We start from the raw sequence: 141253 nt of genomic DNA, 5'->3' as shown, positions 1-141253 counted from the left end.
GTTTGTAGGGGCTGGAGCCTCGGGCCTGCCCCCTCCCCACCTCCCCGTCTCCTTGGGACCCCCATCTCCACCACTACATCAGCTGTGCTGTGGCCACCCTTGGGCCCAGTGTGCACCTGCTGGCCTTGTGGCCTGTCCTGGGAAGAACACAGGCCATGGATGCCGACTCCAGGCAATTTGGGAGAAAATTCCACAGGCCTGGGAGCCCAGAGTGGTCAGAGGCAGGGCATGTCCTACAGCCTTTTGCCCTGAGTGGAGGGCAGCCAGAATGTAGTCCAGGCTTAGGGAGAGGCCCTCCTGCCTGAGCCTGTGGGGGCCCTGGGACTGTTGCATCCAGCCAGCTCCCCTTCTACCCTGGAGGGTCCCTGGGGGCGGGCGGCTCCTGTGTGCCTATGCATGCCCTGCCCCTTTTCCGCTCTGAAAAGGGCTTTGGGCATTTGTAGATGCAGGCAGGCCTGGTCATGCCCAGCAGCCTGAGAAGGAGGCCTGCCCAGCCCAGGCTCGGCCACTTGCAAGATGGCAGGGTCGGCCTGTCCCTTCTGCTTTGGGAACCAACCAACCTTTGTCCTTGCTGGAAGTTGGGGAGCTCTAGCTCCCCCCGCGCCACACACACACACACACACACACACACACACACACACACACGAACCCACCCTGCAGAGCCTCGGCACAGTCAAACCGGGAGGCTGCCTTCTATTTCACTGCCTTCAAGGGCTTGCGGGGAGGTCACTCTCCCAGAGCCCCACGCCTTAAAACATTGCCCAGTCACCCCGCTGGGCTCTTCCCTCCCAGGGTCTGAATCTTTCTTTAAAACAGGGTCTCAGGGGTGGGGAGCGTGGGGATGGTTAATGAATACAAAAAATAGAAGAAGATCTAGTATTTGATAGCTCAACAGGGTGACGATTGTCAACAATTTGTTGTACTTTTAAAAATGACTAAAAGAGTATAATTGGATTGTTTGTAACACAAATAAGTGATACATGCTAGAGGTGGTGGGTACCCTGTTTGCCCTGATGTGATTATTTCACTTGGCATACCTGTAGCAAAATGTCTCATGGACCCCATAAATATATACATCTACTATATACCCACAAAGATTAAAGATTAAATATTGTTAAAAATAGGCCAAGGTTGCAGTGAGCCGAGATTGTGCCATTGCACTCCAGCCTGGCCAAGAACAGTGAAACAACGTCTTTAAAAAAAAAAAAAAAAAAAGTTAAAAATAGGCCGGGCGAGGTGGCTCACCCCTGTAATCCCAGCACTCTGGGAGGCCGAGGCAGGCAGATTACCTGAGGTCAGGAGTTTGAGACCAGCCTGGCCAAGATGGTGAAATCCGTCTCTACTAAAAATACAAAAATTAGCTGGGTGTGTTGGGCACCTGTAATCCCAGCTACTTGGGAGGCTGAGGCAGGAGAATCGCTTGAACCTGGGAGGCGGAGGTTGCAGTGAGCCTAGATCATGCCACTGCACTCCAGCCTGGGTGACAGAGCAAGACCCTGTCTCAAAAAAAAATTGTTAAAGAAAAATATCAGCCAGTATGGGCCTGAAAAAGAAAAAAAGAAAAAATAATAAAGAAAAATAAACAAAACAGGGCCTTGCTTAGGTGAAGTGGCTCATGCCTGTAATCCCAGCACTTTGGGAGGCTGAGATTGCTTGAGCCCAGGAGTTAGAGACCAGCTTGGGCAATATAGCAATACCTTGTTTCTACAAAGAAATTTTAAAAATTAGCTGAGTGTGGTGGCATGCACCTGTAGTCCCAGCTACTCAGGAGGCTGAGGCGGGAGGATCACTTGAGCCCAGGAGGTTGAGGCTGCAATGAGCCATGATTGCCCCACTGCACTCAAGCCCGGGCAACAGAGCAAGACCCTGTCTCAATTAAAAAAAAAAAAAAAAGAATTCTGATGAAGCCAATTTCTCTTTCTCTGTCTCTTTCCCCGCCTCTCTTACTCAGTGGATTCTGCCTTTGGTGTTGTATCCAAAATAAATCTTTGCCTAACCCAAAGTTACAGAGACTTTTCTCCTGTTTTCTTTTAGAAATTTTATGGTTTTAGGTTTTACCTTTAGCACCATGATGCATTTGGGTTAATTTTTGGAGACGGTGAGAGGTATGGGTTGTTTGCTATGTTGTGCATGATACCTGATTGTTCCAGCACTGTTGGTAGGAAAGATTGTTCGCTCTTTCCTGAACTGGCTTTATATCTTTGCCAATAATTAGTTGTCTGCATATGTGTGGGTTTATTTCTAGATTCCCAATTCCGTTCCATTGATCTGTTCATCTGTTTTTGTGCCAATACCACCACACTGTCTTGATAACTGTAATTTTATAATGAGTTCTGAAAACAAGTAGTGTTAGTTCTCCCTCCTTGTCTTTTTTTCTAAGTTGTTTTGGCTATTCTAGGTTCTTTGCATTTACATATGAATTTTAGAATCAGCTTGTTCATTTTTAAAATCCTATTGAAATTCTGATTGGTATTGCATTGACTCTATAATTTAGAGAGAATTTATGTGTTGCGTTATTAATGTTGAGTCTTCTAACCCATGAAAATGTTATCTCTTTCCAAATCTACAGGTCTTCTCTAATTTCTCTGAGCAATATTTTGTAGTTTTCAGTGTCCTATGTTTCATATCTAGTGTCATGTTTATCCCTCTTTCATACATTTTATGCTATTATTTAAAATGTTCAATTTCTGACTGCTTGTTGCTAGTATATAGAAATACAATTGATTTTTGTATATTTATCTTGTATCCTGCAACCTTGGTAAACTTGTTCTCGTAGTTTTTTAATTAAAAGTCTGTTGTAATTTCTACATAGATGATTATGTTGTCTATTAATGAAGATAATTTTAGCTCTTTCTTTCCAATCTAGATGCTTCTTAGTTCTTTATATTGCCTTATTGCACTGACTAGACTCTCTAGCTCAGTGTTGACTAGGAGTGGTTAGAATAGACATTCTTGTCTTTTTCTTGATCTTGGGGGAAAGCAGTCAGTTTTTCTCCCTTGAGTATGACATTTCCTATACATGTTTCATAGATGCTGTATATGAAGTTGGGGAATTTCCCCTCTATTCTTAGTTTTCTGGGAGTTTTGTCAGGATGTTACATTTTGTCAACATTTTTTGCAGCTATTGAAATGACTGTATGTTTTTTCTTTTTTAATCTGTAAATATGGTGAATGACATTGATTGATGGTCAAATGTTAAACCAACCTTGCATTACTGTTATAAACCCCTGTCGATCATGGTGTATAACTCTTTTTATATATTGTTGGGTGTGCCCTTTTATGTATTATTGGATGTATTGTTGGCTATACATCTTTTTATGGACCTACATTTTGATTTCCCTTGGGTAAATTCCTAGGAGTAGAGTGGCTGTGTCACATGGGAGAAATATCTTTAACTATGTAGGAAAGTGCCAAGCTGTTTTCAGAGTGGGTTAGACTAATTTGTACTTCTACCGGCAGTGGATGAGAGTTCCAGTGCTCTGTATCCTCATCAACACTTGGTAGCATCTATCTTTTAAATTTTAGTCATCCTAGTAAGGGTGTAACAGCACAAAACCTTTTTAAAAATGGAACCGATGTCCTGCCCTTCCAGTGACAACCTTGTGTTGCCTCTGTCCCCAACACACTTGATTTAACTGGCTCTCGTCTGTTGATTCTTCTGTAAAAGGTCTCCATATTTTTTGTGTGTGTACGAGACAGGGTCTGTGACCCCCAGGCTGGAGTGTAGTGGCTCAATCTCAGCTCACTGCAACCTCCACCTCCTGGGTCCAAGCCATCCTCCCACCTCAGCCTCCTGAGTATCTGGGACTACAGGCATAAGCCGCCATGCCTGGCCATTTTTTTGTAGAGGCGGGGTTTCACCATGTTGCCCAGGCTGGTCTCAAACTCCTGGGCTCAAGTGATCCTCCTGCCTTGACCTCCCCAAAGTGCTGGGATTACAGGTGTGAGCCCCTGCACCTGGCTGGTGTCTCTGTTTCTTCATGTGAAACTCCCTGAGCCATCCTCAGGTATAGGCTGTTTATATTGTGTTTGTGGGTATGCACGCACGCATGTATATTCTCACAAACAAATACTAGGAGGATGTGACAGGTTTGCATCGGCCTCCAATTTTACACCAGGGGAGCCTTGTGCCAGTTGCAAGAGGTCAGGACAGGTTGTAACCACTCCCTAGCCTCACTGGTATCTGGTTTGTCAAAGATAGGCGGTATTAGTAATGGCCGTAAGCTCTCAGTCCTACTTACAAGCGCTTCTTGGGCTCACTCATCTGTGTCACAACCGTTTTTCCCTCTAAGCAGAGGTTGGCAAACTTTTTCTTTTTTTGAGAGAAAGTCTCACTCTGTCGCCCAGGCTGGAGTGTAGTGGCATAATCTCAGCTCACAGCAATCTCCATCTCCTGGGTTCAAACAATTCTCCTGAGTCAGCCTCCTGAGTAGCTGGGATTACAGATGCCCCCCACCATGCCCAGCTAATTTTTGTATTTTTGGTAGAGACAGGGTTTCTCCATGTTGGTCAGGCTGGTCTTGAACTCCTGACCTTGTGATCCGCCCACCTCCATCTCCCAAAGTGCTGGGATGACAGGTGTGAGCCACCATGCCCAGCCAGCAAACTTTTTCTTAAAAAGACAGATGGTAGGGTCAGGCGCAGTGGCTCAGACCTGTAATCTAGCACTTTGGGAGGCCAAGGCAGGGGAATGACCTGAGATCGGAAGTTTGAGAACATCCTGATCAACATGGAGAAACCCCATCTCTACTAAAAATACAAAACTAGCTGGGCGTGGTGGTGCATGCCTGTAATCCCAGCTATTTGGGAGGCTGAGGCAGGAGAATTGCTTGAACCCAGGAGGCGGAGGTTGCGGTGAGCCGAGATCAAGACATTGCACTCTAGCCTGGGTGACAGAGTGAAAGTCCATCTCAAAAAAAAAAAAAAAAAGTAAATATTTTAGGGCCATAGAGTCTCCATCACAGCTACTCAACAACTCAACGACTGCTAACAAAAGCAGCTGCAGATGATCTATAAACAAACGGGCATGGCTGTGTTCCAGTGAAACCTTATTTACAACAACAGGCAGCCGGCCCACACCCATCGAGTCCAGCTCCCACTACGGGATCAGTGAACAGGCCTCCTTCCAGGCCAGGAGAGGGACAGCCCGTCCGGAGCGCCTGAGTGAGGATGGAGGTGGGCACAGGCATTCTGACCCTGGGCTGGCGGGAGCTGTTGGTGGCCTTTGCTCAGCCACCCTCAGGACTTCCAGACAGGCCATGAGATAAAGGCCATGAGACAGGAAGCCTGAGTCCGTGGTCCACACTGTCAGAGCAGAACCCAGCAACACTGCCATGTGGCGAGAAGAGAGATCCCCACAGCACCCCGAGTGGCGATGTTCCCAGCTGGGCTCATGCTGCCCGTACCCCTCTAAGTGGCTTGTGCTGTTCCATCTCACAGATAAGGACTGAAATCCGGGACTGGCCTGCCTGCTGGGCGCTCTGTGCATAGCCATGCACTAAGCATTTGTGGGCAGCCTTCATGAAGGCTTTGGGAGAAGACGGGGAGAAGACGGGGTCTAGGGGGAGGAGCCAAGACTCTCTCTTCTGGGATTCCAGTGCAGTTCTTCCCCACCTGTTCTCCACAGGCTTGTGTAACTAAATACTTTGCCGGCCAGACACAGCACCACACCTCTGTAATCCCAACACTTTGGGAGGCCAAGACAGGAGGATCACTTGAGCCCAGGAATTCAAGCCCAGCCTGGGCAACACAGAGAGACTTCATCTCTACCAAAAGTTTTTAAAATTAGCTGGGTATGGTGGTGCACGCCTGTGGTCTCAGCTACTTGGGAGGCTGAGGCAGGAGGATCGCTGGAACCCAGGAGTTGGAGGCTGCAACTCTAACAGTTGAAGGCTGTGATCGCACCACTAAACTCCACCTTGGGCAACAGAGCAAGACCCTATCTCAAAAAAAAAAAAAAAAAATCCACAAACCCAAAAGCAGACAACGGCTATCCTGTAACTCTGTTCTTTCTCCCAATAGCTGCTCTAAGCACAGGCAACACTCCTGGTGCCGGTGACGGGTCACGTGGCAAATGCTTGCCGATTGGCTGAGGGGTGAGGAGAAAGCCTGTGGTGTCTCTTGGACACAGTGGCTCTGTTGAAGTAGGGCTGTTGGTGGCTCCTTCATTCACGACTCCTGTGGAGACCTGCTCTGAACTGAGCTCCGTGTCAGATCTGGGGATGCTGGGTCTTGGGTCCTCAGGCAGCCCACGTTAATGGAGAGACAGACTTCGTTAATCAGGGAGTCTGTCTCTCCATTAACGGCTGTGACAGTCAACCCCCAAATCCCAGAGGCCCCGCGTGTTGGTTCTCATGTACAACATGAGCTCCAGCAGGGCTGGCTTGGGCGCCTCTCCTCCTGGCAGTGACTCAGGGCCCAGGCCCAGCCCCACTGGGCCTCCATCTCCCTGCACTGGAGTCCCCCCACCAGCCAAGGGTGGGCCCCAAGCAGCATGGGGAGGGGGGCTATCCTCGGCCAGGCCTAGAGGGCGGGGTCCTCTCCACTCATGATTCCCCAGACAGGCTCCGCAGTGGCACCTGCCTGTCGGGTAGTGCCTCGATTACCATCAGCCTCACCCAGGAGAGCCTGCACTTAAAAATAAAAGCCTTTCGGAGATGACGCATCTCCCCCAGAGAGACTGTTCTCTCTAGGGCTCCCTTCAGCCATCCTACCCCTTGACTTAGTTGATGTGATGGGTCGTTTGGAGCAGGGAGAAAACAGGAGAGTCACACCGCAGCCCAGCTGGACCTTCCCTATGGCTCACTTTGCCATTTCAGAATGAGATGTTTTACATGTGCAGAAGCAGACTGCGCTGTGGCACCCATACCCCGCATGGTGGCTCATGCCTATAATCCCAGCACTTTGGGAGGCCGAGGCAGCCTGCCTGGCCAACATAGTGAAACTCCATCTCTACTAAAAATACAAAAAAATTAGCCATGCGTGGTGGTACGTGCCTCACTACTCAGGAGGCTGTAGCAGGAGAATCACTTGAATCCAAGAGGCAGAGGTTACAGGAGCCGAGATTGTGCCATTGCACTCCAGCCTGGGTGACAGAGACTCTGTCTAAAAAAAAAAAAAAAAGATTCTGCTGCCTCAGCCTCCCAAAGCGCTGAGATTACAGGTATGAGCCACAATGCCCAGCCTTGTTGAACCTTTTTGTGTGTGAGAGACAGAGTCTCACTCTGTTGCCCAGGCTGGAGTGCAATGGTGCAATCTCGGCTCACTGCAACCTCTGCCTCCCGGGTTGAAGAGATTCTTCTGCCTCAGCCTCCTGAGTAGCTGGGATTACAGGCACGCACAACCGTGTCTGGCTAATTTTTGTATTTTTAATAGAGATGGGGTTTCACCATGTTGGTCAGGTTGATCTGGAACTCCTGACCTCATGATCTGTCCGCCTCGGCCTCCCAAAGCACTGGGATTACAGGTGTGAGCCACAGTGCCCAGCTTTATTGACCCTTTTAAGGCAAACTAGACATGGAGATGTGGAATCCCTAAACAGGCCGAATCTGTGGCAGGGTGAAGCCACAGGGCCTTTGTCACACCTGCCAAGTTAGTGCTGGCCAGGCGCTATACCAATGCGTGGTGCATCTTGAGTGCTTCTGCGGCTACGGTCCGCCCTTCGGGGACAGGCACCGCATTGGATGGAGGCCTCCCCTGCACTCAGATCCTATTTGAGTTTTCCCATCTTGGCTTTGTCACCCAGGAGGATTCAGGCCCACAGATGTCTCCCAGGGCAGCAGACACCGGGAAAGCACGTGCGCCCTCCAGCCCGGGGGCATGGGCTCCTGTTGGGCCAGCGTCTGCTGGAGGTTCCCAGCACCCCGTGCAGAGCCTGTGCAGAGCGGCTTCCTCAGATGTCACGGGGTGTTTTGGGAGAGCTCTGCCTGCAACCGGGCGGGGGTGGGGTTCAGGTGATGATGGGTTTAGGTGTCTGCACGGAGCCAGCTGTACCCGGGGGTCTCCTCTAAAGCCTCCCATGGCATGCCGGGGGCTCCTGACCCTGACCCCAGGCTCTGCCCACCCTCCCTCCGGGGTTCCTGGGCTGAGCCTCTGTGAACGCCTGGCTTTTCCTTGCAGATCCTGACTGGGCCTCCTACACCCTGGGAGTGTTCATCTGCCTGAGCTGCTCGGGAATCCACCGGAACATCCCCCAAGTCAGCAAGGTCAAGTCCATCCGCCTGGATGCCTGGGACGAGGCCCAAGTGGAGGTATGGTGGGGGCGGGGGGAGGGTGGAAGGGAGGCCCCCCAACGAAGTCTTGCACCACACTCTGTGTGGCCCCAGCTCTGGCCTTTTGAGCCACAGGCACCAGGTGGTCTGGCTCTGGCTCCCTGGGGCCTTGAGCTGCTCTAAGGGGCCCGGCTGGCTGGCCCCGAGGCTGCGGAAGCCAGGGCAGCTGCAGGACCCGGACCCCAACCCCTCTCCCACGGCTCCTCCTGTGTGCTGCTCCTCCCACCCCGTGCTGGGTCCACCCCTCTGTGGGTAGCTCCAGGTGTGTGTCGTGGGCCTGGGAGTGAAGGCGGCAGCTGATTCCCATGCCCTGGAGCTCCTGAGTGCTCTCCTCAAATCCCCACACCTGGACAGAGTAAGACCCTGTCTCTAAAAACAGAATGCATCGCCCCAGACCCATTTGGCCCCACCCCGACCCCGAGTCGCATTTCCCGGTACTCCCTGTGTACCCCGGCCTGCTGCTGCTTACGGCTGGATGACCGGTCCCCTGGGTGGCCTCTGAGGTGACACAGCCACCACCCACCTCTCAGCCATGCATCTGATAAAGTTTCATGAAGCCCTTGCCACAGCCAGACAGGGACACCGGCCACAGATGCCTCTTGGGGCCCTAGAGACGCCCCTCTGGGGAGGGAGATGGTGTGAGCGACCAGGAACCTGGCAGTGCAGGGGGAGCCATGTAGGCTGGGGGTGGCAGGAAGGGCCCCATAGGGAGACCCCGAGGAAACTGGAGAAGGAATGAGGCCCTGGTGGGGGTAGATGGGCTGCAGCTGGGATGGAGCTTGGGGCCTGAAGACCAGGGTGGGAGGGTTGTTCCAGCCCTGATCATGGGGCTTTGGGTCTTAGAGCCACAGATCTGCTTGGCTGCTGGTGAGCAGGACAGAGGGGCCGCGTGAAGGTGAGAGTGGTGGTCTGGGGGCTGCTGTGGGGACGGGGTGTGTCGTAGAGGCCGGTCGCCCCCTGTGCATGTCTTCCCAGCTCTTCAACACCACTGACCCCTGCTCCCAGCCCCAGCTCTCCAGGACCACTGACCCCGGTCCCTGCTCTCCAGGACCACTGACCTCAGCCCCTGGCTCTCCAACACCACTGACCTTGGCCCGCCCTCTCCAACACCACTGACCCCGGCCCCCACTCTCCAACACCACTGACCCCGGCCCCCTTCTCCAGCACCACTGACCCTGGCCCCCCATCATCTCCAGCACCACTGACCCCAGCCCCCCCCCGCCGCCCCCACTACACCACTGACCCCGGCCCCCGCTGGCAGCAGCTCATTTGCTTCTAGCAGGCAGCCTTGGTGCATGGGCTACACCTGGGGGCTTGTTAGAACTCACAGTTGGGATTCCGGTACCTTGGCTGGACGTGGGGAGGACAAGGATTGCTTGAGCCCAGGAATTCTTTTTTTTTTTTTTAGACAGAGTCTAGGGCAATCTGGGCTCACTGCAACCTCTGCCTCCTGGGTTCAAGCAATTCTCATGCCTCAGAGTGGCTGGGATTATAGGCATCTGCCACCATGCTCGGCTAATTTTTGTATCATTAGTAGAAATGGGGTTTCACCATGTTGGCCAGACTGGTCTTGAACTCCGGACTTCAGGTGACCCGCCTGAAGGCGTGAGCCACCGCGCCCGGCTGAGCCAAGGAATTGAGGCTGCAGTGAGTTGAGTGCACCTCTGCCCTCCAGCCTGAGAGACACAACAAGATCCAAGGACAGCAGAGTCCCTGACCCACCCAGGGCGACCCCAAATCAGCTTCTGCATTTAACGCTGTGATCCCCCACACCTTGAGTCGAGGGGGTCCCTGTGAATCTTCTCAGGACCCTGGCCCACCTTGGGCTCACCCACTTTGACCCCCTTCACTGATATGGAGGGGATACTTGGGTTGTGATACCTGTCCCTTCGTCAGGCCGTGAGTTTGAGCCTGTTTCCTTCCGTAAACGGGCAGAGTGACTCCTGGGCCGTCCCCTTCCCTGGACAATGGAGGACCAATGGCCAATGTCAGATGATGGGACGGGTGTCCCATCTCCAGATACCTCTGCCATCACTCCTGTAGGAAACAGCGTGGGTCCCTGGAGGGCTTATGGGGGTGTAGAGTCCTTGGGCTCAGGGAGAACACCTGCCCATTGTCCCCATGATTCCAGGGGAAGCGGGGCAAGGGCCCAGGAGTGGGGTGTTCACTGTTGTTGGGAAAATTCCTAAATGCCATCAGTGGGAGTGGATGGGGGCCACCTGGGTGCCGTCCAGATCTCATGGGGTGAAGCCCGGAGAGGAAGGCTGGGGGAGGGCCCACCACGTGTGTTATTAGGAAACCCCTTGGCTGGGTGAGGTGGCTCACACCTGTAACCCCAGCACGGTGAAACCCCGTCTCTACTAAAAATACAAAAATTAGCCAGGCGTCATGGCGGGCATCTGTAATCCCAGCTCCTCGGGAAGCTGAGGCAGGAGAATTGCTTGAACACAGGAGGTGGAGGTTGCAGTGAGCCGAGATTGTGCCATTGCACTCCAGCCTTGACAACAGAGCAAGACTCCATCTCAAAAAAAAAAAAAAGGAAACCCCTGATTTCTGCCACAGAGATCCAGTGTGATGGGGCCTGCAGGGGAGCACCAAGCTGGGGCCACAAGAAGATTCCATCCCCATTCTGTTGTCTGCACATTCACTTGTGAGATGAAAACCAAAGATTAATCTCAGGCAGGCCTGGGGGCTTGGCTCCTGAGAGCAGCTGCACCCCAGCCCCAGGCAGAGCTGGGTCTCAGCCTGGCTTCTTGCTGGGGAGTCTGTGGGGCAGGGGCTGCACTGGGCCCCCTGTGGCCCCCTGCACTCAGGCCCCTTGCCCCTTCCTGGGCTGGTGGTCAGCCAGAGCATCTGGGGGCTAAGCCTGCTCCCACCCCACAGGGAGAAACAGGCCCAAGGTGGCTGTCACGGAGAACTGGACCGAGGTTGTGGGGCCAGGAACGGGGCCAGGAACCAGGGTTTCTCCTCTTTCCTTTTCTTCACATTTTATGGTTTTTTTTTTTTTTTCCAATTCTTTTATAAAGCTTTTAAAACAACTGATCCATTGAGATGCAATTCCCAGCCATACCATTCACCATGTAAAATACACAGTTGAAGGGTTTTTGATAAATTCAGAGTTGTGCAACCATCACCACAGCCAATTTTAGAACATTTTCATCACCCTAAAAAGAAACTCCGTGCCTTTTGGCTCTCACCCCCTGCCCAGCCACCAATCCACTTTCTCTCTGTATAGATTTGCCAGTTCTGGACCTTTAAAAATGGGATCGCTCGGCGCCAGGTCCCGAGGTCCATCCACGCTGCAGCCCACGGGAGAGCTTTGTTCCTTTCAAGGCTGATAACACTTCCTTGTGTGGATGGAACATGTTTTGTTTTTTTCATTAACCCTTTGATGGACACATGGGTTGTCTCTACTTTATTTAATGTATTTTGACTATTTAGTGACACATTCAGTAGGTTTCAAGGGCAGTTGCAGAAGGAAGCAGAAGGAAGCTGTCTCCTTCCCTGTCTCCCACCTCTGAGTGCCACTCCCACCTTTGCCAGGCAGCCAGGGGTCCGCGTGGGCCTCCCTTCCTCCCTCCCTCTGTCCCTCCCTCTCTCCCTCCTTCTTTATATTCCCTCCCTCCTTATCTTCCCTTCCTCCTTCCTGCCTCCTTTCCTTCCTTCCTTTCTCTCTCTCTCTCTTTTTCTTCTTTTCTTGTTTTTGAGACAGGGTCTCGCTCTGTTGCCCAGGCTGACGTACAGTGGCACTATCATAGCTCACTACAGCCTCAAACTCCTGGGTGCAGGTGATCCTCCTGCCTCAGCCACCTGAGGAGTAGCTAGGACCACAGGCATACACCACCATGCCTGGCTAATTTATTTATTTGTTTATTTTTTGAGATGGAGTCTCACTCTGTCACCCAGGCTGGAGTGCAGTGGCGCAGTCTCAGCTCACTGCAACCTCTACCTCCCATGTTCAAGTGATTCTCCTGCTTCAGCCTCTTGAGTAGCTGGGATCACAGGTGCATGCCACCATGCCCGGCTAACTTTTGTGTTTTTAATAGAGACGGGGTTTTGCCATGTTGGCCAGGCTGGTCTTGAACTCTCGGCCTCAGATCATCTGCCCGCCTCGGCCTTCCAAAGCACTGGGATTATACATATGTGAGCCACTGTGCCAGGCCTGGCTAATTGAAAAAAAATTTGTAGTGATGGGGTGTTGCTGTGTTGGCCAGGCTGGTCTCGAACTCCTGGGCACAAGTGAACTTCCCAAAACGCTGTGATGACAGGCATGTGCCACGGCTCCTGGCCTAGTGTGTGCTTCTAAGAGACATTCTTTGCCTGTTGGGTGCTCGCGGAGCTCTTCACCCTCCTGAGTGAACCATGACCTGCTTGCCGCGAACCCTTAGGCTGGACAAGCAGGTTGTTTCCAACCAGTTCCTGCTGTGACCGCCGGGCCAGTGAGCAGCCTCACGGATGCCTGACTTTGCACATTTGGAAGTGTATTGGTGGCCTAAATTCCTAGAAGTGAAAGTGGAAGTTGAAAAGTTACGTGGCTTGGTATTTCTGGAGAGATGTTTGCCAAACTCCCCACTGTAACTGCTCACATGCCCCCGCACGCCACGGGGGTGTTTGCCTCTGCCTCCTCCTTTGCTACCCTGATGGGTGAGAGGTTCTCACGATCTCTTGCTTTTTTTTTCTTTCTTTTTTTTTTTTTGTGATAGAGTCTTGCTCTGTTGCCCAGGCTGGAGTGCAGTGGCACAATCTCGGCTCACTGCAACCTCCGCTTCCGGGTTTCAAGCAGTTCTCCTGCCTCAGCCTCCCAAGCAGCTGGGATTACAGGCACCCGCCACCACGCCCGGCTAATTTTTGTAATATTAGTAGAGATGGGATTTTACCATATTGGCCAGGCTTGTCTTGAACTCCTGGCCTCAGATGATCTGCCCACCTCGGCCTCCCAAAGTGCTGGGATTACAGGCCTCCCAAAGTGCCCGGCCCTGTGTTTTCTTGCTGTGCAATGTCTCATCAAACCTTTGCTGCCTTTCTTCTGCAATGTTAGCTGTTTTCATCTTCCAGGGGTTTCTGGTATGTTAGGGAAGTTAACCCTTTGAGATATTAAACACATGTTTTTCTAGGTTGTCTTTCGAATTTGCTCATGGTGGTTTTTGCCATGGAAATTTTTTACTTTGACGTAATCAAAGTGGTCAACCTTTTTCTTTTGTGGTTTTAGGGTCTATAGCATACATAAATAGGCCTTCTCTGACGCCCAGGCAGGAGTGCAGTGGTGCAATCACAGCTCACTTCAGCCTCAAGCTCCTGGGCTCAAGTGATCCTTTCACCTGAGCCTCCTAAGTAGCTGGAACTGCAGACGCACAACCCCACGTCTGACTAACTTTTGTATTCTTTGTAGAGATGGGAGTCTCACTGTGTCGCCCAGGCTGCCTTGAACTTCTGGCCTCCAGTGATCCACCTAGCTCAGTATCACAAGTGCTGGGATTATAGGTGTGAGCCACCTCGCCCAACCCTGAGAGCTGTTTTTTTTTTTTGAGACAGAGTTTCGCTCTGTCGCCCAGGCTGGAGTGCAGTGGTGTGATCTCAGCTCACTGCAGCCTCCGCTCCTGGGTTCAAGCGATCCTCCTACCTCAGCCTCCCAAGTAACTGATACTGCAGATGCATGCCACCATGCCCAGCTAATTTTTGTATTTATAGTAGAGATGCGGTTTCACCATATTGGCCAGGCTGGTCTCAATGAACTCCTGATCTCATGATCTGCCCACCATGGCCTCTTAAAGTGCTGGGATTACAGGCGTGAGCCACCGCACCTGGTCTTTTTTCCTTCTTTTTCTTTCTTTTTTTTTTTTTAAAGACCAAGTGTCACCCTGTCGCCCAGGCTGCAGTGCAGTAGCATAATCTCAGCTCACTGCAACGTCCACCTCCCAGGTTCAAGCGATTCTCCTGCCTCAGCCTCCCAAGTAGCTGGGACTACAGGCACGTGCTACCATGCTTAGCTAATATTTGTATTTTTAGTAGAGATGGGGTTTTACCATGTTGGCGAGGCTGGTCTCAAACTCCTGACCTCAGGTGATCCACCCGCCTGGGCCTCCCAAAGTGCTGGGATTACAGGCATGAGCCACTGTGCCCAGCTGAGGGTTATTTTTTAATAACAGTTTTATTGAGGTATAATTAATATACATTTCATTCCTGTAAATTGTACAATTCAGTCATTTTAGTGAAGCTGCAGCTGCATGGCCATCACCACTGTCTAATTTTAGAACATGTTAATTTCCCAACCCAGCCCCATGCTCACCACTCCTCCATCACCCCCACCCAGCCATTATTGGATGTAGACAGACCTGCTTCATGTCTGCAGATTTGCTTCTTCTGAATGTTTCAGACAGATGCAATCATATAATATGTGGTCTTTTTATTTTTGAGACAGGGTCTCACTGTGTTGCTCAGGCTGGTCCCGAACCCCCTGGCTCAAGTGATCCTGCCACCTCGGCTTCCCAAAGTGCTGGGATCACAGGCGTAAGCCACCATGTTCAGCCAATATGTGGTGTTTTGGGTCTAGTTTCCTTCACGAGCACCATGCGTCCAAGGACCACCTGGGTCATAGTGTGTGTCAGAATTGCGTTCCTCTTTTTTTTTTTTTTTTTTGAGATGGACTCTCACTGCCACTCAGGCTAGAGTGCAGTGGTGCAATCTCTGCTCACTGCAACCTCCACCTCCTGGGTTCAAGCGATTCTCCTGCCTCAGCCTCCGGCATCGCTGGGACTACAGGCGCCCGCCAGCACACCGGCTAATTTTTGTATTTTCAGGAGAGATGGGGTCTCCCCATGTTTCCCAGGCTGGTCTTGAACTCCTGACCTCAAGTGGTCTGCCCGCCTCTGCCTCCCAAAGTGCTGGGATGACAGGCGTGAGCCACTGCGCCCGGCCAGCCTTCCTCTTTATGGCCGACTGACCCTCCATCGTGTGGCTCGATCTTATTTAGTTGATCTGTGCTTTTGTTCACGGACATGGGGCTTGTTACCATGCGACTGTCATGGAGAAGCTGCTGTGAACATTCGTGTGTGGGTCTTTGTGTCTTCATGTCTCTTAAGGTGCAGAGGAATTGCTGGGGTCTATGGGAACTGTGTGTTGAGCGCTTTGAGGAACTGCGGGATTGTTTCTCACCACAGCTGCAGGTTCCCAGAAGCAGCGTAGGGGGCTCTGATCTCCTCTCCAGCATGCTTCCCTGTGAGGCTTTGATCCTGCCATCCTTGTGGGGAGAGGTGGTAGCTTACTGCGGGTTTGACCTGCATTCCCCTGACACCTAACAATGTTGAGTGCCTTAGCGTGGACTGAGTGGCCATTTGTATATCTTCTTTGGAGAAATGTCCATTCAAATCCTTACCCATTTTTAGGCTGAGGTGGGAGGGTGGCTTGAGCCCAGGAGCTTGAGACCAGTTTGGGCAACAGAGTAGAACCACATCTCTATTAAAACAAATTTACATGTACATATATATATATATATATGTATATATATATATATATATATATGCGTAATAAAAAATATATATGTAAAAATAATTTTAAAACCTTACCCATTTTATTTTTTATTTTACTTTTATTTTTTGGCAGAGATAGGGTCTTGCTGTGTTTCCCAGGCTGGAGTGCATGACGTAACCACAGATCACTGTAGCCTTGACTTCTTGGACTCAAGTGATCCTCCCACCTTGGCCTCCCAAAATGCTGGGATTCCAGGCACGAGCTGCTGCATCCAGTGGAGACAGGGTCTTGTTCTGCTGCCCAGGCTGGCGTTCTCTGTCTCTTGACCTCGTGATCTGCCCGCCTTGGCCTCCCAAAGTGCTGGGATTACAGACGTGAGCCACCGCGCCCAGCCAGGCTAGAGTTTAGTGGTGCATTTGTAACTCACTGCAACCTCAATCTCCCAGCCTCAGGCCATCCTCTCACTTCAGCCTCCTGAGTAGCTGGGACCACAGGTGTGGACCACCACACCTGGCTAATTTTTTTTTTTTTTTTTGAGAGACAGGGTCTCACTATGTTGCCCAGGCTGGTCTTGACCTCCTGGGTTCAAGTGGTTCTCCTGCCTCGGGTTCCCAAAATGCTGAGATTACAGATGTGAACCCCTCTCCCCGGCCAGCCCTTGCTAACTTTAAATTTTAGAACCGGGCTGGGCGCGGTGGCTCATGCCTGTAATCTCAGCACTTTGGGAGGCTGAGGTGGGTGGATCACCTGAGGACAGGAGTTCGAGACCAGCCTGACCAATATGGTGAAACCCCGTCTCTTAAAAAAAAAAAATTCAAAAAATAAATAAATTTTAGAACCGTTTTTAGGTAAAATAATAAATTCTATTGCTAGTTTTTGACAATTATAAAAAACATGTTGACTTCCCTAAGGAGATGTCTTCCCGCCTCCCTGTGTCTCTGGCCGAGGCCTCTCTGTGTCCTTGGGAGCACCTGCAGCTTTTCTCCACAGAGACCTGGGGCGTTGCTCCTCCAACGGCCCGTCGCCTTGCCCCGTTGCTGTTGGAGATAGGAGCTTTCCTACGATTCTGTCTTCTAAAGGATGGTGTTTTCTATGGAAAGCCACTGGTTTTTGAATTGTAATTTGGTACCAGCCTTGTGTTGCTTGTGACTTTTCCAGCTGCTCCTCTGAGTCCTCCCTGTTTGCAGCTGGGTGGTCCTGGGAGCAGGTGATGTGAGGGGACTTCTGTTTGGCTGGGCCTGGCCACTGCCTCAGTTGAGTAGCGTTCAAGGAGCTGGAAGGTGCAAACAGCAGCTGCCCTGGGGGCAAACTGAGCCCTCCCATACCCTCAGGGCTGGTGTAGGGTACAGTGGGGCCCCCTGCCTCAGCCTGTCAGCCCCACTTTCCCCGCTCAGCACACCTGGCCGGCAGCAGGGTCATTGCCAGCATCCACCGACAGGTTGTTTGCATCTGCCAGGAGCACAGTCCATGTGATGGCCTCCCGGAGGCCTCCCCTCCTTCCCAGCGCCGTTTCCTTCTCCCTCAGCCAGTTCTATGCTTTGTAAACGTGTTCTGAGTCCCTGCCATGTGTGGGCCTCAAAGACTCTGTCTGGGCTGGGTCTTGGTCTCTCACTTACCAGCCCATGTCCAGTGCCTGTTGAGTCCTTGCTACATGTGAGCTGGGGAGCTGGGTGAACGAGGAACCCCTGCCTCTCTGGGGCAGAGATGGGGGTCACAGCATGCAGCCAGCTCTCTCCCATGGGACGCCCAGCATGGGTGGACTCAGAGATTGAAATAGTGGGGCAGAGCTCAGTCCCATCCTCAAGAGGGGACTGGCCCCTGGGCCCCCTTTGCCGGGACCCCATCTTTAGGGATGCTGGCTCCTTCCAGTGCCAGGGGAGGGTTGATCACTCAGAAATGGTATCCCTGGGGAGGGAGGAGGTGGGGATTCCCATCCTGGCGCTGGTGGAGCCCTCAGAACCTTGGGTCTGCTGGGTCCCTGTGGTGAGGGCCCCAAGTGCAGCTGGCACCCCTTGGCTGCCCCTGGGTCCCCAGGCCTCTGACCCGGCCGTCCCTTTCTTGCAGTTCATGGCCTCTCATGGGAACGATGCCTCGAGAGCCAAGTTCGAGTCCAAAGTGCCCTCCTTCTACTACCGGCCCACGCTCTCCGACTGCCAGTGAGTACAAAGGGGCCTTGTCAGGGCCGCGGTAAACATCGAGGGGTGGCTCTGAGATGGCCCCGGGAGGACCCGGGAGGGTGGGGTGGTGGGTGCCGCCCACAGGGTTCAGGGAGAAGCAGCTGCAGCTGTGTCCCCCAGACCCTGACGTGCCACCTGCGTCCACTGCCTGCCATTGGGCTTTGCTTCTGGGGTGGAGGGGGGTCGGGAGGCATGGGGGCGGGACCAGGAAGGGCATTCTGCATCAGTAGCTGCAGCCCACCCAGGTTCGCTGGGGCCTTGGGGGTCTCAAGTGGATCTGAGGGGGCCTCTTGGGTACTCCCCGAGGTCTGGGAGGAGGATGGGAGGGGCTGCTGTTGTTTGGGGCCTGTCCTGGCTCCTCGGGGCAGGAGTGGACGTGGGTTCCGGTGGCCCTGTCAGAGAAGCCTGGGACCCCATCCTCTGGGCATCCTAGGGTCAGGGGGTTGTGGAGAGAGGCCTGCTTCAGAATTTCACACCAGCTACCTCTGCCAACACCCGCCCTCCAAGCCTCAGTCTCCCCATCTGCTCAGCCAGTAGGAATGACAGGTGACAGCCACACAGGGGCTGGCCTGACTGCTCACATCGACCCCTCGCCCGTCACAGGGAAGGGACATGTGGCCCTCTGGGTGCCCTCTGGCTGCCCGAGCTTCCTGCCGGGTTCCAGCCCTAGCTCAATCCCAGCCCCTGGCAGCGCCCGGCCTCTTATCTACTAAGCAGCTCCCTCTGTTGACTCGATTCCTGAACCCACTCACTGGAGGGCCCACCCTGCAGCGACACCGCGAGAATGGGCTGGGTGCAGGGTTCGGGCAGGAAAGCAGCGGCGCCTGGCCTCCCAGCCCCCAGGGGCCCGAGTGCTGTCGCTGGCTCTGCCCTGACAGGAGGGTGAGAGAGCCTGCGCTCTGCCCGCCACGGAGCTGCTGGGGACTCTGCAGTTACCAGAGGCCTTCCCTGGCATCCAGGGTCCTGCCTGGGGTCTGTGCCCCCTGCAGTGAGCTCCTTGAGGGGGCAGCAGGGTCAGGTATCCTCACTGGATCAGAGGGCCTCTTGGAGAATATGGAAGGCGGGTGGGGGTTGGGGAGCAGGGTAGGGAGGAGCAAGGAGGAGGGGGAGGAGGGAGGAGGGACGGACTTCCTGACTGCTACCCTACAGACCACCCTGGGCTTTTCTTTCTTTTTTTAAATACAGAGATGGGGGTCTCTCTATGTTGCCCATGCTGGTTGAAAATTCCTGGGCTCCAGTGATCCTCCTGCCTCGGCCTCCTAAAGTGCTGGGATCACAGCGCCAGCCGGCCCTCCCTGGGTCTTGGTGAAGGGCTGGCTAGGTTGTTGCGGGGAGCAGGGGCTGGAGGTGTGCTCAGGCCACGAGCGCTGTAGTTTCTTTGTTGCATGTTGATTTGTTATTTTAAGGGGTCACTGTGCCCGGCCCCAGTCCCGGCGTGTGGAGGGTGTTTTCTTGATGAGCCTCTCTGGAACCTGGAGACAGGTCCGGCTGCAGTCCCTATGTGCTGCTGAGGAGACTGAGGCTGGCGGCTCAGCCCCTGTGCTCACCTCTCCCCTCCCACCAGGGTAGGCCTGGGGCCCTGGTCCCTTGTGCCTGCATCCTGAGACCCTGGGTGCCAGCAGCTCCTCCTTTGCCCCAACTCTCATAGGGAAACCCTGGCCCCGCCCTGCGGGTTCTCGGTATGAATCACGGAGCCCCAGCACAGCTATTTTCGAGACATTATTTTATCACCCCACCCCTGGCTGCTCTGTGGCTTGGGTCACTGCCTCCGAGTTCCTCCCCTTCCCACTCTCGAGCTGTTCTGAGCCGGGACCAGGAGCAGACATGGGTGTGGGACCTGGGGGAGATGTGCTCCGTGGGCTGGGGGCTGCTGCTGTTGGGTCCTGGGTGAGGAAGTTCCTGGGGCTGACATCCACCATCTGGGGTGGGGTGTGAAGCCTGTGTGAGCCCTGGATGCTGCGGCATGGTGGGCGGGGCGGGGGTGCAGCACAAACCTGCTGTGTAACTTGGAGGTGGGAGTGCAGCCTGGATCTGCTGTGTAACCTGGGCAGGGTGCAGTGTGGACCTGCTGTGTAACCTGAGGGAGGTGCAGTGTGGACCTGCTGTGTAACCTGGAGGGGGGTGCATCGTGGACCTGCTGTGTAGCCTGGAGAGTTGGGGGGGTTGCAGCATGGACCTGCTGTGTAACCTGGAGGATGGGGGGGTACAGCATGGTACTGCTGTAGCCTGGAGGGGGTGCAGCCTGGACCTGCTGTGTAACCTGGATGGAGGGGTGCATCGTGGACCTGCTGTGTAGCCTGCAGGATGGGGGGGATGCAGTGTGGTCCTGCTGTGTAGCCTGCAGGGTTGGGGGGTGCAGCGTGGACCTGCCGTGTAGCCTGCAGGGTGGGGGGGGGTGCAGCATGGTCCTGCTGTGTAGCCTGGTGGGGGGGGGTGCAGCGTGGACCTGCTGTGTGTAGCCTGGAGGGTAGGGGGGGCGTGCAGCGTGGTCCTGCTGTGTAGCCTGGAGGGTGGGGGGGTGCATTGTGGACCTGCTGTGTAGCCTGCAGGGTTGGGGGGTGCAGTGTGGTCCTGCTGTGTAGCCTGCAGGGTCGGGGGGGGTGCAGCATGGTCCTGCTGTGTAGCCTGGAGGGTGGTGGAGGTTGCAGTGTGGTCCTGCTGTGTAGCCTGGAGGTTGGGGGGGTGCAGCGTGGACCTACTGTATGTGGCCTGGATGGTGGGGGGTGCAGCGTGGACCTGCTGTGTGTAGCCTGGAGGGTGGGGGGTGCAGCGTGGAACTGCTGTGTATAGCCTGGAGGGTGGGGGGTGCAGCGTGGACCTGCTGTGTGTAGCCTGGAGGGTGGGGGGTGCAGCGTGGAACTGCTGTGTATAGCCTGGTGGGTGGGGGGTGCAGCGTGGACCTGCTGTGTGTGGCCTGGAGGGTGGGGAGTGCAGCGTGGAACTGCTGTGTGTGGCCTGGAGGGTGGGGAGTGCAGCATGGAACTGCTGTGTGTGGCCTGGAGGGTGGGGGGGTGTAGCGTGGACCTGCTGTGTGTGGCCTGGAGGGTGGGGAGTGCAGCGTGGAACTGCTGTGTGTGGCCTGGAGGGTGGGGGGGTGTAGCGTGGACCTACTGTGTGTGGCCTGGAGGGTGGGGGTTGCAGCGTGGACCTGCTGTGTGTAGCCTGGAGGGTGGGGGGGTGCAGCGTGGACCTGCTGTGTGTAGCCTGGAGGGTGGGGGGGTGCAGCGTGGACCTGCTGTGTGTAGCCTGGAGGGTGGGGGGGGGTGCAGTGTGGACCTGCTGTGTGTAGCCTGCAGGGTTGGGGGTTACAGCGTGGACCTGCTGTGTGTAGCCTGGAGGGTGGGGGGGTGCAGCGTGGACCTGCTGTGTGTAGCCTGGAGGGTGGGGGGGTGCAGCGTGGACCTGCTGTGTAGCCTGCAGGGTTGGGGGGTACAGCGTGGACCTGCTGTGTGTAGCCTGGAGGGTGGGGGGGTGCAGCGTGGATCTGCTGTGTGTGGCCTGGAGGGTGGGGTGGTGCAGCGTGGACCTGCTGTGTAGCCTGGAAGGTGGCAGTGGGTGCAGCGTGGTCCTGCTGTGTAGCCTCGAGGGTGGCAGGGGGTGCAGTGTGGTCCTGCTGTGTAGCCTGGAGGGTTGGGGGTGGTGCAGCGTGGATCTGCTGTGTAACCTGGAGGACAGGAGGTACCTACATCCTGCCATATTGTGGTCCAGCTCTGTGGCCCAGGAGGGCCCAGCTGCCCAGCCAGACCAAGTGGGCTGGGGCCTTGTGCACCTTCCTCCCACTTCTGCCCCCGCTGAGATTCTCTCAGCCCCAGCAGCCCTGGTGCCCATGGCCTCCATGCAGCCTGACAGACCTGGGTCTGAGTGGAAGGTCTTCATCCAAAGCTCTGCTGCACAGATGTCTGGGTGGCGTCTTTGCAGGAGCTAAGAGTGGCAGGCATGGTCCCGGAGCAGGGTCCTGGAAGGCCCCCACGCGATGCCCTGTGGCTTCCCGGCTGTGACACACTAGGGGTACCTCCAGGTAGGATGGGCACCCTACCCGCCTCCAGCCAAGCAGAGGCCCAGGGCCTCAGTTTCCCCAGCCATAAGAGGGGAGGGTGAGCCCCCAGGGGAGCGCAGAGGGTCCTGCCTGTGAGTATCTTTAGCATGGGCCTGTGACTCAGAGGCCGGGACCCGCCCTTTCCTGTGTCACCCTCGGGGCCCTCGAGTTTCTATCTTGACATCTAGGAAAGAAAGTCGTGTGGCTGTTCTGCTTGGTTTTATTTCTGGGTGGAAACTGGCCCCTCCTTGCTTCCTGTGTGGCGAGGGGTGAACAGGGCGAGCCCTCGGCTGCTGGCAGCACTGGCTCGGGGGCTCCTCTCTTCCCATCCCAGCGAGCACCCCTGTGGAGCAGGTGTCCAGGCTGGACAGGGCTCTGCATTCACGTCCGGGCCTTCCAGAATGCGGAAACACATGCCCAGCAGCCCAGAGCAACAGAAATCTACTTTCTCCCTGCTCTGGGGGCTGGAGGTTGGAGGCTGCTTCTCATGAGGCCTCTCTGGGGCATATCCTGACATGGTGGGTCCTGTGTGCCCATCTGTGTCCTAATTCCCCTTCCTAAGGGTGCCTGGCACATTGGTTGGAGGCCGCCTTGCTCCTGTGTGGCCTCATCTTAACTAAACTGCAACCACGATATTTCCAAATCAAGGCACACTCAGGCCCTGGGGGCAGGTCTCCCTGTAGGATGGGGGTGCAGTTCAGGCAGTAGCAGCCTCAGAAACACCTGGAATGGCCAACAGGGGCAGGGGCCGGGGGCTGAATGGCAGGTGGGGGGCTGAATGGCAGGTGTGGGGCTGTGAGCACCACCCTGGCTATTTTTCCCGTAAAAAAAAGGGAAAAAACCCACCTGTGTGAGCCACTCATCCACCGTGTAGAAGCAAAGCCAGGGCCCTGCAGGGGTCACTTTCCCGAGAGGCAAAGCCTCCAGGAATGGTGTTGATGGTGTCCTGAAATCCATGCAGCAGAAGCCGGCCAAACTTGGGCAGAAGGCACACTCAGGGATGGACACTCAGGGACAGACACGAGGCCGAATCTGCACCAGGGCAGGGCTGCAGACCCCGTGGGTGCCCTGCCCTGAAGGCTGTTGGCAGGTGTGGTTGTCAAAGCCATCCCTGGCACCTGCCTCTCGTCCAGAGGCCCCTGGCTTCCATACTATAGCCTGGGGTCCTCCTGTGGCTCCAAGAGGCTGTTCTGTGACCCTCGGGTTGCAGACAGGATGCTGGGTGCTGGGGGGCAATGCCTCTGTGGTCACATAGCCAGAGCAGCTCAGGCGGCTGCCTGGCATCCCCAAAAAGACGTGTTCAAGTCTTAACCGGCAGCACCTGTGAAGGTGAACTTACTTGGAAATAGGGGCCGGACATGAGGCTCACGCCTGTAATCTCAGCTCTGTAGGAGGCCCAGGTGGGAGGACTGCTTGACCCCAGGAGTTCCAGACCAGTCTGGGCAACAGACTGAGTTCTTGTTTCTACAAAAAATTAAAAACTTAGCCAAGCTGTGGTGGTGCACACCTCTAGTCCCAGCTGCTCGGGAGGCTGAGGCAGGAAGATCCTAGAGTGCCGGAGTTGGAGGCTGCAGTGAGCGGTGATTGCACTGCTGCACCCCAGCCTGGGAGACACAGTGAGACCCTATCTCTAAAAGAAAGAAAAATAGTATCAGCTGGGCGCGGTGGCTCACACCTGTAATCCCAGCACTTTGGGAGGCCTAGGCGGGTGGATCACCTGAGGTCAGGGGTTCAAGACCAGCCTTACCAACATGGAGAAACCCCGTCTCTACTAAAAATACAAAAGTAGCTAGGCATGGTGGTGGGAGCCTGTAATCCCAGCACTTTGGGAGGCCTAGGTGGGCGGATCACCTGACGTTAGGAGTTCAGGACCAGCCTTGACAACATGGTGAAAACCCATCTCTACTAAAAATACAAAAACTAGTCAGCATGGTGGCAGGTGCCTGTAATCCCAGCTACTCAGGAGGCTGAGACAGCAGAATTGCTTGAACCCTGGAGGTGGAGGTTGCGGTGAGCTGAGATCATGCCACTGCACTCCAGCCTGGGCAACAGAGCGAGACTCCATCTCAAAAAAAAGTAATAAAGAGGAGACATCAACAGAGGGAACTAACCGATTAGCAAACCATTTTAAAAACCAAAGCTGGGCTGGGTACAGGAGCTCACGCCTGTAATCCCTGCACTTTGGGAGGCCAAGGCAGGCGGATCACCTGAGGTCAGGAGTTCGAGAGCAGCCTGGCCAACATCATGACGCCCTGTCTCTAGTAAAAATACAAAAAGTAGGTGGGTGTGGTGGTGCACACCTGTAATCCCAGCTACTCGGGAGGCTGAGGCAGAAAATTGCTTGAACCTGGGAGTCGGAGTTTGTGGTGAGCCGAGATCGCACCACTGCACTCCAGCCTGCGTGACAGAGCAAGACTCCGTCTCAATAAAAAAAAACCCAAAGCTGGCAGGTACCCCACTTAGCTCTCTGAGAAGCGTGGGTACCTGGGTGACTGTGTCCTCTGAGAAGCGTGGGTACCTGATAGCCGTGTCCAGTGCCCGGGAGGCTGACCCCTCGGTTCTTTTGGGGTCAGTGGCCCAGAGAGCAGCGTGTGTGTGGGGTCGGAGGCCTCCTCAGCCCAGTGGCTCAGTCTCTCCTCTCCCAGCAGGCTCCTTCGAGAACAGTGGATCCGGGCCAAGTATGAGCGGCAGGAGTTCATCTATCCTGAGAAGCAGGAGCCCTACTCAGCAGGTGAGGCTGCCCGGGTGGGGCGGGGCCCCCTCCCCATCTCCCTCTCTCTCCCCAGCTCCCCCTCTCTCTATCTCCCTCTCTCTCTGCATCTCCATCTTCTCCCTTTTTATCCTCATCTCCCCTTCCCAGCGCCCTCACCCACCCCCACCTGTCTCTCTCCGTCTTTCTCCGTCTCTGTCTCTCTGTGTCTATCTCCCTCTGTTTCTGTCTCTCACCCTCTCTGTGTCTGTTTCTCTCTTTTTTGTCTTTCTCTATCTCCCTCTCTGTCTCCATCTCTGTGTCTGTCTCTCTCTCCCCTATCTCTTTGTCTCCCTCTTTATTTCTATCTCTCTGCCTCTCCCTCCCTCCCTCTCGTGGGGACAGTCATTATTAACCTGGGTAACTCTCTCATGGGTTTGAACCCTTGTCCCTGGACCCATTTTGCCTTCTGACTCTGAGCAGGGTGACTGGGGGCTTGGGGTCCCCACAGCTGTCTACAGTCCAACCCGAAAGGAGTGGGGTGCATGGGGACCCCGTGGGGCCATAATAGGCCCCCTCCTCTGCTGGCGGTGACATGTGCTTCCATTCGGGGGCAGCCTGCAGGAACCCCTCTCTGGAGCAGGGTGGGCAGGGCCTGAGGGCCAGGATGAGGGTCCTGGTGAGGGGCTCGAGGGCATCCTCTGCATGGCGACACTGTGCTGCAGGTGGGGAGGGTGCAGCCCAGGCCTGAGTCCTCCACCTCCCTGGGCCTGGCTGGGTGCCACTGGGGGCCATCGGGGTGTCAGAGACATCAGGCAGCATCTTGGAGCTTCATGGGCTGGCACAGTTGTAGAAGTGGGAGCTGGGAGGCAGTGCCATGGGGGCCTAGGAGGGCAGCCCACCCCAGCCTCAGTCTCCCAGTGCTGTGCAGCGGGCCAAGCCTTAACCCATGCCTCCCAGGGCCCCCCAACCCCTGCTTCTCTCTTGGGTCTCATTTAAATGCTGGGAGCTAGAGTTGGAGCCCCCAGCCGGTCGGGCCGGCTTCCTCTCCTGGCTGCTCTGTGTGAGGTGGGCTCGGGAACTGGGGGTCTTGAGTGCTTTTTCCCCAGGGCAGCCCTGCAGGGTGAGCACTGCCCCAGCGGCTCCCCCAGCACAGGCCCCAGGGCCTCTGCCAGGCTTTGTGGGGGGCACCACCCCACCCCTTGCCCCCTCCCGTCTCCTCTAGTCTCTGGCTCCGGGCAGTGGACCCCAGGCCCCTGACCACTCCCCCCTATGGCCACTCTGCCCTCAGGCCTGATCCTGGGTGGGAATCCCAGGGTCCCTCATGCTGTCTTGGCCCTCAGCGTGGGACCTGCGGGACTCTGCCACCTCTTCCTGGGGCCCAACCTCGAGGTCTGTGGATAAATGTGTCACTCAGCAAACCATGATCTTACAGGCCGGGAGGGAGGGGCTGCGTGCAGGGGCGGGTCCACCCCCTGCCCCCCATCTCAGCCAGGCAGGCAGTGCTCAGTTACCCCTGCCTCCCGTGTGCTGGGTGTCTGCACACTTGAGCTTCCTCAGTGCCCCTTCATCGATAAATGGGGAAATCCAGCCAAGCCTAGCCCTAGGGCCTGACTGTGAGCATCAGCACCGGCGGGGCGGGGTCCAGAGGGCTGGCTGAGGAGGTGCTGCTGGGTGTGGCCTCACAGGGAGGAGGCAGCCCCTGTGGCCTGGACCTTCAACCTCAGCAGTGCCCTGTTCCCCTTGCATAAGAGAGAGGCTGCCATGAAATAGTGGAACACAAGGATGGGTGCCGGGGCTCACGCCGGTGATCCCAGCACTTTGGGAGGCCAAGGCAGGAGGATTGCTGGGGGTCACACAATCCTGGGCAACATAGTAAGATGCCCTCCCTTTAACAAAAAATTAAATGGATGTGGTGGCACCACCTGTGGTCCCCAGGCCCCTGATCAACTCAGGAGGCTGAGGCAGGAGGAGCCTTCGAGTGCAGGAGTTCGAGGCTACAGTGAGCCGTGATTGCACCACTGCACTCCAGCCTGGCTGACAGAGCAAGACTCTGTCTCAAAAAAAAAAAAAAAAAAAAAAAATGACGGACTGGGTGCGGCGGCTCACACCTGTTATCCCAGCACTTTGGGAGGTTGAGGTGGGCGGATTACCTGAGCTCAGGAGCTCAAGATCAGACTGAGCAACACGGCGAAACGCCATCTATACCAAAAAATGCAAAATTAGCTGGGCATCGTTGGCACACGCCTGGGGTTCCAGCTACTTGGGAGACTGACGCAGGAGAAACTCTTGAACCTGGGAGGCAGAGGCTGCAGTGAGCCAAAGCTGCACCGCTATACTCCAGCCTGGATGACAGAGTGAGAGTCTGTCTGTAAAAAGGAAAAAGAAGAATCGTATTTGTGAATCTCACCTCAAGAATAAAAGAGCCCCGCTGGGTGTGGTGGCTCATGCCTGTAATCCCAACATTTTGGGAGGCCGAGGTCAGTGGATCACCTGAGGTTGGGAGTTCAAGACCAGCCTGACCAATGTGGACCAACCCCGTCTCTACTGAAAATACAAAAAATTAGCCGGGCGTGTGGCGCATGCCTGTAATCCCAGCTACTGGGGAGGCTGAGGCAGGAGAATCACTTGAATCCGGGAGACGGAGGTGCAGTGAGCTGAGATCCCACCACTGCACTCCAGCCTGGAGACAGAGTGAGACTCTGTCTCAAAAAAAAAAAAAAAAGAGTACCTTGGGAGGCCGAGGCGAGTGGACCACTTGTGAGCAGGAGTTCGAGACCAATCTGGTCAACATGGCAAAATTATTTCAACTAAAAAATACAAAAATTAGCCAGGTGTGGTGGTGGATGCCAGCTACTTGGGAGGCTGAGGCAGGAGAATCACTTGAACCTGGAAGGCAGAGGTTGCAATGAGCTGAGATTGTGCCACTGCACTCCAGCCTGGGCGACAGAGCAAGAGTCTATCTCAAAATATGTGAAAGAGGCTGGGTGCGGTGGCTCACGCCTATAATCCCAGCACTTTGGGAGGCCGAGGTGGGCAGAGGTGAGGTGTTCCAGACCAGCCTGTCCGACATGGTGAAACCCCATCTCTACTGAAAATACAAAAATTAGCTGGGTGCAGTGGTATGTGCCTGAAATCCCAGGGTGAGGCAGGAGAATCGATTGAACCAGGGAGGTGGAGGTTGCAGTGAGCTGAGATCGCGCCACAGCACTCTGATGTCCAGCCTAGGCAACAAGACTGAAACTTCATCTCAAAAAATAAAAAAAGGTACGTGAAAGAGGCAGCCCTGAAATAGCTGAACTCACGTCCTGGCGTCACCGGTGGGGTCAGGTGGGGGAGGCCCTAACCCCCAACGCGCCAGTCCCTCCCAGCCCTCCCTGGTGGAGCTGGCACTGGCCCACCTCCTGTGTGCCTCCCTGGGGCTCTGTCAGCACCATGGATTTTGCTCCCAGGAGCAGCTCCGGGTGAGCAGGGGTCTGACCGGAGGGAGGCAGACTGTCCCCAGGCCTGAGCAAGGCACCTCCTGAGATCAGGCTGGGTCTCATGCAGTGGCCCTGTCGGCTCTGCCCTTCCCCAGTGTGGCTCCTGGCCCCTCACCTCCCGACCCCACCCCCACTTGGCACACAGCCAGCCTGTGCAGGCATTGATTCAATTACTGTCCACCCAGGCAGCAATTTCCTCTTCTTCTAAGAATCCCTGTGTGTGTGATGGGGAGAACAAGAAATGGTCAGGGGTGAACATACATGTGGCAGCTGGGCCTGCTCAGTGCCCTGGACACCCCGTGCTCCACTCCTGCCCAAATCCCCCAGAGAACCACCCCAGAGCACTCTGTTTCCTGAGGAAGAAACATCTTAGCAATTTGTAGCAAGGTGGCATGTGACCTCATTTCAGAGGCAGAAGTGGGCTGGGCTGGCATGACCACCAGACTGAATTTTGTGTCTGTTCTTGTATCACAACCTTCTGGTTGTAAAGGATGGAAAATCCACCTTAACTGGGTATGAGCAAAACTGGAAATGGATCGACTGGAATCATGGTGCTGGCTTCAGGCATAGCTTGATCGAGGGGTTCAGTCAGTGTTGTCAGGACCTGGTTTCAGCACCTCCACCTCTAGTTCCAGTTCTGTGTCTCTGGGTTGGCACCAACCCTCCTGGTGGCCACCTCCTTTGGCGAGTTTGGGTTTTACATCCCCGCTTTCCTGGGCTGCTGGGAAAGGTCAGGCGTGACTCACAAAAGTGTTGGGGAAAGTCCCTGTCTCGTAGGCTCTTGACCGTTCAGGCCTGGGATGTGACCGGAGATGTGGTACCCTGTTGCGTGCCTGCCTCCAGCTCCTGGAGTGGTCTTTCTGGGGAAGATGGTCTTTCTGGAAGTGGTCTGGGTTCCAGGAATGGGGGTACGTGCAGGTGGCAGCAGTGTCTCTTGGGCAGTGAGCGTGGGTCCCGCAGGTGTATTTGGGTGTCATTAGGCTCAAGGCCAGGAGGTGGTGACAGCCCTGGTGACCCAGGACCCATCCTGCCCCAGGCCCAAGGCCACCCCATTGGAATCCTGTTCCCACCTTCGCTGTTGTCTCTGAGGTATTCCCGGTGCCCTGAGAGCATTTGAGACAAGCTAAAGCTTCCCGTGTGACCATCAGGCAGGGGTTGGAGGGAGGAGAGACCTCCCAGCAGGGTAGACTCAGGGCACAGAGGTTCAGGCACACACTGGCTAGCAGGGTAGAGCCTGAGGCCCTGGCCTTGCCTGCTGGCCTCTGAAGGCCACACTGAGTGGATGGCCACTTCTCACAGCAGGCCCTGCGTGGCAGCCACGCCCACAGCTCCAGGCTCATGATCCGTCTGTGCACAGCAGGCCCATGATCTGTGCGTCTCTGCTGTCTCCCTGGACAGCGGACGGCCAGGTGTGAGGATGGCGGGGAGGTGCACAGTGTGGGTACAGCGCAGGTGAGGTGCACAGGTGAGGTGATGGCTGTGTGAGGCACAGGTTTGGTGCACAGGTATGCATGAAGACCCGCCAGGTGCACGGGTGAGGGGTGCAGGTGTGAGTGCAGGACTGGCCCGTGGTGAAGGTGCTGTGGATGCTGTGGCCAGGTGTTCCCTGGTAGCAGTGTGGCAGCCCCTTGTGGAGGGCACAGGGTCAGAGACTGTGGCTGCTCCACAGCATGTGGCCACTGTCTCCCTAAACATAGGAACGCTCAGGCGAGAGCCCCTCTGCGGAGAGCTCAGCTGAGGGCCATGGAGATGGGACCCGGGCAAGGGTGTAAAGCTACAGGGAGGGCGTGGGGTTCCAGAGCTGAGGGGAAGGCTCACCCCTGCAGACATGGCCGCTGCCTGTGGCTGTCTCAGGGCCTGCTTAGGGCCCTGTGCGTTGCTTTTGGAGGCCGCAGGTGGTCCTCAGAGCTGAGGCCTGAGGCTGGCGGCAGTTGGGAGTGCTGGGGACCCACCTGTCCCATGAGTCTCCTCTCCACCGCAGGGTCACTGGCATTGAAGGTGGTCTGGATGTGCCTTCCCCAAAAGAGCAATCTCTCCCATGCTGGAGGGTGGGCGACCTTCGGTGCTGGCCCTGTCTCCAGAAGCCTCTTAACCTCTGAGCAGTGGCTCCCCAGGCCTCTGGGGGCTCCTTTTGAGCAGATAAGACCCAGGCCCTCATCTCTGCTCCTATGAAAGGGCCGGCGGCTGCAGCCACTGATGGCACAGAGGCCTTTAAGCCAGCATTCCTATCCTGTCCCGCTTAAGGCCATTGCTATCCAGAATGCAGACACTGCCTCCCCTTGCCTGCATCTCCCACCCTTCCCAGCAGGGCACCGAGCACTGCAGGAACAGAATCCCAGGCGTCTGCAGGGCCTGGGGGTGTGGGTCCGTCCCTGCCTCTGCCAAGGCCTTTGTGCAGCCACCCTTGGGCCACAGCACCTTCCAGGTTGCATGGAAGGCACCAGGCACCAGGCATGCCAGCCAGAGGGCCTTGGGCCCCAGAGCCGCGGCTGCTGGGATCCCCCAGGGACCCAGAGGTGCCTGAGCCTATGGGCCTGTGCTCAGGTCCCCCTGACACCCACCTACTCAGGGCAGGGCCTCACCCTTCCCCACAGTCTCCCCCTGCCCTCCCCCTACAGCCTGGTCGGTAGGCACGAAGGCCTGGCAGCTTCAGATGGTCAAGTGTCTGGGGTCCAGTAGGAGTGACCGCCAGTGCCCCAGGCTGCTGTCGCTGAGGCTGTGCCAGGTCGGGGTACAGAGCCTGAGAGACACCGTGCCTGTCTCCTTGTATGCTCAGGGCCTGCAGAACACCCCTCCCGCAGACCCAGGTCCTGCCCATTGCTGGGTGGATGAGGGAGCAGGTGTCCATTTGGTGCTCAGGGTTAGACATCAGGGACCCCTGAGCCTCCCCTCAGCCCCCACTCCCACACTGAGCCCTTGTCTGGGTGGGTGGAGCAGCAGGAGAGGGCATGTCCTCCTGTCTGGGTGGCCAGGGCCCACTGGTGGTTCCTGGGTCCCTCAGCCCCTCGCAGGGTGCTCTGGGGATTCCCGGCAGTACTTCCTGCCCGGCTCCCTGCCTTTGCCACAAGAGCACTTTCTCATGGCAGGCGACACCTCACCACCACAGGGAAATGCGGAAGTCCCTGGGGCAGGGCCTGGGAGGAAGAGGAAGCTCGGGGCTTGGAAAGGCCAGCCCCCGCCCCCCAAACCCGTTCCCCCAACCTTGGCCAGGTGAGGCCTGACCCAGGCAGATCCCGCTCCACACTGAGGAGTGGCCGCCGGCTGCCCTGGAATGAGCCAGAACTGGGAACTCCCGGAAGTTGTGCCACGCCCGGTGCCCACGGCCTGCACCTTGGCTGTGGGTGGAAATGGCCGGGTTGTTCTCACGGGGTGGAGGCTCCAGGCATCCTGTGTATGGATGGGGCAGGCCACCCAGGGACCGCTGCTGAGGAAGGGGGAGCACTCAAAAGGAGCACCCTGTGAGGGCACCCAAAGTGAAGGATCACCACCGTGCTTTTCTGAAGGAACTGTTTTTATCTGCTCTGTCGCCCAGGCTGGAGTGCAGTGGCGAGGTCTCAGTTCACTGCAATGTCCACCTCCCGGGTTCAAGCAATTCTGTGTCAGCTTCCTGAGTAGCTGGGATTACAGGCACCCACCACCATGCCTGCTAATTTTTGTATTTTTAGTAGAGACGAGGTTTCACCATGTTGGCCAGGCTGGTCTCAAACTGACCTCAGGTGATCCACCTGCTTTGACCTCCCAAAGTGCTGGGATTGTAGGTGTGAGCCACCACACCCGGGCCTCTGAAGGAGCTTTTAATGGCAAAAGCTAGAGCAATTTGATCAACAAAAGAAGAGTGATATAAGGGGATTAGAACCCAGGGAGCAAGGTAAACACACTCAGGTCCACAGGGATATAAAGAATAGAATTAGTAAAAGGGGAGGGGAGAAGGCCAGCAGCCTGTGCACATGAATTCCCGTTAATACTTGTGACAGACAGCTGGCACTGGGGCTCATGTATGTCGCTGCAGCACTTTGGGAGGGTGAGGTGGGAGGATTGCTTGAGCCAGGAGTTCAAGACCAGCTTGGGCAACGTGATGAGACCTCATCTCAAGAAAAAGTTTATTAATTAGCTGGGTGTGGAGGTACCTGCCTGTGGTCCCAGCTACTCAGGAGACAGGTGGATGTCCTGAGCCCAGGAGGTCAAGATCGCAGTGAGCTGTGACTGCACCACTGCACTCCAGCCTGGGCCACAGAGATACCTTGTCTTAAAACACAAATAAATAAGCCAGGCGTCGTAGCTCCAGCTACTCGGGAGGCTGAGGCAGGAGAATTGCTTGAATCTGGGAGGTGGAGGTTTCAGTGAGCTGAGATCGAACCACTATACTCCAGCCTGGCAACAGAGCAAGACTCCGTCTCAAAAAAACCAAAAACAAAACCATACATAACTGCAGAAGTGAGGGAAGCGGAAAATGGCCCCCTTGAGGTGCACACCGCAGTCACCTTGGCCGGGAAACCCCTCCGTGGCTATGCGTCTCCCCAAGATGCTCTTTGGCGACAAAGGACCAGGCAGGGCCTTTCCAGAGGAGAAGCCCTTGGTGTCAGTGCATGGTGGAAGCACGGCGCTGTGGCCCCAGGCAAACCCAGCCCTCTGAGCCAGCCAGACTCCCCCCCTGTCCACACTGCCTCCCTCGGCCAAGGTCCTGGCTTGGGGCGGCACCACACCCCTACCCCAGATGTCAGGGTTCATCCTTGCGTCTGAGCCAGGCCTTGCCCCTTGCCTGCCCCTGGTGACAGTGGCTCCCAGCTCCCGCCCCAGGATGGCCCCGCCTTGGGCTGGAGCGTCAATGGTGGCTTTCACAGGGGCCTGGACAATGGCCATGTTGTGCTGAGGGCCAGGCCCTGGCCTCACTGTGAGGCGGGGCTGCCTGCCCCAGGCTCTGGACCCCGTGCTCCCTCGGGGGCTTCTGTGGTTTCCCTGTGGTGCAGGATGGCCTGTCCTGGTGGTGCCAGGCAGGGATGGGGTGCACGGAACCCAGGACGGGGGCTGGGGCTCTGCGTGGGGTCTGTGGCCTCGGTTTCCCTGTCCATACAGTGGGGACGATGGTGTGCAGCACGAGGGCGCTATTGGACACAGTAGGGCGTGGGGTGCAGCATCATGAATCCCTTCCAGGCAGTCGGCATGAGGCCTCCAGTGGCCCTTGCGGGGACAGGTGCTTGGAGCCTGGCCGGAGAGGGTGGGGCTGCCCCTGGAGGGGATGGGTGTTTGGGGCCTGGCCAGAGAGGGTGGGGCTCCATGCTCCTCCCTGGGTGGGTGCTGGTTCCTAGCCCACCGCAGGATCTCTGTCTCCTTCCTGTCGTGTTTGTCTTGTGGGAGTCACTTGTTGCAGTTGTGGTGCGTTGGGGCCTCAGGGTTTGGGGCTTAGGGAGGGGGTGCCCTGGGGCTGACGTGACCCTGAGGGCTGGTCCCTCCTACAGCTGTGCCTGGGCAGCATGAGTGCAGGGGTCTCTCCAGGCCTGTCAGGGGGGCCAGGCCCCATGCTAGGCCCCCTTCGTGAGAAGAGGAGCACCTGAGTGCTGACCCCAGGAGCCCTCGCTCACCCTCTGGCCTCACCTCCGGGAGCAGGGGAGCCTGCCTGTCCTGGCTGTTTGGAGAGAAAGTCCCCGTGCAGGGCGGAGCTGGGACCTGGAGCCCTCCGCAGGGTGTAGCTGCTGGTTCTCAGCCTCTGCCAGCCCCAGACGCACCAGCCTGGGAAAGGTGCATTCATGGGCTGGAGAGACTGAACAGCGGGCAGGGAGAGACGGAGCCTGTGCCGGCTCATGGAGGAGGCCTTCGACACTGGGGCCTTGCTTAGCAAGGAGATGCTGCCCCGTCGTGAGCACCAGCATTAGCCTCCGGGGGGGCAGCAGGAGCTGCTAGGACCCAAATGCCAGAAGACAGGTCCAGGCCCTTCATGGGGATGGCCGGTTGCAGTGATCAGGGCCTCGGCTCTGTACCCAGAGGCCACACCCCTCCCTGTGGAAGGCCAGAAGCACCATGAGATTTGGGGCCCGGCTCCCACCCCCGAGGGCCCACCACCCCGTGAACCAGCTGTCACTCAGAGCAGGGCCACGTGCCTCCCTGCCCCAGTTTACCAAAAAATTAGCATATAAATCATATACATGAGGTGCGATTTACATCTACTTTGCATATCCTATTTAGAGTGCAGTTCCAGCTCTGACAAATCCAAGATACAGCAGCCTCGGGCCAGGTGTGGGGCTCGCGCTGCAACCGCAGCACGGTGGGAAGCAAGGCAGGGGAGGCACCTGAGCCCAGGAGTTCGAAACCAGCCTGGGCAACGCAGTGAGATCCCATCTCTACAAAAAATACAAAAATTAGCCGGGCGTGGTGGCATGCATCTGTAGTCCCAGCTAGTGGGGAGGCTGAGGCTGGAGGATCTCTTGAACCCAGGAAGTTGAAGCTGCAGTGATAGCATCCCTGCACTCCAGCCTAGGGGACGGGGTGACACCCTATCTCGACAGCCTCGTAAAGGGCCTGGGCTTTTACTTGAAGGTTGTTCCCATTTCCTTGGATTTCACGTCTCTCTGGGGCATGTGGTGCGTGTGCTTCACTGTGGTGGAAGAAACAGCCTGGCTACTTTTCAGGGACCGTGCACCTTACATCTCCATGGGCAGCATGGAAGGGCCAGTGTCCCTGCCCACAGCTGGGCGCGCGCGCGCGTGTGTGTGTGTGTCATGGGTCATGGCGATGTTGGGAATCTTTCCTGCTCTTAGCCATGTGTTGGGGGAGGGGCTCCTGAGAGGAGGCATCTGAGCAGGGCATGGGATGTGGACTGGACCCAGCTCCCCACAGGTGGGACTACACCTGGCACACATGGGACCAGCACACAGTAGGGCCTGGGACACAGTAGGGCCTGATGTGCAGTGCAACCCCCCACCCCACACCACACAATAGGACACAGCACACAGTAGGTATTTGATAAATGCTGGTTGAGCCCTCTGGCCTCTGCCCCAGGACTCACGGGTCCTTTAAAAGAAAATGGCCGTTCTGGCCTGTGGACTCCTGTGGAGTCCACAGGAGGCTGCAGACCCCGTGGTCCTGGCCCTTGCCAGCGAGGCCAAGGGACTGGACAGGCATAGGGTGAGCAGAGGCTCAGCCTGAAGTCTGGGCTGGGCGTGGGGCAAAGTCTGGGATCGTGGCCAGCACTGTCCTGAAATACACTCCTGCGTCGTCATCACCCCTGGAACGCGGCATCCTGGCGCCTGCTGTCAGGATGACCGGCCTGGGTTCTCGCTGGCGCCTGGACCCCGAGAATACCAGAGCTACCTCACGGAGAGGGGACAGTGGCTTTCCTGGCCCAGAGGACTGTGCGCTTCCTGGTGCACTGCTGCCACCTGCTGGATGCATTGGGCATTGCAGGGGCGCATCCCCACCTTGTGGCCTCCAGAGCCCAGTGGCGAGAAGGCGACCTGCTGTGTCCTGGAGCCACACACACTGGACCCAGTCAGTCCAGCCCCCGCGGGTGAGGCGGCCCCAGCCTTTCTGCATTGGTGACACGGACATGCACTCCTTGGAGGCTCCCCGGGGTGCACATGAGGCCTTGAGTGGCAGGCTGGGCCCTGGCTATGTCTGGGAAGCACTTCTGGTTGCTGCTGCGGTCCTGCTTGGGCGCTTCCTGGCATTCACCTGTGACCCACTAAGCGCTGGAGAGGTCCTGATGCCAAAGGCAGGGACATGGGGACTCCCAGCTCTGCCTGGCAGCAGCTCATTCCGACAACAGGCCTTCTCAGCAGGCCTAGGCCCTGCTTGAGCCTGGACAAGTGTAGCCTCACCCTCCCAGCAAGAAGGGGGTTCTTCCATGGGAAGGGGATTCTTGGCTGCTGCCATGTGCCCTGGACTGGAGCATGAGCCTTGCACAGGCTTGGGATGCAGGGAGCTCCAGGCTGTTGGGGGGAGCAGACCTGATCTGGCACCGCCCAAGACAGCCCAGGCCCCCCTCCCTGACCCGACGGCGCCAGCTGTCCCCTCCCAGACACCAGGCATTTTATGGCTGGAATCTCAGCAGAGAAAATAGCCTGTCTCTGGTGTCGGGATGGGGCTGTCTGAGCCAGGCAGGGGACGCTGGGGAGCAGGGGCTTCGTGGTCAGGGCTGAGGGGTGGTATCTGAAATCTCAGCCGGCCAAGGCTGGGTCTGGCCTGGTGGCTGCAGAAGGCTGTTTAGCCCCACCTGGAGCCCACACCCCCCCAGCCATGTCCCTGTGGCACAGGTCAGCAGTCCCTGCCCTCAGATGACCCCTCAAGGGGGCTCCCAGGCCACGTGGACAGCAGGACAGTATGCTGTCCGCAAGCAAGTGCTCTCTGAAGTCACTGCGGGGCCATGGATGGGCCCAGGGGTACTCAGCAGACGGCCCAGTGACCCCGGGAGGGGCCCATGGATGCTCAGCCTGTAGTCCGATGACCCTGGGAGAGGCAGCACCCACGGGGGACATGCTCAACGCCAACCATGGAGCTGCTGCCAGTGGCGGGAACTGCATGTAGCCCAAGGCCTAGCGGACAGAGCCCAGGGCATGGACGCTGCAAGCCACAGGCTGTTGGGGTGAGAGAGCCAGGGCCACAGAAGAACCTCTGCCTAAGCCTGTGGGACACTGAGTTTTAGAGCAGGAGAAAGGACAGGCAATGACAGGAACCATGGGAAGTGAGTGGGAGTGGGAGCACGGAATCGCGGATAACAGAAACACCCCTCTGAGCGGCCACACATGGGTCACTAACCGCAGCTCAATGGCGTGAAACCACTCGCGTCTGTTCTCCCACAGCTCTGGCAGTTAGAGTTCCAGGATGATCCCGCGGGCTCGAGGCTTGGGGTGGACAGAGCTGGTTCCAGGCTCAGAGCAGGTCCTCCTGCCTCCCCCTGGCACTCCTGGGCTCAGTGGCCCCCTCCGGCCTCGGTTTCCAAGGCCACGTCCCTTTCCCTCCTGTCCTTGCGTCTCTGCCTCCCTCCTCCACCATCATCTGCCACAGCAAGTTCCTAACCACACATGCATGGTATGTTCTGCCATGGAAGGTGGCGTGTCCGGGTGCTGAGGCTCCCAGAGGACACCTGGGCTGCTTTTCTGTGGCTGTGTGATGTGTGTGAGGTCGAAGGTGGGGATGAGGGCTTGGGCTTGGGCTCCATTCAGAGTAGCTTTCCTGAAGAAAGAGGGGATGTCACCACATGGACCTGGCAGCCGAGGACGCCCCAGGGGAGGAGGGAGGAGGCTGGCCTGGTTTTCTCAGGCAGCAGGTGGTCAGACCCAGCCCTGTCTCTGCCCATGGTGGCTCCGGCCATGCCTACCCAGGGTGGGGAGGGTCCCTGGGGCCGGTAAAGAACAGCTGCTCCAAGTGCTGTTCGTCCAGGCTGTCCTCAGGCTGCTGTAGTCAGGGTGGCAGCCACCAGACCTGGTCCACCATCACCATCTCACTTGCATCCATTCTCCAACGTCCACCGTCACTGTCTGCCCCACATCCCGTGTCCCCTCTCCCCATCCGTCTCCCCCACGTCCCCTCTCCAACATCCACCATCACCGTCTGACCCGCGTCCCCTCTTCTCCACAGGGTACCGCGAGGGCTTTCTCTGGAAGCGTGGCCGGGACAACGGGCAGTTTTTAAGCCGGAAGTTTGTGCTGACGGAACGAGAGGGTGCCCTGAAGTATTTCAACAGAAATGATGTAAGCCAGGCACAGGGGTGGGTAGGGGCCTGTCCCGGGGCAGTCCTGGCCTCCCACGCTGGGGCCGATGGTGACCATGTCCATCCTTAGCTGCACCCCCCCCAACAATGGGGACACTCCAAGAGAATCAGCCACTGTTGGGCTGTGAGCAGCTGAGGCTTTCCCCAGAGGCTGGGTGACCGGGCATGGCCCCTGAATGCAGGTCCAGCCGTGGGAGGGGGAGAACCAGGTCACTGGGCCCCTCTGGAGCCAGCCAGGACCCCAGAAAGCCCTCAACTTGTCTGGAAGTGCCCTGGGGAGGCTGGTCTGGGGACAGGACAAACTAGGACAGCGGGGAGTCCGTGGGATGGCACCCGGTCCATGGGCTGAGGGTCAGCAGGGTCTCCCTGAGGCGGCCCCTAGGACTGTGGGCTGATGGTTGGAAGCACCCACCCTGAGCTGTGGCACACTGCTGCTGGGCGCTGGCCGGAGGAGGGCTTGTGGCCGAGGCCTGCCACCGTGGAAGCTGCCATGCTGTGTGGGGCCCAGGGCTGCCCCTGGGGAGAGAGGCACAGTGTCTAATATCAAATGCCACCTGCACAGCATTGTTTAGTCCTCATCATTCCTGGGAGGGAGGTGCTGTTACCTTCTGCTTACAGAGCGGGAGGCTGAGTCTCAGAAAGGTTAAATAACTTGCCCAAAGCCACAAAGCACAGCAGGTGCACCGCCAGCACCCACAGCGTCCACCCTTCTTGCTCCCTTGGGCTTGGACGGCAGCCCCTGTGAGGTGCTCATATTTCACCCCTTCCCAGGCCAAGGAGCCCAAGGCCGTGATGAAGATTGAGCACCTGAATGCCACCTTCCAGCCGGCCAAGATTGGCCACCCCCACGGCCTGCAGGTCACCTACCTGAAGGACAACAGCACACGGAACATCTTCATCTACCATGAGGATGGGAAGGTGGGCACTGCTGGGCAGGCACTAGGGCCAGGGTGGTGCAGGAGGAAGTAGTGCTTGGACAGTGGGGGAGGGTGGGTACTGGGGCCAGGTTGGTGTGGGAGGGAGGGCACTGGGTGGGCAGCATGGGAAGGCAGGCATAGGCACTCATACTGGGCAGTGTGAGAAGGCGGGTGCTTGGACAGTGTGGGAGGGTGGGCAGCATGGGAGGGCTGGCATCAGGTGGGCAGCTTGGGAAGGCAGGCCCCTAGGGCCAGGCTGCTCCAGGAACCGGATCACCATGAGTCTCGGGGGCCACCCAACCTGCCTATCACTGGGGGGGTACCAGCTTGGGCTATAGAATCCACCACCCCCACAATGCCCAGAGGGGCTTTGGGGGAACCAGGGTCCTGTGGGGAGAAGGGGACAGTAGTTGGCCTTGGGGCTGGTTTGGGCATGTTCCTTTGGCCGCCCTTGGCTTGTTGGGGTGGGGAGGGTGGGTGCACCCCACATCTCTGGAGGGCTTGTGGGAGAACCCAGGTGAAACTCCCACAAAAGCCATCCTTCTGTCTTTGGGCCAGGCTGCCGGGGGGCCCAGCCTCTTTTGTTGCTTCAGTTCCCATTTCTATTTTTATCACACGTCTGCGCACACATAGTCTGAAGCGCTAAATCATTCCCAAGTCTTGAGAAACAGAAATTTGAGGCCCCTCCTAAGCCCCTTTGGGAATTTGTCCCCATATCCATAAATAACATGCTGGTGTCGCTGCAGTTACCCGTTTTAGGCACCATGTGACTACTTCCCACGTGGAAGTCGAGGGTCCAGCTCTTTCCAGCCCCTCCCACGTGCCTGTTGCAGTCTCCCGCCCACTGCACTCATGGCATGTTCGCTGGTGCCCACACCTGGGGTTGATGTGATAGGACTGACATCGGGCACAGCCCTTGGCCTCAGGGCACGCTGCAATCACTTTTCCCACAGCAAGCGGCTGTGTTCTCTCCTGTAGTTGACCACGTGCTACTCCACACTCTCCACAGACTGTCTCTGGAGGCAGCCAGGCACCGGGAGCCTTGCTCCTGCAGCCTGATCTCATCCCCACGTGGAGCTCTGCTGCCTGGTCCGTCTTTTTTCTTTGCTTGCTCCTTTCAGTGGAAGTGATGTGCCTGGAAGGACAGTGGCCTGTCACCTAGCACCTTGGAAAGTTCTACCTTCCGCTTGGCTTAGACTGTGGCTAGATATAGAATCCTAGGTTGGAATTAATTTTCTTGCTAATCCTGAAGGCTCTGCACCACTGATTCTTCCCTCCCAGTATGCGTGTCCCAGTTTTGAAATTCTCTGATGCCGTGCGTGCACTGGTGAGGGTCCGTCTTTTGCTGTGCTGGGCACAGGCCCGGGGTGGCCCTTCTAGTCCAGTGACTGGTTTCCATGAGGTCAGGGATTGCTTTCTTCAATTATCTAATAATTTCCTTCCTCCACTTTCCCTGTTCTCCTTTTCTGAAAATCCTGTTATTGAGATGTTAGTGCTCTTAAACTGGTTCTTTTTTTTTTTCTATTTTCTGGGAAATTTCTTCAACTTTGTTTTCCAACACTGTATTGAGGGGTTTCTGCTCTCCCATATTTAATCAAGTCTCACTGTGTCACCCAAGCTGGAGTGCAGTGGTGTGATCTCAGTTCACTGCAACCTCTGCCTCCCGGGTTCCAGTGATTCGCCTGCCTCAGCCTCCTAAGTAGCTGGGATTACAGGCATGCACCACCATGCCTGGGCATTTTTTTTTTCGAGGCATTGTTTTGCTTTTGTTGCCTGGGCTGGAGTGTAATGGTGTGATCTCGGCTCACTGCAGCCTCCACCTCCCAGGTTCAAGTGATTCTCCTGCCTTAGCCTTCCGAGTAGCTGGGATTACAGGCGTGCGCCACTACACCTGGCTAATTTTGTATTACTATTTTTTGAGCTGGAGTCTCACTCTGTCACCCAGGCTGGAGTGCAGTAGCCTGATCTCAGCTCACCGCAACCTCCGCCTCCTGGGTTCAAGCAATTCTCCTGCCTCAGCCTCCTGAGTAGCTGGGACTACAGGCGCACGCCACCATGCCCAGCTAATTTTTTTTGTATTTTTAGTAGAGACGGGGTTTCACCATGTTGACCAGGATGGTCTCGATCTCTTGACCTTGTGATCCACCCGCCTCGGCCTCCCAAAGTGCTGGGATTATAGGAGTGAGCCACCGCGCCCGGCCTGAAGCTTTCTTATCCCTGAAAAATGTTGTCTTCTAAACTGCTGCCCCTGTGAACTGCTGTCTTCCATGTGAGACTCTTTCCAAGATACCCTGGAATCTAGGCAGGTGGGATTCTCCAAAGATGATTCCCCTGCCCAGGGCAGACGCGCTTGGCCCTCAGCTGAGGGAGTTTCGGCTGCAGCCTGCAAGGTCACAGAACCCAGGCCTGGAGTGCACCAGGCACGCCCCGTCTGCCCAGAGCCCCCGAGTCGTCTCCATCTCCTGTTGGGGGGAAAGAGGGGCAGTTTTCCAACCAGTTCTCTGTCTTAGAGCCCCCTCCACTCCTGGGGACTTCGAGCTGTGACTTCCCAAGGCCTTTAGGGCAGTGAGGTGTGTTCCAGTTCAGCTTCCTCTACACGGAAGGAGGGCAGGGCCAAATGGGAGAGGGTGGGAGGGGCAAGTGGGGCCACTGGGGCTGGTTGGGTGGTGTGGGCGTGGCTTAGGAGGAGGAGGGGCCACAGGAGAAAGCAGCAGGGCTGGAGGCCTATGAGGGGCGATCTTGGGGTGGGTGGGGCTCGTTATGAGCGGGGCCACTGGAAGAGGGCGGGGCAGTGAGGAGGCCACCGGGATCCAAGAGCCTGGGCCCATCCTCCAGCTGGTGCTGGGCCAGGTGGCAGAAGCCACAACTGGATTAGTCCAGTGCTGGGGACTTTACCTGTGGGACGAAACTCAAGGCCAGAGGGGCTGGGACAGAAGCCTGAGGAGGCTTGGCTGGGAAAAGGGATGAGGCTCCCTGGCTCTTCCTGGGCAGGCGAGGCTGGAGCCAAGAGTGGCGATGTGGCACCTTTCCAGAGGCCACCAGCTCCCAGGTATAGTGTGGACAGGAGGCCAGAGCCCAGGGCACAAGGTCATAGGGCCGAAGGGGTTGGTAGACCCCGGGAGGGGCGCTGGGTCTGGGGGCAGGGGATAGCCAGGCTAAAGTCTGAACCCAAAGGACACCTGATGGGCTGGGTGCCAGGCCTGGTTCTAGGGTGCTGGTCCAACCCACACTCTCCAGAGCACCAGGGCAGCTTCCTGGAGAGCAGTTCTGTCCTCCGACCACTCTCACTAGGGGGCACAGCTCCAAAGGCATTTATAAACAGATGAGCTTCCCTTCCCTCACCACCCCAAGACTTGCATGAGCTACAAAATAAGGTTCACAAAAATAGCACCACCCGAAAGGCAGGCAAGCTGGCCGAGGCCCCAGCAGTGCCGGGGCCATGGGTGAGCTTAGATGGCAGCCCCCACCCCTATCCAGCCCTGGCCCAGCCCAGCCTACCCCAGGCCCTTCTCAGGACTTTGCTGGGGGAGGCTGCACCCATCCTCCTACAGCCCCTGTTTAGCAGCCCTGGCCTCATCACGGCCACATGGGGCCAGGCCTTCGTGCAGGGATTGCTGGGAGCTGAGGTGCCGGGGAGGAGGGGCTGGGCTCTGGGGGAAGCGGCCCCATGGGCACCCCAGTCCTGCTGCCCCTTCAGCTCAAGCCTGTGTCCACCTTTGCCCCTAGGAGATTGTGGACTGGTTCAATGCACTCCGAGCTGCCCGCTTCCACTACCTGCAGGTTGCGTTCCCGGGGGCCAGTGATGCAGATGTGAGTGTCAGCTCCGGGGCGGATGACGGGTAGTAGGGTAGGGGTGGACAAAGCCCTCGTGCCCCATGTCTGGAATGACTTTGAGCCCTAGAGTGGGCCCAGGACTGGTCAAGGGCCCACCCTAAAGTGGCTGCAGCCCACCTGCTTCACTCTGGGAATTTCAGCTCAGCTGAAGGGGAAGGAGGGGAGCAAAGGGGTGGTGAGCAGAGGCAGAGCCACAGACCCCGTGGAGGCTGTGCCTGGCCTGGGCCCTGCCCTGGTGGTCCGGAGTGAGGGGAGCGGGGAGGGGCTCAGGCTGAGCCTCAGTTCTGAGGCCCCCCCGCCTGGTGTGTTCTGCCCCAGCTGGTGCCGAAGCTCTCTAGGAACTACCTGAAGGAAGGCTACATGGAGAAGACCGGGCCCAAGGTATGTGTGCCACTGCCTGGGGGTGGGGGTAGGGGCGCCACGGTAGGTCTTGGACTGAAGCTGGGATCTTCCCAGCTGCTGCCTGTTTTAAACTGGTCAGTGTCAGGTGGGGCCTCACAGCCCCTTGTCTGTGCCCGGCTGGGGTCCCTGAGGACCTGGGCCACTGTCCTGGGCTTTGGTCAGACCATCCCTGCCCACTCAGCCTGACCAGCTCCCTCACCCACAGGACCCATGCACCCACGTGGCCAGGGACCCACATCTTGCTACTCCCTGAGGCATGATGGGGGAGGGAGACACGAATCCCAGGATCCTCAGTGGTCCTTAAGGGAAGTGCAGGTGTGAGAGGCTCATAACTGAGGCCTGGACCCCCATTGTGAGGTCCAGGGAGGGCTGGCGCAGCTGGAGGAGCAAGAGGGAGGTACAGTGTAGAGGCAGGAGGACAGGTGTGGCCAGCGGCAGGCGTGAGTGGGTGGAGGTGACTGGCCGGGGGCAACCAGGGCCCTGCCCTCCCAGGTGTGCTACACTGGATGCAGGACCTGCCTCGGCAGACCTGCCAATTATAGGCCCTCTGACCCACAGCAAACAGAAGGCTTCCGGAAGCGCTGGTTCACCATGGATGACCGTAGGCTCATGTACTTCAAAGACCCCCTGGTGAGAAGCTGGGGCTGCCAAATGCGTGACCAGAAGGGTGGGGGGCTTCCCGAGTCCTGGCCTGTAGCCTCCCCTGGCTCAGAGTGAAGCTGGGCCAGAGGGAACATGGCCCAGCCCCAGTTCCAGCTTGGCCCCCACCCACAGGACGCCTTTGCCCGAGGGGAAGTCTTCATTGGCAGCAAGGAGAGCGGCTACACGGTGCTGCGTGGACTCCCGCCATCCACCCAGGGCCACCATTGGCCACATGGCATCACCATCGTCACGCCTGACCGCAAGTTTCTGTTTGCCTGTGAGACGGAGTCTGACCAGAGGGAGTGGGTGGCGGCCTTCCAGAAGGCGGTGGACAGGCCCATGCTGCCCCAGGAGTATGCAGGTAAGCAGGACGGGCTGGGAGGGGGTTCCCGAGGCCTACCTGGGCTCCCAGCTCCCTGCAGCTGTGACAGTGCGGGACCTTGTTCCATTGCAGTGGAGGCACACTTCAAGCATAAACCCTAGCGATGTGGTCGGAGGCCCACGGACACTGGACTCACTGTGGCTGGACAGAGGGGAACTCGTGGACAGGGGGGTCCAGCGTCCTGAGGCCACCCGGTTCTACCTGCTCCTCAGGGTAGCCCAGGCATGGCCAGGTAGGGCCCGAGCTGCAGCCTCTGGGACGCTTCTCTAGAACCTCATGGCAGGCGGCTGGGCCCTGGGCCTGACCTCTGACCCCATCATGCTGCTGCTGACCACACCCAGCCAACCTGCCCCCCACCTGCCTTGGGGTCCCCCTTCCTCCAGGACCCAGTCTGGCTCCCAAGGTCAGATGAAGCCCCCAGGAGCTGCCCACCATGGCTGAGGGAGCTTCAGGCCTCAGCGCAGAGCCCTGCCCCGGGTGGCACAGTGGGCGGCTGTTGACCGCTGGGGACGGGGCCCTGCTCGCATGCCGCCCCACCCCCTCCCCCACCTCCACAAGTATTTATTGAGCACCTATTGTGTGTCACGGGGCCATGGGAGTTGTTGGGTGGAGGGGGCAGTCTCTGCACAGGTCCTGGGCCCTCCCTGGGCTATAGCCCCCCACCCTGTGCTCCTGGTCCCAGGGCTGGAGGGGCCACCAGGCTGCCATCCCCCACTCTTGGCCTCTGTGTACCCAGCACGGTGCTTGCCGACAGTAGGGCTTGAACCATTGAGGACCATGGCCTGGGCCACAGTGAGGCCACCAGAGGCAGGAGTGGCCCTGTGGCCCCCAGCCTCCCCCTCCTGGGAGGCCGGGCACTGTCTAGCTTACTGCTGGTAGCCCGGCCGTGTATTTATTTCTCACCTGATCTCCTTCCCATAAAAGCAGGCCAGGCTCTAGGGCTCCCCTTGTGTGGAGTGTGCAGGTGGGGGAGGCGTCTGCAGGTCAGCTGGGGGAGAGGCTGCAGGCTAGAGAGCCAGCCCTCTCCTAGCCTTGTCTGACTGAGCTGTGTTCCAGGGGAGCCCTGGACAAGCCCTCAGAGCCTGGGAGGGGGTTTCTGAGGCCGGGCATCCGCCACCCCGTGTTGCATCCTGGAATAAAGTGTGGCTCTGGCATGGTTCCAGCTGTGTGTTTGAGGATGGAGTGGGGAGGTGGTAGCACTGGGAACACATGGCCCTGCCCCTGTGGCTTCAGGAGAAACCGTCCGCTCCCAGGGACCTGATGGGACCCTTGCTCCCTGTGGCCAAGTCCAGGTTTGGAAGGAGGGAGGTTGCAGTGTCTGTCTGAGCTGGTGAACGCCATGTTCCTTGAGCAGGGGAGATGGCCCCCACCTAAGGCTCTCCCCAGCACTCCTTCCCCAGCTGCCTCCATCTGAGGCCCCCCAGCCAGTTCCTGGGCAGAGCCCACAGCCTGAAAGATAAGCCCAGCTCAGCATGAAGGAGGGTGCGGAGGATGCAGCCCAGGTAGGGGGTCCCCAGTGTCTGCCAGGCCCCCATGCTGGGCCTCTCAGCCCTCACACAGAACATGAGGACCTGGGGTCCGGGGACAAGGTAGAGGTCTCCCAACTCCAGCCTAGGGGTCCCAAAGGCAGTTGTGCTGCTGATACGTGGGCGAGGTACCCCCAACCTGGAGCTGAGACCCCAGGCAAGTCCCCTGCAGCCTCGCCAGGCACCACAGTCCAAACCCTGAGGTGAGGGGCCTGGGTCAGGGAGGACCCTGGGCTGCACTGGACGCACCCCCTGGGGGAAACCAGCAGTGACCACGGCCCTCCCCGAAGTGTGGACGCACACGCGATGTGAATGTGTACCTGGGTGTCCACATGTGCGCTGAGGACCGTTACATTTTAAAAACCACAGAACAACTTTCTAACGGGAGGAAGGCATTTTTCAAACCAGGTGGGAGACGTGCAGTCACAGGAGGTGGGTCCAGGCAGGGGCCGCTCGCTGTCCACACACACCTCCCCGTCTGGACACAGCTGTAGGAAGGGCATCCCCTGGCTGACAGCGTTCACAGCAGGTGCAGGGATGCATGGTGACTCCACTGCGACGTCCTGGGGCAGGTAGGGGTGGATGCTGCAGCGCCGGCTAAGCGCAGGCCAGGCCACAGGGCCACCTGCAGGGTTCCGGCAGCTGTTCCTGCCATCTCATAGCAAGCCTGAGTGACATCACGCACACAATCCTCAGTCACTCTCTGCTCAAAGCCAGTGCCACACAGGAGGGATGGGTGCCCCACCAGTACCCAGGGCAGGGTAGAGGTTCCATGCTGCCGCCTCCCCGGCAGCCCACAGGTCTGCTCTTGCAGGCTCTGACACCCAGACTTGGTGGATTTGATTTTTATGAACTTCAATGAAATTACACAACTATACTTACTTCTAAAATCACAGCCGAGTGAACATGAGGCTTCCTGATGGACCTCCACTCTTGTCCACACACGGGCAGTCTGGCCACAAGGCATGCCTTCTCTGGGGGCTGCCAGGCACTGCCCTGAGCGCAGAGGCCCCCACACCCACGGTGGGTGCCCGAGAAAGGAACGGCGTCGCATGGCCCGGTAGAAAGGGTTTATTTATGCGCAACGGTTCACACAAGCCTTCCTTAAATTCCACTTTACAGTAAATAAAGCTGTGCGTTTCCCCTTCCCATGCACAACTGCATTATCAATCTACAACTGTCATTGAATCATGAAAAAATAGAGCGTCTCCCCTTTTGTCATTGTTCTGGCAACATGTGGAAAAGCATCCATGATAGAGAACAGAGCTGCTCACTCCTGGACTGGTTATTTGGTTAAAACCTAAAACCTTAGGTCAAAGGAATCAATCACCCAATACAAATAAATATTGCATTATGAAAGAGATGGGCAGAGTCCCATGGTATCCCTTTTTAAAGCGGCATTTCCAGCACAGCAGCATGGCTCTCACAGAGACCAGCAGGGCGCAGCTCCGGGATGCCACGTGGGCCATCCCACCGCACGTGTCCCTCCACCGAGCGTGAGGATGTGGCGCAGGGCACATGCGCTCCGTCTGTGATGGGGACCAGTTCGCCGTGACTGCAGAATGACCTGTGTTCAGAAACAGCTGCACGCATCTGCAGACCACGCAGGGCCCAGCTGGGTTCTCACGTGTGAGGGCCAGCACCTGCTTTGGCGGCCACAGCTGCTCTGGTCACCAAGCAAGGAGCGCGATGTGCCAGGTCCCTGAGGACAGGCCTCCTGTGCTGCCCCTCAGCCCTCCCGAAAGGACCCAGAACAAAGGAGTGGGAGAGGGGACGCCGCATAAGGCCTGTGCTTTATTGTGGGTCAATCTCGGGGGACGCGGCGGCCAGCAGGGGCAAGGCCCCACTCTTGGGTCCCAGCAGCATAGCAACCGGCAGCCGCGCCACCCTGAGCCGCCGCACAAACAGACGCGCCACAAACAGACACGCGCCGGCACGCGGCCACTGCCAGCCTCAAGGCCAGGAGCCCCCGGGGCCAGGAGCCACCCGGGACTCGCTTCTGAAATGTCCCTCGAGCCGCTGTTGACCATGGTGTCTCCACGTGGCCCGGCCAATTCAGTCCAGCTCGATGGGGCTGCCATCGCTGGGGCTCTCCTCCCCCTCCTCCTGCTCTGAGGAGCCCATGAGGCTGCTCAGAAGGTTCCCTGGAAAGAAGGACACCATGACGGTCAGGCCTAGGCAGCCTCCTGCCAGCCCCCGAACCCCTCCTTGCCACAGACGCCTCACCAGGCATCCCAAGCGACACATAAAAGCCTCACAACGCTACTGTATATGGCCCATGAACCTGAGGACAGGGAACCGATGACCACAAAGAAATATTCAAACACGGAGCAGCCATGGGGGTATCCACAGAACCACCCTCCACGTCCATGGAACAGCCACGGGAAGGGGGAAAGTCCACAGAACTTTCCACGTCCACTAATGGGGCCATGGAGCGGCCATGGGGCCTACAGAGATGCCCTCCACATCCTCCAACAGGAGCCACGGAGGGCCCTACAGAGCCGCCAACATGACCTCATGTATACATTTCAACAGAGAAGTGCTGCCGTAGGGCACGTGTGCCATACCCTTACAGTGATCTACTAATAAACTGGATGAGCCAAACCTTCAATGGCTGCTCACAGGGGCCAAGTGCGGTCACTGTCACCTGATTCTTATCCAATGAACAACCACTCTGTACATACAAAGCCAGAGTTCAAAAGTCTCCGGAAACCAAACTGCTGGAAATCGGACAAGTCAGACGTTTCTCTGAGCACACAGCCGGCCCCACAAAGCGACCCCTATCAGGAAGTGTGAGAAACCTCAGGGACGGGGAGCTCTGGAGCAGAGACGGGGCCGGGAGGCACCGAGCTTGAATTCTCAACTCTAAAATATAATTTCCTACTAACAAAAGGAAACTGAGAAACATTGAAAAGAGCAAAGAGCCACTGCTATGTGAAGGACTGCAGAGGACCCCACACTGACCCAGGGTTGCAGTGGGCGTGGCGAGGGCACCTCGGCTTACCGAGCAGGCCTCCGTAGGAAGATGTCTGCTTGGGCGGGACACCGAAGAACAGCTGTCCTATGCGGTCGAGGTACTGCAAGGCAGGGCAGCAGGCTCAGGAGAGGGCGGACCCAGGCTGTGGGGTCCCAGCCAGGGCAGTGCAGCCTTGAGGAGCCCCTCCCCTTTCCAGCCCCAGCCCTCACCTCGTTGTACATTGGGTCCCGCCGGAGGGATGGCTGGTACTGCTCACATAGCACGGTGAACACCGTCAGCTTTCCGCTGAGACACAGGGACACAGGGAGATGCTGGGGGAGCAGGAGAGGGCCACACGCACCTGCACACACACCTGCACACACTGCCACATCTACACCCAACACTCACCTGCACACACACACCTAACTCACCTGTGCACACTCACACCGGCACCACCACTGCACCTACACCCAACACTCACCTGCACACACACCTGCAACACCACTGCGCCTACACCCATAGAAGATGGCAACACGCACCTGTACACACACCCCTGCACATGCTACCACGCCTACACCCAACACTCATCTGCACACACCCACACAGCTACCCATGCCACGCCTACAACCAACACCCACACAGCAACCCATGCCACCAAGTCTATACCCAAAACACTCATCTGCACATACCCACAGCTACCTACACCCTGTCTACAACCAGCACACCTACACACACCCACACAGCTACCTACACCAAATCTACAACCAGCACACCTACACACAACCACACAGCTACCTACACCAAGTCTACAACCAGCACACCTACACACACCCACACAGCTACCTACACCAAGTCTACAACCAGCACACCTACACATACCCACACAGCTACCTATACCAAGTCTACAACCAGCACACCTACACACACCCACACAGCTACCTACACCAAGTCTACAACCAGCACACCTACACACACCCACACAGCTACCTACACCAAATCTACAACCAGCACACCTACACACACCCACACAGCTACCTACACCAAGTCTACAACCAGCACACCTACACACACCCACACAGCTACCTACACCAAGTCTACAACCAGCACACCTACACACACCCACACAGCTACCTACACCAAGTCTACAACCAGCACACCTACACACACCCACACAGCTACCTACACCAAGTCTACAACCCACACACCTACACACACCCACACAGCTACCTACACCAAGTCTACAACCAGCACACCCACACACACCCACACAGCTACCTACACCAAGTCTACAACCCACACACCTACACACACCCACACAGCTACCTACACCAAATCTACAACCAGCACACCTACACACACCCACACAGCTACTTATGCCATGTCTACAACCAGCACACCACACACCCACACAGCTACCTACACCAAATCTACAACCAGCACACCTACACACACCCACAGCTACCTACGCCACATATATACCCAGCACACCTACACACACCCACAGCTGCCTAAGCCACGTCTACAACCAGCACACCTACACAAACACACAGCTACCTACGCCATGTCTACAACCAGCACATCTACACACACCCCCACAGCTACCTACACCATGTCTACAACCAACACATCTACACACACCCACACAGCTACCTACACCAAGTCTACAACCAGCACACCTACACACACCCACACAGCTACCTACACCACCAAGTCTACAACACACCCCCCCACACACAACTACCCATGCCACGTCTATACCCACCTACCCCCACGTCAACACCTGCACTCACACCACACATCCACATCACATCGACACCCTACACCTGCGCACACACACACCCCCAGCTAGCCAGGCCACCACGTCTACACACAACACACCCCCCGAGAATACTGAGACGCACCCATCCACAGCCAGCAGCAGGAACCAGATGAAGTTGAGCAGCGGCTCCACGAACGGAGGCCCATCCTCGATGGACGGGTGCTTCTGGGTATACGTCGTGAAGACCACCGATGCGCTACTTTTGTTTTTTAAACACAGAAACCTGGAAATGAGAACACACTGGTGGAGGAAAGGCTAGAGGACACAGTTTCCACCCGCGCAGGCACCAGCCTCTGACACGCCCTGGTCCTTCCCAAGCTCGCACACCCACAGGTCTTGCAGCCCCCAGCATGGAGGGACCCAGTGCTTCATGCGTATCACTCTCATGCACAGGGGATCCGGGGAGGCCTGCAATTTACAGGTGAAGAGAATGAAGCTTGGGAAGGTCACGAGGCTCTGGAGCCAGAACCCAGCTTGAGCCCCATCTGAACAATGCACTGAGCGAGCTCTTCTCTCCCCCGGCTGCCCACACCCATCAGATGATGGCCAGAACACTTGGCCACAGCCCAGCAGCTGGTGGGTGCCGCGCAGACCCTGGCTCCAGTTCGAGGAGGGCCTACAGGGAGGGCTCAGTGGCCTCAGCCCAGAGAACACATCTACGCAGTGCAGAGCCAGTGAGCTCTGGGTTTGACTCAGCTTTTCATTTAAGTCACGGACGCTCTCCTGGGAGAGCTCAGAAGTGGGCAGCACTGAGGTCAGAGGGTGTCTGTCCCCAAATCCCATATCAAATCCATAAAGCCAGTCCTACCCCAACGCCCACCTTGAAATCCACATTTGTTTTGTGGAAAGAAATGGACTCGGGTACACATAAGGCTTTCATGAGAAAGGAAGCGAGTGCCCGAGCTCAGCCTGCAGGGTAGACGCTCACTGACAATTCTATGAACTGGGTGTGCATTCCTGCAGTTCACAGGCTGAGGCCGGCCGGAGTAGAGCAGAGGCTACAGGACCTCCCGGCAGCAAGTGAGAGGCGCGCCGCGGAAAAGGGGGAGATTCCAAAATACTTCTTAAACTTCATAAAACTTATTAAAATTCATGAGTCACTCCGGCTGACACGTGCACTGCGGGTTCTGCCCGGAGTGAACTCAGTTTACCCTGCACTGCAGCTTGGACCGGGGACAAGGCAGCAAGGGAAGCCAGGACCTGCAGAGCCACCCGACACCTACTGTAGCACAGCCTGGGCCACAAACATGTCCACCTCGCTGCGGAAGCCCCGGGATGTGGAGTACTCCACCAGCATGTTGGCACAGCCCTCCCCGTCCGCTGAGTGCAGAAAATGATACCGCGACTCACAATAGTTTTGTTCTGCAAAGAAAAGACAGAAAAACTCAAATATGCTTCACGAATATAATATAGCACAGGAGAAGGGGAAAGATGCATCCATGTTAATTCTATCCCACCTGCCCATGAGAAGAGCCCGTAGGCAGAGGCGCACCACAGGGACTCAGCCAGCCCACACCCCACACACCACCAAATAACAAACACAGCCAACCGAAAGCCACGCAGCACCTTCTTCCTCCAAGCTCCCGGAGCTGCCAAATCCAACCACATTAACGTGTGCATAGTGATGAGCAATGACACAGTGTCACCATGTGACCCTTCTCACCTACCAGAGGAAACTTACAGGGAGCAACGTAATCAGAGCCCAGGCCAGTGCACCTAGGATCTACACATAAACAGCAAAAAGCAGCCTGATCTTCACACCACTGACCTAACGACGAACCCACACCACCTCATACACACTCACTCCACTCCCAGGCCCACCATAACACCTGCTCACACTCACCCCACTCCCCGGTCCACCCTAATACCTGTTCACACTCCACTCCCCTGCCCCACCCTAACACCTGCTCATACTCTACTCCCAGGCCACCCTAACAGCTGCTCACACTCACTCCACTCCCAGGCCCACCCTAACACCTGCTCACACTCACTCCACTCCCCGGCCCCACCCTAACACCTGCACACACTCCACTCCTAGGCCCACCCTAACACCTGCTCACACTCACTCCACTCCCCGGCCCCACCCTAACACCTGCACACACTCCACTCCTAGGCCCACCCTAACACCTGCTCACACTCACTCTACTCCCAGGCCCACCCTAACACCTGCTCACACTCACTCCACTCCCAGGTCCCACTCTAACACCTGCATACACACTCTACTCCCAGGCCCACCCTAACACCTGCTCACACTCACTCCACTCCCCGGCCCCACCCTAACACCTGCACACACTCCACTCCTAGGCCCACCCTAACACCTGCTCACACTCACTCTACTCCCAGGCCCACCCTAACACCTGCACACACTCACTCCACTCCTAGGCCCACCCTAACACCTACTCATACTCACTCCACTCCCCGGCCCCACCCTAACATCTGCTCACACTCCACTCCCAGGACCACCCTAACATCTGCTCACACTCACTCCACTCCCCAGCCCCACTCTAACACCTGCTCACACTCACTCCACTCCCAGGCCCACCCTAACACCTGCTCACACTCACTCTACTCGCAGGCCCATCCTAACACCTCCTCACACTCACTCCACTTCCAGGTCCACCCTAACACCTGCTCATACTCACTCCACTCCCCGGCCCCACCCTAACACCTGCTCACATTCACTCCACTCCCAGGTCCCACCCTAACACCTGCATACACACTCCACTCCCAGGCCCACCCTAACACCTGCTCACACTCACTCCACTCCCCGGCCCCACCCTAACACCTGCACACACTCACTCCACTCCTAGGCCCACCCTAACACCTGCTCACACTCACTCCACTCCCCAGCCCCACCCTAACACCTGCACACACTCACTCCACTCCTAGGCCCACCCTAACACCTGCTCACACTCACTCTACTCCCAGGCCCATCCTAACACCTCCTCACACTTACTCCACTCCCAGGTCCACCCTAACACCTGCTCATACTCACTCCACTCCCCGGCCCCACCCTAACACCTGCTCACACTCACTCCACTCCCAGGCCAACCCTAACACCTGCTCACACTCACTGCACTCCCAGGCCCCACCCTAACACCTGCTCACACTCCATTCTCGGGCCCCGCCCTAACACCTGCTCACACTAACTCCACTCCCAGGCCCCACCTTAACACCTGCTCACACTCCACTCCCCGGCTCACCCTAACACCAGCTCACACTCACTCCCAGGCCCCTCGCCTGCCTTGGGAGCCCCGCCCTTCCCGTGGTGCACATCTCTGCAGCACACTCCAGGCCCCACCCCTTCCACCTAGGGCGCCCTTTTCCAACAGCAGCCTCCAGGCCCCTCCTGCTGCCTGTGTGGCTGCCAGCATCACCGTCCTTGGCTTTCTCTCCTGTTGTCTCCCTATATCCCCAAGCCTTTACCTGTGGGCGTTATTTCTTCCCCAGGAAGGAAGTACCAAGGAAGGTTGTGCTGTTGAGCCCACAGGTCCTGCATGGAGTCTGTGCTCAGGACCGCAGAGGCCATGAGCTGCCACCTCAGCGTGGACAAGGCCTGGGCTCCCGGGGTGAGGTTTGGCAATGCCCCACAGCACCATCATGGTGTTGGGGACCTGGGCCTGCACCCACCCCAGTGGGAGGCAGCCAGGGCTCCTCTTCAGGGGGTCTCAGCAGAGGTGCCGAGCACAGCCCTCCCACACGCACCCTGGACAGCCCCCACCTACCCCATGGTGGGCAGGGATCCTGGCAGACACATATGTCCCTCCTTACTATTGCTTGTGCCTGTCTGAGGAGCTGCCACACAGGTCTCCTGGGCACTGAGCATGGATGCCACCCATCCCATCTACCCACTCACTGCCTGGACCTGCCCACAGGGCCCATGCAAAGGAGTGGCGAGGGCAGCCACACAGTGTTGACGCAAGTGTCCCTAATTCATCCCAAAGGCAGGCGACACTCCCGGGCAGGTGTGAGGGCAGCTCCTCCCTCCCCAACCTGGCATCGGGGCCCACACAGAGCAGCAGCTCACCACGCAGGACCGAGTAGGATTGCCTGCAGCCATGTTCCATGTGGAGGCGTGCTGGCCTGGGCACAGGTGGCGCACGGGGGGCTGGCTGTTGGTAGAGGCCAGGGGAGGTAGCAGCAGGTGCACTCCAGGGGCCATGAGGCACCGACCTGCGCCAGCCCCTTCTGGGAAGGAGGTGACGACAGGGAGACTGAGGAGAGGCAGGCACCAGCTCATATCCCTATGGCTGCCCCTCTGCTTGGCACACAGCCAAGGGTGGGTTTGCCAGGCTCCTCTGAGACGAGCCTCCCTGAACGTTGTGGTCTCCTAACTCTACCTGTATCTGCTCACTTCCCCTTCCTGTCGCATGGGGGAGAAGGTGGAAAATGCCTGCCAGGTGCCCGAGGGTGATGAGCCTCCCGTTCACCCCAGGTGGAACCTGTGTGACCAGGGATGAGGTGGGACGGGTGTGCACTGCAGGGCTGCTGACGTGGGCAGAGCACATGAGCCCTCATGCAGCTGCCACCATGACAGGTAGAACACAGCCGTGTCCAGGAGGAGCTGTTCAAAGCTCAGCGGCCCTGACCTCTAGAGCAAAGGCCTTCAGCCTTGACCTCCAAGTTCCTAGAGCTTCCATTGCGGGGGCTGCCCCGGGTGCCACCTCCCCACCTGCCAAGCCTAGGCACACGCAGACCTGAGCAGGCCTGCCGACAGTGGAAGAACACTGTCTCACGGTGCTGGGACAACTTGCAACCCTGTTTCCCAAGGAATGCTCTGGGGATGACGCTTCTAAACCCCCACAAGCACCTCATTCAACTCACTCAATGAGTATTCACCCATAACCACTCCTGCCTCAGAGTTGCAGATGTGGAACCAAGAACACCGGCACTAAGAACACTGTGCAGACAGCCAGACCCCACAAGGAGATGAATCTCCCAGAGGCCTCATCAGAAGATGAGATCCGTGCAGCAGCACGCATAGGCCCTGTGAGGGTGCAGCTGCCTCCCTGAGGGTCAGAGCATCCCATGGGAAGGTCTGGAGAGGCCCACGTGACCACAGGTTGACACCTCGACCACCCTGCTGGGCAACCCCGATGGACTGGAACGCACAGCACACATCAACACCATGAGAGCACAGTGGCACCCCCGCCCGCCCTGTCCCCAGGCCTACCTTTCCACAGGGTGAGGGCCAGCAGCTGGTGCAGCCGGGGGTGGCCCAGCTTCCCGGAGCCCCCGCTGGACCACTTCAGGGCTCTAGACACGAAGGCCACGCGCTCAGGAGAGTTGGGGTCCATCAGGCTGAACACTTTAGCCAGATTTTCTGCAAACAGCATAGACTCTCATCAGAGGAATGCACGGCAACTCTGGCTCTCTGGACCACATGCCTTACAGAAGTGGATTTCAATATGCAACTACTTAACAGGAAGTGGAAGCTGGTGGCATCCCTGAGTGACCTGTGGGCCACCCCACCGACTTGCCCACTGCAGTGCCAGTGCCACGTGCCCCAGAGCACGGTGAGGAAGGACGGACATCTTGGCAGAGGCAGGGGCTGGGGAAGGCTCCATGGGGAGCTGGAGCCCAGGAACAGCTGTGGCCGCTCTGGGTACCTGGCTCTGGCCCAGGGGCCTCTCCCAGAGCAGCAGAGACCAGGAGTGGGACTCAGACCCAGGCAGCTCACAGAAGGGCTTTGCCGACTGCACACTCACCCAATGGGACAGGCCAACAAGCCAAATCCCTGGACAAAATGGTGCCCCATGTTGCCAGCTGGCGGGGAGGCCGCTATCTGTCAGCACGGTAGAGAGGACAGGACCCAGGTCATGCCCTGCCTTCAAGTCACAGCAAGTGCTGCTCAGCCTGCAGTATGCTCGGGCCAGGGTCAGCCAGGGGACCTGGCTCACTGGGACCAGGCGGGAATCGCCTCTGCAGCAGGGTTAACCCCAGAGCACACAGAAAAACGCAGCACAGAGGCCTGGGGAGGGACGTGTTGGGGCTGCTGTCATAGGGCCTGAGGGTGAAGGCCAGATGCTCACCCAGCAGCTCATCGGCCACCTCCACTTCTGCCTTCTCCAGTGACTCCAGGACCAGCATGGACAAGTCTGCAGCGCTGTTTTGCTACAAAACAGAGAAACACACCAAAATCAAGCACAAAGCTCTGACTTGTTCACAGGACAGAAAAGACAAGGCTGGGTTTCCAGCAGAAGCCAGAGCACGCACAGAAGCCAGAGCGCGGTCAGGGCTGAGGAATCTATTCTGAGCACCACATCCCTTGGCAATGCCGCTGAAAAACGAACCCCTGGCCGAGGATCAAATGAAAATGGACAGGGCCGTTTATACCAAAACAATGCCCACTCAGCCCCATCATGCACAAACACAGCACAGAGCCCCAGCCTGCGAGTGGAGCAGCTGAGGCTGGGGACTCTGGGCCCCTCTGCCACCTGCAGCCCCAGTGGCCAGGGCCCAGGGCAGCCCATCAGGCTCCTCCCATGTCATTCCCACCTCAACTCGCCTGCCAGGAGCAGGAAGGGACGCAGGAGGGAGCAAGACCATGGCCGTGGTCTTGCTCCTGGTCTTTACCTGGCCGTGGCTGAAGAACAGCAGGGCTCCTGAGTACATGAGCTCCCGTGCCTCCGCATGCTTGCTCTGGGACATGTACCTGCCACAGAGGAGATCATGAGCCGCGCCCACACACCCTCGCCACCGCGAACCCACGCTCATCTTCAGGTCAGAAGCTAAAGACAAGGTGCCCAGGAACGGGCAGTATCATAAAAGCGGGTGCTACCCATACACATAGACACCTTTCACCAAGAAGAAGGTAGCCACTCCCAAGGCCCAGGCGCTGCATGGAGTTGCGGGGCGGGGGGGGGGGGTGTCTGTCCTGGGCGCCCTGCTGACCATGGTTGCATGGGGAGCCTCTGGATGCTCGCTAAGAACCCATCTGTGTCCAAATAGGAATAGGCCAGGAGCCAGAAAGCAGCCTCACCCTGGAGCAGCTCACTGGTGTCAGCAGCTGGGACCAGAAAGGCTGCTGGGCAGGGTAGGTGTGCCGGGAAGAAGCAGGGGATGGGCCCGTGGCCACCTGAGAGCTAAGGGACCACAGGCGGGGGCCACAGGATGGGGGGCTCCAGGCTAGGGTCCCAATGGAATAGTACAGGCTGTGACAGCACCTTGTTTCCCCACAGGGCCAGTGTCCCTGCCCTTTCCCCCTCTGCATGCCGCACTCCTCCTCCCACAGGAGGGAAGGGTCTGGGGTGCACTGCTGCAACACGCTTGCCCCGCATCACGTCCTCACTACCAGAGCACAGTCGGTGAAGAAAGCCGGGGCTTCTCAGGATGCACAGAGACAGGCATGGGGCAGCGAGAGGCGTGGGGCGGGGGGGGGGGGGGACCAGCGTGCCACAGACAATGCGGAGAGAAGCTGAGATGGCCGTGCTGCTGTGAGCAGCAGAGCCCCCACCTGCAAGAACAGCAGGCATGGAGGGCAGGAGGTGGCCTCTGCTGGGACGTGCCGCACCTCACAGGTCCAGTGGTGTCACCCAGGAAGCCTTATTTAACTGGCTACATATTTCTCTTAATCATCACCACCTTATTATCAAAAAACACATAACCAGTTAATCAGCTCTGTGCGCAAGCCAAACGTCCTTGGACAAAGCCATGTTTAACAATAAACCGAGTTAAAGGCCAGGCGCAGTGGCTCACGCCTGTAATCCCAGCACTTTGGGAGGCTGAGGCAGGCGGATTGCCTGAGCTCAGGAGTTCGAGACTGGCCTGGGCAACATGGTAAAATCCCAACTGTACTAAAATACAGAAGATTAGCTTGGCGTGGCGGCACATGCCTGTAATCCCAGCTACTCGGGAGGCTGAGGCAGAAGAACTGCTAGAACATAGGAGGTGGAAGTTGCAGTGTGCCGAGATCACACCACTAGACTCCAGCGAGGGCGACAAGAGCGAGACTCTCTCAAAACAACAACAAAAAAATCGAGTTAAAGAAAAATATTAAGTAAACAGCAGTGCAGACCAGGCATGGTGGCTCACACCTGTAATCTCAGCACTTAGGGAGGCTGAGACGGGAGGATCGCTTGAGCCCATGAGTTTGAGACTGGCCTGGGCAACATAGCAAGACCATGTCTCTACAAAAAAACACAAAAATTAGCTGGGCATGGTGGCATGCACCTGTTTGTTGTCCCAGCTACAGGGGAAGCTGAGATGGGAGGACTGCTTGAGGCCAGGTGGTTGAGGCTGCTGTGAGCCGTGTTTGCAACTGGATGATAGAGTGAGACACCATCTCAAAAAAAAGAAAAACTTGCCGTGCAGGTGATAAAGAGACACAGCTATGCTGCCGAGGGCTGGAATACGACCTTGGTGTCGCCAGGGTGGGCTGGCTGCTGAGTTAACCACAGGAAAGCTTTCCTTTTCAGAAGGCACCACAGCCAGGGATCCCAAACACAGCCAGCGCTGCTACACCCAGGCCTCCCTCACAGGAGACCCCATCGGGCTGCACAGAGGCAGGGCAGCAGGAGGGAAAGGCCTGAACCCCAGAGAGAAAGCCTCCCACCCCCATCAGCCCACAGGCCACTGCACTGTGAGGGTTCTAGATGGAGACCCACCCTGAGACCACAGCAGTTCAGAGCCGTGACAGGGCCGCTGACTGTGACCTGCCAGCCTGGTTACAGTCCTGCAGGGCCATGACTGACTTGCAGAGAAGGCCGCGAGCCGCCCGCACAGGGCACTCTGGAAAAACAAGCTCCACACACACCTGGCCTCACACTGCCGCCGGCAGGGCCACAGGCAGAGGTACATGCAGCGACCCTGAGCAAGCACCACACCAGCTTCTGCTTATGCCAATACGACAGTGTTCTCGATGTTTCTATTTGAGGTAGAGCAAGAGGTAGTCTTAGAAACCAGACAAAAAAGAACTCCCTGGAAGGCAGTAACCAACATTCCTGCACAAGGACCCTGGCTCTGGGGGCACTGCCGATGGTCATGGCCTCCAGCGTGGCCTGGACTGCACCTTGTGGCCGGCTCCCTTCTTCCTAGGGTAGCCGTGAGCCAGGCGAGGAAGGAAGGATGGGAGGGGGACTTCTGGGCACACAGTGGCCACCGGCCTGGCTGGGGCTGCCCATTTCCAGGTCCAGGAATGCTGATGACAGGCAAACCATCTAAGGTGGCTCTGAACATGGACAGCTTCCTCTGACACTGGAGAATTCCAGAAGGTGTGAAGGACTCTGGTTTCCTGGTGACTAAGCCGGGATGGGTGCCCTCTCAGGCCTAAGGCTGGGGAGACTGGAGGGCAGTTGGGCATAGCCCAGCCTTCTCCCGCCGTCCTCTTGGCTCAGCTCTGCACGCTGTGCACTGTTGGCCATGCAGTGTGGACACCCAGATGCATCCTCCTTACAGGGAAATGGCTTCCGCCTGCTGACAGAGCCTTTGAGAGCCGGTGAGTGTTGGCACTCTCTGCCAGCCAAAGCATCTGTATCCACAGAGCAAGGTGTCTGGGCAAATAATCTAGCTGACTGTGCTCTTCTCTGAAACAAACATTAAAAAGTAGAACACAGGAATGTATAAGCATCAGAACTAGTGACAGAAACTGTTGGTGTCAAATGAAGAAAGGCCGAGCTCATGGGATGAATCCCACCCTTCGCTCTCACCAGACGGAAGCTGGCTCGCGTGTTCAGCGGTCAGGGACGCACGGAGGACGAAGACAAAGTACTGAAGACACACACAGGTGCCTCGGGACAGGGAGCCAATGCAGATTTCACAAGGAAATCTGCGCCGACCACCATGAACCGAAGCACTCCCACGCCCTGACGAGGGGGCTGGCTGGGGCCTCCTTCAGGGAGAGCTGAGGCCTGCTCTGCTCTGGCAAGAGTCCCTCTGAGAGGGGACCTGAGCCCGCAAGCATAGCTCCTTCACAAGATGCTCCTCTTCGGCCCTCGGCTAAGGTGTGCACAGCACACACTGTACCATTTTATTTTAAAATCTCTTTAGCTGACTGAAGAGACAAGGTCAGGGGCCGAAATAAAAAAATCACTCAACCACATTGCAGGAGGAACCACCTGGCAGGAGGACCCAGACCCACCACGGTGAGGGCAGACGATAGGTGGGTGGCTGCTGCAGGTCACTGCCTCCTGGGCTGTGGTCTCAGCCACATCAAGTTTCTAAAAGCAAATCTACAAATACTGCAGCCAAGACTGAGGCCCCTCCAGGCCTGGACAGTGGTTCTGAAGCGCACTAATCATCCAATCGGCCTGGGAGCTGACGCCTGGGCCCAGCAGAGAGAAGTCTGGAGATACTAGGTGATGACCATGACCCGTGCCATCCACGGGACAAGGTCAGCCACTCTCTAGCGTAGCCAGGCAATCAGGAACTGCTGCCCAACTTCTGTGGGACACATAGCCCGGGACACCAACCTGCTGGGCTGCCCAATTCCTTCCCTCTCCTTCACCTTAAACTATGGCTGTCAGCTAAAACAGTACCTCTTGGGAACACTTATGCACTGTTGGTGGGAGTGTAAATTAGTACAACCATCGTGGAAAGCAATGTGGCAATTCTTCAAAGAACTAGAAATGGAACTACCATTCAACTCAGCAGTCCCACTCCTGGCTATCTACTCAGAGGACTCTAAATGGTTCTACCATAAAGACGCATGCACTCAAATGCTCACTGCAGCACCACTCACAACAGCACAGACGTGGAATCAACGTGGGGGCCTGTCAGCAGCAGATGGATACAGAAAATGTGGTACATCTACACCGTGGAATACTATGGAGCCAGAAAAAAGGAACAAGAGCATGCCCTCTGCAGGAACCTAGAGGGAGCTGGAGGCCATTATCCTCAGCAAACTAATGCAGAAACAGAAACCCTATACTACATGTCCTCACTTCTAAGTAAGAGTTAAATGATGAGAACGCAGGGACAGAAAGAGGGCAGCAACACACACTGGGAGGCTCAGAAAAAAATTTTAACAAAACTGCCATGTACCGATGCTTAGTACCCGGTGCTGAAATCATCTGTACACCAAACCCGAGTCACGAGTTTACCTAGGTAACAATGTCAGAATATTTAAAAATAAATCAACACAGAGTATCTTATGATAAATTTACCCGACAGCTGATAAACGAATAGTGCTAGAGACACACAGGGAAACCACTCAGTAACACAAGGACCTGCAGACACTCCCGGAGGAGGGTCCTGGCCACCGTGGTGAGTGAATTCAAGCATACTGTGATTCCACGTGTGTTAAACTCCAGGAAACACTACCTCACCTAAGTGTAGCCTGCAGATGTGTGGGTGTCGGGGGGAGGGCGAGGAGGCCCAGTCGCAGGGTAGGCAAGAGCCCTGCAGGGCCGTGGGTATCTTCAATGTCTTGACTGCTCACGGTTCACTCATGTCAGACCTCACCATAAATATTTCAATGTAAATATCCAATTATATGTGTTTGTTGACAGAAGAGCATTTTTAAAAATGGCTGGGTGCTACGCCTCCCACCTGTAATCACAGTACTTAGGGAGGCCAGTGGCTCATGCCTATAATCCTAGCACTTTTGGAGGCCAAGGTGGGTTGATAACCTGAGGTCAGGAGTTCCAGACCAGCCTGGCCAACATGGTGAAACCCTGTGTCTACAATAAACACAAAAATTGGCCAGGCATGGTGGCGGGTGCCTGTAGTCCCAGCTACTTATGAGGCTGAGGCACAAGAATTGCTTGAACCCAGGAGGCGGCGGAGGCTGCAGTGAGTGGAGATCGTATCACTGCACTCCAGCCTAGGTGACAGAGCGAGACTCTGTCTCAAAAAACTAAAAGTTTAACTTGGGGAATGTGACTTCTCTGGAAGTGACACACCCATGGAGTGCTCTGAAGCAGTGCTGGGAATCCACATGGAATTCTATGCTGGAAAGACAAGGGCGGTGTCTCAGTGGGTGACAGTGAGGTAACAGCTGCCACTGATGACTCTGTCTTCATTCCTGGCTTGAAAGGCTCCAAGCCAAAGCTCAAGAGGTCCAGTAATGTGTCCTGGGCTCCATAAGAGGTGGCGTGTGGCCCCAATGCCCAGGCTTTCTACGCTAAGCCACACCGTGCCCCTGCTAGGTGACCCTCACAACATCACACTCGGCCAGCAGGGCCTGCAGTCCAGAAGGCTTAAGGGCGCAGAACTTGTTCATCACCACAGTTTTACTGTGAAATACACCCTTGACCAGGGACTCCTCACTGAGGACCTAAACTGACAATCCAATCCCTCATCACTGTACAAGTGAACTGGCTTAAAACAAGGAACACTGGTTAATTTGGGGGAGATCCACTGTTGCTGGTTAATCATTGGACAAATATTTATATACAAATCCCTAGGAACAGCAGGCACCAGAGCGAATCCTGAACATCATCACACAGATCTGTGATAGGCTCTCTACCCACTGGGAGGCTCATGTTCCACAGTTTAGTACCTACTGACACCTTCGCCTCGATCCCTGAAGAACAATCAGGTTTAAGGTGCTATCACAACCCGTGCCATTTGGGAGTTGCTAAATGTTCAGTGACAAATTCAACCAGCATTAAAACCGCATCACTATAAACGTCTCACATTAAAGACTTGTTTCTGCCAGAGATAAAATTAGTTTCCACCTAAGGAGAAAAGCGAACCTCTTTCTAAACCAATTAAACAGCTCAGTTTTCAAAAAAGAAAAGCATCTACAACATAACAATAAAATGAGATGTAGCCTGGCTGGCGTGTATTTACAGAATGTCGAGGTTAACAGAAAATTCTGGAAACAAGGCTGCCCTTCAGGTCATGTAAGGTTCAGAGCAGGGACTGATGTCTCCTCATGAACTGACAGTCAGGGACCCAGACCCACTGTCTCAGCACTGGCTGTACACGAGGGTCTGTATAAACAACATGGACACTCCTTAAAAACAGACGCCAGGGCCTCATCCCAGCCCGTTCAGGTCAGCTAAGATTGACAACCACTGACACAAACACTCTTTTCTCATTTCCTGGCACAAACAAGTGTTTTCAACAACGAAATGGTATCTCCTCCGTGTCTGGGGCTGGTGAGCCCACCTTCGCTTGGGTTAAGTGTCCCGGCGCCGCTGTGCGCAGGCCACCAGCCTATCTAGGCACAGGCCAAGCACAACAGATGGTGATTTAATTCAAACAAACTAGCAAACTACAACCAAAGGAGCACCTCCAGAGTTCTCCAGGTAACAATTCGACATGCTTGCTATGGAAAAAAAGGATTTAAAAGCTAGGCCCAGCAGAGGCTCTTCCGGGAGTAGAGCTGCACTGTGTGATGCTCTGATGGGGCTCCTCGTCCTCACACACACCAAGTGTGAACCCCGATCTGGGTGATAGGTCCTTGAGGGGCTCTGCTCGGGACAGGTGTCCGTGGGGCGGGAGGCGGTCCAAGGGGGGGGATTCAGGACACTCTGCCCTTTCAGCTCCATTTTGCTGCAAACCAAAAACTGCTCTAAAAAGTCGTGCCTGGGCAGGTGCAATGGCTCACACCTGTAATCCCAACACTTTGGGAGGCCAATGTGGGTGGATCATGAGGTCAGGGGTTCAAGATCCACCTGGCCAACATGGTGAAACCCAGTCTCTACTAAAAATACAAAAATTAGCCGGGCATGGTGGTGTAAGCCTGTCATTCCTGCTACTCGAGAGGCTGAGGAAGGAGATCGATTGAACAAAGGAGGCGGAGGTTGCAGTGAGCTGAGATTGTGCCACTGTACTCCAGCCTAGGACAGAGCAAGACTCTCAAAAAAAAGAAAGTCAACTCTATTAAAAAGAAAAAACCCTGAAAACCAAACCAAACAAATCCAGGCCTAAACTGTGTAAAGGCCAGACCAACCACCCTTAAATACAATATCAAAACATTCACTATTCTGTGGCAGTTTATAAATAAAACATACCCCACGGAAAAGACTAAATCCTCTGAAATATCATCTTTAAAACAGACCCAATTTTTAGTGAATGGCCAAACTGTTCCCTGACCTCAACCATAAGAGATCATGGGATATGCGTAATTTACAGAATGTCACACACAGAATAACTGAGACTTTTAGCAGTAACTATGACAGCAGTCCTGAAGAAAATCAACCAAGCCACACAAAGCCCAGGAACTTCCAGTCACAGTCCTGAGGGCTGTGCATTTGACCCAGCACAGTCAGCTCGGCCCCCACACGCCCTCCAGGCTGCACCGGGTGGGCTGCGCAGGTGTCACCTAGCTCAGGTCCAGAGGTGGCAACAACAGAGAAGCGGATTCACCCTCAGCCTGGACTCTCGGTGAGAGGAACGTCAGTGACTTCCTATGGAGCTCTGTGGAGCATGATGTAGGGCCCAGCTGGAGGACCTGAAGGCTGGGAGGAGGAAGGCAGAGGGTGGGGGAGTAGGGAACAGGTGGAGGCAGAGGGCAGGGAGGAGGAGGCCGGGCAGGGAGGCCTGAGAGAGGGTGTGGGGAACAGGTGAAAGCTTGGGAAGTCCGGGGGAAGGGAAAAGGTGGAGGTCATGGAAGGGGTGGAGGAGGTAGGGGGTGCAGCTGGAGGGCGGGAAGGTCTGGGACAGGGAAGCAAGGGGGTGGGGAGCAGGTGAAGGCCCGGGAGAAGGAAGCAGAGTGGGAAAGGCCACAGGAGAGGTGAGGGACGCTCAGGGGGTGGAGGCCAGGAGAGGGTGGCCAAAAAGGAGGAGGGCAGCGGGAGGCTGGGGAGAGAGACCAGGTAGGGGCAGGGGGAGGCTGGGGAAAGACAGAGATAGAAGGGGTGGGGGCAGGGGAGAGCCCCGGGGAGGAGGGAGAGACGGGGGACAGGGGGAGGCCAGGGAGAGATACGGATGGGGAAGGGGGAAGCCAAAGAGAGAGAAGGAGAGGGAGGCTGGGAGAGAGAGACGGGGGGCAGGGAAAGGCCAGGGAGAGAGGAAGAGGGGCAGAGGGAGACCGGGGAGAGAGACGAGGGGCAGAGGGAGCCTGTGGAGAGAGAGACTGAGGGGGAAGGGGAAGCCCCCAGGGAAACTTGGAGACTGAGGTGGGGGACGGCCGAGGAAAGAGGGAGGCCGGGGGTAGAGGGAGGCCGGAGGAGGGAACAGGTGGAGGCTAGGGGCAGGGGAAGGCCGGAGAGGGACGCGGGGGATGGGGAGGGAAGCCGAGGCGGGAGTTGGAGGCCGAGGGGCTGGGGTCTGGGGGCCCGGCCGGAAAAAGCCAGACCCAAGAGAAGCAGGCCAAACCCTCCGCTCGGCGACCCGTGGCCCCAGGCTCCAGCTCGGCCCCCGCAACGGGCAGCGGCGCTGGCCAATGGGGGCGCGGGGCGATACGGCACGGCCAATGGGAGGCGGCGAGGGCGGGCGCCGGGCCGCGGCGAGGGCCGCGCGCGAGTACCTGAAGAACAGGGTCCGGTACATCTGGTGCGCCTCGTAGTAGTCGCCCTTCTCGACGCTCGCGCGCAGCTTGCCCTCCACGCGCTGGACTCCGCCCCGGTTGCGGGCGCCATTCCGGGCGCTCTCCTGCTCGGCCATAGCCGCCGCCGCCGCCGCCGCCGCCGCCATCGGGCCGGCGCTCCGCGAAGGGCTGACGCTGTCGCAGGCGCGGTCGGCAGCGCCTCCCGGCTTCCGCCCGACGCCCTACTACGGTGGCCCGCGAGGAGTCGCACGCAGTCGGGGGCAGGCACGCCGGCTGGCGGCACGTGACCCGGGGCGGGGCTGCAGGCGACACGTGGTCCGGGGCGGGGCTTCAGGCAACACGTGACCCGGGGCTGGGACTGGCTCGCGCCACAATGGCGGGTGTCACGGAGCTGTCCGGCGGGGTGCGGCGCGGGCAGGAAACTCAGGAGGCGGCGGCTGTCCCTGAGCAGGGAGCGTTCCGGGTCCCCACGCGCGCGGTGTAATAGCTATTGAGATACAGAATTACTGTGTAAAATGTTTAAATTAAAAATACTTTTAGGGCCGGGCGCGGCGGCTCGTGTCTGTTATCCCAGCACTTTAGGAGGCCGAGGCGGGCGGATCACCTGCAGTCAGGGGTTCGAGACCAGCCTGGCCAACATGATGAAACCCCCGTCTCTACTAAAATACAAAAACTAGCCGGGAATGGTGGTGGGTGCCTGTAATCACAGTTACCTGGGAGGCTGAGGCAGGAGAATTGCTTGAACCCGGGACGTGAAAGTTGCAGTGAGGCGAGATCGCACCACTGCACTCCAGCCTGGGTAACAGAACGAGCCTTTGTTTCAAAAACAAAAACAAAAACTTTTAGGATAGCCGAGCTGCCTTCCTCTTGTTCGAGAGGCCACCTGCGATCGGTCCTTCCCTGGCCGTGGCTTGGGACCTGCGGCTGACAGCCTGGGTGAACGGACAGTTACTCCCTGGGGTTCAGGCCCTGCTGGAGGGGGAAACTGGCTGGGTTGGCCTAGAGCTCCCAGCCCCATCAGGCGGCAGAAACGGGTCCAACCCCAGAGGATTAAAAACGGGGCCGTGGCCTAGCCCGGGAGGATGGGGAACGGGGCCCAGCCCTAGCCATTCAGGGTTGGAAACGGCTTGGCTCTAAGCATTGGGGTTTGAAAGTGGTTTGGTCCAAAGACCCGTTGGATTTCCAGGGTCAGCTGACTTTTATAGGTTAGCACTGTTTATAATAAAAAAGAGGAAACAGAGGCCCTTAAGCTGGGCCCTGGTTGAATCACCATGATCCAGCCGTGCACACAATGGACAAAAACAGCTGTTAAAAAGAAATGTTCTTACAGGACACACTTGGTAACTGGGGAAAAGCCAGGTGCAAAACAATGTGGTGTGTGTGCTGTGACCTAGTGCCAGCACCTGCCTTCAGCTGCAGACACAGTGATGATGAGTGTCCTGAGGAAAGCCATGTCTTTTCCTAATGTTCTACCCATTAAGCAACTGGTAATTCAGTCCATTTTCCAAGTGGAAATGGTGCCCTACAGAAAGAGGTGCCCGGCACACCCAAGGCCTCAAAGGACAGGTTACTACTGTTCAACGGCTATGCCACAGAGCTTGCAACAAGAGCTAGCAAACCCAGTCCCTCCCGACACCCCAGGGGCAGAGATAGACAAACTGAGAAAAGAAACAGACTGTTTTTATCCCATGCACTTTTAAAAATTAAAACTCTTTATTTAAACCTCTTAATAGCATCTTATCAATTTGGTGGCAGCAGAAGAAGCACTACCAGACAGATATTTTGAAAAGCATTTACAAAAATACATTGCACAAAGTCCTATCTTGCATCTTTAAAAATAAATATTCAAAATATTTCCACCCCAAATCTCAAATCAGTTTTATATAGGAAATTTTGATTTATATATGTAACCTGTAATATATGAAACATCTGTACATTTTATCCACCTTAACTGCATAGTTCCAATTCTAAGGAGAGTGAAAAAAACGTTGCTTCATGTATTAATAGTTTCATGTATTTGAGGACTGTTGTGCAATATACAGAAAGCCAGTCAGCACCATCGTTTTGTCTTTTTCTGAAAACACAACATTTATGGTACACTGAAAACTGTCTTAACCCAACAAAAATAATTCTTAAGACGTCTGTAATACTTTAAGTGCCTTGCAGATATCTCATTTAGAAAGTCTGCTTAGTAAAACAGTCTAAATATTAAATATTATAACCAAAAAGAGTCTCACAAGAATCATGTGAGAATGGTGACAGCTGTGATAAAAGGCAAATTCCAGCCAGAGCCAGTAAGAAGTGCTGCTGAAGGAAACGATCATCCTGAAATGTAATGGTTTTGTGACTCTGATCACCACCAGTGAAAGAGAAAGGCTCAGGGCATCTCAGTGCTCCCTATTCAGCAACTCAAAACAAGCCCTGAAGACACCCAAGATGAGATTTCTGGGTTCCTGTTTACTGTGAATCCCCACAGGAAAAGCCTCACTGAGACTGGAGAACCCCCATTTGGGTGTTTGCTTAGATCCAAACCAACCCCTTTCAAGTCAGACTCACTTCAGCCTACAAGGAGAACGAAACCCTCCTATATTCCTCCATGGCTATTGGTACAGCGAGTCCTGACTGGAAACCTTTCTCAGAAACAAAGGAGAAAAACACATTTTAGTCATTTCCCCATATGGAGACTTAGTACCTACTGGTGCTGAATAAAGGAAAATCCCGGCTTGAAGGAAAGGAGTTTAGAACTCTGAAAATTTGGTGACATTGTTTCTCCCTGAAAGAAATGTGTGTTGGATTTAACAGATTAAATATATCCGCCCTCCAAAAGTCCTTTAGAAGAGCCAGTGCAAGGTGGAAGACCAAAGTGTCAAGATGCCAGACACTCAGCTTCATCCGCTTTGCTCCTGATGTCAAGGAAATGCAAATACAAAGAGCTTCCCGTTCAAAACAAGGCATGTCTGAGAGCCACTTGTTCAACACGCTTCTACTGCTGCAACCCCTCTGCACCTGTGGAGTCAGGGAGCACCCAACATGTGGCATCAGGGTGCCCTTCACACGCTCACTCCTCTGGCTGGCAGCCACGTTTATTTAAGGGGTGACACGGTCCCATCATTGTATATGCTCTCATCCATGAAGGAGTCCAGTGTTTCAGGCTATCCCAGTATATACAAAAATGTACAAAAATAATGTGTAGTGTCTTCACTTGACAGGCTTGCCGTGAACTCTGAACCGATACAGACAGGTGTACTCAGGATGGCCCCAGTTAGAAAAAATCCTAAGTTCCACTATTTGGAAAGCTGTGTCGTTGGGTCTTTTCTGAAATCAAGGAGGAAAAGAAACACACATGTATTTTCTATTAATAACCCCAAGCCCAATCACTTCCCCAAATATGATGTCTGACTGGAAGCAGCTAAGATGGAAATTAACTTTTTTTATATGATCCTTATAAGTAATCATAGGGCATGAAGCATGGGTAAAACAGAACTCAGTGTCAGCCTATGGAAAGGCTCACCAACGCAGAGCCAAGCAGCGCAGGTTCATGTTTTTCAGAGGCTGGTCTTCACACTGCTTTCCAGTCTGCCGATGCTGGCCAGGCCCTGCTGGCACCAGAGGCTGTGGGACTCAGGGACCCCGGGGCAATGGAAGCCCTGGTTCTTACCAGGGCCTGGAACATCTGGAGCGACTCGCCATCCTGATCATAGGTGAACTGTCCTAGAAGCTTCCCTTCTTCCTGATACTCATTTTCTAATCCCTGAAACCAAAATCATACAATCATGAACTAAAGGAAAAATAACACTGAGTGAATAGGACCGTTTCCCTTCCACATCAGTTAGAGAAAGTCACTCCTCCATGGCACAGTGATGAGGACTTCCCTGGAAGGAAGGGGTGTGTTTTGTTGAGGGCTTCATGTAACCCACGACATGCCCTGAGGCCAGCATGATTCCCCCATTAAACATATTAGGAAAACTGAGGCCGACACAGGACAAGCTATAAGTGGCAGAGAAGTGACCTCACCCAATGCACAGACCATGCTCAGCTGCTGCCCTCAGCACTCATGGTAGAAGCGCTGGAGCACCTGCCAAGCCCGGGGAGATGAGGCCTCACCAGCAGAAGGAGGTGCCACGGAAGACTGATGCTGGAGGAGAGCAGGCAGAAGGGGATGCTGGGCTGAGCTGGGTGCAGGAGTCGGGTTCAATAGGGACAGGGATTCAGATGAGGAAGATGGAGCAGCTCTGGAGATGACAGTGGTGATGGCTGCACAACAGTGTGATGTAACGCCACTGGACTATGCACTTATTAAAATGGTAAGCTTTATGTTATATATATATATTTTATCACAGAAAGAAAACTAGCAGAAGATACAGGGGACAAAGGCAAATTTAAAATTTGCCTTTGAAATGAGAAAGGACTTTCTAGGGCTAAGAAATGCTATGGAAGAAGTAACAGTGAGCGAGTAGATGTAACTACTGCCTCTGATAATCACCAGTGAAATAAAAATACAGCCTCCGAAAGATTCAGTGCATCTTAGTGTTAATACAAAGTTAAGAGCAACAACAGGAAGTATATCTGTAACAGAATGACACATGATTATTATTTACATACTAAAAAGCTCAAGTATTCGTAAGGAAACTAAGATCCCAAATGTTACGTAAATGAACAAAAACAAGACTAGAATTTACAAAAAAGGCAACATGCATGTGAAATACAGAGAAATGGAGACTAAATAAAATACTATTTTTCATCTATTGAGTTAGCAGAGATTTTTTAAAAAGGGCTAAATTCTCAGAAGAGAAACTGCGATGAACACCCTTCTCATGTCCTGCTGTGAAAATGCCAGTAACACAGTGCACTGGTCTTCCGTGGCACCTCCTTCTGCTGGTGAGGCCTCATCTCCCTGGGCTTGGCAGGTGCTCCAGCGTTTCTACCATGAGTGCTGAGGGCACTCATGCCGTACAACATGCTGCCACCCTCTGAAACCGTAAAGCCACTTCTATTTTGTGCACGGGAATTAGTGAAGGTGAAAAGGTGTGCTACTTACACAGGGAAGTGGAAAAGGGAAATAGTGAAGAGAACTGGACAGATCAACACAGGGAATTAATGCTACTTAAGGATGGCCATAAAGACTCTAACTGGCACGGAAAAATGCTTGTAATACAATTTTCTTTTTTTTTTTTTTCTGAGACAGTCTCACTCTGTTGCCCAGGCTGCAGTGCAGTGGCTTGACCTTGGATCACTGCAACCTCTGCCTCCCAGGTTCAAGTGATTCTTGTGCCTCAGCCTCCTGAATAGCTGGGATGCCAGGCAGCCCAGCTAATTTTTGTATTTTTAGTAGAGATGGGGTTTCATCATGGTGGCCGGGCTGGTCTCGAACTCCCAACCTAAGGTGATCCACCCCCCTTGGCTTCCCAAAGTGCTGGGATTACAGGAGAGAGCCACTACCCCAAGCCAGTTTTAAGGCAGAAATACTTTTAAGAAATATTTTATGAAAATTTTAAAGCTTCATAAACACTACTGTCTCAACTGTATTTTTTTTAAGACAGAGTCTAACTCTGTTGCCCAGGCTGGAGTGCAGTGGCACGATCTCGGCTCTCTGCAACCTCTGCCTCCGGGTTCAAGCGATTCTTCTGCCTCAGCCTCCCAAGTATCTGGGAATATAGGGGCGTGCCACCATGCCTGGCTTTTTTTTTTTTTGGTATATTTTAGTAGAGACAGGATTTCACCATGTTGGCCAGGCTGGTCTCAAACTCCTGACCTCAGGTGATCTGCCCACCTAGGCCTCCCAAAGTGTTGGGATGACAGGCTCAACTGTATTTTTTAAAGGCATGGGGAAGAGACCAGAAAATGCTGCAGTGTTAATGGTGGGTTTCTCTAGGCTGGGATCATGGCAGTCCTCTTGTCAGTCAGCTGCTCTCACGTTACCCATTTACCAGAATACCTTTCACAGGTGACCTGGCAAAAGCGATGAAGAAGAAAATTCCTAGGCATGCTTACCTTGATCAATGTAGTACTATATGTAAAGTGAACATCAGGTAATATGCCATTTATAAGTTACCCTCCCTAGAAAAGCACTAGAATGTTCCCCTCAACACTAAATCTGCTCAGACAGGGTGGAGGGGCAGCAGGAGGCAGCTGTCCCCAGTGTGCTCATGTCACTTGCTTTCATCTGTGGAAGGCATGAGAGCAAAAGAGACGGCCAAATGCACTCACATAGACAGCGAAGTCCTTGGGGGCGCTGCTGATATTGCCTGTTGGCGACAGTGTCTTTGGGATGTGCTCCAGAGTGAAGGCGGCTGGGTAGATCATCATGGAGAGTCTCACTACCAGGTACCCCTGGGAGCCTTTAAATGCCCAGCAGTTACCAGGGTAAATGTCAGGCTGGGGAAAAGAAAAACAGGAGGAGTCAGAGTGTGAGGATGCTCCTACCCACCTAAAAAACAGAAACAGCAAGACTGAGATTAAAAATAAAAGAATTATTACATGGTAGAAACTGCCTTGAGGAAAATCTGAAGATAAGCTGGGAAATGCATTTGTGATTCATTCCTCAAAGGGCCACTATCTCCAACCCATATGTTTTATAAAAGTTAAAAGGACCAGAACCTTAAAGAAAAATGAGTGAGACAACACACTTCAAAGAAAAGGTGAACGTCAACCGTCCTCAGCCACGAGGAGACGCCCTCCACCTCCACAGCAAGGGGACAACATCACAGGGAACTACCATCGTCTCCCCATGCCATGAGATCAACAACAATCAAGAGGTCTAACAGAGTCTGCTGCTGACGCCCAGGGGAAACGCACGTTCTCACCGCCGGCCACGGTAACATAGTTTGGCAAGGTCAGCCTGCTGTGCACAAATCTGCCTCTGGCCGGCAATTGCACCTCCACCATGAAGGTAGAGGGGCAGAAGTGCAGGAAGCAGATGTGACCGGAGAGCACTCTTCACGGTACCACGACCCCAAGCACACAAGGGACCGGCTGAGAAGCTGCAGACGCTGTGCTCAGGCTTAGGCAGCAATGCTGCTCTGCATGACGGAGGCGGCGGCCATGCAAGCAGCCCACCTTTGGTGTGTGAGGACAACACATGCACGTTCATTCATGTTTAGAAGAGACAGTGAACGGTGAGCACGTACCCATCAGCTTCTCCTGTATGCCAGCTGTGGATTTACTGCCCCTTGGCCCCAGAGCGTGCTGTGAAGATGGAGCTGGTCCCTGAACTGCTTTCCCTTTGCCAGCCCAGAGCCCAGCCCTTGCCAGCTCAGGGTGCTGGAGGGACACTGAGGTTCCCTTGTACCCCTCTTGGGGGTGTTGCAGCCAAAGGCCTGGTGAGTCACCCTGTTGTGCACAGGCTTTCCCAATGCTGCTATGTTCTACACCATGGGGCACCACAGCAACTTCCCTGACATTCAGTGAGCCAGGCCACACCCTTGCCCAAAAATCTCAGTTGCAGGGCTGGAGTGACACGCTGGTGAGGGTCCACCTTGGTCCTGGGGTGGGAGTTGGTCCCTTACATCTGCTGTCCCTATAATCTGTAAACATTCCCTTTACTTCCCAGGGGCTGACAGCTTCTCAGACCAATCCCATCACAATGATTGGTTGTTTGTATGAAGTCTGCCCCTCAAATGACCACGCAGTTCCTTCTGAGAGAGAACTGTGTCAGAGGAGGCTGAGCCCCACCCTCTCCCTCACAGTCTCTAAGACACTGAAGCCCATACTGGTGCCCTCATCACCAGATCCCTACCAGCCTCACACTGCCAATGCTGTAGGCCAGGAAGTTACTCTGGGAGCATCACGATCACCAAGCCCTCTGAGAAGGATGTTATGGCCAGAGCAGAACTGCCCTGCAGGAACACCGTGGCAACCCCGTGCAGGGAACCTGTCAGCCCCGCCAGGTGACGCAGACTACGCTAGTGGCACTCGTGACTGGTACAGTTTAAGCAGCTGCCTGTGAAACGCAGGGCTGTGTGGCTTCACTGCAGCGGAGGCTGTGTCCATCTGCAGTGAGGAGGGGCTCCTGGCTGTGCCCTCACAAGCAATGCCCTTGTCAGCCTGTGCAGTGCTGATGGCTGCAGAAAGCCAGTCACAATGACCCGACACTTAGCCGGGGCAGCCTGGGGACGAGACCATGATGACAGTTCCATGGGATCCTCAACTTAGGTTATGGGTATTTCATGAATTGTTAAGACTAGACTTGCGGTTTTGAAGTGAAAGATGTCTTGTGCATGTTCCACACACAAGGAATTACTTGACTTTTCTTCAAAATATGCCATGAATATTAGGCAGGATTTGAGTACTGAGGCAAAAAAAAAAGTATCTATTTAAATTCTCCATCCTTTAGTGCTTTAAACTTGTATAGCCAATAGTATAAAGCATAAAATAAAGTCACAAACAGTAACAGCGAGGGCCACAACAAAAGGCCTGGGAGACAGGGCTGAAGGTCTGCGCCGTGGCCAGACAGCAAGGGGCCTCCCCACCTATTCTCGCTAAACACCTGAGAAAGCACAGCTTACACTCTCACGATGGAAGACCCATGGCCCCGAGCGGGAACAATGCCACTCACAACACCGTGGCTTGGCCACCCAAAAGAGGGAGGGAGGAAGGCTGACATGACCAGCATGGACCACACGGTCACATCCGTGTGACACCAAACCCAAGCGAACAGATGTGTAGTGCGGAAGCTACATGGGGACACCAGGGACTCCTCGGTGTGGGAATGCTGGTTCTTGTTGTACCAGTTCCACAGATGTGTTCATCTCACAAAGTTCCACTGAGCTGTGGACTCACAATCTATGAACACAAACAAAGTCCACGCTGAGGAAGAGCAGCTCCAGCCACAGGCAGTCACTCACCTGGATGACCACGCGCGGGGACTGAGAGAAGTACCACAGAGGGATTCCAAACAGACTCATCAGTGCCGTTTTGGTTTCGTAAGTTTCAGAACAGCGAGTACTCAAGATGCTGCCACCTTTAAAGCAAAGTTCAGACTTGTCTCAGTGTCTAATTCCACTGTTTTGGAAGCAATATTATTGCACCTCTTAAGGATTTATTCAAAATGTTTTTAAGACAAGTGGTCAACGTCAATGATATTCAGAGAAATGCAAGTAAAAACTACAATGAGATATCTTCTTATCCCAGTTAAAATGGTTTCTATCCAAAAGACAGGCAATCACCCATGCTGGCGAGAAGGAACCCTCATGCACCATTGGTGGAATGTAAATTAGTACAACCACTATGGAGACCAGTTTGGAGGTCCCTCAAAAATCTAAAAACAGAGCTACTGTATGATCCAGCAATGCCACTCCTGAGGTATCCCCAAAGAACAGTCTATCGAAGGGAGATCCATACTTCTTTTATCTTTGGCTGTTTATAAATAGCTGAGATTTGGAAGCAACTTAAATGTCCATTAACAGATGAATGGATAAAGAAAATGTGGTACATAAACACAATGGAGTACTATTTAGCCATAAAAAACAATGAGAGCAGGCTGGGCACAGTGGCTCACGCCTGTGATCTCAGCACTTTGGGAGGCTGAGGCGGGTGGATCACTTGAGGGCAGGAGTTCCAGACCAGTCTGGCCAACATGGCAAAACCCCATTTCTGCCAAAAATACATAACTTAACCAGGTGTGGTGGCACAGCTTGTAATCCCAGCTACTTGGGAGGCAGGAGAATAGCTTGAATCGGGAGGCAGAGGCTGCAGTGAGCTGAAATTGTGTCACTGATTTCAGCCTGGGTGATAGATAGAGACTCCACCTCAAAAAAAAAAAAAGCCTGTCACTTGTAACAACATGGATACTAGAGGCCATTATGTTAAGTGAAATAAGCCAGGTACAGAAAGACAAACATCCCATGTTCTCACTTATTTGTGGGATCTAAAAATCAAAACTGTTGAACTCATGGACATAGAGAATAGAAGGATAGTTACCAGAGGCTGGTTAGAATAGTGGGGACTGGGGGAAAATGGGGATGGTTAATGGGTCCAAAAAAATAAAATAGAATGAGGCCAGGCGTGATGGCTCACCCCTGTAATCCCAGCACTTTGGGAGGCTGAGGCAGGTGGATCACCTGAGGTCAGGAGTTGGAGACCAGCCTAGCCAACATAGTGAAACCCCATCTCTACTAAAAATACAAAAATTAGGCATGGCGGTGCGCACCTGTAGTCCCAGCTACTCAGAGGCTAAGGCAGGAGAATCACTTAAACCTGGGAGCCAGAAGTTGCAGTGAGCCAAGACTGCGCCACTGCTTTCCAGCCTGGGCAACAGAGTGAGACTCCATCTCATAAAAAAAAAAGAAAAAAAGAAAAAGAAAGAAAGAAAAGAAACAAAGAAAGAGAAAGAAAGAAAGAAAAAAGAGTAAGACCTACTATATAATAGCAGAACAGGGTGACTATAATGAATAACTTCATTGTGCATTTTAAAATACCTTGGCGTGTAACTGAATTGTCTGTAACTCAAAGTATCAATGCTGGAGGGGATGGTTACCCCATTCTCCATGATGGGCTTACTTCACATTGTATGCCTGTATCAAAATATCTCATATGCCCCATAAATATATGCACCTACTATGAACCCACAAAAATTTAAAAAATAGGTACTTAGTTAAGGAGCCATTAAAATATGTGAGTTTGAAAATGATAAAGGATATTATCTAATCCCAGCTAATAAATATTTTAGGGTTAAATAAAGTGTTTTTAAACTTCTCAAGTTTTTACATATACAAAGAACCACCTACTCCTGTTCTTAATTAATTGTACTTCAAATTGAGTGCTTACAACTGCTTTAGGATATACAATTTTTACTTACTGAAACTGGGAAATTCTGAATATACTGGCCTTCCCCCCCACTACTGCTAGAGAGACAACTTTTGTTCATTTTTCTCAGTGAAGAATAAAGCATCTAATTGAGCCTGGTGTCACCTGCCAGGTGAGTTTTCAGGACCTGAAGAGCAGACCTTCCATCACAATAATTACCAGTTAGAGTGAAAATGCTGGGGCGGTGGGGATGGCTGCTGGCGGGTACAGGGTTTCTACTGGGGTGGGAAAGATTCTGGGGTGAGGCAGCGGTGAGGGCTGCACTGTGACTATGCTAACAACCACAGAGCTGTACATTTTAAAATAGTGAATTTCTGTGTGTGAGTTACATCTCAATAATAAGAGGAAGCATAAAAAACAAGTCCAGTTTGGCCCTCGATAGGAACCAGAGCAGGCAGATTGTTGTTGTCACAGCAAGACAACCCCTAAAAAACAAAGACCAAGTCAGCCCTGGAGGCAGCAATGATAAGCCCTGGAGGCAGCACACAACCCCAGGCAACAAGGGCGAGCTCCAAAGGGTGGCACTCCAGGGGCCCTGGCACTGGTGAACCATAGGCAAGAGAGGCAGAAACTTAAATGTTTTAAACAAGAAAATGAGGGATTTTAATGTAGCTGACTGGGACCTCAATTTCTGAACCACTGCATTATCTTTTTAAAGATCCTATTCTCATTCTAACAAAGTGCCAATCCATGATTTGTTTAGTAATGGAACCCGGGCTGCAGCCTCCTCGGGATTACCAGTGTTCTGAGGCAGGGACACACAGACGGGTAAGGATGAACAAGGGTTTTAAGCACAAATGACAACTCTTGGCCCAAACTCTATGGTTCATGTCATTTGATGCCTCTTAATGGAAAATAATTTCTTCCTAAATCACTGAATTTCAAAATCTGTAACTAAAAGCACTTAATATTCTAAAAGTCATTTTAAACAAATACACACTAATCACGCCAGTAGCCTTGTTGACGTCTATCTACTGTTTGGAACAATCCGGCCATTTTTACTACAACTTCAGTCAGTAGCCACCATAAGAAGAACCCACGGGATGGCAAATGACTGCAATCAAAGCCAGCTGCGCCCGTACTAATGGGATTAGGTTCCTGCACAACCACACAACAGAGTCCCTAAGCCAACCATACACCATCGTGGGTTTTAGAAATTCCTTCTGCCCTGCAGGTTCTCTGACTCTTCCATACACTAATGTGTACTGAATACAGCATCTTCTAAGTGATGATGTTAGTCCCCCAGCACACATGTGCACACCTAAATTTTAAAAATTCAGAAAACCAAGATCTCTGTAACACGTGTGGTGCAAAACCTTCCCTGAGTGGACGTGAAGCAAGTGTAGCTCTCCTCTCAAGGTGCTTTCAGAAATGCTCATGTCTGACCCAGGTGTGCTGCCCCACTCACCACAGAGGGGGCTGTGTGGATCCCAGGACCTTCCTCAGCTGCGATTCTGATTTTCAAATTAATCTGACCCGAAAGGCCTGGACTAGGCTTGTGCTCCTGCAGGGCTTCCCAGACCCAGACCATGGCGGCCTCTGTACTTTTCTGAGGGCCTGAAGCACAGCTCCCATCATTCTATCTGCTCAGCCTGCTTCTGCTCCTGGTCTGTCTGGCCGCTGAGGGGGCGCCCTAGGGGACAGCTGTGTGGTCACTACTGCATCTCTCCTGAAAGTACTGAACAATCGTCGACACAGCACAGGAAAGAGGGGACAGTTGACCAACTTTCTATGGTGTGAACCTTGACTTAGCCACAAGCATGCACCCCCAGCCCTTCCATGGGAGAACCTGTGCCCCTCTAAAACAACTGGCCAGCAAGAAAGAACACCAGGGACACGCCCAGAATCATGCTCCCTTTCTCAGATATTTAGGAGTCCTTACCACTGGAAGTGCACACCCCTGCTAACAGGTAACCATCGAACTTGATAATCAGAACGTCTATTTACTCACCGCCAGATTCCAGAGCAAAGTCCACCATCCCAGTCTTATCTTGGGAATACAGCTTCAAGGCGTTGTTCACGATGGCACGTGCTTGCTAGACAGATATGAGGTAATGGACGAACAAACACCAGAACAGGACAGGAGAGACTCAGGTTTTAGTGCCATAGATGAGGACCAGACATTTACATTAGAGCATTTTCTCAATGGAATCTGTTTAGGAGATCATAGGCATGGGGATGTTAATTCCATACTCCAGTCCTGCACCCAACTGCCAAGGCCATCAGACAGATGGGACAGGACAAGGCCTCTTCCTCCAGGGCTCAGCCACGGCCACCATCAATCTCTGAACCAGAAAAATCCCTCAGATGCCATAAAACATGAATGAAGTGAGGATGAGACTTCAAGACTGGAACACAGGAAATTCTGGGAATTTAGATATTACTGAGATGGTTTGGTTGCCTCCCCAACGACATCTCATCTTGAATTGTAGCTCCCATAATTCTCATGTTGTAGTAGGAACCAGGTAGGGGTAACTGAATTATGGGGGGTGGCTTTTTCCCATGCTGTTCCTGTGATAGTGAGAAAGTCTCATGAGATTTGATGGTTTTATAAAAGGAGTTCTTTTGGACATGCTCTCTTGCCTACTGCCACGTAAGACAAGACTTTGCTCCTCATTCACCTTCCCCCATGATTGTGAGGCCTCCCCAGCCATGTGGAACTGTGAGTCAATTAGACCTCTATCCTTTATAAATTACCCAGTGTTGGGTATGTCTTTATATTAGCAGTGTGAGAACAGACTAATACACTGAGAAATTTTATGTAACTTCAGAAGGTATAGCCATCACACAGGTAGATGAACTCTTTGTAACAAAAAGACTCACAAAGTATAAAGAACTCCCGTGAAGCAGCTCAATAATGACCATCGACAGCCAGAGCTAGAGCTCACCACACAGGTGCCCCCTCCACACACGGCACTGCCCAGGCACGTCCCATCTCACTCACTCCAGCTAAGCACACCTGGTCAGATGACTCTTAGAACAGACATGAACATCCACACTTAACAGCTAGATCTTCAGTCTCGGCACAGAGTGGACTATAAGCATTTCTCACTGCCTACTCACCGCCTCTGTTATTCCGGACATTCCCGCCTCACTCACAGCGGACACCACGGCTTCCGAGGTCGGGATGTGCTTTGTCACAGAAATGTGGTGGGTGACGTTCCTCAGGATCTGCAGCTCTAGGTCTTGCAGCAACATGTGCAAGTCAGCTTTGCTCACAAACTGAGAAGAGAACCTCTGCAGCAGCTGCTCCAGAGAGCCACCTTGCTGATCTTCGGAGAACAGTAGTTTCAACATTTCTCTGACTTGCACATCCACCTAGTAAAATAGACAGACACAAATTTACTATTTTCACTCAATCACTTCCACTCTTCAGGTGCATTATCGATACTTCAGAAGTACTATATATCCTTGCAAAATCTATAAGGTCGTTTGTGACACAGTTTTTTCTTTCATATTAAATTTAAGAACCCCTCCAATAACACTGGAACATGTTAAAAAGAACAGAAATAGACTAGGTGCAGTGGCTCATGCCTGTAATCCCAGCACTTTGGGAGGCCGAGGCGGGTGGATCACGAGGTCAAGAGATCGAGACCATCCTGGCCAACATGGTGAAACCCCGTCTCTACTAAATATAATACAAAAATTAGCTGGGTGTGGTGGTGCATACCTCAGCCTCCTGGTGGTAGTTCCAGGAGGCTGAGGTGGGAATGAACTGCTTGAACCCGAGAGGCAGAAGTTGCAGTGAGGGGAGATCACACCACTGTACTCCAGCCTGGCAACAGAACAAGACTCCGTTTTGAAAAAAAAAAGAACAGAAACAGATAAGCTCGTGGGATAGTGCAACCTGCATCCTTGGAGCTGAAGGATGTAGTGGGGCACATCCACACCATCCAGAGGTACATGACCAGCAAGCACCTGCTGGGCACCCAGCAGCTAGGCACACAGGTGCATTGGAGAGGCCCTGTTTTCAACAAACTTGGACTGGTAAGAAAACAATCATATAAATGAACCTAAATTATAGCTTTATGTATGCTAAATATGTCCGTGTGCATTATTTCCATGCACATATACACATATGTATATATCTTTCTCTTCTTGCTTTATAACAATAGACCGTGGAAGGAAGGGCAAAGCCTCCTATGACAGCCACCCTCCCACACTCCACGTGTGGACACACCCTCTAACAGTGGCACGAGGCTGCTTCCTCACTCCTCCCCACACTAACTTTGCAGCGCCAACCCTCCTGCCTGTGTGGCCTTTGTACTGGTGCCTTTATTTCTGTAAGATGATCCCCAAGAGCATGGTTGCTTGTTTCAAAGAGTGCTTGTATTTGTCACTGGTTAATATCCTAAAATTTTCCCCCAGGGACTGTAGTTAGTAACAGTCCTCCTGGCCAGGAGAAAGCCCACTGCCCCGGTCAGTGCTAACAGCAGCCGTCATCCTCGTGGGCCTGCAGACTAGGGATGAGAGCCTGCTGTAATATTCAAGTCTCAACAGTAGGACTGAGCTCCCTGATTGCATGCTTTCTTTTTCTCTTCTTTTTTTGAGTTGGAGTCTCACTCTTGTCCAGGCTGGAGTGCAGTGGCACGACCTCAGTTCACTACAACCTCCACCTCCCAGGTTCAAGCGATTCTCCTGCTTCAGCCTCCCGAGTAGCTGGGATTACAGGCACCTGCCACCATGTCCGGCTAATTATTTTTGTATTTTTAGTAGAGACACCGTTTCACCATGTTGGCCAGGCTGGTCTCAAACTCCTGACCTCAAATGATCCACCCACCTCAGCCTCCCAAAGTGCTGGGATTATAAGCACGAGGGCACCCAGCCTATCACATGCTTTCTCTGTCACCACTTATCTTCCTACCAATTCAAGGGGCTCTATGCACATCAGAGATTATTTTGCCACATGTATTGCAAATACCTTTACCAATCTACTGTCTGACTTTGACTTTGATGCCTTTTGCCATTCAAATAATGTTTTCATTCTTAAGCAGCTCTAAATGTCTAGATTTTCTCCTGTCTAAGGATGATGGACTTGAAGCAATGTCTTTGATACGTTTCAACCCAAAACAGAGCAAACAGCAGGTATAGGGTGGGTCTATTTAATGAAAGGTACACAGCAACAACCCAGCCCCAAGTCAGTACTAAGCCCAGGCTGCACGCACACCAAGGAGGCTGGGAGGGCGCACAGTGGGTGCTGATGAGCAGTGAGTGCTAACCTATGCCTGAGTGCTGACACATGGTGGTGCTGGAAAGGGGAAATCTATGGAGCGCTGAATTTGTTATTTTGAAATATTTCAAAAGTTCATATATAGTAAAAAAAAAGTTTTTAAAGGAAGTTGAAATTAAACAACTGAGGGCCGGGTGTGGTGGCTCACGCCTGTAATCCCAGCACTTTGGGAGGCCGAGGAGGGTAGATCACAAGGTCAGGAGATCGAGGCCACCCTGACCAACATGGTGAAACCTTGTCTCTACTAAAAATATAAAAATTAGCCAGGCATGGTGGCGGGCGCCTGTAATCCCAGTAACTCAGGAGGCTGAGGCAGGAGAATTGCTTGAACCTGGGAGGTGGAGGTTGTAGTGAGCTGAGATATTGTGCCACTGCACTTCAGCCTGGATGATAGAGCGAGATTCTGTAGAAAGAAAAGAAAGAGATAAAAAAGAGAGAGAAAGAGAGAAAAACACAGAGAGAGAAAAGAGAAAAGAAAAGAGAAAGGTGGGGAGGAGGGAGAGGGAAAAGAAAAACAAAGTCAGGCCAAGCATGGTGGCTCAGGCCTGTAATCCCAGCACTTTGGGAAGCCAAGGCAGGTGGATCACTTGGAGTCAGGAGTTTGAGACCAGCCTGGCCATCATGGTGGAATTCCATCTCTACTAAAAATACAAAAATTAGCCGGGCATGGTGGCACGTGCCTATAGTCCCAGCTACTTGGGAGACTGAGGTGGGAGAATCACTTGAACTCGGGAGGCGGAGGTGGTTTGCAGTGAGTGAGCTGAGATCGCGCCACTGCAGTCCAGCCTGCGTGCCACGGCAAGACTTGATCTCAAAAAAAAAGGAAAAAGAAATTAAACAACTTAATCAACCTAAGTCAACTCAAGTTTTCTTTTGCTTTCTATTATAAAACAAGTAAATATGGAGGAAACTCACTCTTTCTCGTACGGCATCCACTGTCTCACAGCCAGTCCTCACGTGTTGCCAGCTGGACAGCTCTGACTTCAGCTGATCCAGTTCTAGCTGGAGGTGCTCACCAACTGCATTGGATCTAACAGTGAGAAGACGTGTCACGCACCACAAGCCACCCAGCCCAGCCTAAACGCTTCCCACACTACACAAAGGCTGAAGGAAACCCAATCCTACTCCTGGGTGTCACAACTGTACAGATGTCATCCTGTGCCATATTAACATGGAACCTTAATGCCAGTTTCAAATAAAAATCCCAGAGAGGTCTTAATCTGCATCAAGTATGTAACATAAAAGTATACACAGCACACAAGTAGGCTATCTACAAAAATGCCACTAGCAGTATTTATCTTCTTAGTGGCAAGTGAGAGCTCTCGCTGAAAACGATTTCTCATTTAAAAACTTTATTTCCAGACTGGCACGGTGGCTCACACCTGTAATCCCAGCACTCTGGGAGGCTGAGCCAGGCGGATCACCTGAGGCCAAGAGTTCAAGACCAGTCTGGCAAACATGATGAAACGTTGTCTCTACTAAAAAGACAAAAATTAGTTGGGTGTGGGGTGAACACCTGTAATCCCAGCTACTCAGGAGGCTGAGACAGGAGAATTGCTTGAACCCGAGAGATGGAGGTTGCACAGGCTGGAGTGCACTGGCAAAAGAGACCTTGTCTCAAACACAAACAAACAAACAAACAACAAAAAAGAAACCCTGTATTTCCTTAAAATTAAAAATAAGACTTCAGAAATGAGACAATATTGTCTACAGCCATACCACCCTGAAAGCAAAGCAGGGTTGGACCTGGTTACTACTTGGATGGGAGAAATGAGACAATATTTATCAGTAATCATAAAGCTGAATCTAAATTTTCATGCTGATTGAACAAATAATTGCACTAAAAATACATGGCCTTGGTGTTTGTTTTATAATTCAACTTTATGAGGTACTGTGTATTATAACACATATATTTACATTTATAGGTACACATAGTTGTTGAGATACTAATAATTCCTATCTCAAAAAGCTCACTCCTGGATAAACACTTTAGGATTGACATATTCGTGTATTAAAGCAACTTGTTACTGAAATAAAGGCTTTGGAAGCTGAGAAAACTGTGCTCCAGCACTCACACTTGTCCTCAGAAAAGGCACACGGGGCACAGCGGGAGGACGGACCCGCCTGAGAGCAGACACGAGGACCTTGGGAAAGCACAACCAAGCCAAGCCTGCTGAATCTACAAGCAGGGAGGACCGTGCTGTGTGCATAAAACTAAGGAAGACAGACAAAGCTGCCGTGCTGGGAACACCAGTGAAAGGGAAGCACCACTTAAGGGGGCTTCGGGCAAATCAACAGTTGTGTGGAAGAAAGCCGCCTGGAGTGAGGAGCAAAACACCAGCTTCCCAGGAACTGCAGACGGATCTGGCTGTGCCACGCCCGGCACAAACTGGGAGGTCCTGGAAGCAGGTGACCTGCCCACACGGGGCTGTCTTCCAGGAGCAGCAGCAGGCATGAGGCTGAGCTGTAACCCCGCCCACCTAGATGCTGACGGTGCCAGTGGAGGGCCGGCACAGAGCCCACTATGACTCCCACCATGAAGCGGGCTGTGATGTGGGCCATTGACCTATTCCCTGAGGGTGGCCCTGCAAGGACACCAGAGTTGAAGACCTTGGGGCACAGCAGGGGCGCAGGCAGCACCTTTGAGAATGCTCAACTACAGAGGTCCATGCCGCATGGAAGGGAAGGTGGCAAGCCCCTAAGGACCCCTCTATCCTCATGCGACCCAGCAGGACACCCAGCAGGAGTTTGTCTGTTGGCCACAAACCTCAGGGCCTTCAAGTGACACTTGGTGGAGGCAGGCCCCGCATCATCCCCATCACGGCTGCCCCTCCACATAACCGAACACACACACAGAAGACAAGTGAACGTTTTCCAAAGTTTTCCAAATCATCCTACCTGACTGCTTTTTGCTTGGTCTGTTCTAGTTCCTTCTGGATGGCCTAAAAAGTATGAGAAATAACCTACTGAAATACATAAGTTATATATTAACTTTTCATAAAACCATATACTTGATTAACTTAAAACTCCATTGATTTATCTAGAATATCCCCTTTAATTCAAAGTCCAGTCTGCCTATGGCTGGCAGGGAGGAAGTTTCATGGTACATTTGAAAAAAACCTTTCAGCAGACATCATGTGTGTGTGGAAAGGAGTGCAAATCACACCGGAACTGCCTTGCAGGCTCGAAACATGCAGCTCCTGCAAACCAGCACCCAGGCTGAGTCAGCTCCCTGTCACACCTCCAGAGGGTGTTCTCAACGTGGAGGATGGGGGCGCAGCAGATGCACACATGAAGCTGCGCCATGCTGGCCTGTGCCATCCGTGCGACCTGAGAGCAGGACCGTGCTAAGCATTAGCATCGGCCCCAAGTCTGACTCCACGGAGGTCTCCACAGCCCAGCCCAGGGCAGGCGGACACAGGAGGAGGTGCCCCGCACACCCTCACAGGTGGGTGGGCAGGTGGGTACACTCTTGCCTCTGCCTTCCCTCCCTCAGCCCTTCCCTCCCTCCCTCCCAGGTAAACCTGCCTGATCTCACAGGGTCCATAATCCAGGAGCAGGTCCCAAGATTTCCAAAAGGGAGTGCTAAACACAACCCTTGGCCTCACTACATTTCCCAAGGTAATTCAATACACACACGCACATGTGACATGCCAGGCTCTGTGTGAAGCACCACAGACACAAAGAGCCGAAACCTGAGACCCACCCCCAACTCTCCAGGGCTGGGGGCAGCACAGAGGCCCAGTCCCTCCCCTGGCATTACCAGCAATTCACGGTCATGGGCTTCCCATCCAAAGCTAGTGCTGTCTGTCAAAAGATTCAGGTCCTAAAAAGGAGGCTGTGTGACAGCAAGGAAGCACCCTGGAGCCGGGAGGAGCTGGATGGGAACCTAGAGGCTGCCTGGAATGTGCAAAGCCGCCTCCTGGCGTATGCAGCCCGGCTCTGTGCTCTCGAGAGACACAGTGGGGCCAGGAGTCATGCGCCTGATTAAACATCAAAGCCCCACAGCCGCTGCCACATGAGAGAGAAAACAAATGTTTCTTCCCATTTTACACAGAACAGAAACAAATACCCTAAAAAGAGGAACATTAAATGACTAAGGGGCTTTAAAATATTAGCCATAGTTGATTTTATTTTACAAGAGCATAAGGTCAAGAATAAATACCTCAGATTTTACTCTCAGTTTTCCCAGAATATCTTCCAAATGTGAGATGCGCACTTCATGTTCTTGGTGAAAAGCCATAACGTCAGTCTTAGGAAAGAAAAGGAGTGAACAAATTATGGAGAAAGTTGAGCAACAAAAAGCTGGCAAATTCGGCCAAGGCATTTCTACATGGAATACTGATGATCAGCAACTATGTGGTCGCAATGTGGCACACATTCCTTTTTTTTTTTTTTAAAAAAAAAAAAAGATAGGGTTTCACCATGTTGGCCAGGCTGGTCTTGAACTCCTGACCTCAGGTGATCCGCCTGCTTCAGCCTCCCAAAGTGCTGAGATTACAGGCGCGAGCCACCATGCCCGGCTGTGGCACACATCCTAAAGGAAGAATCTGCCTAATAACAACATCCTGGCCAGGTGCGGTGACTCATACCTGTGATCCCAGCACTTAAGAAGGCCGAGGCAGGCAGATCACGAGGTCAGGAGAGTGAGACCATCCTGGCTAACATGGTGAAACCCGTCCCTACTAAAATAGAAAAAATAAGCCAGGTGTGGTGGCACGCGCCTGTAGTCCCAGCTACTCAGGAGGCTGAAGCAGGGGAATCGCTTGAACCTGGGAGGCGGAGGTGGTAGTGAGCCAAGGTGGCACCACTACACTCCATCCTGGCAACAGAGCAAGCCTCGGTCTCAAAAAAAGAAAAAAAAAAAAATCCTTATCTTCATCCCTGACTTTAGAGATCCCTTCCTCCCTTCCTCTCTTGGCTACACTCCAGGCTGGGTCAGGGGTCTCCTCTGTGGCCCAGGCTGGAGTGCAGTGAGTGGCATGATCTCGGCTCACTGCAGCCTTCACCTTCTGGGCTCAGGGGATCCTCCCACCTTGGCCTCCTAAGTAGCTGAGACCACAGGCCTGAGCCTAGGGCACTGAAACACCAAACCCCGTCAGATCCCGAGGCCCTTGCCGTCTCCAACACACCCGCCATCCAGCATCCCTGGGCCACAGTGGGACATGCTGCATCTGTGCTGTCCAGGAGGGCAGCACCAGCTACTGAGCACCTGAAATGGGGTCGTGCACGTGAGAACCTACATTTAAAAATTCTGTGTGGTGCTAATTAACATAAATGTATGTGGCCATATGCAAGAAGTGATGTCCTCCACTAGGCAGTGCAGATGCCAACGTGAGCTCGAGGCTCAGGGGAGCAGGTAACAGACTCTGCCAGTTGCCGGGGAAATGAGCATTTAACCCTGTGCGTGTTGCTTCAGAGGGAAGTCCTGCCCTGCACTCCCAATCAGCGCTGTGATCACACCCACAGACAGGCATGTGTTGGAAGGCAGCTTAAGAATGGGCTCAATCTGTACTAAAATGAGCCCGGGCCGCATAACAGTTAGTGTTCACTGAACTGTTTTGAATAGTTGTCAACTATTTTCTTTACAAGACAGGGCATCCTCTGAACCAGAGGTTCCTGGATCCGGACGCAATCCCTGTGGTGGGTGGGAGCATCTCGGGCTGCCTCGGTAGAGAAGCACATCCGGGATCTATGTGAGAGGGTGCGTGTCCCTCTCAGTGGCTAAACTGCCTGTAGCGACAGAGCACCCTGACCTGCCACCAAGAGGGCAATCTGCAGAACAGGACACAAAAGGCCACATTTCTTCATGACCAGCAGACTTCCCGCTTGGTGTTATAACATGTCTCCTGCCTACCACTTCCATGTGAGCTATGGAAGCCACAGTTCCTGGTCCTCAGCAAATGACAGGAAAGCCACTCCTCCCTCTCAAGCACACTGCTCTCAACAACTAAAAACAAAAAGCGCAGCCCCTTCTCACAATAGCACCTTTCCTGTCCCCTCCGTCTCCCAACAGGAGAGAATACGGCACCCAGAAGTGCATTGGTGTTACTGTGGAGCCCAGTAGCCCAGCGGCACCCACCTCCCTTAGGTGCTGTCCCACAGCGTCTCTGACTGATGCTGACCACCCAGCAGCACCATCGTCCATCTGGTCCACCCGAGCCTGCAGCTTCTGAAGCATGGTAGTTAGCTCTCGGAGATTCTCGCCATGGTGGTGGCACTGTCCAGACAGAGAGGCCACCTGCTGCTCCACGCCCCTCATCCAATGCCATGGAAAAGCCTCACTGTCACCCTGAAATGGCAAAAAGGAAATGAAACGAGGTAGTCAAGTGACCACAAGCACCAAGTCTGTCAAAACCTCAAAACAGTGTCCTACAGCAAGATGCCAGTTACGGAGTAGACAAGCACACGAAAGGAGGAATCCACAGAAACCTGGAGTATTGGGGACTCGATCCTTACATGCTTGACTGTGGGCAGTTCTCATTTTCTTCTCTATACTTTCTATAGTTTGCATAGTAATGAATACTATTTTTAAATTAAAACTAACTGAATCATGAGACTACTTTAAATGTGCATTTGAACTATTTTAGAACACTTAAGGAGCTCCAAAGACTCGCTTATCTGATATTTAAAAATATTTCCTAACACCGGGCACCCGCCTGAAGTGCCCGGCTCACAGTAGTGTGGAAGCGTCCCCGAAGACCACACATGGGCAGTTCCCGCTTAGAGACCTTGCTACCCTTCACCTGCAGTGTGGAAGCATCCCCAAAGATCACACATGGGTAGTACCAGCTGAGAGGCCTTTCTACCCTCTTACCTGTAGAGGCTGGTTCAGGTGAGAAGTCGCAGGTTTAAATACGTCCTTGGGGTCATCCACCTGCTGTGTTCTATGCAGGCTTACCCAGTTCCACACAGGCAAGAATGAAAAGAAATCACCCTGGCCCCGTAAGGAGAGACCTGCTAAAAGAGAAAAACCACCACACATGGGTACATCACACTTCTCAAAACATGGACTTACATGCTCATTTTCCCCGCTAATTTACACATATGTGTATAGCTTGGTCAAAGGAGGCAACTAAGCCAGATACAACTTACCCAGTAAAAGGAAGAGCGGGATGAGGAAGACTAAAAACTTGCAGATATTTCGAAGGCACCTGGGAGTAAAAATAAAAACCTTTAGCTTGGAAAAAGTTTCAGTCAGGGTTCACCAATCTGTTTTCCCCCTCTAGATAATTTTGTACAAAATCCACCCCACCAATATTAGAAAAGCAGTTAAGGTTTTATCTACAAGGCTTGTGATGCCTACAAGAGAACTGTGTGTAAAATGGCATCCTTGAGGCCTGTGTTTCCAAGCACATGCTTACCAACTCTCCAGCACGGACTGAAAGGTCTCAGCCACCCTGAGTCGCTGCCCCTGTGGATCACTGGCCTACTGAGGGGCCTGATACCCCTGGGAACTGCAGCAGGGCAGGAGCCCAGACCCGATTCCTCATCCTGTCCCGGCCCTTCCAGCTGCCTCACCTCTGCACACCTGTTTTTCCTAATGATACCTGCCTTTCTTATCTCAAAGGTTGGTTTGAAAAACTAAATAAGAATATAAAAGCACTTTTGTAAAATATACAAACACTATGTGAATATAAGCAAAATCCTTACAAAATAACAAGTCAAATAAGAGCCTGCAATCGGCACAAAACTGGTTCTTTAAAACACCAAGCTGACGTGATATCCATTTCCTTACCTGGTAAGAAGAAACACATTCAGCCAAGAAATCAAAGTAACAAACTGGTACCATCCAATCCCCAGCCACCAGAACACTCCAGAGGCTGCCTTCCCTACAAGAGAAAACACCAAACGTTCTAAGGAAATGTTCTTCGGAAAACCAAGCTCCTAAATGGACTGTTTCTGTGAAGGCCAAGCTAGAAGCACATGAAGATGAAGCTGGAGGTGAAGAAGTTGGTGATGCTTGTCACCATGGCAGGAAGCAAGGTAGTAATGGATCATGCTGATAGACACACAAGACAGGAAGCCCCAGATCCATGCATTCTCTGCACGGTGTACTCGAACAGCCAGATTTGCCCCAGACCCAACCCCAGAGAAACAAAGTACGCTCATGCAACAAGTACAGTAAGTTAACATTGCTAACTCATGAAGAACAAGCTACGTTATGCCAAGGGTCAAAGCATGAGAACCTAGATGAGATTTTTACTTGGTTAGGTAAATCATCGCGTGCAGGTGCTTAGCTGCCAGAAGCTCTGGAGAGAACACAACACAGAAACCCAAAATAGCCACCTGGAGCAACCACGGCCAGCCAAAGGGCCGACCACACCGTCCTGGACACAGCCCGCCCCGCAGCTCCGATCCTGTGAAGAGTCTGCAGCAAGAAGTAACCTGTGCAGAGAAGATGTCTGTGGGCGCTCAGGCCGATGCCAGAGACCCATCCTCTGCCCTGACAGCACGGCAGGGATGCACACACCAGACACTTCACCAAAGCCCGCGTCAGTGTCCAGAGTCGCCTCAAAAAATACAAAAAAACAAAAAATTCTTATAAGTGTTGACAATATCGCACTAACATTACCATCGAAAAGCTCAGTTCTTCTTTTTGTTTTTTTGAGACGGAGTTTTGCTCTTGTTACCCAGAGGCTGGAGGAGTTCAATGGTGCAATCTCAGCTCACCGCAACCTCCACCTCCCAGGTTCAAGCAATTCTCCTGCCTCAGCCTCCCGAGTAGCTAGGACTACAGGCATGTGCCACCACACCCAGCTAATTTTTGTATTTTTAGTAGAGATGGGGTTTCACCAAGTTGACCAGGATGGTCTCAATCTCTTGACCTCACGATCCCACGATCCGCCCGCCTTGGCTTCCCAAAGTGGTGGGATTACAGGTGTGAGTCACTGCGCCTGGCCAGTTCTATTTTTTAATAGTTTTCATTTACTTCTGCCTGCAGATACTTAAGAGTAAAATGCAGATACCCCTACAAAACCCCAGGAAGTGGTGGTTGGAAGCCACTCTTTAAATGTTGGCCATTGGTGCCAGCACAATTTATATTGGAAAGATAATACCATATTTAAAGCAGATTGAAATTTCATAGACACCTACAGCTCACATGCTCTAAGTGAGAAAACAATTACTCAAAGACCAAAATTAAAATTATTCTAAAGGCTAATATTTTCTAGTAAAAAAGTGTTTCAGAATAGTAACACAGCACTACCAGATGATGAAATGTACCACAATAAACTTAGTATCAAACCACACATCACATAAGGCAGGAAACTGCTCAGGAAATCAGTTTTGTTCCAGATTTTCATTTTTAGATACAGGGTTTTGCTATGTTGGCCAGGCTGGTCTTGAACTCTTAGCCTTAAGTGATCTACCTGCCTCAGCCTCCCAAAGTAAGTTTTGTTCCAGTTCTCACTGTAGGTAGTTCTATCCTCACTGACTTAACATCTGCGTATTAATTCCTGCAACTACGTAATTACAACATGGTTGACATGCAAAGAAATATGGCTTATGAGGATTTAAAAGAAAAATCAATTGCTGTATGTTTATTAATTATCAGGTGAGATAATTATCTTTGAAACTAACTTTTTTTTTTTTTTAAAGATGCCTAAAGAGGATAAGAAAGTTTCAAGTGTAGACTGGAAACATATAATGTGTGCTCATGTAAACATCGGGGACACAGACAGCAATCACTAACACAGCACAAGGTAGAGATACAGCTGCTGCAAGCCCCGGTTCCGGCACAAGAGGGTGAGCAGGGACTCGCTTTTCCTCGACTTTTAATCTCAAATAAATTCTTTTCAAACATTTAATTCATACTAAGCAAATTTACAAGGAGGCCAGGCATGGTGGCTCATACCTGTAATCCCAGAATTTTGGGAGGCCGAGGCGGGCAGATCACCTGAGGTCAGGAGTTTAAGACCAGCCTGGCCAACATGGTGAAATCCTGTCTCTACTAAAAATACAAAAATACTCCTCTACTCAGGAGGCTGAGGCAGGAAAATCACTCGAACCTGCGAGGTGGAGGCTGCAGTGAGCCAAGATTGGTCCACTGCACTCCAGCCTGGGCGACAGAGTGAGACTCTGTCTCCAAAAGAAAAAAAAATTTACAAGGAAGCTTTTCGAGAGAGAGATTCACCCTGTTTTAAACTAAAGTTAATACTATTCCTGTCAGTTTTTACAGGAAGGCTTTAAAGCACTTGAATTCCAAGCACAAACCAAACAAGGCACAAGCAGCATGGTGACAGGGCGGGATGAGACAGATGGGGCGAGGAACAACCTGCACACGCCCAGATGTGCTGGAGGGTCCCTGCCTGCCTGGACGGCCTTGGCGACTGCAGGTGGGCGGCTGTGTGTGCGTCGAGCTGCGTCTTGCCCTTACAGTCATCGCCTGTGGGTGTGGTGACAAGCAGTGAATGTGGTGGATTCACAAGCAAACTGTGTCCATCTCAACTGTGCATAGCAATGGCAGTCTGAAAAAACTAGGAAACTCAATTACACACAAGACAGTTAACAATCAAAGCAAATGCAATCTGGTGGCTGAGCTTCTGTGACAAGGGCTTAAGCAGCTGCTTCACCAGCCCGCCATCATCAGTGAGGACAACCGGTGTCACACGGGCTGTTCATTCTCTACTGCTACTGCCCAACACGACAGCGTGTGGGACCAACTCCACGACCGACACCCACAGGAAAACAAAGCCATACTTACACAGCGCTTCCCCATTTACACTGAGGTGGCCATCCTCTCTGAGAGATTCTCTCACATTCACTCTCCCACAGTAACTGGCATGAGCTGCAACACACGCAAAAGAGGCTTAGAAAACTCACCAGCGCTGAGCTCAAGTGCTTCTCGCACCCCGATGAAGTCAACATGATCAGAGAACGTGCTAGTCTAGCCACCTCCACAGAGTTCAGACAGCCGATGGCTCCTACCACACAGGTGAATGCAGGTGACAGGGCTCGGGCCATGAGAAGAGATGTGAAAGGCCCCCCCACCCCCTGGCTGAATCATGTGTGTGGCCCAAACAACACAAAGATTAGCCTGCGTAAAATAGTTTTGTAAAAATAGATTCTAAATAGCATTCACGTTTTTGCCTTAAAAAGGTAATAAAAACCAAAAGTTGAGCACAGTAACTTTTCATTTAAGAAATAACTTTAAAGATGTTTCAACACTGATCAGCTTTGAGAGAACTAAACTACACACAGAAGAAATTAAAAGTTCCACAAGCTCCCGAGATGCAAGATCCAGAGTGGAAGCAGGAAGAGCCAGTACCAAGACTGTAAGAGGTGGCGGTGAGGGAGGCGCCGTGCAAGGAAAAGCACAATGCTTTCTCCACCTCGAAAGTGTGATGTGGTGGAAAAAGGAGGGAAAAAAAATATTTAAATACCTTTTGATTCATGGCTTTTTGACTTATAGCTTTCAGAGTCACAATCTTTTGATTCGTAACTTTTCAATTTGTAATATTCTGATTCATAATTGAGCTTCATTAAAACCACTTGAAAAAGTTGAACTAAAAATGATGAAAAAGATGATGCAGTGTATCTGGCCAGCCACAAAATCCTATTCACGTACAAAGATGCACCGCCTATTAAAAAACCATGAACATGCGTTATTTCTTCCCATAAAGCCAACATCTACTTCCTGATAAGTCAGATAGCCAAATTATTCATTTCAGGCAAGCACTTTTAGAATGGACACCAAAGACACTCACTCAGGAAGAGCCCAACTGGCGGTGGACAGTGAACCCTGGAGAGGGCACTCGAAGTAACCCCCCAGGGGGAGGCTGCCACCTCCACGGACGCACTAGCAATGATTTACAGAGCACTGACTCACTAGCAATCGTCCACAGGGTACCCGAACTGCGGCCGCTTCACTCCAATGCCGTTTATGCACACACCACGACATTCAGATACTGACAAACAGTCATTTGTTTCATGGCCTCTAACCCACCAGTTTGAGAATGGGTACACTGGAGCACCAGAATCACTTCTAGAATCACTGCCTTTGCTGTTTTTTATTTTTATTTTTAATTTTTTTAGGGACAGGGTCTCACTCTGTTGCCTAGCAGTGGCATGATCATAGCTCACTGCAGCCTTGAACTCTGGGCCTAAGTGATCCTCCTACCTCAGCCTCCTCAAGTAGCTGGGATTACAGGTGCTTGCCACCAAGCCCAGCTGATGTTCTGTATTTTTCGTTGAGACGAGGTCTCACTGTGTTGCCCAGGCTGGTCTCAAACCTCCTGAGCTCAAGCGATCCTCCCACCTCAGCCTCCTGAGTAGCTGGGAGTATGGCACACGCCACCATAACCAGCTAATTTGTTTTTGCTTTTGTAGATATGGGGTCTTCATATATTGCCCAGGCTGGTCTCAAACTCCAGACCTCATGTGATCCTCCCACCTCTGCCTCCCAAACATCTGTGATTATAGGTATGAGTAAGTACCCAACCAATTTATTTATTTGAGACAGGATCTTGCTCTGTTGCCCAGGCTGGAGTACAGCAGTATGATCTCAGCTTAGTGCAGCCTTGACCTCCTGGGCTCAAGCAACCCGCCTGCCTCAACCTCCTGAGTAGCTAGGACTACAGGCACGTGCCACCTCTCACTTTAGAAGACACGATGTGTGTTGGGTCAGGCGTGTGGTTCATGACTGTAATCCCAGCACTTTGGGAGGCTGAGGCGGGTGAATCACGAGGTCAGGAGTTTGAGACCAGCCTGGCCAACGTGGTGAAATCCCATCTCTACTAAAAATGCAAAAATTAGCCGGGTGTGGTGGTACATGCCTGTAATCCCAGCTATTTGGGAGGCTGAGGCAGGAGAATCACTTGAAACCAGAAGGCGGAGGCTGCAGTGAGCCGAGATTGTGCCACTGCACTCCAGCCTGGGTGACGAACTCTGTCTCGAAGGGGAAAAAAAAGACACAATGTAAAAATGATACGATGTGATCCCTGATGCTTTTTTCTGCTAATCTAAATGTGTGGGATGATATTCCACAAATTTAACAGGTTCAGCTGTCTGCCTGATGAAGTGCTTCTGATGAGGCTCCTCCCCTCACACTCCCAACCCAGCAAGACTTGGTGACTTAAAGATCTGTTTAGGCCGGGCGCAGCAGCTGATGCCTGTAATCCCAGCACTTTGGGAGGCCAAGGCGGGCAGATGACGAGGTCAGGAGATTTAGACCATCCTTGCCAACATGATGAAACCCCATCTCTACTAAAAATACCAAAAAAATTAGCTGGGCATGGTGGCATGTGCCTGTAATCCCAGCTACTTGGGAGGCTGAGCCAGGAGAATCACTTGAACCAGGGAGTTGGAGGTTGCAGTGAGCCGAGATCACACCACTGCACTCCAGCCTGGTAACAGAGTGAGACTCCGTCTCAAAAAAAAAAACAAAAAAAACTTCTGTGGCAAGTGATAGGGTGCAGTGATTCACGCCTGTAATCCCAACACTTTGGGAGGCTGAGGTGAGCAGATCACTTGAGCCCAGGAGTTGGAGACCAGCCTGGGGAATGTGGTGAAACTGTCTCTACAAAGAATATAAGAATTAGCCAGATGTGGCAGCACATGCCTGTAGTCCCAGCTACTGGGGAGCTGAGGCAGGAGGATCGCTTGAGCCTGGAAAGCAGAGGTTGCAGTGAGCTGTGTATACCACTGCACTCCAGCCTGAGCAACAGAGTAAGACCCTGTCTCAAAAAAAAAAAAAAAAAAGGAAAGAAAGAAAAAGATCTGTGGCATAAGACCAGCTGGAAATGGTGAAGCTCGTGTTACAGTGACTTTAAAGAAATAAAAAATTAGAGCTTTATTATTTTCAAAGCAATAGTGAGAAGCTACTTGTGAACTGGACCCTATACTAAGAAAACATAAGCCTAAGCATTGAGCACGGTGCCAGCTTAGTTCACACTCTAGCACCAACTTGAGAGAGGCTGTCGGCAACAGCAAGTCATGTTATTAAGAGGGAATGCATGGTCAGTCTCACTCATAATAAAAATCCTGAAATTTGGCTGGGTGAGGTGGCTCACACCTGTAATCTCGGCACTTTGGGAGGCCAAGGCAGGTAGATCACTTGAGCCCAGGAGTTCGAGGCCAACCCAGGCAACATGGCAGAACCCCATCTCTACAAAAAATAGCTGGGGGTAGTAGCCACTAGGTAGGCTGAGGTGGGAGGATCACTTGAGACCAGGAGTCTGAGGCCTCAGTGAGCTGTCATCACGCCACTGCTCTCCAGTCTGGGCGACAGAGCAAGACCCCATCTCAAACAAACAAACAAACAAACATTGAAATGTCATGGAAGGTTTTAAAAGAGCAAAAATATGAAGAATTGGCCAGAAGGAAAGGGGACCTGTGTCCTGCTACAGGAGACAACCACTAGGGCTAGCCATGGAGGACGGCGAGTGAAGGGGCACATCATTAAGTGGACAAGGCCAATTCTCCCTCCAGCTTGTCTACTCTGGAGAAAAGCTTGCACTGTCCACAAAGACATATATACAGGGAAACATCCAAAGAAACAATGTTTTTAATGGTGTACAAACATAAAAAGTCTGAATGCTCACTTAGAACCTAAAATTTGCTACAGCCATAAACAATACTGTACAGGCAGCCAGCACAGTGGTTCATGCCTGTTAATTCCAGCACTTTGGGAGGCCAAGGTGGGTGTTATCACTTGAGATCAGTCAGGAGTTTGAGACCAGCCAGGCCAACATGGTGAAACCCCATCTCTACTGAAAATACAAAAATTAGCCGGGCGTGGTGGCGCAACTCTGTAGTCCCAGCTACATGGGAGGCTGAGGCAGGAGAATCACTTGAATCCAGGAGGCGGAGGTTACGGTGAACTAAGATTGTGCCACTGCACTCCAGCCTGGGCAACAGAGCAAGACTCCATCTCAAAATTTTTAAAAACTGTACAGGCATCAAAAAGAATAAAGTTAATCTCAATTAACATATAAAATGAAAAGAGATACTAGACTGTGCATACACCGTGATGGCATTTAAGGAAAGACAGAGCCAAAACCACATAGTTCTGCAGGTGCATAAAGAACCCCGGACGGCACGCAGCACTGGGGGAAGGCTGAATGCTGCTGAGTCACACACTTTAAAATTGTTAATGGTTAATTTCATGTTATCTGAATTTTACCTAATTTTACAAAGCGTAAGAATTCCCACCCAGCTATCATTAGCAGTGGTTCCCTCAGGAGGAGATGGATTGGATGGGGGGAAAGGACTTATTTTATCTATACTACTGAAAAATTTTACAGTGAGTATTACAATCAGTACATACATAAAAACAAAATTAAGAAAATGTGGAGGGAAAATTTATACTTTAGGAAAGCCGTAATTATTTTAAGTAAGTATGATTATGCAAATAATTTACACAATCTGACTGTAAGAACATAGAGGGGAAATCTCTGGAAGTGTGTTTTTTTCCTGTTGTGGCACCTTGTAGGTGATTTTCATTTTCTTTTTGTGTCTCTCTGATTTTCCAATGTTCTTTGATAAATATGTTTACTCTAATACAGGGCGATACACTAGTGTGGACCGCACAAGTCCTGGCCCTCGTCTGAGAGGCCAAACAGGTGTGAAGCCCAGAGAGGCTTGTCTTCTCCCCCAAAACACCCAAGACCAACGTCCCCTGGGACGTGCCATGAGTTTTGGGAAGCTACAACCCACACCACACCAATGCCTTTTCCATCTAAAGATACACTCAACTGCACGGCTAAGCTTGGGCACTGACCCCCAGCATACTGCCAGTCATAAAGAGATGCATTTACTACAACATGTGTGCGAAGGCCTTCGGAAAATAGCACGTTTCTGTAGGTTCTCTCAATTATCTGTGAACCTCCTTATTCTGCCATTGTACAGTTTATGGAATGTGCTTTTATTCTAAGAAAAATGTTATGTTCAGCCCATCAATGGCATGCTTCAAAACACAGCCTCATTAAACCCTGAATACACAAAATCTTTGTGCGCATCGCATAAAGTATGTGAGGCCTCACATGCAGCACTGCGCAGAGCCCTAGGGTACCAAGTGCTCAGGGAGGCAGGCAGCTCAGGGATGCACCTGCATCAGATGCCTGGGTTCAGCTCCAGGCCCCACACCTACCTGTGAGCCTCCTGAGCTGGCTAAGCCCCACTTTGCTTGTCTGCAAAAAGGGGGCTGCTGTGATCATATATGAACAGTGACTGGTGCAGAGTGTGAGCTCAGCAGTGCTGGTATACGTAGAAGAACCCAAGTAAGCACTATGCTCAGTGAGGGAAGCCCCTGTGTAGCCTTGCTCCTGCCGTTTCCCTTCCCTTTCATACCTTCTTACTATGCTGTATTAACACTAGCAGTGTCCATAACACCACAGCAGACATAGCCACAAGTGAGGGCCACGAAAACAAACGGTAAAAATAAGATGCTAGAGATCTCAGAAAGGGTGGAGGCCTTCGTCTTGTTGCCCTCCTTCATTACGTTCGGTCATTTGAAGAATACTGGACGAACGCCCCATGTCCCCAGCATAGCCAGGCTCAGAGTTGGTAAGACAGACCTGGCCCTGCCCTCCTGAGGCTTCTAGTACCTCCAAGCACAGCAGGACATGGGCTTGAAAGACAAGGTGCCAAGGGCTTGAGAATGAGGCAGCACCCAGCCCAGCCAAGGGCCCCAGCCTCTTCCTGCCACAGGTGAGAGAGATCCCGGGCCAGGCAGCCATGAGGGCAGAGTCCCAACCCCCTGGGCATCGCGGCCCCACCTGGAAGCTGGAAAGGTGCCTGTGGCTCTGTCTTCACCTGCTCACCCGGGAGGATGCCCCAGCAGTGACTGCCCACGTCAGGGGGTTCCCTGCAATAACTGCTGCTGTCCTAGAACAAACCAGAACCCCGTGTGTCCTTCCAAAACCCGTGGTGTTCTCCAAAGGCCCCTCCATCACCACAACCACAGGAAATGTTTTCCTGACACGAATGCTGGCATAAACACTTCATAGGACAGACCGTAGTAACGTCCCAAAGCCATTCCTTAAGTACACGCGAGCATCTGTGCTGTCTTACAAAAATAAAGGTGTGCATCTAACAGTGACTAGTTTTATTAGCTTCATTTACGTAGAAATTTTCTCTTGCTCACATCAAGTCCAAATTTATAAAATTTCAAATACCTTTAGATACAAAATTATTGACCACATAAATAAGCTGAAAGAGGACAGGCAGGACAAAGCTGACTTGGGGTGTACTTCTTAGGCTTTCAAGGGATAATTTTGAGTTAAATCTCCAATACAAATAGTGCAGACACTAAGGCTCATAAAAAGGAAGTATTAATATTTGGACACCTCTTTTTCTGAGTTTTAAAAGAGTGAGACTTACGTTTTTGATTCCTGTCCCTAGAATAAACTCTCGACAACGGTCCACGGGCTACAGGGTGTGCTGTGAGCGCGTCCTTGCGCTCGGAGAGCATGCTGCATTCGCTGCAGGTGTAGCCGTTGTGCGCGGCAGCGGCTGCTGCCAGGTCCCCGTTTCCCTGAATGGCAGCTTTATTTCCACCTAAAGTTTTCAAAAAGTAGATGGAACCTGTTTATCACGACCTGCAGATACTTAGCTAAAACTTCTGTAAATGTGTATGAAAGTAAAAGGACTAAAATAATTACCTTTAAGATCACCATCATCATCAAGACCTAAAAAAAAAAAAAAAAAAAAAAAAACACACACACATGTTTTTGCTGTTGAGCTCAACTTATCAAGTAAGAACAAAACCCATTCTAAAAAAAATGTAAAGGTTACAATGGTTAATAAATCAGCATTGTGACACCAGTCATGGTTTATTTCCTAAAATGCCTCCAGATATATGCAGATACTATCTTTTGACTGAAGGTGAAAGCTTATCTTTGGAGAATATTAATAGAGACAGACAGCAGCACACACACCACCTGGCCTAAGGAGGTAAACAGAACCCAAGGGGAATGAGAGGAAAGGCCATCTTCTCACAGGCCGCTCAGGGAGGCAGAAGCCTCATCAGCAGCAGGAGATGCCTCTCTGTTGCTTGGTAACCACTCTTACCAGCTGAGCAAAACAGAAAAAACACGAAAACCAATGCTTCCCAAAATTAGCACACATGATCTCTGGAACTAATCTGGATCTTCTAATTGTCTCAAAAGGGCCAACCAGAAGATAAACCAAATGCAGACGAGCAGCTGGGTGCCCTTTACCAAGCTTCCCTCCCCATGCACAGCCTTCAGACACCACACTCTCAACAGCCAGGCTGTGGCTCCCACTGCCCAGACCCCACGTCAGCCCAGTCCGAGTGCTGATGCCTCACCCTGCAATGCTCTCTGACAGCCCTCTAACCCTGGCTGCCTCACTGCTTAGAGCTTTCTTGAAAAGACACTGGTAAGTTTTTACACTGCCTTTGTTCAAACATCCTACAAAAGTAATGCATTTATAAAAACAGAGTCATCAGATGACTACCTGCTGCTTCATCTCCCCATCATAACTAGTCATTATGATGGGGAGTTATCATGTTAGCATAACCTAATCGAGAAGGTGCACATGGAAGCAACTTCCAAGGTGCGTCCTGATCAAGTCTGAGGACAAGCCTGGAACCTAACTGGTGCTTCTCTCAACCAGTCACACAGCAAACAGACGGCCTAGCCACAGCCTCCCTCTTCCCAGCATAATCTGAGAAACACCCCAGCTGTAGGTGGGCGATCTGCATCTCCCAGGGACTCACCCCAGAAGTGGTCCACTGTGGTCTGCTCACGAATCCAAGACTCGTCCAGTACAGGAGGCCGTCGAGTCACAGTGTCTTGCAGGCTGGCAGTGCTGCTGTGGCTGACGCCAGAGGATGTGACCTCCCTTGACACGTGGTTGATGCTAAAAGCCGATTTGTTTGTGCTTCTGCACTGTTTTGCTGTTCTAAAAAGAAAAAGAACAGCAAGTTTATAGATCTTTTCTAGCAAATACAAAATGATTACATTTGACCAACACAAACTCTTCTTCTGGGAATAAACACAGCATTTTAAGGCAAACCATTTTCTTATGCTTTTTCCAATGCAATTAATCAATTAATATAAAAAAGGAGTTTTTAAGCTGGGATCCAAGAACTTCCTCTAAAATTGTAAACACAAAATAGTTTCCAGGTTATTTTGGGCAACATGACCCAAAAGTGGTTAAAAGCTAATAAACTAAAAATACAAATGAACTGAAAATAAAAATCTGATTTATAAATGTAATCCTCCCCTTTCCTAAAAACTATTTCTAAGTCACTGGTAAAGATAGAATTGTGTTAAGTACAGCAAGAATAGGTGGTCATAAAATAATTTCTGCATTCATATTTACCACAAATGACAAAAGGAAAGCCCTCAGAAGTAAACACCCTGTGAATGTTCACCATTATCAGTTTGGGGGACCCAGGATAATGAATAAGATCCTCCCTAGAAGGAAGCATGGGAGGTGAAAGGCTGCAGTGACATGGGGCAGAAGGAGGACGATGGCCACAGGAGCCCGGCGCAGTAGCACACCTGCTCTTCACATCACCAGGAGGAGGAGACTGGGCTGCTGTGCAATCCTGGTAGCTGCGTGCTTGTCACGGAGCTACGCAACAGGATCTGCTGGTTCTCTGCTGCATCATAAACTGACACCTGCATCTCCAAGGGTGAGGTTGGGAATCTAACTTTGTGGAAAGTGAACTCCCTGGATGATCGTGATGCCTGTGGAAGCTGCCAGCTGGAGCCGCCATTCAGACCCCAGTCCAGCTCTCCACCATCAGCCATTCCGCTAATAGTCACCACCTTCGTTCTCGAGAGAAAGACCACTGGAATGGAAACTCTTTGTTCTTATATCCACAACATAAAGCTGTCACTTTTATTATCCTTACATGGCACAAAGATCTTGCAGACTTTTGATCCTTCTTGGTAAAGAAGTGGTGATAGGCACATGGAGAGTTCAGAGATCAAATGAACTCGACAAACACAAATACAGGTAAATAATCTAAACTTTATGTATTTGTCAGTTAACACACAAATTTTTAATAAAGACCTGAAGAATGAATTGGGCAAGGCATAGTGGCTCACACCTGTAATCCCAGCACTTTGGGAGGTTGAGGCAGGCAGATCACCTGAGGTCAGGAGTTCGAGACCAGCCTGGCAAACACGGCAAAACCCTGTCTCTACTAAAAATACAAACATTAGCAGGGTGTGGTGGTGGGCACATGAAATCCCAGCTATTCAGGAGGCTGAGGCAGGAGAATCGTTTGAACCTGGGAGGCAGAGTTTGCAGTGAGTCAAGATCATGCCACTGTACTCCAGTCTTGGTGACAAGAGTGAAACTCCATCACAAAAAAAAGAAAAATACATACACACACACACACACACACACACACACACACACACGTATTAGCCAGGCACGGTGGTGCATGCCTGGAACCCCAGCTACTCAGGAGGCTGCGTGCAGGAGAATCGCTTAAGCCCAGGAGGCAGCGATTACAGTGAGCTGAGATCACACCACTGCACTCTAGCCTGGGTGACAAGAGTGAGACTCTGTCTCAAAAAGAAAGAATGAACTGGATACGGAAATCGTCCACAACACCATGTGTAATCTGTAAGGTTCCTTCCTCCTTAAACATGTAGTAAGACAGCTGTGACTCAGCTCCCACTACAGGACCACGAGCTTCCAGACCTGAGTGCTGGCACTGCACATGGAATGTCCCAGCAAAGAGAACTTGAAACATGAACAGCAGAACATCAATACTAGACAACCCACATAGACTCCGGAGTGTCTTTCAGTCTTTTTAAGACAGTTTCTCACTCTGCTGCCCAGGCTGAAGTGCAGTGCTGCAGTCTTGGCTCACTGCAACCTCTGCCTCCTGGGTTCAAGCGATTCTCCTGCCTCAGCCTCCCAAGTAGCTGGGATTACAGGCACCTGCCGTCATGCCCGGCTAATTTTTTGTATTTTTAGTAGAGATGGAGTTTCATCACGTTGACCAGCTGGTATCAAACACCTGACCTCATGATCCGCCCATCTGCGCCTCCCAAATTGCTGGGATTATAGGCGTGAGCCACCGCGCCCGGCCTCAGTCTTTATTTACAGCCAAACTACCACTTTATATGGCAGGTTTGTGTCTGTACACACACACACCCACACACCCACACACCCACCCACCCTTAAGCTCAAGAGAAAGGGTGTGGCTTTACAGAACAAAAAGTATGGAAGCTTGGTTTTAACTGGAGCTAGAGATCAGGCAAAGAGGAAGTGCAGCGGTGCTCACCTGGCCGCTCTGTTCTTTAGGGAGACGATGTTGCTTGCACAGCTGTCGGCACCCCCAGCCTGACCATCCCCTGGGGTGCATGCTGTCACAGCCAGGCGCAAACTACGGCGGGACATCCGTGGAGAATCAAATACAGGGTCCAATTTGTGCTCGGTCTCAAAATCCAGAGCATCCGAAGAATAACTGGAACTAGAAGGAAAAAACTCGTCAGAGATAAGCAGTGCTTATAGCCCCCATTCCGAAACAAAATGAACAAATAATAAACTGAAAGTGCAACATATTGTGCATTTTCAAGAGCAACTATGACTATGTGACAACTTCACTCTAAAGCAAACATACAGTGGCACAGACATCAGCCAACATCAGCTCCCAACATCTGCCCCAGCCACTCTTGTTTCACGTCAGATGAAGGACAGCACACTTCCCAGATGCTGAGGTATGGAGTCTACAACTCACCCTAAGAACTGCCTGAGGGCGTGTCCCCACTTGATATAAACACATCAGAGCATGTTTTCTAGTAAACACGATGCTGATACACAGTTAGGACATGAGATTTAATCCAATACACCAGCGCATTTTAGAACGAATCCATGTAGGAGAGGAAACCAAGTGACCGAGCCATCAACACTCCCTTTGTAAACTTAGAATTTGTCTAAACCCACACCTTGAGACAAATTCACAAACTGCTTTGAGCCTGTGACCAAAAAAGTCACTTCCAAAACCTTCCATATAATTATTCAATTAACTTAACTGAATAAGCAGATGAGCCAGGCTGCAATCCCAGCCCTTTGGGAGGCCTAGGCAGGAGGATGGCTTGAGTCTAGGAGTTTGAGGCTGCAGTGAGCTCTGACTGCACCCCTGCACTCCAGCCTGGGCAACAGAGCAAGACCCTGGCAGACGTTCATGACCAACAGTAAGTTAATACAAACGGCTTCAAGTCTCCACACGCAATTTAAGAAAGAGGTTCTTCTTTCACTTAGAGGTTGAGGTGGGGACAACAGAGAGACTGCACTGGGCTACGCTGAATGCTGACCATGGGTACCAAGCGAGACACAATTCCAGTGTCATCTAAAGGAGAGGTAGTTTGCTTCTAGCAGAGTATTTTACACACTGTGATTCTAGTTTAAGAAAACTATCTTATTTCAAATCAGAATCTGTCATGTAGGTATGGACCAATATAATCACTACTTTCCACTCATCTGTTGATCTCTTTGAATTCTACCCTCCCACCACCACCCTCAGCCTCAAATCTAACTACTGGGTTTAAAGTTGAGATGAGATCCCTGCTTTCCAACACAAACCAGGAATGCTTGCTGGTTTGGGGAGAAAGGCGCAGGTGAAGAAGCTGTGTGGAAGGACACTCACGGCAGCGCTGTCACAGCAGAGAGACGTGGGGATGCCACCCACAGGGGAATGGGCAGGCACACCAGGGCACATCCCTCTACACACGCTGCAGGGCCACAAGGAAACAAAGGACCTGCACGTGGTCACAGAAAGACTTCTGGGTACACTGTTCAACACAAAAACCTGGCACCAACCTATCTATTTAGAATAAACAACAAAATGCCACCAGGTACCCATCCACACACAGACACGTAAAAGCACGAGAGGCTCTTCACGCTGGCTACCACAGCCAGTCAGGGGGCCTTCACCTGGAGCTGCACGGCACTGGACTCATCATCAAGGTAACGCAGCCATGTTTAAAAGTCGGGGAGGGAGGAGACAAGGGGAAGGAAGAAAGGGAAGAGGGACCAGGAATTTGGGGCTTTGACTTCAAAGATCAAAATTTCAAGTCCCAGCAGAAAGTAGGCACCCAAGTCAGGAAAGCTCCTGGGTCTCAGCCGTTCATCTGCAACATCATGTGAGCTTGGGGGTCCCTGCCGGCCCCCTCATTAACAACATCAAGTGACCTCTCAGTCCCTTCCGGCCCCGCTCATCCAAGGTATCAGGTGACCTCTTGGCCCTTCTGACCTGCCTTATCCGTGGTATCAGGTGACCTCTTGGGGTCCATTCCGGCCCCCTCATCCGCAACATAAAGTGACCTCTCAGTCCCTTCCGGCCCCCCTCATCTGTAGCATCAGGTGACCTCACGGGGTCCCTTCGAGTCCCTCATCCACATTAGGTGACCTCTCAGGGTCTCTTCTGGCCCCCCTCATCCACAGCATCAAAATGACCTCTTGGGGTCCCTTCCGGCCCCCTCATCCGCAACATCAAGTGACTTCTCAGTCCCTTCCGGCCCCCTCATCTGTGGCATTAGGTGACCTCTTGGGGTCCCTTCCAACCCCAGCACCCACAATTCCATCAGCACCACAGCTCAGGTGCAGTTCAGGAAGTTCACAAGCCACCTCTGCTGGTGGGTCTAGACTGTGAACCTAGCTGCCATCCATAACATGGTTCCTAGAGACAGGTGTGCCCAGAACCCTGAAGGAGGACACCAGTGGCTGATGGAGAGGAGGACATGGATGCTGGCCCAGCACTGTCCCAGGACGCAATGCAGCTCAGTAGGGCTGTCGTATTAAAGCACTTTATTACCTTTTCTACAGTGTTTGGGGGAACACAAAATTTCAAACTAAGGTGTTCAGTACAGGATTAGAGAGAATTAAGTGACAGAACAAGGAAAAAAGACCGAGGAAGACCCTGAAGATAACTTAGAGATCTCTCTCTCAAGAGCATGAGGTGTTAATGTCTTTCTCTCATTAGTTATACATTGTTCTTTTAAACATGTGTTGTTTAGATGTACTTTGTATCAAAAGATTGAAAAAATTGACTCCAATTGCAAACCACAGACAAATAGGTACAAGCATCCCTTGGACCCACAGTACCTGCCCAACAAAGGCATGCCAGGTTAGCTCAGCTCAGGTGTGTTGGACCGAAAGGGGTCTCAGACTTCTACAGTTCAGATCATTGATGACGGAAGGGTGACAGCTGCCCCGACACTGACTCCAACCGCAGACCCCCGCTCACCCCAGCATTTCAGAGCCTCCGTGACCAGGGCTTCAGCTCACAAGGGTTCCCCAGCCTGCTGTCCTGCTGTACCAGTGGCCTGACACTCTCCCTGCCAGCATAGGGTGGGCCCCAATGTTCTCTCGAGGCCTGGCACTCTCCCCACTGGGACAGGGTGAACCCCAACGCTTTCTCTCAAGTTCTTCACGTTGCAGGTGCCAGTGTGTCTTCATCCGAGGTCCACAGGTCCTCGGGCCATCCATGTGTCGGGGGCCATCTACGCCCAGCCCTCAGTGGCCCTCTCAGACTTCCTCCACGCACCTCATGTCTGAGGCCACCATCTCCTTCCCTACACCTCTTGGTCTATGTCTTCGGGAAGGCCCTGCATTTTTCTTCCCAGTAAAACCTGATGCCATTAGAAAACTGCCTCCCCCTCAACCATGCCCATCCTTTCCCTCTGCAGGGGTTAATCTTATGTGTTACTTGACTGGGCCTTGGGCACCCAGATGTTTGCTCAAACATTATTCTGAGAGTATCTGTGAGGGTGCTTCTGGATGACAGTAACATTCAAATCAAAATCAAAACACTGGGAAAGCAGACTGCCCTCCAATCCACTGAAGGCCTGGACAGAACAGGAAGGCTTTAGTAAGAAGGAGCTCCTCCTGTCCGACAGCCTAGAGTGGGAACACCAGCTACTTCCTGCCTTCATACTCAAACTTAAAACATCAGCTTTTCCAGGGCCTTGAGCCAGCTGACCTTCAAACTGGAACTATACCGTGGTTTTCTTGGGTATTGGGCCCCTGGACTTGGCCTGGAACTTATACCATATGCTGCTTAGAGTCTCCCCTTGCCAACTCAACCTGAAGATCTTGGGCCTTGCCAGCCTCCATCAGCGTGAGCCAATGCCACATAATCAACCTCTTCCTACGCATGCACTCATACATTTACTCATGTTCCACCCTGAGCACCCTTCCTGCCTGCTGCGATGGAAGAGGAGTCCCGAGCCAAGCCTGTGTGCTCTGGATGGAGTTTCTCCTGCCCTCTTCTCTCTCTGTAGGAGGCCCTTTCTTGTTCTCCTGTATCTTCAGCTCCTCTCTACTGGCTCCTGACCACCAGCATCTAGACACACCCTTGGCTCACCCCATGGTAAAAAACAAATTCCACTCAAAGCCACACCTCTCCACCTCCCCCAGCAGCCGACTGGTTGGAGCACCAGCTCATCTCCACTGGCTTCTTGACCGGTGGACGCTCTGAAGTGGCTTCTGCCAGGCCCTCTGGCCTCCACGGCTGATTCACCCCATCTTCCTGACCGTCTAGCAGCATCTGCCTTTGCTGACAAGTCCCTCCTTCTGGAAACTCTCTCTTCTGGCTTCCACAGCCAATACTTCCATGAGAGGCTGGACGGTTAAGACCCTCATGTCTCCAGTGCCCCTGGATCAGAGCATGGGCAGCGGCACGTCAGGTCCAAGGGCTCCGGAAAACATCCTCGAATCCTGAAGCTCAAGGCAACCATCGCCAATGGCTGGATTTTACTGTGAGTGGGTTGAGCTGACAACATCAATCAGCCTCAACACTACCAGAGGAGACACGCCAGACAGCACGGACTCAGGATGGTGACAGGGAGCTACATTCCATCTGTCACAGAGTCACGCCAATAAAGAAATAAACCAAAAGATGACCAGACTTCCAGACTTAACTACCAGCTTACAAGAACTACAGATTGAGACGTAAGAGAGAAATCATCCAATGTAACATGAATATCCTGTTTAAGTTCATTTAAAAAAAATTAACTGTGAAAAAGAAAATTCAAGGATCTGGGATACTGGAACACTGAGTAAATATATTAAGAAGCCTTTTTAAATTACTGGGATGATACTGGTATTTGGGTTTTTTAAAATATATCACCATCTTTTAGAGACTGGCTTTAAATAGTCCAGTGGAGTTCCAGGGGAACGTGAGAGAAAGTGTTGGGGCCCACCCTATCCTGGCGGGGAGCGTGCCAGGCCACTGGTGCAGCAAGACAGTGGCTGGGGAACCCTTGTGAGCTGAGGCACTGGTCGCGAAGGCTCCACAGTGCTGAGTGGGAGCAGAGACCTGCACGCATCACTGTCGAAGCCAGTGGCCAGCAAGTGGGCTTGTCACTGTTCTTTCAACCGCAGAGTTTGTCATTTTCCAGAAGAGAAAACACATTTTATCTATTTTTTTGAGATGGAATCTCCCTCTCTCGCCCAAGCTGGAGTGCACTGGTGCAATCTTGGCTCACTTCAACCTCTGCCTCCCGGTTCAAGCAATTCTCCTGCCTCAGCCTCCCGAGTAGCTGGGACTAGAGGCGTGCATCACCATGCCCAGATAATTTTTGTATTTTTAGTAGAGACGGGGTATCACCATATTGGTCAGGCTGGTCTTGAACTCCTGACCTGGTGATAGCCCCCGAAAGTGCTGGGATAACAGGCATGAGCCACTGTGCCTGGCCAGATATAGGCGTGTTTAAAACACTATTTAAAATAGGTCAGAAAAGCAAAAATAAATGACTGGGAATCATGTTCCATACTGCACAGTCTGGAGGAAGGAGCAGTCTCCCACGAGCTGGCCCACCCATTCTGTTCTAACCACTACAGGACTCTTACAAAACAGAATGTGTTGCTATGGAAGTGTGATGTGACCTAGAATTGTGAATTAAAAACTCAATCATCAAATTTAAGAGCTGACTAATCCTGGTAAGAAGTATTTTTCTTAAAATATTTTCTAATTTTCTTAGTTTCAATTACATTTTCACCCTTTAGAAGATAAGACACTGAGGTTGGGCACGGTGGTTCATGTCTGTGATCCCAGCACTTTGAGAGGCTGAGTCCGGCGGATCACTTGAGGTTGGGAGTTTGAGATCAGCCTGGCCAACATGGTGAAACCCTGTCTCTACTAAAAATACAGGAGCTACCAGGCGTGGTGGCGCATGTCTGTAATCCCAGCTACTCCAGAAGCTCAGGCTGGAGAATTGCTTCAATCTGGGAGGTGGAGGTCGCAGTGAACCAAGACTGCACCACTGCACTCCAGCCTGGGTGACAGAGTAAGACTCTGTCTCCAAGAAAAAAAAAAAAAAGATAAGCCACTGAAAAAATTACACAAGCATTTTTCTGGTGCCTTAAACATCTGCTTGGGTACACAAGTTTTTCAACCTGCTGATCAAATCCTGGCCTGTCTAGTTGTATATTTTCCTTTGGCACTAACCCATAATTTCATGAAATGCAAGCTTCGTTTCAGTCACCCTCTCTATCTGGTAAACTGAAAACATATGGGGCAGGGTTGCAAGTCTTCAGACTCAAAAGTCTCGGTTCAGTGGATCAGAATACAATTAAAAGCAGAAAACTCAGCCTCAGACAAAAGTCGTGTTCTTGAAACCCTGAGCTTCAACACTGTTCTAGGAGATGCTTCCTTTCAAATGGCAAATAATATTCCAGGTTATTTCTGTTAACTTAAAAATACCAAGCCATTGATAGACATCAAACACTAGCTATAACCTCTGGGACTTCTCAAGATCAAAACCACCTGGGTGGGGTCGAAGCCATCAAGCCACCTGCGATGACTAACCACACAGTCACCAGGATAAACAAATTTGGAAACAGCTTTCAAAACAAGCTCTAAAGCCATAAGATGAAGTTTATCTTTTCCTTTCACCTTCAAAATATCACACGTAGTCGGCAGTATTATCGAGTTCCTGTGACGTTCCATGCCACAGCAAAAGAGAGTGGGTATTGCAAGGCCAGGACCCCACGTGCAGATGCACACTCACCTGAGCGCATATGTGTAGCCCGTGTTCTCCGGCACACACTGGGGAGGACTGTACATGTGAAGCCGAGAAAAATCCATGTTCACCACTTCAAACCATACTGCAGAGGGTGGGAAAGAAATGCAGAGTGTTTAACGGGCAGAAATCCAGGGCAGTCCTGTCTTAGTCAACCTGAGCCGCCTACATGCGACTGAACCCAGGTCACCATCAATGCTCTAAGGAAACACGGCCAGCAGTAGTGTTTTTACTTTTTAAAGAGAGGAAACAAGTATTTCCATAGTTACAAGCCTGGGGCACTTCTATAATATCTAGTCCTCTGGCATATCCTGAAAAAGGACTGGTGAAACTCTCAACTGACTGACTAGTGAAACCAGAAGCACTTTCCAAGAAATACTGAAAGAAATTCAGAACTCTTTTCAAGATGTCTTTTGAAATCCTCACGGTGTCAATATGTTCTCAGTCTTCTGAAATAAGTTTTTATTAACTAAACTAGAACTACCTGCTACTCTATGGCCAAGCAGCAGTGCACACGTTCCTAGATGCTGAAGTTCTCACAAGCATCCCAGAATCAGAAAAGAAACGGCAGGGTGAATAATCAAAAAGCTTAAGGCACTATTTACACTTTTCCTTACAAGAAAACAGATTATTTTTTAGGTTAGAAAGTGTTCAGTATATTGTTTCTCAGGTTGTCATCTACATTTCTTTGGAATGACTCATAACTTTCCTCCAGCTAAAAATATTCACAAGCACACACCCTGAAATTTTAAAAAATCCTGAGTAGCAATGTGAATCATAATTGGTTGCTGAACTATCTGAGGAAGATATAACTAAAAATAAAGAACGTCCTGGACAAAAGATACTTTTGTACAAATGACTGAGCTCCAGAAATCAAACCAAAGGTACTTTAATTCATACGACTTTCTTTGAAATAAAGTACCATAGAAATAAAGACCACTGTTGACTGGCCTGTAATCCTAGCACTTTAGGAGGTCAAGGTGGGCAGATCATAAGGTCAGGAGTCTGAGACCAGCTTGACCAATATGGTGAAACTCTGTCTCTACTAAAAATACAAAAATTAGTCAGGCATGGTGGTGGGCACTTGTAATCCCAGCTACTCAGGAGACTGAGGCAGGAGAATCGCTTGAACCTGGGAGGCGGAGGCTGCAGTGAACCAAAATTGCGCCACTGTACTCCAGCCTGGGCAACAGAGCAAGACTCCATCTCGAAATAAATAAATAAAGACCACAGTTTATATATATGAAAATTGTACTGCATCTACAAGTATCGGCAGGTATGACAAAACTCCTGCTTTTTTAAACACGTTTCAAAATTCTTCAGTTCAGGGACACCCAGCTCAGCACCGACCCAGAACACAGGTTCAGCAAGTACAATTCATTCTTATTTGGCATTCTATAAACTTACACTTCAACGTCTTTTTGCAAATAAAACTATGATCACTTAATCCAAATAATATTTGCTACCTGTTTAACTGTCTCTCTCACTTCTCTTCCTATTTTAAACAACACCTAAATCTATATTCAACCACAAACGCAGAGGAGCATGGCACAGGAGCAAGGCCTTGGCCGGGATCCAATCTAGGTTGCTCGCTCCACACTGGTCTCTGCCCTCCACTACCCTCCATGCCTGGGCTCCTGAGGTGCACAGGCCTGGCTGGCAGTCTCTGCAGAACGCAGCCCCACCTAGCAGCAATACAACAATGGGCTCTGCCTGCACTGCTAAGCAACAACCCTATGTGGGGCTCAGTGAACGCCCACTCCCGCTCCCACTCTGGATGTGGGAACACTGGGCTAACTCAGTAGTGCTATAGATGCCCACTCCCACTCCCACCCTGGATAGGGGACACTGGGCTAACTCAATAGTGTTACGGATGCCCACTCCTGCTCAGATGTTAGGCTAATTTAGGAATAAGGCCATTAAGGGCAGCCAGGCCACAGAAAAGGAAAGCAAGGAAGTCAGGGATGGTGGGGAAAAGAGGTCACACTCCAGGTTCAGCAGGTGCTGAGGGAACACAGATTGGAGAGTCTGTGATTACAGACCCTTAATCTGTCTTCATCATTCTGATTTCACTTTTATAACACGTGAATTTTACGTTCCCTGGTGAAATGCATCTATGTATAAAACATGCAGAATCTATCATTTTCTCTATTTCCTAAAACTCTGAAATGAGGAAACAGGGCACCTTATCTACCCTGATCCAGTCCTGGCCTAATGACACCTGTCTAGGATCTAGGGAAATGTTCTGGCCATTATCTCTCAGCCTAGAAAATAACCCTACCCCGACAAGCGCTGAAGGCCAAGCTCACGCCAAGCAGAAACTTGTGAGGCAGTGGCAGCAGCTGCAGAGGCTGTGATCATGTGCCCCGGGTTCCTGAGCAGGTGCTCCGGGCTCTCCCATGTGCACCAAAGGCCTGCTGCCAGGTGAGAGGATCCCAGAGTTCCCCAACTCCCCTCCCCCATCCTGCAGTCTCATTCACTCCCTCCTTCCTCCTTCTCCCTTAACAGACTACAATATGTATTAGGAAGATTTTAAATCCCATCCTTAGTCCTTTACAAATCCAATTGTTAAATTATAGGAAAAAATAAAATGAAATAAAGTAAAAAAAAAAAGGATTAAATGAAACCATGCCCAACAGGCAATGCCTGACAGATGACAAGCACTCAGGTGTCAGCTGCAGTTATTTTGAGGAGTAAAGTGATATGGCCGATGTTTTAAATTTTAAAAAAGAACAGTTATTATTCTTCTGGATGTGCAATTCCTGAGACAAAAGATTCAGTTACCCTGCCCTAAATGAAGGGCAAAGGTCTACCGATGAATCCCACAGCTGGGACCCAGCCAGCAAGTGAAAGCCCCCGTCCCTGCACAGCTCCCTCGCACATGTGCAGGCAACAGGGCAGTTCTAAGACCAGCTCTACTGACAGTCAGAGTACTTAGCATTTCCACAACAGCATTCCCAGTCTCCATTACACCGCTGATAATTAAAGCCGAAATGTAACATTAGAGCCTTCCTATGTGAAGGGGAAGCTGCCTCAGTCTGCCCGTCTGAGAGACTCAAGGGAGATGTTTTCTGCACTTATAATCTTATCAGTAATCACAAAATAAGTGAAAAATGGATCAAGGATGTTTTCAACAGCATCAGAAAAACCTGGAAAGAATCTGAAATTGACATTCTGCATAGATGTGTCACAAAGGCCCGTCTTCAGGCATAACGCTCCTGCCTGCTGCATCCAGTGCCTTCCTGACTGCCCTGAATGTCACGCCTGGCATGACCTTGTCACAGCTGTGTTCCGCATGAGTATGTGTCCCTGGCCTGGTGGAGGGAGACAGACTAACTGGTACGCAGCTTTGTGCAGGCCGCCGAGATAGGAGCTGGGCCACAGAAAGCCCTAGGCGTGGGTTCTCAGGCTGGTCGGCTCAGCACAGGTATCCAGAGGTGACTGTGGGAAGGTCCCTGCTGGTCCTGCTAAGAGATGGCTTCTGTAGGATGGATGGGCAGAGAGCCACTGAAACTAGAAAAGCACACACCTTAGCAGATGGCAGCCAGGAGCATCATCTTTGGGGGAAAGAGAGTGCGGCCTTGCATGTCACCCAGACAAAATCTCTCCCTTTTATCTTGTGTTTGTTCATGGCCAGGAGAGCTTACAAGCTCACAAACACAGAAAAGTAGAGGCAATCTATTTAGACTGCAAACTTTGATTTCAAACATATGGCTTAACTTTCTTTACAAATATATACATCCTAGCAGGGTTTTAAAATTAGATAAGACCAGGTGTGGTGGCTCATGCCTGTAATCCCAGCACTTTGGGAGACTGAGGCAGGTATATCACCTGAGGTCAGAAGTCTCAGACCAGCCCGGGCAACATGGTGAAACCCCGACTCTACTAAAAATACAAAAATCAGCCGGGTGTGGTGGTGCATGCTTGTAGTCCCAGCTACTTGGGAGGCTGAGGCATGAGAATTACTTGAACCCAGGAGGCAGAGGTTGCAGTGAGCTGAGACTACGTCACTGCACTCCAGCCTGAGTGACAGAGTGAGACTCCATCTCAAAAAAAAAACTAGGTAAGATTCTTCTTAAATTATACTAGGTTTCTCCTTTAATATCCTTTAGCTTTTACAGTATATAATTTATATTATATGGTAGACATGAAAATATACAGGATCATTTTTTTCTTGAATGCTTTGGTAAAAAATGGATTTTAGTCCTACTCCCCATTATCATTTAAGTCTTTACTATTCAGAATGTCTGTACTAATCTAGTAATAATCTAGAGAACATGGTTGAAAAATCCTCATACAAGGCTGAAAACAACAAAACTAAATGGTCTAGGCAGGCACAGTGGCTCACGCCTGTAATCCCAGCACTTCGAGAGGCCGAGGTGGGCGGGCAGATCACTTGAGGTCAGGAGTTCGAGACCAGCCTGGCCAACATGGTGAAATCCCGTCTCTAGTTAAACTACAAAAATTAGCCTGGTGTGGTGGCAGGCGCCTGTAGTCCCAGCTATTTGGGAGGCTGAGGCATGAGAATCACTTGAACCCAAGAGGCGGTTGCAGTGAGCCGAGATCACGTCACTGCACTCCAGCCTGGTGACACAGTGAGATGCCATCTCATAAAAGAAAAAAAAAGGCCAGGCGCGGTGGCTCACATCTGTAATCCTAGCACTTTGGAAGGCCGAGGTGGATGGATCACCTGAGGTCAGAAGTTAAAGACCAGCCTGGCCATCAGGGTGAAACCCCATCTTTATTAAAAACAAAAACAAAAACAACAACAACAACAACAACAACAACAACAAAAAATACCCTGAGGGGTTCTGAAATAAAATCAGCACGCCATCTTTTCTTAGGAAATGCTTTCAGCTCTGAAGAAAACTGGAAAAGGCAAACTTTAAAACCTGCTAGCAGCACTTCCCTTCAGCCTAGGAACACCAACCGCCATCACCTAGGTATTTTGATAGTTATTTTCTATGAAACACGCATCAACGATGGAATCTGCTGCAAAGGCACTGTGCTTACTGACATTAGCCGGATGCTATAGGCCACATTTCCTGTGCCCCAGCATTCGTCACTGACAACGTGGTCTGAGACTGACAAGGAGCCCAGTGTGACGCAGCATTCCCATCAGAAACCGTGGGGACCTGCCCACATGGATTCCACAAGCCCTGGTTTAAAATGGCAGCCTAACTCCTGAAACAGTCAAACCTACCACTCAAACCTGCAACTCTCTGTGAGTCTGTCACTGATCCAAGGCAGGGACACACAGGCCCATCCTCCCAGAGTACCATCTGCCACAAGCTCCACGCCCACCGGGACACCTGGAGCTGCAGCTCCACCTGGCGGGGCAGCGATGTTTCACCAGATCTTCCCTCAGGGCCCTTCCCGAGAGACACCGACAAGGGCATGATGAGCACACAGGCACACACACTCAGGCACACATGCTTGCTCTATCCTTACTCTGGCTAATCCTTAAGCACCTCAGGGTGGGGTTGTTGAAGGGCAGCTAGCCTGACATCAGGCAGTTCATTTCTTTGTTCTTTCTTTCTTATATATGAATTTTTAAGAGACAGGGTCTCATGCTGTCACCGGGGCTAGAGTGCAGGGGCACAATCACAGCTCACTGCAGCCTCTATCTCCTGGGCTCAAGCAGTCCTCTCGCCTCAGCTTCCCAAAGTGCTGGGACCACAGGGGCGTGCCACGGCAGCTGGTGAATCTTTTTATTTTTTGTAGAGACAGGGTCTATGTTGCCCAGGCTGGTCTTGAACTGCTAGCCTCAAGCGATCCTCCCACCTCAGCCTCCCAAAGTGCTGGGATTACAGGCATGAGCTACCATGCCCAGCCCAGTTTATTTCTTAAATCCACTGTAAATAATTATTTAAAATTAAAATTCTGAAAAAAAATCAGTACTAAATGGTAACGTAATTATTGTGCTTAGATCTTCATCCTATTAAAACTAAATAATGTAGACACTAATAAAAACATTATTTTGCCTGTAGATTTAAAAAAAATAAGAAGAAACTGGCTTAGAAACAGATGTTTTCCAAAGATCATGCTCATGTAATTACTTCTACAACATAATAAACAAAAACTGGCATTGCCTCTCTAATTTCATTTTGAGGAAGAAAAACAATTTTTGGTTTATGAAAAGCGGATGATTTACACTAAGTAAGTGAGAATCCTTAAAAAAATGAACTGATTATTCAAAACAACAAATCAGAAATAAATATCTGTAACCTAAAAATATTTGAAAGGGCTGTATGCCACATATTTTATACCTGCATACATACACCAGGGAACACGCTTTTAGTACTTCTAGAAAAATAACACATTAGGGCTGGGTGCAGGGGCTCATGCCTGTAATCCCAGTACTTTGTGAGGCCAAGGTGGGTGGATCACAAGGTCAAGAGATCAAAACCATCCTGGCCAACATGATGAAACCCCGTCTCTACTAAAAATACAAAAATTAGCTGGGCATGGTGGCACTCGCCTGTTGTAACTGCTTGAGCCCAGGAGGCAAAGGTTGCAGTGAGCTGAGATAGTGCCACTGCACTCCAGCCTGGCAACAGAGCAAGACTCTATCTAGGGTGGGGGGGCGGGGGCAGAAAAAAATTTACAAAAGAGACTCCGTTAAAAAAAAAAAAAGAAAAAAGGCCGGGCGAGGTGGCTCACAACTGTAATCCCAGCACTTTGGGAGGCGAGGTGGGCAGTAATCCCAGTACTTTGTGAGGCCAAGGTGGTTGGATCACAAGGTCAAGAGATCAAAACCATCCTGGCCAACATGATGAAACCCCGTCTCTACTAAAAATACAAAAATTAGCTGGGCATGGTGGCACTCGCCTGTTGTAACTGCTTGAGTCCAGGAGGCAAAGGTTGCAGTGAGCTGAGATAGTGCCACTGCACTCCAGCCTGGCAACAGAGCAAGACTCTATCTAGGGTGGGGGGGCGGGGGCAGAAAAAAATTTACAAAAGAGACTCCGTTAAAAAAAAAAAAGAAAAAAGGCCGGGCGAGGTGGCTCACAACTGTAATCCCAGCACTTTGGGAGGCGAGGTGGGCAGATCACAAGATCAGAAGTTCAAGACCAGCCTGGCCAATATGGTGAAACCCCGCCTCTAAAAAAAAAATAAAAGAAAAATAACACACTAGATTTGAGTCAATTCGGGGGAATGGAACTTCTACTCGTCATTTAACCCCTTTTGTGCTGTCTGAAAATTTTTTTAAAGAGCAGGTATTGGTTTTATCATTTTAAAAATTAACATAATAAATATCACTTTCAAAAAGAAACACATTTCATCTTCATTTGTGAAGTAGTACAGGCAGCCAGTCCTCTGGGGTCCAATTCAAGGTCTCCTACTGCCTTAGCACTGAGGTGTGGACAAGTCCACTGTGGCTAGAAACAGAACCTACTCCTCGGAGCACCATTGCAGGACCCAACCAGCGGACATAATTATCTAAGCACAATAATTATATTAACATTTGCCACCTCCCAGCACACCCCATCAGCAGCAAAGCGTATCAACAGATGGTTCCTAGCCAAGATGCAGTGTTTCTTCATTTGTTTTGGAAATGATGAAACAACAGGCAAAGGCTGAGGCAGGCAGACTACAAGGTCAGCAGTTCGAGACCAGCCTGACCAAGACAGTGAAACTCTGTCTCTACTAAAAATAAAAAAATTAGCCGGGCGTGGTGGTGGGTGCCTGTAATCCCAGCTACTCAGGGGGCTGAAGCAGGAAAATCACTTGAACCCAGGAGGTGGAGGCTGCACCAAGCTGAGATCATGCCACTGCACTCCAGCCTGGGTGACAGAGCAAGACTCCAGCTCCAAAAAAAAAAGAAAAAAAACTAATAAGCAACTCAGCAAAGTTTCAGAATACAAGATCAACACAAAAGTCTACACACTAGTAATGAACAATCTGAACGTGCAATTGTGAAAACAATTCATTTTATAATAGCATCAAAAAGAATTAAAAACTTAGGAATAAATTTAACCAAGGAAGTGCACTGGTTCCTTGTACACTGTACACTGAAAATCACAAAACATTTTTGAAAGAATTAAAGACAACCTGCATAAATGGGAAGACATTCCATATTCATGGATAGAAAGACTTAATATTGTTAGGATGGCAACACTCCCAAAGTGATGTACAGATTCTATACAATCTCTATCAAAATCCCATTGGTCTTTTTTGCAAATATGGAAAAACTGATCTTTAAATTCACATAGAACTGCAATGGGTACCAAATAGCAAAGAAATCTTCCAGAACAAAAGCGAAGTTGGAGGACCCCAACTTCCCAGCTTCAAAACTTACTATAAAATAGTGTGGCATTGGCATAAGGACATACATACAGACCTGTAGAACAGAACTGAGTCCAGAAATAAACCCACACGTCTATAGTCAATTGATTTTGACAAAGGTGCCAAGACCACTCAATAGGGAAGAAAGTCTTGTCAACAAATGATGCTTGAACAACTCAATATCCACAACATGCAAAAGAAAGAAGTTAGACCCCCACCACACACACATCATATACAAGAATGAACTCATATGGATCGATCACCTAAATACAAGAGCTAAAATGATAAACTCTTAAAAGAAAACACAGGGACGAATCCTTCTAACCCTGGATTTTGCAGAGTTCTTAGGTATGAAATCAAAAACATGAGCAACAAAAGAAAACATAGAAAAATTAGAGTTAATCAATTTGGGCACCAAAGGGCAGTAACGAGAGAGTGAAGAGACAATCCAAAGAATGGGAGAAAGTATTTACTAATCATATGTCTGATAAGGGTCCAGTATGCAGAATAAAGAATTCTGACAACTCAAAAAAAAAAAAAAAAAAAGAAAGAGAAGCAACCCAATTTAAAAAATGGGGAAACGATCTGAATGAAAATTTCTCCAAAAATACACAATGGCCAACATGTACATGACACAATTGTCAACTTCACTGGTCATCAGGGACATGCAAATCACAGCCAAATGAGATGCCACTTCGCACCCACTAGGATACTCATACTTTTTTAAAAAAGGAAAATGAGTGTTGGGGGGGAATGTGGATAAAGTGAAGCTCTCATACGTTGCTGATGGGAATGTAAAATGATCCAGCCACTGTAAAAAGTTTGGCAGTTTCTCAAAAAGCTAAACATAGAGTTATCATATGACCTGGCAACTCTACTCCTTGGTATACAACCAAAGAATTGAAAACAGGTGCTCAAATAAAAACACACACAAATGTTCATAGTGGCTGCATTACTCACAATAGCAGACAGGTGGAAACAACCCTAGCATCCATCAGCAGATGAATGGATCAACACAATGTGGTATATCTACACAATGGAAAATTATTCAGTCATAAAAAGGAACGGAACACTGATACAGTCTACAACATGGGTGAACTCTGAAGACATCATCTTCAGTGAAAGAAGTCAAGGAGCTGCATACTGTATGACTCCACTTACATGAAATGTCCGGGACAGGCCAATTCATACAAACAGAAAGCAGATTAGTGGTTGCCAGGGCCTGGGGAGAGGGAAGAATGGGCAGTGACTGCTTAATCAGTATAGGGTTTCCATTCGGAATGATGAAAAAATTCTGTAACTAGGTGGTGATGATATTTTATGTTACGTGCATTTTAGCACAATCAAAAAAGAAAAGCAGGTGAATGAGAAGATATTGCATTTGTGAAGAACATATCACAAATGTTATAGGAGAAAAAAGCAACTCTGGGAAATTTAAAATAGGATGGCCAAACTAAAATGCTAAATAGATACACTGGAATAAAATGTAAGAGGAAATCTAGAAAGTAGAACACAACAGAAAATGGGAGCGAGAAAGACGAGAAAATTATAAAGCCAGCCCAAGCCCTCCAGTCCAAACAGTAGTATTTCCAAAACACTCAGAAAAAGAGAGTAAAGAAAGAGGAAATTGTTAGAGAAATAATTTCAGAAAACTAAAGGTTTCGAATAACTATCAAGTGTCCAAGAAAAGATGAGAATAAACCAAAACACACGATGTTTCTGGACAGTGGAGATGTGGGAGTAAAAACAGATGGACTACAAAGGCCCTCATACAAAGGATTAGCAATTAGAGCCCCAAGCACTTCATGGGCAATACTACTACTGAAGCTTAGAAGACGTAATTATGAGCAGTTTCCCACCTGGAATCAGCCGGGCACACCAACCACAAGCTGCAAAGGGAGAGCAGAGACCTCAGACCTCACCGCCCACCTGCCCTGGGGAGCTCTAGGGAGGCCTAGGGAGCCGGGAGAAATCCTCCCCGTGACAGTGACAGTGGCAAGGTGTTCCCGCCGCTGTTTATTTTGCGCTCTCAGACACCGCTCTGGGCACTTTGCAGGCCCAACAGGGCGCGGACACCGCGCGCGCCTCCAAGCAGGTCGGGGCGGAGGCCGGCGCGGGAGGAGCGCTTGAGCCCAGGAGTTCGGCCTGGGCAGCACAGAGAAACCCCAATACTCCAAAATACACGAGTATCAGCCGGGCGCGGTGGCTCGCGCCCGTGATCCCAGCGCGTCGGGAGACCGAGGCGGGAGGACTGTTCGCGCTCAAGAGGTGGAGACCAGCCTGGGCAACAGAGCGAGACCCCACCTCTTAAAAAAACAAAACAAAACACCGTCTTCCCACCACCGCACCTCCGACCCCGCCGCTACTTCCAGGGACTGGGGCCCCACAGCCGGGTCCACGCGGGCAGCCCGGGCAGAGGCCTGAGAACGCAGGGAGGACGCCCCTCCACGCCCAGCCCGGACCGCCCGCCGCGGCCTCCCGCGCCTCTCCCCGCTCCGCCCCAGACCTCGCGTCCCGGCCCAGCCGACGAGACCCCGGGAAGAAGCAGGACTCCTGCACCACGACGGCCAGGGTCCCCGGGCCTCTTCACCTGCGCGGGCAGGGGTCGGGGCCCGAGGAGCCGCGGGGCGGGAGACGGGCGGGGGCGGCGGCCGTTGGCCCAGGAGGCCCCGGCACAGCCTGCACTGAGGACGCCCCGGCCGCGACCCTGCATCCTCCCAGTACCCCAGCTCCCGCCCCGCGTCCCCGCAGCCCCGCGCCCGCCCGGCGTGCCCCCTGCCCTCGCCCGGCGTCCCCTCTGCCCTGCCCGACCGAAGCTCACCTGCCTCGCGCCGCTGCCTCAGGCCTCGTCTGCGCCTCCCAGGCCCAAGAAGACGCTCTACCCGCACCAGCCAATCGTGGGCCGCACCCCGGACCGGGGGCGGGAGCAACGCGGGCCTCCACCAATCCTGAGCGCGCCACCTGAAGCGTTCTGGCCAGTGACGAGGCGGCTACGGGCCGCGGTCGGAGGAGCCAGGCGGGCTCCAGGCGGTGGAAGGGGAGGGGGGAGGGAGGAGGGAGGGAGGGAGGGGGAGGGGCGTGGATGCTTCCCGGGGAGGGGCAGGAGAGGCGGGGTCGCGTCCCGGGGCGAGGGGGTCTGCATCTGCAGGACGGGTCTATTTCGGAGGCGAGGCTGCATCTGGAGGAGGGCTCTGCACCTGGACGAGGGAGTCTGCATCTGGAGGAAGGGATCTGCATTTGGGGAAGAGGCCTGCATCTGGGCGAGGACTCGGTACCTGAAGGAGGGGTGTGCACCTGGGGGAGGGGTCTGATCTCCGGGAGGGTTTGTGCATCTGAATAAAGACTTCTGCATCTGGGGAGGGGTCTGCACCTGGAGGAGGAGTCTGCATCTCAAGGACTTTTGGATCTGGGATGTTTGGATCTGGGGGGAGGGGTCTGCCTCTCCGGGAGGGTGTGTGCATCTGGGGGAGGGGTCTGCATCTTCATGAGGGGGTCTGCATCTCGAGGAGGGCGTCCGCATCTGGGGGAGGGGCCGTTGCAGCTCTGGGAGACAGCCCCCGGTTCCCACGGGGCTCACCTCGGCCAGGTCCACCCCAATGCCTCCTTGGCCTTCCGCACGTCTTCCTGTGCTGGACGCCGCCCCCACCCCAATTCTCCCACAGCGCTGGGCGTGGGAAGGGGCCCCAAAGCCGGGCTCTTCCCGCGGCCCCTCCTCCCCAGGCGCCCTTCTGGGGAATGTATGCGGTCTGCACGCACGGTCTCCCTCAGGGCCCGGGCTGATGGAAACTCGACTCTTCGCGCGTGGAATTCGCAGGTTCTCTTCGTGCTGGGGACGGCACCGCCTCTTGTAAATACTGATTTGTTCTTTGAATTTTTTAAATGAAGTGTAATTTACATAAACTCATGTTCACCTTCTTGGCTCTTGTTTTTGTTTTTTTGAGACAGGGTCTCACTCCCGTTGCCCAGGCTGGAGTGCAGTGGTGCAGTCATAGCTCACTACACCCTCAACCTCCCCAGCCCAGATCCTCCCACCTTAGTCTCCTAAACTGGGACTACAGGGGTGCCTGGATAATTTTTTATTTTTGCATATTTTTGTATTTTTTTGTAGACATGCGGGGGGGGGGTCTCACTATGTCGCCCAGGCTGGTCTCGAACTCCTGACCTCAAGCAATCCTTCCACCGTACTGGGATAACAGGCATGAGCCACCGCACCCAGCCATTAAAACCTTATTATTATTATTAATTATTATTTTAAGACGGAGTTTCGCTCTTGTTGCCCAGGCTGGAGTGCAATGACATAATCTCGGCTCACTGCAACCTCCACCTCCTGGGTTCAAGTGATTCTTGTGCCTCAGCTGCCCTAGTAGATGTGATTACAGGCATCCGCCACCATGCCCGGCTAATTTTGTATTTTTAGTAAAGATGGGGTTTCACCATGTTAGTCAGGCTGGACTCAAACTCCTGTTTTTTGCTTTTTGTTGTTGTTGTTGTTAGAGACATGGTCTTGCTGTCACCCAGGCTGCAGTAATCATGCAGTGGTATCATAGCTCACTGTAGCCTCGCCCTCCCATCTTCCATCCATCCTCCCACATTAGCCTCCTGAGTAGCTGAGACTACAGGCACATACCACCACATCTGGCTAATTTTTAAATCTTTTTTGTAGAGATGGGGTCCCACTATGTTGCTCAGGCTGGTCTTGAACTCTTGGGCTCAAGCAATCCTCTGCCTCAGTCTCCCCCGGCACCCATTACCACACCTGGCTAACTCTGCCTTTTTCTTTTTTTTTTTTTTTTTTTTGAGACAGTGTTCCTCTGTCACCCAGGCTGGAGTGCCATGGTGCAATCTCTGCTCACTACAACCACCACCTCCCGGGTTCATGCGATTCTCTTGCCTCAGCCTCTGGAGTAACTGGAATTACAGGCGTGTACCACCACGCCTGGCTAATTTATTTTTTGTATTTTTAGTAGAGACGGGGTTTCACTATGTTTGTCAGGCTGGTCTCGAACTCCTGACCTCATGATCCACCTGCCTCAGCCTACCAAAGTTCTGGGATTACAGGTGTGAGCCTCTGTGCCTGGCCGCTTTTTTTTTTTCAACTGAGCATTAACTTGGATGGCCCTTACGTTGCTGCTAAAACCTTGAATTATATCTGCTTTTTAAACAGGCACATCTGTTTGGGGGAAACATTTTGGCAGATGGCTATGCTAGAGCCCACTGCCTGGGTATCTTACTAGAGAAGACGGGCATTGTGCCCCCAAGAAGGCTGGACTCCACCCTGGGGCCAGTATGGACCCCCGGAAGGCCCTGGTCTGTGGAGCAGGTTAAAGCAGGAACAGGAACAAGCAGGTAGGAGAATCTGGGGGCTTCTGTGTCTCCCAGAGCACAACTTGGGTCTGTTTCCCTCAGCCTGGCTGACCATCTTCATTTCAGAAGAGGACCCTGGGCAACAGTTTGGACTTCAGAGTGTCCGTCCCTACGGCTCTTTCCATCTTCCTAGCACTGCAGAGCAGAATGGAGCAGGCAGCACAGTCACTGATGTTTTCCAGCAAGGGAAACAGAGGCAGGGACAGGCCGATAGCCTGGCTGGAGTGAGACTGGATGGGGTGACCCCATAGGCATCCTCTCCGTCTTCAAGGCCATCTCTGCTGCAGAATTGAGGGCAGCAACGGCCCGTCTTGCAAAGCTCCCAGGGGAGCTCAGTGCTTTTTTCACGGTGAGCTCACACCTCAATTTTGGCAGCAGGCTGTGCCTTTCAGCTGTAAACAGAAACCGGCTCCTGGGAGACAGAAACTCGAGCCCAGGGGCTTCATGCCATCTGGATGAGGGTGGCTGCAAGGGCCAGGGAGAGTGTTGGGTGAAGGAAAATTACCCAGCCGACCTCCCAGCTGATCTCCTAGAGGCTCAGAAAATCATCTCTCCCTTCTTTTTTTTTTTTTTTAAAGACAGTTTCACTCTTGTCGCCCAGGCTGCAGTGTAATGGCACCATCTCGGCTCACTGCAACCTCTGCCTCCCGTAAATCCCTTTCCCTTAAGGAAAGGATTCGGCTTCTCCGCCAGCAGCTTCCCTGTCCTGCCTGCCTCTGGTTCCTCCTTTGGGCGGGAAGCATCCACAGAGGAAATGGTTTTTGGTGGGTGGTTGTCCCCTGCGGTGAGGGAGGGCGGCCCCCCATCCTGGTGTGGTTTCAGGGCGTGAGTCTGTGGGGAGTGGTGAAAGGAACTTGCCAGAGGGTTGCAACAGATTTCAGCCAGATTTCCCAATACCCCGAATTCAAAAATCCATGCACAGACACTCCCAGTATTGACAGAGAGTTTGAACTCAGTACAGATTGCAGACATGCATGCTGGGCCCTTCACAGTGTTTCATTTATATATGTATATATTTATTTATTTACTTACTTATTTTTGAGACAGAGTCTTGCTCTGTCACCAAGGCTGGAGTGCAGTGATGCAATCACAGCTCACGAACTCCTGGGTAGCTTTGAACTCCTGGTCTCAAGTGATTCTCTTACCTTAGCATCTCAAGTAGCTGAGACTACAGGTACCCACCACCATGCCCAGCTAATTTTATTTTTTGAACTTTTTGTAGAGATAGGATCTTGCCGTGTTGCTCAGTCTGTTCTCAAACTCCTCGGCTCAAGCGATCCTTCCTCCTATCTCGGCCTCCCAAAGTGCTGGGGTGACAGGCATGAGCCACCTCACCTGGTCGTCTCCTTTTTTTTTTTTTTGAGACAGGATCTGGCTCTGTCACCCAGGCTGGAGTGCAGTGGTGCCATCTTGGCTTACTGCAGCCTCCACCTCCCAGGTTTAAGTGATCCTCCCGTCTTAGCCTCCTGAGTAGCTAGATTACAGGCACGCACCAACATACCCAGCTACTTTTGGCATTTTTTGTAGAGGCGGGGTTTCACCATGTTGTCCAGGCTGGTCTTGAACTCCTGGCCTCAAGTGATCCTCCTGCCTCAGCCTCCCAAAGTGCTGGGATTACAGGTCTGAACTACCACACCTGGCTGTCTCTAATTTAACATCTCCAAATCACAATTCGTGATCCCTCTGCAATCCTGCTCCTTCTCGGATCTTCCTCACAACAGTCAAAGACACCCATTTCTTCCTCTTCCTCCTGCCAAAGACTCTGGAGCTCTCTCTGACCCCTCTTTCCAGCCCACGCCCATCAGCATCACTTTGGCTCTGTTTTTTTATTTGTTTGTTTTGACAGAGTCTCTTACTGTTGCCCAGGCTGGAGTGCAGTGGTATGATCTCAGCTCACTGCAACCTCTGCCTCCCAGGTTCAAGCAATTCTCCTGTCTCAGCCTCCCAAGTAGCTGGGATTACAGGCACACACCACCATGCCCAGCTAAGTGTTTGTATTTTCAGTAGGGACAGGGTTTCACCACGTTGGTCAGGCTGGTCTTGAACTCCTGACCTCAGGTGATCCACCTGCCTCGGCCTCCCAAAGTGCTGAGATTAGAGGCATGAGCCACTGCGCCTGGCCTTTGGCTCTGTCTTTGAAGCAGATCCAGAGCCGGAGCCTGTCCCTCCCTTGGGCTGTCTGGCCCCCGGCCACACCAGAGTCAGTCCTACTTGCCTACAACAGCCACCTCACAGCCGGTCTTTCTGCTCCCACCTGACACAGTGACTGGACCAGTTGGATCATGCCCCTCCTCCACAAACAACCGGCCAGGCTCCAGGCCACACAAAGGAGACGCTCAAGTCCTCACGGTGATCAAAAAGCCTCATGGAACCCCTGTCCCCTAGTAACTGTGGTTTTTCAATTGAGATGAAATTCATGTGGCTGGGAGTGGTGGCTCACGCCTATAATTCCAACACTTTGGGAGGCCAAGGTGGGAGGATCACTTGATGTCAGCAGTTTGAGATCAGCCTGGCCAACACTGTGAAACCCCGTCTCTACCAAAAATACAAAAATTAGCCGGGTATGATGACGGGCACCTGTCATCCCAGCTACTTGGGAGGCTGAGGCAGGAGAGTTGCTTGAACCAGGGAGGCGGAGGTTGCAGTGAGCCAAGATCACACCACTGCATTCTAGCCTGGGTGACAGAGCAATACTCGATCTCAAAAAAGGCAAAATAAAACAAACAAACAAAACTAAATGAGTTACCAATATTTAAAAATTATAGGACTTTAAAAATATATTTTTGGCTGAGTGCAGTGGCTCATGTCTGGAATCCCAGCACTTTGGGAGGCCGAGGCGGGTGGATCACAAGGTCAAGAGATAGAGACCATCCTGGCCAACATAGTGAAACCCCATCTCTACTAAAAATACAAAAATTAGCTGGGTGTGGTGGCACGTGCCTGTAGTCCTAGCTGCTCGGGAGGCTGAGGCAGGAGAATCACTTGAACCAGGGAGTCAGATACACACACACACACACACACACACATTTTAAACATGGGCTTCTCTTGAAAGATCATTGTGTCTGGCCAATGCTGGGCCTGCCCTGCAATGGCCACACGTCGTTGGGAGCCCAGGAGAGAGGCGGATGTGGTTTGCATATGTGTTCTGTACAGATCTCAGGATGAAATCTGATCCCAGTGCTGGTGGTGGGGCCTGCTGGGAGGTGTTGGATCATGGGAGCCGATCCCTCATGAATTGCCCAGCACAACCTCCCTGGTGATAAGTGAGTTCTCACTCAGTTCATGCGAGATCTGGGATTCCTGCCCTCCCCCCGCCACCACTTACTCCTGCTCTCATCTAGCGATACAGCTCCCCCTTCATTCACCTCTGCCTTGAGTGGAACCTGAGGCCTTGCTCCTCGAAGAAGATGCTGCTGCTGCCTGGCTTCCTGTACAGCCTGCAGAACCGTGAGCCACATAAACTGTATCAGTCTGTTTTCACACTGCTATAAAGATACTACCCAAGACTGGGTCGTTTATAGAAAAAAGAGGTTGAATTGACACAGTTCCATATGGCTGGGGAGGCCTCAGGAAACTTACAGTCATGGCAGGGGCCGGAGGGAGGGAAGCAGACACATCTTACATGGCGGCAGGTGAGAGAGAGAAGTGCACGAAGGAGGAACTTGCCAAACACTTATGAAACCATCAGATCTTGGCCGGGTGAAGTGGCTCATGCCTGTAATCCCAGCACTTTGGGAGGCTGAGGCGGACAGATCACCTGAGGTCAGGAGTTTGAGAACAGTCTGGCCAACAGGGTGAATGAAACACCATCTCTACTAAAAATACAAAAATTAGCTGGGTTTGGTGGCACCTATAATCCCAGCTATTTGGAAGGCTGAGGCAGGAGAATCATTTGAACCCAGGAGGTAAAGGTTGCAGTGAGCAGAGATTGTGCCACTGCACTCCAGCCTGGATGACAGAGCCAGATTCTGTCTAAAAACAAACAAACAAACAAACAAACAAAACCCTCAGATCTCATGAGAACTCTGTCACTATCAGGACAACAGCATGGGGAAAACCATCTCCATGATCCAATCACCTCCCACTGGGTCCTGCCCTCAACACATGGGGATTACAATTTGAGATGAGATTTGGGTGGGGACACAGAGCCAAACCATATTGTTAACCTATTTTCTTTACACGTTACCCAGCCTCAGGTGTTCCTTTATAGCAACGCGAGATCTGAGTAACACAGAGGCCCTTCCTCCAGGGCACAAGTGTGGCCCCCACTCAGCACGTTTACCCGAAATGGAGGCTCACTTCTGTCCAGGATTGAGTGTGGACACCCTGATGCCTGAGACCTTCCAGGATTCCCTGCGACTGAGGAAGGCCTCTGCAGCAGGTCAGACCATCTGGACAAGCAGCCACCTCTGAGGTCTTCCTGTGGGCAAAATCCTGCCACTTCATTGTAAAACCCACCTGTTTGAGGCTGTACCCTGTTCAGAGGGGAAATGGCAGATTTGAAAATAGTGAAAACAGGAGGTAGAAGGGAGACGTGGCAAACTGCACCTGTGTCTTTTTTTTTTTTTTTTAAAGATAGGGTTTCACCATGTTGTTCACGCTGGTCTTGAACTCCCGACCTCAGGTGATATGCCTGCATTGGCCTCCAAAGTGCTTGGATTACAGGCGTGAGCCACCATGCCCGGCCTGCACCTGTGTCTTAATGAGAGAAGTGTCTCTGGGAGGGAGCCTGGAAGGCCCCCGGCCCACCTGGGGATGTGCTACTGGGAACCTGCCCAGGACGAGGCTGGAGGGAGGAGAGAGAGTGACAGAGCCCGGGACCCAGGAAAGGCACCCAGGAAAGCCAGGTCCCAGGGCAACACTGCTGGGCGTCTGGAGCAGACCTTTGCTAAAGAAAAAGCAGCTGTCATCATGGCAACTAGTTTTACATTTTATTGTTTTTCAATTTGACAAGCAACATACATGTGCTGTTGAAAAAACACAACAACCCTCAGTGTTAAGGGGAAAAAAATTAACACTAAATGGAATTTTTTTTTTTGAGACAGGTTGTATTAGTCTGACTTCACACTGCCCATAAAGAAGTACCCAAGACTGGGTAATTTATAACAAAAAGAGGTTTAATGGACTCAGAGTTTCACATGGCTGGGGAGGCCTCACAATCATGGTGGAAAGTGAAGGAGGAGCAAAGTCACGTCTTACATGGTGGCAGGCAAGACAGCATGTGCAGGGGGACTCCCTTTATAAAACCCTCCTATCCCATGAGACTATCACGAGAACAGCACAGGAAAAACCCTCCCCCATGATTCAATTATCTCCCACTGAGTCCCTCTCATGACACATGGGAATTATAAGAGCTACAATTCAAGATGAGATATGGGTGGGGACACAGCCAAACCATATCACAGGGTCTCACTCTGTCACCCAGGCTGGAGTGCAGTGGCGTGATCTTGGCTCACTGCAACCTTTGCCTCCAGGGTTCAAGCAATTCTTGTGGTTCAGCCTCCAGAGTAGCTGGGATTACAGGCATGCACCACCACACCAGGCTAATTTTTAAATGTATTTTTAGTAGAGATGGGCTTTCTCCATGTTGGCCAGGCTGTTCCCAAACTCCTGGCCTCAAGTGATCTGCCCAAAGTGCTGGGATTACACGCCTGAATCACCGCGCCTGGCCTAATAACACTTTTAGACATCACTGTGGTGGCCCATAAGAAATAGCCAGTGTTCATATTTTGCAGTATGACCTCACATAATTCTTTTTCATTCTTTCTTTTCTTTTTTTTTTTTTGAGACAGGGTCTTACTCTGTTACTCAGGCTGGAGTGCAGTGGTGCCGTCATAGCTCACTGCAGCCTTGACCTCCTGGGCTCCTGGGCTCAATCAATTCTCCCACTTCAGCCTCCTAAATAGCTGGGACTACAAGCACACATCAATATACCTCGGTAACTTTTCTGTCTTTTGTAGAGATGGGGTCTTGCTCTCTTGCCCAGGCTGGTCTCAAACTCCTGGCTCAAGGAATCTGCCTACCTTAGCCACCCAAAGTGCTGTCATTACAGGAGTAAGCCACTTCACCTGGCCAACATACTTCTTTTTCTTAGACAAAAATAGAGTCACAACATACTGACTTTGTGACCTGCCTTTTTCATTTGCCTGAGTAAATTGGCCTTGCAGCCTTTCGCTGTGACTGGAGACAGCTCTCCCCAGAGTGAACAACCTCAGACCCGTCCAGCTCACTGTTAGTCAATGTTCCAAAAAACATCCCTGAACTCACCTTTGCCCTCCTGTCCTGGAGTTTCCTTAGAATAAATTGCCGGAAGTGGAACTGCTGGGTCAAGGGTGGGGACATCTTTATGACTTGTGTTCTCCAGAAAAGTCCTGAGTGGAGGCGACGCCTTCTGGAAAACAAACCCCAGTCAGGGCAGAGCTGATCAGGCTGCCAGGAACTCCGCTGACTCTGAGTGTCCCGACTCTGCTTTCGTTTTCTTTTGTTTTTAACTGTTTCTTTTTTTCTTTTTGTTTTTTAAACATGGGGTTTCACCATGTTGGCCAGGCTAGTCTCGAACTCCTGACCTCAAGTGATCCGCCCACCTTGGCCTCCCAAAGTGCTGGGATTACAGGCGTGAGCCACCACGCCCGGCCCTCTTTTGTTATTATTTTGTCATTTTTATTTATTTTTCTTTGAGACAGAGTCTTGCTCTGTTGCCCAGGCTGAAGCGTAGTGGCACTATCTCAACTCACTGCAACCTCCGCCTCCTGGGTTCCAGCAATTCTCCTGCCTCATCCCCATGAGTAGTTGGGACTACAGGCATGCACCACCACATCCAGCTAATTTTTTGCATTTTTAGTAGAGGCAGATTTTCACCATGTCAGCCAGGCTGGTCTCAAACTCCTGACCTCAAGTGACCCATGTTCCTCAGCCTCCCAAAGTGCTGAGATTACAGGTGTGAATCACTGCACCCAGCCTGGCCAGCCTTATTTATTTCACATTTGTTCATTTGGGAGTTCAGAGGAAAATTACTTGACAAATCTGAATATAAAGTGTGGTGTTTGTTGGGACAAACATTGTCTTTTTTTTAGGGGGGTGGGGATAGAGTCTCGCTACTGCCCAGGCTGGAGTACTGGGGTGTGATCATAGTCCACCGCAGCCTCAGACTCTTGGGCTCAACAGATCATCCTGCCTCAGCCTCCCAAGGTGCTAGGATTATAGGCGTGAGCCACTGTACCCAGTCAACCATTCATTTCTGTTTGAAAATGAACAGAGTCAGCTGGACGCAGTGGCTCACGCCTGTAATCCCAGCACTTTGGGAGGCCAAGACAAGCAGATCATGAGGTTAGGCAATCGAGACCATCCTGGCCAAGATGGTGAAACCCTGTTTCTGCTAAAATACAAAAAAAAAAAAATTAGCCAGGCGTGGTGGCACATGCCTGCAGTCCCAGCAACTTAGGAGGCTGAGGCAGGGGAATCGCTTGAACTCGGGAGGCGGAGGTTGATCCATGGAGCAGATCATGCCACTGCACTCAGCCAGGAGACTGAGCGAGACTCCACCTCAAAAAAAAAGTAGAAAACAAACAGAGTTGTCATCGCCATTGTTTACTGTGCATTTCCTGCTGTGGGCCTGCAGTTTCCAGGGGCACTGCAATCTTCCTGAACAGTGAGGACAGCTCTGTGACACAGGACACTGAGGCCCAGGAAAACGATCTGTCTATGCTCACTCTGCTCTTAAGTGGGAGATAACACTGAAAAATCCAGATCCAGCCAGGTGTGCAGGCTCATGCCTCTAATCCCAGTAGTTTGGGAGGCCAAGGTGGGAGGATTGCTTGAGCCCAGGAGTTTGAGACCAGCCTGGGCAACATGGCGAGACCCCATCTCTACTAAAAAGTGAAGACAGGCCGGGCGCAGTGGCTCACGCCTGTAATCCCAGCACTTTGGGAGGCCGAGGTGGGTGGATCATGAGGTCAAGAGATCGAGACCATCCTGGTCAACGTGGTGAAACCCTGTCCCTACTAAAAATACAAAAAAATTAGCTGGGCACAGTGGCGCGTGCCTGTAATCCCAGCTACTCAGGAGGCTGAGGCAGGAGAATTGCCTGAACCCAGGAGGCGGAGGTTGTGGTGAGCCGAGATTGCGCCATTGCACTCCAGCCTGGGTAACAAGAGAGAAACTCCGTCTCAAAAAAAAAAAGTGAAGACATTAGCCAAGTGTCATGGCACACACCTGTGGTCTCAGCTACTCAGGAGGCTGCAATGAGAGGATCACCCAAGTCCACGAGTTCAAGGCCGCAGTGGACCGTGACCACGCCACTGCACTCCAGCCTGGGTGACAGAGTGAGACCCTGTCACAAACAGACAATCCAGATCCTAGTGATTCCACAGCCCAACAGTTCAGCCACTATGCAAACTGCCACATTCATAACACAAAGTTTTATTTTTTGGCTCCTGATAGGAAATAAGTTTTTAGAAAACACACAAAAGTATTTAAAAAGCAAAAAACAAACACAGATCACTTTAATTCTATCACCCAGAGGTGACTTCTGTAAACATCTTTATGTCTGTCACTTTGCCATGAACATATATGTGCATTTTCATAAATGTGGATGCTGTAGATACTTTGTTATAATCTGCTCTTTCTTTCTCTCTCTCCTTCCTTCCTTCTTCTTTTTTCTTTCTTCTTTCCTCGGAGTCTCGTTGTGTCACCCAGGCTGCAGTGCAATGGCATGATCTCTGCTCACTGCAACCTCCGCATTCCAGGCTCAAGTTATTCTTCTGCCTTAGCCTCCTGTGTAGCTGGGATTACAGGTACCTGCCTCCACGCCCGGCTAATTTTGCATTTTCAGTAAAGGTGGAGTTTCACCACGTTGGCCAGGCTGGTCTCAAACTCCTGATCTCAGGTGATCAGCTTGCCTCAGCCTTCCAAAGTGTTGGGATTACAGGCATGAGCCACTGTGACTGGCTTGCCTTTTCTTTTTAAAACTTTTTTGTAGAGACAGGATCTCACTATGTTGCCCAGGCTGGTTTCAAAGTCCTAGGCTCAAGCGATCCTCCCACCTTAGCCTCCAACAGTGTTGCGATTGTAGGCATGAGCCACCTCCCCCGGCCTGTAATCTACTTTTTCTATCTAATGGCACATATGGAGGTCTCTGCTGTCCACAGACAGAGGTTGAGATCTCAGTGGTAGAACTGGGTACAGGCATTGTCTCCCTTCCCCACCAAGGCCTCACCGCACTCACTGGTGGACATAAAGGTGGGTGGGGAGGGTGGGAAAGGGAATTCAGGGAATGGGGAAAGCAGTAGAGCGTGGGGTGGGTGACAGGGCCAGGCGGAAGCACCAGCCAGGAATAGGCATCCTGGGGGCTGACGGGAGGTAGCCTTTGAGGCTGAGCATGGCAGGTCTGGGGGTGGGGCTGGCATCATGGGGATTAAGCTAAACTCCCAGCTGGAACCCATTCTCCCTCCATACCGAGGCCACAGGGCAACTGGCGGCTGGCCAGCCTCCCTGGTCAGGAAGCCAGATCCGTGGGAGGGCTTTAGAGAGGGCCTGGCTTCCCAGCCCACCATTTCCTCAGTCTGGCTTCTGGCAAGGTTCCCAGTGCTTCTTCCCTTTCCACAGCTCACAAGGGTGGACGCCTGGAACAGGCCCCCCACTCGCTTGGACACAAGGCTTCCCATCAACCTCTCTGTTTCAGAGAGAGCCTGGAGAGGAAGCTGAGCTACCTGGAATGAGGAAGCAAGGTCTCCATTCATAACTGGGAGACACCAGGAAAACCAGCAGCCCAGAAGAGAAGGACCAGAGACCAGGAGATGAAATAACCCCTCCCAGAAAGAGCAAGGAGAGTCAGAAAAAGAGGGTGTGGTGGCTCATGCCTGTAATCCCAGCACTTTGGGAGGGCGAGATGGGAGGATCATTTGCGGTTAGGAGTTTGAAATCAGTCTGGCCAACACGGTGAAACCCATCTCTACTAAAAATATAAAAATTAGCCAGGCATGGTGGTGGGCACCTGTAATTCCAGCTACTCCAGAGGCTGAGGCAGGAGAATCACTTGAGCCCAGGAGGCAGGGTTGCAGTGAGCAGAGATCTTGCCACTGCACTCCAGCCTGGGCGACAGAGTGAGACTCTATCTCAAAAAAAAAAAAAAAAAAAAAAAAAAAATTGTAACTGAAATTGTCAGAGACGGCTGGGTGCAGTGGCTCATACCTGTAATTCTAGCACTTTGGGAAGCCGAGTTGGGTGGATCACTTGAGGTCAGGAGTTCAAGACCAGCCTGGCCAACATGGTGAACCCTTGTCTCTACTGAAAATACAAAAATTAGCCGGGCGTGGTGGCAGGCGGCTGTAGTCCCAGCTACTTGGGAGGCTGAGGCAGGAGAATTTCTTGAACCTGGGAGATGGAAGTTGCAGTGAGCTGAGATCGTGCCACTGCACTCCAGCCTCAGCAACAGAGCGAGACTCGTCTAAACAAGTAAATAATAAATTGTCAGAGAGATGGAAGGAATTATACCTTAAAATAAGAATAGAATGGGTAAAGATGGAATGATCTAATCATAACAACAAGCTTCTGAAAAACAAGAGTTTAATAAACATGAGCCATAAAGAATTCATAAGCTATTCGGCCGGGCGTGGTTGCTCATGCCTATAATTCCGGTACTTTCGGAGGCCGAGACAGGTGGATCACCTGAGATCAGGAGTTTGAAATCAACCTGGGCAACATGGCAAAAACCCATCTCTACTACAAATATAAAAATTAGCCAGGTGTGTTGGTGTGCGCCTGTAGTCCCAGCTACTTGGGGAGGCTGAGGCAGAAGAATTGCTTGAACTCAGGAGGTGGAGGTTGCAGTGAGTCGAGATCGCACCATTGCACTCCAGCCTGGGTACAGAAAGAAATTCCATCTCAGGAAAAAAAAAAAAAAGAATTCATAAATTAGGCAAGCTGTGGTGGCTCATGCCTATAATCCCAACGCTGTGGGAGGCTGAGTCATGCCGACTGCCTGAGCTCAGGAGTTTGAGACTAGCCTGGGCAACATAGGAAACTCCATCTCTACTACAAATGCAAAAAATTAGCCATGTATGGTGGTGCACCCCTGTAGTCTTAGCTACTGAGGAGGCTGAGGCATGAGAATCGATTGAACCCAGGAAGCGGAGTCTGTAGTGAGCCAAGATCACGTCACTGTACTCCACCCTGGGTGACAGAGGGAGATTGTCTCAAAAAAAAGAATCAATAAAATTAGGCTTCATCAAACATTTTAAAATTATTGTCTTCAAAAGGCACCATTAAGAAAATGAGTAGGATGAGCTGTGGTGGCTCACATCTGCAATCCCAGCACTTTGGGAGGCCGAGGCGGGTGGATCATGAGGTCAGGAGTTGGAGACCAGCCTGGACAATATAGTGAAACCCTGTCTCTACTAAAAATACAAAAATTAGCCAGGCGGGGTGGCATGCACCTATAGTTCCAGCTACTTGGGAGGCTGAGGTGGGAGAATTGCTTGAATTTGGGAGGCCGAGGTTGCAGTGAGTCGAGATCACACGATTGTACTCCAGTCTGGGTGACAGAGTGAGACTCCATTTAAAAAAAAAAAAAATTTAACTAGCTGGGTGTGATGGTGCATGCCTGTATTCCCAGCTACTCGGGAGGCTGAGGTGGGAGCATCACTTGGGCCCAGGAGGTCGAGGCTGCAGTGAGCTGTGATCATGCTACTGTAGTCCAGCCGGGGTGACAGAGTGAGACTGTCTCGAAAACAAAATTGATAAAATTAGACTTCATCAAATTTTTAAAAATTATTTTCTTCAAAAGGCATCATTAAGAAAATGAATACGAGCTGGGCATGGTGGCTTATGCTTATAATCTCAGCACTTTGGGAGGCCAAGGCGGGTGGTTCATTTGAGGTCAGGAGTTCAAGGCCAGCCTGGCCAACATGGTGGAACCTTGTCTGTACTTAAAATACAAAAATTGGCTAGGCATGGTGTTGAGCACCTGTAGTCCCAGCTATTCTGGAGGCTGAGGCAGGAGAATCAATGACTTGAGCCGGGGAGGCAGAGGTTGCAGTGAGCTGAGATTGTGCCACTGCACTCCAGCCTGGGTGACAAGAGCAAAAGTCTGGTTCTCAAAAAAAAAAAAAAAAAAAAGGAAAATGAATAGGGCGAGGTGTGGTGGCTCACACCTGCAATCGCAGCACTTTGGGAGGCCGAAGCATGATGATTGCTTGAGCCTGGGAGTTTGAGACCAGCCTGGGCAACATAGTGAGACACCATCTCTAAAACAAAAAATTAATTATCTGGGTGTGGTGGTGCATGCCTGTGTTCCCAACTACTTGGGAGGCTGAGGTGGGAGGATCACTTGGGCCCAGGAGATTGAGGCTGCAGTGAGTTGTGATCATGCCACTATAGTCCAGCCTGGGCAACAGAGTGAGATTGTCTCAAAAAAAAATTATGCTAAACAAAAGAAGATACAAAAGATCATACTGTGGCCAGGTGTGGTGGCTCACACCAGTAATTCCAGCACTTTGGGAGGCCCAGGTGGGTGGATCACGAGGTCAGGAGTTCAAGGCCAGCCTGACCAACATAGTGAAACCCTGTCTCTACTAAAGATACAAAAAATAATAATAATAATTAGCCAGGCATTGTGGTGCACACCTGTAGTCCCAGCTACTCAAGAGGCTGAGGCAGAATTGCTTGAACCTGGAAGGCAGAGGTTGCAGTGAGCCAAGATCACGCCACTGTACTCCAGCCTAGGCGATAGAATGAGACTCCTTCTCGGAAAAAAAAAACAAAAAACAACAGAATACAAGGGAGAGTAAAGGATTGATATAAAGGTGGGGAACATCCCATTCAACCTACCTGTGTGTGATATACCACAATGGGGTGCAAATCGCATCCAGTAGTCATTAAACGTTTACAGGAACATGGAGTTGCCATCAACCCTGTTCTGCTTTGGCTCCAAGGCCAGATGATCATCATAACGTTCTGGAGAAGCGTTCTGCATATACGCCAGTCACAGCCCAGGAGCTGGTGTGAAGGACAGGCACCCCTCCCCCACCACTGGGTCCTGTCAATCAGTGGTCCCCAGCCTTTATGGCACCGGGGACCGGTTTTGTGGAAGACAGTTTTTCCATGGACCAGGGAGTGGAGTGGTTTCAGGATAATTTACGTGCATTAAATTTATCGTGCACTCTCTTTCTATTATTAACATGTCGTAATATATAACGAAATAATTTTCTCTTTTTTTCTAGAGTCTTGCTCTGTTGCCCAGGCTGGAGTGCAGTAACACTATCTCAGCTCACTGAAGCCTCCTCCTCCCGGGTTCAAGTGATTCTCTGGCCTCAGCCTCCTGAGTAGCTGGGATTACAGATGTGTACCACCATGCCTGGTTAATTTTTCTATTTTTAGTAGCGATGGGGTTTCACCATGTTGGCCAGGCTGGTCTCGAACTGCTGACCTCAGTGATCTCTCCACCTTGGCCTCCCAAAATGCTGGGATTACAGGCATGACCTACTGTACCCAGCCAATAAAAAAATAATTCTACAACACTCCATCATGTAAAATCAGTGGGAGTCCTAAGCTTGATTTCCTGCAACTAGACGGTCCCATCTCGGGGTGATGGAGACAGTGGCAGATCCTCAGGCATTAGATTCTCATAAGGAGCGTGCAACCTAGATCCCTCACATGGGTAGTTCACAATAGGGCTCATGCCCCTATGAGAATCTAAAGCTGCTGCTGATCTGACAAGGTGGAGCTTGGGTGATAATGTCAAGCGATGGTGAGCGGCTGTAAATACAGATGAAGCTTTACCAGCTGGCCCACCGCTCACCTCCTGCTGTGCGGCCTGCTTCCTAACAAGCCATGGACTGTTCTGTGGCCCCGGGGTTGGGGCCCCCTGTTGTAAATTACTGTCTTGGCCTGGTCAGGAGTAGAGGCCCCTGGGAGCTGGTGCTCCTCCTTCTGGATGCTGGACCTCAGCTAGGGCCTGGGCTGTATCCACAAGTCTGCCTTCTTCTGGGTCCTGATTTTTTTTTTTTTTTAAGAGACAGGGTCTCATTATGTTGCCCAGGCTGGAGTGCAGTGGCTATTCACAGGCGTGATTCCACTACTAATCAGCATGGGAGTTTTGACCTGCTCTGTTTCTGACCTGGGCCGGTTCACCCCTCCTTAGGCAACCTGGTGGTCCCCTGCTCCCGGGAGGTCACCATATTGATGCCGAACTTAGTGCGGACACTTGATCGGCATAGTGCACTACAGCCCAGAACTCCTGGGCTCAAGTGATCCTCCCACCTCAGCCTTCTGAGTAGCTGGGACTACAGGCATGTTCCACCATGCCCGGCGGGGCCTGATTTTGTCTATTAGTGCTTGGTTTCTTGTTGGAAGCCATCTCTTCCCTCGTGGGAATGAAATGAGCTATTAACCAATTATTTATTTATTTTATTTTAAAAAAATTTTTAAACTTTTTTATTTTTATTTATTTATTTTTTTAAAGATGGGGTTTCAGCATGTTGGTCAGGCTGGTCTTGAACTCCTGACCTCAGGTGATCCGCCGGCCTTGACCTCCAAAGTGCTTGGATTACAGGTGTGAGCCACCATGCCCGGCCTTATTTTATTTTGTTTTATTTATTTATTTTTGAAATGTAGTCTCGCTTTGTCACCCAGGCTGGAGTGCAGTGGCACGATCTCGGCTCACTGCAACATCCACCTCCTGTGTTCAAGCAATTCTCCTGCCTCAGCCTCCCAAGTAGCTGGGATTACAGGCTCCTGCCACTATGCCCGGCTAATTTCTTTTGCCTTTTTAGTAGAGACAGGGTTTCACCATGTTGGTCAGGCTGGTCTCAAACTCCTGACCTCAAGTGATCTTCCCATCTTTGCCTCCCAGAGTGCTGGGATTACAGGTGTAAGCCCACACACACGACCCATTTGTTCCATTCTTTTATTTATTTATCATTATTATTATTACTATTTTGAGATTGAGCCTTGCTATGTCACCCAGGCTGGAATGCAGTGGTGTAATCTCAGCTCACTGTAACCTCTGTCTTCCAAGTTCGAGCAGTTCTCCTGCCTCAGCCTTTCCAGTAGCTGGGACCACAGGTGCACGCTGCCATGCCCAGCTAATTTGTTGTGTTTTAGTAGAGATGGGGCCTCACCGTGTCGCCCCATGCTGGTCTTGAACTCCTGAGCTCAGGCAATCCACCCACCTCACTTCCCATAGTGCTAGGATTACAGGCATGAGTCACCACGCCCAGCCATCAAATAATGTAAACAAACATTCAGAGGCTGGTAGCCTGGAACACCTACCAGTGAGGGCAAGTCTTCCAGTCCGGACAGGCACAAAGTGGCTATTATGTGGGCACATCCCTGGAGCAGTGGGATCAACGGGTGGTGAATACAGGCCGTGCTCCCAGCCCGGCCCCTGGAGGGAAAGAATCTGGGCTGGAAGTTTTCCCAGGCCTGCAAGCAGAGGGAGGAACCACGCTACTTTCCTCTGGCCACATTCTTACCTGTCTTCAGATGGGAAGCCCGAGTCTATCTAGGTCGCTCATTGCAAACCTGCTTCCTTCGTACTTGACATCCAGAGCGGATCATCTGAAACACCTTCTTTCTCTTGTGAAAGGAAAATAACAAAGGAGGCCCTCCCTCACCCGCTTCACTCTGCCGAAAGGAAGACATTAAGCTGAAAGGTGGGAAACTGCAAGAAACTGCCTCTCCTTTTGTTCCTAAGCAGGGTGCTACATATCCACAGGTAGCCACTGCAGGTTCACCTGCTCTTTTGTAAAGAGCCGATTTTTGGAGCACTGACCCCCTCCCCTACCTGGTCCTTTTCTCTGGAAACTAGCACATTCAATAATGTGACACACCCTCCCTGTTTCCCCTCCAGCCCATTTTTCTCCTTTAAATGCTGAAGGCCTCAAAGTCATCTTAGGAAGGGCACAGACTGCAGGCTGCTTCTGTGATTCCATGGTTTTTTTTCCTCCCCACCTGGTCATGTCCTTAGCCTTGGCAAAATAAACTTCTAAATTGATTGAGACCTGTCTCAGATACGTTTTGGTTTACACTGTGTCAAATAATTTATTTATTATTTATTTATTTATTTTTGAGACAGAGTTTTGCTCTTGTTGCCCAGGCTGGAGTGCAATGATGCCATCTCGGCTCACCGCAACCTCTGTCTCCTGGGTTCAAGCGATTCTCCTGCCTCAGTCTCTGGAGTAGCTGGGATTACAGGCATGTGCCACCACGCCAGGCTAGTTTTGTATTTTTAGTAGGGACAGGGTTTCTCCATTTTGGTCAGGCTGGAATCGAACTCCCGACCTAAGGTGATCACCTGCCTCGGCCTCCCAAAGTGCTGGGATTACAGGTGTGAGCCACTGTGCCCGGCCGTATTTTTTATTTTTTTAGAGACAGGGTTTCATCATGTTACCCAGGCTGGTCTTGAACTCCTGAGCTCAAGCAATCTTCCCGCCTTAGTCTCCCAGTGTTGGGATTACAGGTGTGAGCCACTGTGCGGGCCTCAAATTTTATTGAATGAGATGGAGTCTCTGTTGCCCAGGCTGGAGTGCAGTGGAGAAATCTCAGTTCACTGCAACCTCCACCTCCTGGGTTCAAGCAATTCTCCTGCCCCAGCCTCCTGAGTAGCTGAGATTACAGGTATGTGCCACCACACCTGGCTAATTTTTATATTTTTTATATTTTTTGAGATGAAGTTTTGCTCTGTCGCCCAGGCTGGAGTGAAGTGGTGCAATCTCTGCTCACTGCAGCCTCCGCCTCCTGGGTTCAAGCCATTCTCCTGCCTCAGTCTCCTGAGTTCAGGAGGAGTACAGGCATGCGCCACCACATGCAGCTAAGTTTTTGTATTTTTAGTAGAGACGGGGTTTCACCATGTTGGCCAGGCTGGTCTCAAACTCTTGACCTTGTGATCTACTTTCCTCAGCCTCCCAAAGTGCTGGGATTACAGGCATGAGCCACCTCACCTGGCTTAATTTTTGTATTTTTAGTAGCAACAGGGTCCAGCCACGTTGGCCAGGCTGGTCTCGAACTCCTGGCCTCAAGTGATCCACCTGCTTCGGCCTTCCAAAGTGCTGGGATTACATGCATGAGCCACTACGCCTGGTCTCGAATTTATTTTAGGAAGAATCATGTAATAATATTTTATTATTTTCCTAATCTAGTCTTTAGTTTTTCAATACTCAACAATTTTAAGAGTCATTATTTCACTGTTAAAGATATTATTCAAATTCTTCAAAATGTTTCATGATTAAACTAAAATCTGCACTTAGCAAACAAAAACAATCACATTTTGTAGCTTGTATGTACTTTGTTCATTGTCTTAAAGCTTAAATGCAAGTAAAAATGTTATAAGTGGTTACATAAGAGTAACATAATTGGGGCAGGTGCGGTGGCTCAGGCCTGTAATCCCACCAGTTTGGGAGGCCAAAGTGGGTGGATCACTTGAGGTCAGGAGTTCGAGATCAGCCTGGGCAAGATGGTGAAACCTGGTGTCTACTAAAAAAAAAAATAATAAATTAGTCCCAGCTACTCGGGAGGCTGAGTCATGAGAATCGCTTGCACCTGGGAGATGGAGGTTGGAGTGAACAGAGATCGCTCCATTGCACTCCAGCCTGGGTGACAGAATGAGACCCTGTCTAAAAACAAAAAACAAAAAACAAAAAACACATAACTGAAGCACCTTGAGTTCTGTTTCTTTTTTCTTTTTTTTTTGAGGTGGAGTCTTGCTCTGTTGCCAGGCTGGAGCGCAGTGGCGCAGTCTCAGTTCACTGCAACCTCCGCCTCCTGGGTTCAAGCGATTCTTCCACCTCAGCCTCCCAAGTAGCTGGGACTACAGGCGTGTGCCAAACACCTGGCTAATTTTTGTATTTTTAGTAGAGATGGGGTTTCACCATGTTGGCCAGGATGGTCTTGATCTCTTGACCTCATGATCCACCCGCCTTGGCTTCCCAAAG

At 52.1% G+C, this 141253-nt stretch overlaps 3 protein-coding genes and 1 long non-coding RNA gene across 16 annotated transcripts in view; 2 read left to right on the top strand and 2 right to left on the bottom strand.

Annotated features, from left to right (window-relative positions):
- Window positions 1-45153, top strand: part of ADAP1 (ArfGAP with dual PH domains 1) — a 55774-nt gene extending 10621 nt beyond the window's left edge. The window contains exons 2-11 of the mRNA XM_021668821.2: window positions 8119-8249; window positions 17802-17893; window positions 24599-24681; window positions 37692-37804; window positions 38596-38742; window positions 42468-42551; window positions 42894-42956; window positions 43536-43607; window positions 43752-43980; window positions 44074-45153. Of these exons, the coding sequence (XP_021524496.1) occupies window positions 8119-8249; window positions 17802-17893; window positions 24599-24681; window positions 37692-37804; window positions 38596-38742; window positions 42468-42551; window positions 42894-42956; window positions 43536-43607; window positions 43752-43980; window positions 44074-44102 (1043 nt within the window). The 3' untranslated portion in view covers window positions 44103-45153. The remainder of the gene's footprint in view (window positions 1-8118; window positions 8250-17801; window positions 17894-24598; window positions 24682-37691; window positions 37805-38595; window positions 38743-42467; window positions 42552-42893; window positions 42957-43535; window positions 43608-43751; window positions 43981-44073) is intronic.
- A 1429-nt stretch (window positions 45154-46582) lies between these two features.
- GET4 (guided entry of tail-anchored proteins factor 4) lies at window positions 46583-65907 on the bottom strand. Of its 4 annotated transcripts, none has more exons than XM_012470926.2 (9): window positions 65661-65907; window positions 56879-56957; window positions 56335-56416; window positions 55476-55625; window positions 51526-51664; window positions 50385-50525; window positions 48714-48789; window positions 48532-48604; window positions 46583-47671 (listed from the first exon to the last, which is right to left on the bottom strand). In XM_012470926.2, exons 1-9 carry the CDS (start codon window positions 65825-65827, stop codon window positions 47583-47585), a joined length of 996 nt encoding a protein of 331 aa, XP_012326349.1. In that variant the 5' UTR covers window positions 65828-65907; the 3' UTR covers window positions 46583-47582. The 4 variants fall into 4 exon arrangements, 3 of the variants coding, with proteins under 3 accessions (XP_012326349.1, XP_012326350.1, XP_012326351.1); XM_012470927.3 differs by lacking the exon at window positions 65661-65907 and adding an exon at window positions 64515-65473; XM_012470928.3 differs by lacking the exon at window positions 65661-65907 and adding an exon at window positions 64559-65473.
- A 1465-nt stretch (window positions 65908-67372) lies between these two features.
- On the bottom strand, window positions 67373-120833 carry SUN1 (Sad1 and UNC84 domain containing 1). Of its 10 annotated transcripts, none has more exons than XM_012470920.3 (23): window positions 120784-120833; window positions 109662-109758; window positions 102932-103120; window positions 100397-100581; window positions 99318-99344; window positions 99037-99213; window positions 93099-93296; window positions 92420-92503; window positions 91991-92101; window positions 90004-90102; window positions 89453-89546; window positions 88810-88868; window positions 88532-88674; window positions 87797-88006; window positions 85880-85966; window positions 84613-84656; window positions 82630-82744; window positions 79548-79802; window positions 78436-78520; window positions 74525-74640; window positions 71889-72056; window positions 69340-69432; window positions 67373-68996 (listed from the first exon to the last, which is right to left on the bottom strand). In XM_012470920.3, the coding sequence occupies exons 2-23, from the start codon at window positions 109736-109738 to the stop codon at window positions 68880-68882; spliced, it is 2733 nt and encodes a 910-aa protein (XP_012326343.2). In that variant the 5' UTR covers window positions 109739-109758; window positions 120784-120833; the 3' UTR covers window positions 67373-68879. The 10 variants fall into 10 exon arrangements, with proteins under 10 accessions (XP_012326343.2, XP_012326344.2, XP_012326345.2 ...); XM_012470921.2 differs by having other exon boundaries at window positions 88532-88671; XM_012470922.2 differs by lacking the exon at window positions 91991-92101.
- Window positions 120834-121102: 269 nt separating this feature from the next.
- On the top strand, window positions 121103-127722 carry LOC135273106 (uncharacterized). The gene is made up of 3 exons (XR_010340968.1): window positions 121103-121233; window positions 123127-123308; window positions 127517-127722. It is a non-coding gene; the product is annotated as an uncharacterized LOC135273106 (long non-coding RNA).
- The last annotated feature ends 13531 nt before the right edge of the window (window positions 127723-141253 follow it).

The sequence above is a fragment of the Aotus nancymaae genome, unplaced genomic scaffold, assembly GCF_030222135.1.
Source record: "Aotus nancymaae isolate 86718 unplaced genomic scaffold, 86718_ANA_hifiasm-v0.15.2.pri h1tg000263l, whole genome shotgun sequence".
Classification (NCBI taxonomy): domain Eukaryota; kingdom Metazoa; phylum Chordata; class Mammalia; order Primates; family Aotidae; genus Aotus; species Aotus nancymaae.
This window is presented reverse-complemented; position numbering and strand designations above follow the sequence as displayed.

Bases quoted from the DNA above. Each gene is read 5' to 3' on its own strand.
- SUN1 (XM_012470920.3), bottom strand. From the start codon at position 109,738: ATGGATTTTTCTCGGCTTCACATGTACAGTCCTCCCCAGTGTGTGCCG. The intron at 100,582-102,931 runs GTGAGCACCGCT...TTTTCTTTTTAG, and splicing joins CTAAAGAACAGAGCGGCCAG to AACAGCAAAACAGTGCAGAA. The intron at 92,504-93,098 runs GTATTTAAATAT...CGTGTGTTGCAG, and splicing joins AAAAAGCCATGAATCAAAAG to CTCATGCCAGTTACTGTGGG.
- GET4 (XM_012470926.2), bottom strand. From the start codon at position 65,827: ATGGCGGCGGCGGCGGCGGCGGCGGCGGCTATGGCCGAGCAGGAGAGC. The intron at 50,526-51,525 runs GTAGGTGTCGGG...TCTCATTTCCAG, and splicing joins GTGGCCCAGGCTGTGCTACA to GTTTCTGTGTTTAAAAAACA. The intron at 48,605-48,713 runs GTGAGGGCTGGG...CCTGCCTTGCAG, and splicing joins GGGACCCAATGTACAACGAG to TACCTCGACCGCATAGGACA.